Raw genomic sequence first — 138,586 nt, forward strand, 5'->3', positions numbered from 1 at the left:
GTAAACAGCAATTATCTGAGGGCAATGTGATCAAAATCTCCCACCAAATGATCAATAGAGTCTGGGCAACTCTTTGTGCAGGCTGAGAGACAACGGATTGAATTACTAATGTCCATGACATTCAAAAAGCATTTTTTTCTCAGAGGAGTCTGGGGCTAATAACCATAGAATTCAAATGAAAAACAATATACAGTAGATATACATACAACCCAGTGTATCATGATCACACTACCATTTGATAACTTCAAACTTCAAAATGTTACACTAAAACACTGACAAGTCCCAGTACTAAGTATGATAAGGTTTATATAAGTTGTAAGATATTCACATACAGCATGTCTGTACACACATGTCTGTTTTGATTATTTGTCTTTCTTTCAGTCTCAGGTAAGAGTCTCATTTAAATACAGTCTGCATGAGTCAGTGAAACCAGACAATAAGCAAATAAACAGTGACCTCAAACTGACCTTAAATTGTTGAAAACTACTGTAGGGTATTGTAATCTGAAATGCTGAGACATTGTCTTTCCAGAGTTAAATTAATTTGGACTGGAAGGACAGCTTAGTGATATATATGAGAGTCATATTATGATTGGTTGGTATTGATATTATGTCGTTTAAAGCCTTATCAGAAGTTTTGCATTCCCCTGCATTTACCTAAGTTACCATAAATCACAGCCACATTTAAAATACTTTACAAATCCAATGTAATAGACTAAGAAAAGAGAAAAGAAAAATAAAAACAAAAAAATTAATATACTATAATGTAACATAAGACCACCATAAACTCGACACTGACTACCACACAGTGTGAATGAACATAACTATTATGTGTGAATATTGTAATACTCTGTCATTTGGGATGGTGGTTAACATAGGGGACCCCGCTCCGTCCCAGCAGTGAAATTGGCTGTGTGACCAGTAGGGAGAGACAGTGAGATGGGCGGTTTATAGACTAGTGGCTGGGGCTCTTTTTGTTTTTGTGTTGGACTGGATGGGAGGGAGCAGCAGCCTCAGTACCAGGCAGTGCTCTCCCTCAGTACTGACTGGATAGATAGAGGAGGAGGCTGCTTACATGCTGCCGTCGCCGCTCCTGCTGCTGCCTTTGTTGTAGAGGGACCTTTTCACCGCGGCCACACTTGAGCCAGAGGGATATTGTTTTTTATTTTTCCTTATTTCTTTTTTTTTTTAACACGGATTCCGAAGGGGGAAATTAAGCAGTCGCGGGCGTACCAATGTACTCACTACACGAGGGCAGCGGTCTGTTTCTGCTGGCGGTCTTGGCAGGACTGCAGGTAATGTAATTTCTGAGCTGTTTCGAGCGTAGTTACTCCGGACATTTGTATTTACTGCTTATTTGTTCTGTGGCGATGCTTTTTGTTGAGTTACGAGCCCGGTCGAGTTGCTAGCCTTCTAACAGACACTTTACATGGCGTGCAGTTTGGGAACAGTGCCGTGAATGTAACCTAAAATTCACGATAAAGTCGGTCTAGCACGGGCTGTAATTACTGGCTAACTTAACGGTTCTTTTCATTGCATGCTCACAAGATGCTAGCTGGGTTGTTAAAAAATACGCGCGTTTATATTAATTATTTCAGTTAAAATAATTCAAATTTGCAATGACGTAGCCTTATTTAGGAGTTCATACAGCTGAATCCTTTATTGTCTGGAAGTTGGGCGATACAGGCCCGCATTAACCCAGTTCTCACTTGGTTAAATTTAGTTTAGGTTTAATATTTATGTAGATTGCTGCGGTGTGTGCCTGTCCTCCGGCGAGTAAATTGTCTCTCTGGTAAAAGCCGTTATGAGCAACAATGAAAGTAGCCTACTGTAAAATATAGTGTCAGTTCAGAATATATATAGTCTAACTACATGTAACAGTGATGGGATAATGATTGTTGTCCAACCCTACAGATGGAAACTGTGGTGTATTGGACTGTTTTTTGTGGATATAATTTATTTTCTTGACTATGTGGCTACTTACTGTTAAAACTGTGTCCCCTGGGCAACAGAGAAATAGCACCCACATGGTTAAATAATACAGTTTCGACAGCTGAAATAGTTGCTGCAAAGCATTGGCATCTATGTTAACACTTCTATCTAGAAATGTACATCCTGGTGCCGTTGCTGTAACGTGCTAGAATTCCAGCTCTGCTCCTCCCCCCTCTCTGCAAGCATTTCCATTTAAATTCCTCTTATTAAGAATGGCAAGTGGCACGGATACCCACAATGCTCTTTTTCAGCAGGACTCCTCTCGTTTTACATTCTTTTGAGAGTGCATGCAAAGAAATAGGACCAGGCCTCTGTTCCTAGGAGCTGAATCAATGCTGAGGTTGTGTGATTGAGTATCTTTGGACATGCCAGGACACCAGAGCGTTTTCTTCAGTTGTGCTCTGTTTGTGATTTCTTTTATTCTTGCTAAACTCATGCTTTACAGAAACATCAGCCCCAGTGATTCATAGATTTTCTTTCTTTGCAACATCTTCCATTATTCCATAAATCTTTGTGTTCACACCCTGAGCGCAGAGTTTTCCTCTTCAAAACTAGGCACAAAAAAATAACCATATTGATCAGGTCATAGCCTTGCAGTTTCTTTAGACCTCAGCAGTTGTTATTTTTTGTTTATTCAGACATTTACACATAAATGTTTATTCCCACAATAGTGGATCGTTAGCATTAACTTTTTATTTCCTTGTTCCTGTACTTCAAAGTGGAGTGTTTGTCCAGAGTAGTGTGTTAATCAGAGGGGCCGGCCGAGAGAGTTGGTCATAACCTTACCCTGTGCCTGGGCCCCTCCAGGGGAGACAAATGGAGCTTGTTCTTGCCTAGCCATGCTTTTTGGCTAATGCTTAACCCTTTTGGCCTCATTATCCTAATTGCGGTCCCTGCTATAAAAACAACAGATGCTTTTGTACAACTGTGGGGACTTAAGAACGTGACCAAGTGGTTTTTGGAGGCAACAGAGTGCATTTTTGAAGGTTGATTTATGACTCATTGTCCCCCCCCCCCTACAGATTGCAGCAGAGGGCAGGGGCACCCCACCATGCAGGCCAGGCTTCTCTGAAGATATATACAAGGTTGTGGTGCCAGATATCGCAGAGAAAGGACAGTCCCTTTTCAAAGGTGAGTGGTGAAATATCCCTAGTGCTGTTCTGTGCTGGATGCTTGTTATGTCTATGTTTGATTGTGTGTGTGTGTGTGTCGTCATGTGCATCAGTTGTGCGTGCTTGCCTCCATGTGTTACATTTCAGGGAGGATCAGAACAAGCTTGACATATTTAAACAATTAGCTTCGGTGTAGTTGTGTGGTATTGCAAGTCGTGTAGTTTGCCTTGTAAACCAGCTCAAATGTGGTTCAACTTTATGTAGCTCCTTTTTTCCTTCAATGCAGACACAAACATAAGTAGATTCTTACCTAAATGCTAGATCATACATAGTATAAACAGTTTGTGTTTTTGCATTTTGTTGAGATGAATATTTACTGCTGGCTTTGTCATTAAAAGCAGGAAAACTTTGTTGATTTCACTGGGGACACTTCTTGTTGCAATGAATAAAATCAATTACACACTGATTTGAATACTTACGCAACTTTAATCAAGCAAATAACCTAGCTATCAAACATGCCGTGCCTTGTGCTGGTGCATGGAATTATTTCCCTTATCATATGCCATTGTTTTGCATTTGTCTTGTCCTAATTTAACATCACTTCAGTACAGATTTAAACCATATGCAGGAAGTATTTCTGTCTGTTACTTGAAACACTTCTATGCCTAAAGGTTCCTGTTAGAATCATATGGTAATGTGGCCAATTGCAGTGTTACACTGCTAAGCCCACTCAATGGCAGTAATAACAGGAATTTAAGTATCTTTCAAAGTATTTTTCCAGAAATTCTCCTTCTGTGGGAAACCCAGCTGTAGTAGGTTTATATTTATATAACATATACCCTGGTGCAAACAAGAAAAAGGAAAAAAATAATGATGATAAGCACTAATCCATTGCATTGCAGCAGGCATGACCAATACTGCCTCTTTGGAGTTTAATATCGGCAAAATGAGGATGCAGCTACTGTGAAACGCTAAACCGGCCTACAGATGGTAATAAAAACTGGAATATATCACCAGTGTGTCATTAGAGAGGTGAGAGCCTTGAGGTCATTTGGACCAGAAAACATTCTCACTTGTGTTGGATTTCACAGTGTGTGCCTAAAACTTGCATGCTGCCGTTGGTGTGAGTCAGAGAGGTGGAGGGGGAGGTAGCAATGACGAGAGAAGAAAAGAGAGAGAGAGAGCTTAGATGGGTGGGTACAGCTTTCACTGGGCTTTACCTTGTGCACAAGTTTCTATTTGATCCTGCAGGTGATGGATTTCCCTCTGTTGGCTTGTGGATGAGCCGTGACCGGGGGTAATCAGGTTCCCTTTTGTTTGCCCCCCCCCCCACACTTCCCCTCCCCCAGCAAGTTGTTGCTCTGTGGAGATTTCCTTGACAGAGAGGGGCACTCCTGTGTCATTGTAATGCAGCAGGGCTCAGCAGCGTGGGATGATGTTAATGAAACTGCATTCTCTAATGAAAAGCTCCTGTGGCATGTTTTGAAAGACAAAGCCCCCACAGTGTGGAGAGTATGCCCACAGTTTTTCAACTTTGCTTTCACCATGCTGGTTTGGGATATTGTTTTTGACCTGAAGCTGAGGGGTTTTTTCAAACTGATGCTTCTATAGCCGCATGTAGCAGGCTAATGCTTAAGTTTCCTTGCATTTCATTAACTTTGTCAATTGTGCCCTGAAAGGCCTTCGATAATGAATAGAAAGGCATTGAGTGAATCTTGTTGGAGTCATTTTATTAGCCATACCTGAAAGTCTGAACAGAACAAATAGGCTTTCTCATGTTATAAATAACCCAGTCAGCTAATTCCAATATGCAGAAACTTCTACTCAAGTTATTTTTTGGTATTTAGCTTATTTGAAATAGGATCTGCTTGATTGTCTGTGTAATACTATCAGTACATTGTTTAAGGTGTCAGTAATATGAGTCCTTTGCTCATATTAAAGTATTTCTGATATTGTATTGCTTTTGACCCCAGAATATGCATGAGATGCAGCAGAGGTGAGCTGTTAGATATCTTTGTCCCATCTAATTGCAGTCTCTTCTTTGTTACTGATTAAGAGAATACACATCCTGAGGTCTGTAAAACCTGGAAATGGTGGCAGTTCACATGTAAACAGCTGACATTGTATGCACCAAATTAAAGACATCCTGTGGATTTGATGATGGTAATTATGTGGACAACCAGTTAACATAGCTATTTGATTATAAGATTTAATGACATTCCTGAGGCTGTAAACTAGACTTTAACTGTTAGCTGGCCAAGAGATGCCCCATTGATTTTCAATAGATTTGTTAAAATGCATTTCTTCAAAGTTGATTGGCAGAGCAGCATAAAGAAAAGTCAGGAAGGACAATTACTCTTCTATGAGAACTCCTCTCCAATGATCCATTAAAGGGAGGTTATGCTCATTGTTTGCAGATGCAAACCCACATCAGGTTTAGGAGGTTACCCACTGTCTACCCTTTGGGGCCCATATGACCTCGCTTTTAAGCTTGGAATATTTGCTCTGGCCTGATACTGAGTGGAGAGAAACAACCATAGTTATTTATTAACAGACCATCGTACAGATGAAAGCAGCCAAAGTCTTTAAACGTTTGTGCAGTGTTTCTGCTTATCTTGTTTAGTCGCATGATGAAGTGACTTGTTTTACTAAATTGCAATTAATTTCAGGTAGGCTGCGGCTGCGGGAGATTTGCCCCTGGTCTAATGGAATTCTGGTGGCTTTGGAGAGCTGGCACACATTGTGCAGTTTTTTCCAGATGAGGCCTTTAAAGCAGGGTTGCAAAGTGAGTCAGTCGCAGCATTATTCAGCAGAGGTTTCCCTCCCTAAAAACTGGGTTAATGAAAAGCCCAAAAGCCTAATTGAGCTTAATACACTCTCTTATGCTGCTGTTTTGCCATCCCTACCCCCAACCATCTATTCTGCTTTCATTTTTCTTTCCTCCACCCCACAGCCCTGTGTTTTGCTTCTTTTTCTTGACAATTATGCAAGCTCTGGTGATGAAAGAGAAATATGTCCATAGTCTGCTTTAGCTTTGGTTCAAGAGCTTTAAATGTAAGCATGTCAAGAGGGTCCAGTGTGCTGGCTCCACAGATGAGTCGGGGGGAGGGATTTACAGTTGACCAGTTTAATAATGTGATTCAAACAATTAGTGTCAATGTCAGCAATGAGAACATGAACTGGAAAGCTCTCTCGGGCTATATATATATCTCAGAATTTTCAGTTAATCTATCATTAAGTATAATTACCTCTCTTTGCTGTGTTTGTTTTAAAGCAAACCTTTTAAACAAACCAAATTTCACCCTTTTGACAAGAAAAACATCATATTCGAGAAATCCTGAATTTTGCACTGACTGAACCCATTTTTATGTTGTTCTGGTTCTCTGCGCTCTGTTAAGATTCTGATGGCCCTGGGTACAGCTGGGGCCACTCAAATGTCTTTAAGGGGCCCCAGTGTTTGGTGAGATGTGACCCTGCTCGACCCTCTCCTGTAAACTGGGCCAAGTGCTCAGCAACATACTCCACTCTTTTTCCTGCCCACAGATTTGGGATGAGGCTGGTGGGGGTTTCCTGGTACGGTATAGATGAATGAAAGACCAGCCAAAGAGGTCCTGACCCGTCACCAGGGAGGCCACAAATGCACGGCACCCCTACCTCATGTTGTTCTGACCTACGAAGTTGATCATTCATCACTTGGAGAAACAGACAAAGGCAAATTTCAAAAACCCCGATTTTCAGGCAGTCTGCATAGCAAGTTTGTTAGTATTTTTCCTCCAACAGCATGATGGACAGTAAATAACTATTATGGCCCTTGTGGTATGGGCCAAGGTCTATAACGGACTGTCAGTTTTATATAGCTCTGTTGTTTATTAAAATATTTAGTATAGGTTTGAGGAATAGTCTGGAACAGAGTATCTGCTGAAGCCCACTGTGTCTGCTGTTGAGAACTTTGTGTTTGAGGTTTACAAGGTCTGCGTTGATGTCTGTGCCAATGCTGAATAATTCAATAGCCAAACATGACTTTCTTAATATTCATCTCCCTGTTCAAGATGAGATCCACGAGCACAGCAGAGCCATCATGCAGTAGATGAGAAAAATGAAGAGCAACATGAGACACTGTGAAGCTCTTCCTTTTTAACTGTATAGCGCGTGCTGCATGTTTCACATATTCTCTTTGTCATTGTGGGACATCAAGAGCAACCCCATGACCATCTTTTTCTTTTTGGTGGTGTTCAAACTCCAGCTCTCCTTCATTTTTATAAGCTAAGGCAGCAGTTTCACTGTAAGTTTGTTCGTAAGAGCAGTACATTGCCCCCATCCCCCCTCGATTTTTTCTGAAAGTGGATCAATGAATCCAGGGTTTTTGTTTGCAGTGATCAATATGTTGTAATGAAGGCTGCGCTCCAAATCCCAGCTACAGCATCACTGAGGGTTGTGGTTGAATTTGTTTTATTCTTTATTATCAGCCTGCATAAGTTTATTTTCATCTCCCGTCAGTCTTTTTTTTTTTTTCTTCCTGGGAGCGCAATGGCCTAGATAACCACCACATATTGTGACGGCAGATTGAATCTTGGCAGTATATGGTTTTGGGAAGTAACATTTGATGCAGTTTGCCTACAATGTATCAAGGAAGCAGAGTTGGTGGAGTGCTAGTGGTAGGGCCACCACAGCCATTTGTCAGAAGATCACAGCTCTGTTGCAGTCCTAAGGCTATATTGTAAAAGTGAAATAATAATGTTAGTGTATTAAAGCAAGTGCACTCATCTGTGGCTAATTTGTGGGTGTGCTTTCGAAACCTGCTGGGTGGCATGACAGGGTGGGGCATATTTTATTTATGTCTGACCTTTTTAGGCTCTAAGTTCTTAACCAAACCAAAGGGTAGTCTGAAAATAATCCCTCCATATTCGGAGGCAGACAGGTACTTGAACAATGCCTAAATGTAGATAAGTTGACATTATCCTGATGGCTTCTCATCACCTCTGTTCATATCCCTCTTATTAGCTACAGGCCCTGCCCTCTGCTGCTGGCACCTAACAGTGTGTGGCTCTGACACTGGATGTCCCTCTCTCATGCCTTTGTGAGAGTGTGTGTGTGTGTGGGGGGGGGGCTCCTGGTAACAGAGGCTTCTATAACTAGCTGTTGCTAAAGGCTAATTGATGTAGACTGCCTCAAAACAAGATTTGACTTAAAATCAGCAGTCAGACTATGCTGTATAATCTGACTGTGACTAGTTAAATGTAGATTGTCATTTGCGTCAGCCAGTTGTCTGTCATGATCCACAGGGACTGGATACAGATCTGAAAAGCAGACCTTTCACTGCTCCTTCACAGTCATGTGAAGGTTAGAGGGGTTTTATAGGTTATTTAGGTCTAGATCACACCTGGGCCCCTCCATCCGTGATGCCATATTGCTAAGGTTTTAAAATTGATGTGTGTGCTTCCATCTAAAAGACTGTCAAAAGAGAAAAGATTTATTTATTCTTCTAAAACAATCCTTTCCTGTTTGCAGTTGGTCATGACATTAGGGGGAGCTGGTTTTACTTAATGTGAAGAACACCCATGAAGTCCATAAATTGACCCCACTATGTAATGAGGCCATGTATAAATAGTTGTATTGACCTGACTTTCTGCATATATGCCTCCTTATAACTAGGCTAGTTTTATTTTTCACAAGTGAAATACTAGATCCAGTGTGGAAAAGAAAATGCCAGCTTGCACCTAGAAGACAATACATCAGCACTATGGAGTGAATTGTTTACTTTACTGATTTGTGGATTTCAGTGCCATTTTTCTTCTGTGGGACAGTCTTTTTTGGCTGGAAGGGCAGACAACTCCATATCTCTTTCAGAGATCCTGCCTCTTCTAAAGAAAGCTCTGTTTGCAGTGTTGCCCCAGCTGTTTGTTGTGCAATACCCATGTTCGATTTTGCCCAGTTTTTCTCTCTGCTGTGCTTATTTTTCTCATTATGTTAAGCTAGATGAGAGTATAGAGAGCCTTGGCTTCACGTTGTCCATCGGTAGGCATGTGCAGGGAAGCCACTCCTAGTCCCCACTACCTTCTCTTTCTCGTTAAATCTTTTGTTCGTATGGCAATACATTTAGCTTCATTTAGCTCCAGCTTTGTTGCTTTCAGACAGGAGTGTATTCACTGGCAGCCCAGATGTAGATTCAACAGCATTGAATGACAGCAGGCAGGCACAACGTCTTTGTGCGAAGGGTCAAACGGAAGCTAATACTCAAATGAATATATTAATGAGATAGTTGCTGCAAATGTAAAAAATAGAAACAGAAATAGCCTTGTGTTTAGGCTTTTTCTGTATGTGAGTGACACAAGTAACTCACATTTTCAAACCTCATGCTGTGTTCAAGAGGCTACATGAATTCTCACACTATTATTCCTCTGACAACAAAAGAGAAATTTGAAGCAGGGACACGTTAATTGACCCAGATACTGTAACATGTCCACAAAGGCCAATATCCTGCCTGGGAAGAGATGTCTACCTCCTGTGGGCCACGCCAACTACTGTGTTCTGGCGGAGGCTTCAATTTCAACGCACCAGCGCCTCTCTGGACATGAGATTCTGATGAGTCGCTAGGTCATATCTCATGACATTCTCCATGCATCCTCCTTTTATCCAGCCCTCTACCACCTCCACCACTCCCTTCCCCCCTGCCACACGTGAGCTTTAAGATGGAGGAGCTCCCTTGGCTCTATACAATGATTGATGTGACTTAATTGAGTAATGCAAGGACAGTACTGTAGCATTTAGTCCTGTATTCCTGTATTAACTGAATTTGTTTCTTAGAGTGACCTTTATTGCTTCATGGCTTCAGTCATGAGTGTGATGTGCGATTTTAGTGGTGTTGGTAATATTTTGTTTTGTGGAGCTTGTGGGGTTTTTTTTTACACTAACTTGTGCTCAGCGTGTCCATCCCTGTCAAGACAGGATATGAATAAAGCTGAGTCCCATTCACTATTGATCATATCATTCCAGGGACCTGTGGGGTGACAGTTATTTCTATTTTTTACTTGTCTTTCAAAATAAAGAACATCATTACTTTTTTATTAATAGTAAATTAATCTTTTAGTTTAATCTTGATTTGATTGGAGATTGGGAACATTGCCTCCCATTTCCCCCTCCCAAACTGTTGGCTCATCAGATAAGCATATGTAGCCCACCATATTACATGTCTCAAGTGATCTACCGTTACCAGGCCTTGCTGACACCAGTGTCTGCCATCACCACACGGATATTATGATTGACCTGCAGCAATTTCTTTTCTCCATTTCAGCGCACACTATGGCAGTGAACAACATATCGCTCTGCGGTCTGCGTTGTCTGAGTTTATATTATCTCTGCCTCTGTCGATATTTACTGAGGCATTAAAGAGTGTACAGCATGTCGCCACTTTATTTCCTGTAGCACTGCCTGCTCAGCAGGACAGGGGCTGGAGGGGGGTAAATTCTTACTGAAGGGAGTAACTGCTGCTACAAGATGAAGGTCTGCTAATTTCTCTAACATGTTGAGTCTGGCTTGCATAAAATAACCTTGTGTGTTTTTTTTTTTGTCCTGTTCGGCTATTATAGCTAACACCTTAGCAAACAATTTTTTTATTTATAAATCTATCAAAAGTTAGCATGGACATCCCAATAGAGTTCTCCCTCTCACCACCTGTCAAATGTTAGTCAAATATTCACAGGTTTTTTTTTTTTTTCATTTGTTCCAAGTGCTGAATAAAATATATGGGTCTCTTTACCTTGCTACATGGATAAATTAAATGTTTAAATTTCTTCACTAGTTTCTCATTTTCTTGGGCAGGTAGAGTCTGCTTGTGTGAGGTTGTGAGCTAGGAGCCACTGTCCATTAGAGATCCATGATTAATTGTATTAAAATCAATATTTACATTCATAACTCTGAAATCTTATTTGTACATGACAATGGTTTTGCTGTGTTTGCATTAGCAGATCAGTTGCGTTAAGTAGTGTTGTCACGATACTAGAATTTCTAACTTCGATACGATACCTTGAAAAATATCGATATTCGATACCATTTTCGATACCACGGAGAAAAAAACTGCCACAATATTAAGGGGTTATTTTTTTATTTAAAGCTAAATATAACAAGTCTAGAACATATGTTTTACATTAACAAAACTGTCCTGAGGTAGTGCACTTGTTCAAAAACCTCTCAGATTGCATTACATTCAAAAACCAATAAAGTGCAAGTAAAAAAAAAAGTGCAATCTTTTGTATTTCCAAGTAAAATCAATTTCACAATGTCAATACAAGATACTTAGACTTCAAGCAAAAACAAAATCAGTGCAATCTTATGCATCAAGTATCAAATTTGTAAACAAAATAATTAAATGGAATCTGTTGCTGCAGTTTTTGACCACACTTTTAAAATGAACTGAATGAACTAATCTAAGAACTTAGGTTAATGGTAATAGATATTTGTTAACATGAATAAGCAATGAAAAAATACTTACAAAACATTTGTTAATCAAAGTTAAAAGTTGATTTAAACTAACAATCACTAATACATGTACTAATTAAAATCCAAAGTTCTATTTGTTAATATTCTTTCATTGGACCAGAGCTAACATGATCCGTTATATTTTTATTACCTAATACCTACTGTTATCAAAGATTAAAATATACTGTAACAAATGCATTGCTCATCGGTCATAAAAGCTGGTTAATACATTAACGTTATTTGATGAACAGATTTAAACGCAAACGTGCGTGCATCACACGCGAAAACAGTGCTCACTGGATCGACATGAAGTCGTCAAGTCACCTTTATTTATATAGTGCTTTTAACAACACAGATTGTGTCAAAGCTCTTAACAGTATCAAATTGGAGGATAGAGTGTCAGTAATGTATAATAATAATACCAACCTCGAGAAATTCTTTATACAGATCCGGTGTCGGTCTCTCAGGTGCTTTGCTATATTAGTGGTGTTAGCGCCTTTTTTGTTAGCACTGTTCTGTAGCATCTCTTGCATATTGGCTTGCTTGTGTCCTTCGGCTTTCCATGTTCATTTGCCTCATATGCAAAATATTTCCAGATAGCACTCCTGCTGTGTTCCTTATCAACCAAAGCCGGTCGCGGGGCGTTGCACTTGCCATCTTTCCATTCACTTCACTTTTGCTAACCAGAGCGAATGAGACGAGTGCGCGAAGTCTTGGCGTGTGTGGTGGTCGCCAACGCGCCTTTGGAGAGAAGTGAAAGTGCGGCTAGTATAGATACTTCGGGAAATTAGTATTGGTACCGTTCAGATATTTCAGTATCGATATTTATCAAAATATCGATATTTTTGACAACACTAGCGTTAAGCCACATACTTCTAATTTCTCCCTACATTGCAAATTAAGATCAAAATTAGTCCAAAAAAAGGAAACCCGCTTGGTGATGGTGGGGAGGAGGAAACACATTTATCCACTCCATTTCTGACATAAACATTCTCTTGTATGAAAACTTAGATTTTAAGATGAGGATGACAATCAAAAGCATGTTGCAAGCAAATCATGGTTGCAGCATTGGGACTACAAATGTGTTCAATATGATAAAACGATCAAGGCCATAAAAACTACCCTGCTGACTGGACGATCTAATCTCTTTCAAGGTGGTACTTTTCTCAGGGTTGTTGCATTGCCTTACGGTGTACAGGTGTTGCTATTTTCTGGTCACTTTCACCATGGTTTTTAACCATAATAAATAAAGCAAATTAAGTATACCCTTTCCCCATTCCAGAGAGTTATTTGATTCAATGTAATGCAAAAATAGTGCTTAACAAAGCCTTTTTTTCTGTAAACTGGCAGAAATGCCAAAGCTCTGTCTAATGATTTTTGTGTTTTATCTCATAACATTATGCTCAACAACAGTAACAAAGGTTTCCAAATGCTTACCAGCATCCCACCTACCTTCCATCTGATTCCACCCGAGTGCAAAACACTCAATCTTATACAGGTTCTGTGTCAGCCCTTCACTCTCACACTAAGTGTTCTAAGCACTGTGACCTTTGTAGAAGATAAGCTTCCTTCGGCTGACTTGAAGAGTTTGGAATAACGGCCTCAACCATTAATTTATGGCATTGCTAACCATATGAGGGCTATGAGCCAAGGTTATTGACCTTTCACGCCTGTCACTAGTGATAGAGGGAGCCAGACCCAGGATGAAAATGAATTGGGCTTATTAAGGAGCTGGGCTTTGAATCAAACCTAGGGGGCAACTTTAGTCTCCAGGTTTCTCTTTCATTTAAATCATTACTTTTTTACAGTTTGACCAATTGTCTTTTGCCGAAGTAGAAATTGAGAGAACATACAGCAGGAGTTACACTGAATCATAATGCTCCCCTGAATGTGTCTGGGAGAGAGCAGGGTGCAATCCGTGAAATGCCTGAAGGATTAACACTTGGAGCACAAAACACATTACAGCAGCACATCTTGAACTGAGGTCATTATTATCAGATGAAGGATTTTCAGAATCTCTGATTAAAGTTTTTTTTTTTGCAAAGGCTTTGCAGTTTTATTTCAATCAAATCTTTTTTTCTTTGTGGGTCTTTGCTTGTTATTTACTTGTACATTTGTAGCTGTAAGACAAAGGAGGAAAGCTGGACAGTCAGAAAACCATTTGAATAAAATGAAGCATGTAAAGAATGTTGTGTGGACCGCAGAGAAACATGGACAGAGAAGATTGCGCACATGTTTCTTCATCCCCGTCCTCCCTCAGAGCTCCCAGTCTGTAAAACCTGGTGGGAGGCAATGGAGGCATGCATTTATATTGGATCAACATGCTATGATGTTGTTTTTCCAGCTCCACTACTTGTGTTTATAATCATACCCGGTCCCTTATGGGGTTCAACTAAAACCATTTTTATTGACTCTGGAGAAGCTTATCTCTGCCTGATGCATTGTTTGTACATAGGACCACAATCACATCCCAGTGGAAATAAGCAATAGATAGAACAGAGAACTTGTATCATAAATGTGCTTTTTGTTATTAGAGGACGTCCTCCGTGAGGTCCAACTTGTTTAATATTGTACATTTGTTCAGTTCATACATATACCTCAGATTTTCAAGTGGGCTTAGCTATAACCTCATTTAGAGAGCAAGACTAGAGACAGAATCACGGATGCTGCTTCAGCCATCCTCTGTAGTATTAATTTAGAGGAGCTTGTTGAATTTATCAAGTGTTTGTTTATTTGCAGCGAGATTGCCAGAGGAGGAGGTAAAAGGACTAATGCATGAGAGTTGTGTGTGCTTGAGAGTGCTTGTAAATGCAATGCGTACTTGTGTGTTGGGGGGACTTAGTTGCGTGCTCAGGTGGACTACTTATCAAAATGTACAGTATGTAAAAAAATTTTTTTAAATCTTTGCCAGTGGGTAACAGGGGGTACATATGAGTGGGAGGGCTATTTTGGACCTGAAAAGCTCCATATCGCAAAAGCTTATATACCTCGTGCGGGGACTGTGGACAAGTGGGTGCCAGCTGATGGGGAAAACATGCACTTAGGGTATGATCACACTGGAGCCAAATCTGGTTGTCACTCTAAAGCTGAAGTTCACACACAGTTCAGTTACAAAAGGGGTTGACCACCAAATACTGAAAAAGCAAAGTGAATGCTTGAAATTTTCAGCTGAATTTGAGTGTGTGTATATTTGAATTCTGCAGTGTGTACTGTAAGAAGTCGGCAACATCACAGTTATAGCTCGCCTTTTTTAGACTCTACTTTCTCTTTGAGTTGTAAATTGCCTTTTTTTCCCTGCAAGATGCCAGTTAGTCATAGAGATGAGATGTAACAACCTCACATTTTAAATCCAGATACTGCCTCTCCACTGGTGTTGCTCCCATTGTGGGCCATTTTGTGGTCTGGGACCAAATGCTGCACTTCATTCTGAGCACTTTCCTCAAAGGTACTAAATGTGTCAGGAGGAAAAGCACATGAAGTCACTGTCGGTTTATCTCAACCTGATGGATAAAATCAAGCCAAGCTAAAAAAAAAAACCCCACTTCATAAAGCCTAGTGATGGCACCATTTTTGGTCTGTACTACTGTTGGTGTGGTTATGGGTGTTTAGTAATGGATAAGGACATGTATTCCTTTTACCTGTTTATACTCATCATACTCTGATGTAGTATGTAATTTAAAGTCCCTGTCAGTGGTTGATAAATCTGTTAATCACAAACTTTCAGTATGAACACCAAGGCTGGCTCCCGTAGTCCATTAGTCATTAGGGTTTCAGTCGACTAAGATATTTTTGGTCAGAGATCCTGTTTTTATGGAGCATTAGCCATTATTCATCCCTAGAACATAGGGAAACCTTTTAGGGACAATAATGTTGAGAAACTTTTTTTTTTTTTTTTTTTTTTTTTTTTTTTTTTTTTACAGATTTAATCAACTAACAGAGTAACTTAAGAAATCCTCTTACTAGTTCGCAAAGAACTTCTTCAGCTGAGAACAGTCCTAAATAAAGTATGCTGTGGATGACTTGCCAAGAACATAAACCATCAGGTTGACATGGCATTATTACTTCGGTATTTAGTGTTTGTTTAAAGCAACTCCCCCACCCTCACTGCACGCACACGCACACAGCTTGTCTTTTAAAGGGGATCTTATTGGATAAATAGTGGAAAAACAACTGTGGTGAACCCGTTTGAATGTTTCCCTTCTGTCCTACCAAGAATGTGTTGTCTAGGAGAGCTGAGGTCAAAAGACATAAACAAGGCTTTGTTCTGCATTTACCAGGCTTATTCTGTGCAGAGTTGCTGTAGTGGGCAACACTGGTACACATTGTTCTTTTATACATCTGTTGAAAGATTGGGTAGTTGATTGAAAGAGAATATTTATTCATGAGCTGTAATGCTGTTTATTAATTTTATTTCTTTTTGACTGATAAGATAGTCACACATTCTTGTCTCCTGAATTGGAATAATGAAGTTGTGCATTTTGGGGTTTTTCATAGACATAAAACAATCTAAACAGAAAAGATTCATGACCCACAGGAGGCTATATATTGATGTGTGGAAGTGATGTGTGGCTTTTCAGTAATAGATATTTGATGAAGAATGAAGTACAATAAAATCCACTTTTGTGTTTGAGATTTTAGACTATGGATATAGTACATGCAAGCATGCAATGCTGCCACATTTTTATGGCTTCAGACTTGAATATTACCAAATATTCATAGTGTTCAATCCATGGTCTAGTACTAGTGTACAACAGTGTAAATGAATATTCTGAGTGATAAGGTTGATAAATCATCCAATTCTAAAGATGATTTATCCACATTTTTGTGCCACCCACAAGTATAATCAGTACAAGGAAAACAGTGTGGCCATTTTTGCTTTTAATGTTAGACAAACTAACATCCAGAGCACTCTCACGCTGAGCACCTTGCAGCACCTGGGCTGCTGCAGGCATTAAAGGGTATGTGTGCAGCAATAGGTGTGGGACCCTGCTGACAGCTGGAACAGCATTCTATGAGACTTGGCCACAACCAATGCAGTGTCTAGCCTCTCTTCATTTATTGGTCCGTCCCGTCTGCAGTGCGCTTGGAAAATGCAATTGCACCACCATTGATTTGTGTCCGTTTGAAATAAGGCGGCAGTGGGCACATGCATAAGAGGGAGTTTTTCTTTGTTTTTACCCCTTTTCTCTCTGTCTCTCTCCATTTCCATCCCTATCTCTCTCTCTCCTTCACCTATTGCAAATCCATTCTCAGCGTGCCACACAGGCGAGACGATGGTTCCTTAGCCGCTTATCATGCCTTCCACCAGACCACCAAGGGGTCTAAGCATGTGTACACAGGCAGCTGTGCACTGCTGTTAAACTCCATTCTGTGCGGGATAAGTGGGGATTGGCATGTTCTCTGCCTGTCAGAGCGGGTTTCATCTGCTCAAAAATGCGACAGCTGGGCAGAGCTTTTTCATAGAGAGACAGAATGAGAGGAGGGACATAGAGAGTGGGGTTGCCACAGCTTCCTGACTGTGGCTTGGAGCAAAGCAAATGTTGGCACATGTGTTACGAGTTAGCGCTGACATAACTGAGATAACTTAAGAGTGGCCTTACACATTAAAAATGTGTGGCTGGCTCCTCTACTTTTTTTCTTCACTCTTTATGCTGTAAACACTGAGCAGTAATGGGAGGAAGGGCGTAAGAAGAGTAATTTATGTGCGGAGGAGAAGCCTGAGATGAGCCCTCCCTCTGGGATTAATGGGAGTCTCTGTCTCTGTTCACAGGAAATATGAAAGGCCCTTTGTTGGTAAAGGGCTTGCTGCTGCCAGCAAATAACTACCCCCTGTCATATCGAAAATCCCCCAATCTCTAAATTCATTGCCTCCTCTGCTGCTCATCCTTCACCCCCTTTTTTTTTTCTATATGCCTATGTGTTTTTTGTCAAAGTCGCTCATTTATGATTCTGCACTGTGCTTGCTGTACAGAAGCCCAGAAGACACTAGCTTGTGTTGTTAGTATTCACTGTCACTTCTATAGTTCCGGCCATTGGATAAGCAGAAGGAAGAGTGGGAGAAATAGTGCTGTACAGGTGGTGATTCATACTTTCACCCTTGATGCCATGTTCAGTCTTTTACCTCTCCTGTTTTCTGTCTGATGTGTTTAAGTCCAAGACTCAACTATCATATCAGGCAGGGAATAGCTAGTTTGCTGTGGTTAATATGTGACCAGTGGGTTGTGCTGGGGGTAGGCCTAATGGTTTATTTTTAGTGTTGGTGCCGGTGTGTTGGTCTGCGTGGTGGCTAAGTGTACCTCCTTAGGCCATGCTAAATAAAGAATGGCCTATCAGTGAGGGGAAATGACTGTTTGGCACTAAACTGGCAGTGTGTCTTTCATCAGGTCACACATTGGTCTCCTCACACCTGCAGCTCAGGACAGAAGGGTGAAAGGTTGTTGGCAGGTGTTAATTGCTAAAAAAGACTGTAGAAAACAAGGCATGATAGTGTATATTTTTTTGTAGTATTTGCTTGTTCTCTCCTGAGCTGATATTTCACACTGCTAAGAATAATTTCTGAACAGTATTTTTATTTTTGCATCCAAACGTAAATGGGGGGGAATAAAGTATTTCAAAACCGATTGTTCTGTTCTTTGTCTGCCTTGCATTTGAATTTTCTCCTTCCCTAAACACTTCAGTAAAGTACACAGATGAATGTGTTTGTACAAAAAATCCTCTTTTCAGTGGCTCTGAGCTTACCAATACTCTGAAAAGAGTTTCGTTCTTTTCTCTCAAATGTCCAGCTTTTAATTTCAGCATGGGGGCTTTACATTTTTCATTTACTTGTACATTGCCAGGAAGAAAAACAGTTTACTGGAACATCTGTCACACCTGAATAAATCTTGACTGAATGTGTAAAGAAATAGCAGTTAAATTGTTTTTTTTTTTCAAAATGCTAGCTTTTCCCTAAAAATATATTCTTGCCTTAGATTAAAAATAATTGTTACAGTTGTTTTTGAGCTGTCCATGATAGTTTCAGCTGTGTTTGCCTTCCCTGCCTCAGGAGTACCACAGTGAAAGCAGAGAATCTATTTGCTCCATATTGACTTCCCCAGGCTGTCTCCAATGGATTTGACATGGATAACGCTGTTGTGTTTGTAACGAAAGGGGGAGGGGGACGTAATAAAAGCAGGAGACCCCCAACTGAAAAAAGAGGGAGCAAGACTGAAATGAGGAAGAGGGGAACTTAAATGAAGAGGGCTCAACTTGGCAAAAGCCATGGGTTGTCAGGGGCAACTAAAATGGCTCTGTGTAACCTGCCTCCCACATACCCTCCCTTCCAGAAAGCTCAGATGCAGGCATATAGTAGGACTGAATATGAGCCGGACATTGAAATGGTGAAACAAAATGCCTGCCTTATAAATGATTTTATAATTGAGTTTTCCCAGGCTCTGCTTGGAGTTTAGCTTCATAGTTTTGTGTTATTCTATGCTTTAATTGTAATACTGAGGACACCATTCATTTGTTTAATTTACTAGACTGGGAGCTGATGGCTGGGCTGACATGGTAGGGGGGAGTTTAATGGCCATCCTCTGGAAAGGATAAGGCTTATTAGGTCTGATGGGCCTCCTGTCTCATATAACCTAATGTGGCCATGATAGACAGAGGATTCTGGGTTTGGATACACTGGAACTATAAATCGAAACATATTCCCAGGCCCTGGACTTTTTAATTGCCCATTAAGGGCCATGTTTGTAGATGGAGGGGCCAGATGTCCCTGATGTGGCTGAGGGTCCAATGTGAGCTTTGAGGCAGTATGCAGTTAAAGCGAGGAGGAGCATGGGCTGGACATTGCCCCTCATTAAAGTGACCTGCTCTCAAGCCCATAAAAAAAAACCAACCTTTAATGTCCTTACCAGAGAAGCTCCACACTTTGCCCACAATTCCACAGCCATAAAAAAGGGAATTGAATTCCATACGAATTCTCTGCTGTCATAGCTCATGGCACCAGCTGTCTGTCCGTGTTAAAATCTAACCCTTGGGCGCCACACCCTCTCAGTTTGGTGTGTTCCATATGTTACATTGATCTTAAAAGCTCGGCTCCCACTGGTCTACTTGAGCAGAAGACCTTAGCTGGATTGAGTGGGACACATGCAAGGACAACATCAAACATTTCAGTATTTGGTGTAAGATCACATGACCCTGGTGATGTTATTCTGATTGATTTATGATGCAAATGGGGTTTCTCATGTTACCACTCGCCTCATTTCTCATCCTTATCCCTTCTTACATAGTAAATATACGTAAATGGGTACTTGGTTCCATGAAATGGTAATTTAATTTACTCCAGGCACACTTTCACAGATAGTGTGTCAGTGTCACTGTACATACATCACAGCACCCATCCCTCTCTGAACACCCTATCTCTTGTTTGTGTTTGGACTGTAAACTCCCATGCAGCTGCCACCGGGTCACGTCTGGGGGTTTCTGTAATGCCGATGACCTCCTAATGTGGATTCCAGTGAGGCAGAAAGGCAAATGTTTGTGCTTCCAGGTCTTCCTGGTATCCCGGGTCGCTACAGCTGTCATGTTATCCCCTTCCTGCCCAAGACTTCCAGCTCAGAATGCAACACAATATCTGCTAGCATCCCAGCTGCAGACTCTTTAAGATATCTGCTGTTATTTTGACAGAAGCCTGCATACTTAATCATTAGGCTTCCGGCACAATAGCCCTCTTTGAGGCTCAAGTCCCAACCGGAAAACAACAACTGCAATTTTCAAGGAAGGAATCTGATTTAATGCCCTCATAATGCCACACTCTCCTATTAATGCTGAATGAACTCTACGTGAACTACACATTTTTAGATAATGTACACTCTGAATGTTGTTCAGGGTAAAAGGTAGTAAACTCCCTGCTTAGCTACGCTTGGTCAGTGTGCAAAAATCCTCTTCCCCCACCATGTCTTTAATTTCATTGTTTTCTTTTCTGTGGAATGTTATGGGCTTGTTTGTATGCTGGTCATAATGAGTGCCAATGGAAATCTTATTTACACTAGCTGGGTTTAGGAGTGTTGGCCAGCACAGTGGAAAGTGTCCCCTCTTTGCCATTCTGCGGGGACTACACTGAACTCTGTTTCTGATGGATGGGTCTTTTAATGTGACAACTGAAAGAAGCCCCACAGTTTCTGCTGTGGACCAGGATACAATAAAACAGCTACTAGTAGAGCTCTGCTTTTACCCCCTCCCCTTTCTCTTTGTTTCACAAGGTTTTTTTCTGCCTTATTATGTTTCCTCTCGTCTTTTACACAGCTCTCCTTAGTCTTGGTCAAAAACTGATATTTGCAAACTGCTTCAGGTTACAGTGCAGGCTCTAAGATTATTTTCAAACGGTAAACTGAATAACGGGATGTGGTAGAGGTGTGGTGGGTAAAGGGATGGAGGAACGCAGCACCGAGGGAGGAGCTGCTCCCCCCTTTGCCGCTAGACTAAAAGCATTCAGCTCCTGCCCATTGTGAGTCCTCACTCAAAGGGATTTGTGATGGGGATGATCTTTGACCTCTCTACGCCCACATTATGTAAATGAGTGTACAAAAGACAGAGATGATACAATTATTTTCCTACACAGAATTAATTTTGAGTATGTGTGCATTTACTTTTGTGAGTTTGCACACGGTGAAGTGATTGAAACCAGTGTGACACTTGCTAGAGTCTTAAAGTGGATTTTATTTCTTTGTGAACATGCAAAATTTCAGTTGTGTCTTTACTATACTACCGCCTTAACTCTCGCTTTTCTCTCTCCTGTATGTGTTTGTGTTTACTGCTTAACAATGAGTGTTTTGAAGTATCTAAACAGCATAGAGAGAAATATAGGAAGATGGACCTGTTGTCATGTAACTGAGCTTCCTCCACGTTATGGCAGCTCTGCGCGCGCGCACCCCCCCGCCCAAACGCTGTTATTGTCCCTGTGCACAAAGGATGGGGGGATGTGTAACACAAGATGGAGTAGCACGCTGAGGTTCATGGACAACGCCCTTTCCCAGACTGTATCTGAGTGTATCAACTGACCATTTCTGATCATAGAAGTTTTACATTAAAATACTGTGTTTATCAATATAACCTTAACACAGTGGTGACAACTTCTATTTATGTCAGCCACAAAGGGAATAAATCTTAGTAACAACATATTGTCTACAAATTTTTAACTGACGCAGAGATGTGCCAAACATGTATAAAGCATAGTAGGAGACAATGATGTGTATGTATATATATATATATATATATATATATATATATATGTATATATATATATATATATATATATATATATATATATATATATATATATATATATATATATAGATAGTGAAGGGTTGAACCTGTGTTTAGTATCTGCTTCATATTCTGGTTTTGAGTGTCAAAGGGGTCCGTGGTCTCCAATCAGTGACTCATTAGTTTTTATCATACTCCCAAGATAAGCAAGGCAACATTTATTTACTATTTTGCTGTGTTTACTTTAACCAGAGACTGGAAACCAGTCTTCCCCTGCCTTTTGTGTGCAGGACTAATGAATATAACAGCACCCTGTTTGACACTTCAGTAATAGAAGTTGCACAGCAAGACTTAATGGCTCTCAGTATTCAGTATTGTCCCTTTTACACTTTTCCCCTGCTTTTATGTTGATTTTGCTCAGTATAGTGATGTACTATAACAGAATAATGCATTTTGAAGAAAGGATGGCCTTCAAACTCAATAAACTAAAGATGCTGTAAAGTTTGACTTCTGTGTGGTAGCTGTTGGTTAATGTGTGTCTACGTCTTGGTAGCTGCATTTAATTTAAACCACTTTGATTTCTTGAATATTTCCCATCTGAACAGTTTTTTCTTTTTAGAGGTGGGAAAAGAGTATCAGCACTAGAATGTAGTGCTGATACTTCAGCACTACATTATAGAGTCAAATCCTTGATTTTTAAATGCATAAGACTGTGCAGTTACAGTGAACCTCACTTTTAAATGCTGTTTAGATTTTCATTTAAAGCAGTTGCTGGATTACACGGAAACAGTTGGCCAAGTATTTTTTTTTTCCACTTTTGAATTGTGCTTTTGAATTATGTGGTCGCATAAGTACAGTGTCAGCATTTCTACACGTTAAGATGCATTTTATGATATTTAATTAATCCAGCATTTGCAAGTACATGGAACCTTTGCTTGTTTTTAAAACTCAGTTTGACTCTGATGTACTTTATTCAAACCATATGTTGAAGTGGCTTGAAAGGGTTCAACAGCATCAGCAGACACAGCTGGCCGGCAGTCTGTGATCTCATAGCATGCCATGTTTGCCATATTTTGCTGTACTCGTCAGCCTTGCCAAAGCCCTACCTCTGCTAACTAATTATTTGCCTTCAGATGCCAAATCACATGCTGATGAATAACCTTCAAAAGTGGTCAGTGTCATTCTTTCCTTAGAAAACAATTGGGGGTGGTGAATCGAACAATGTGGTGAGTTTTAGGGATCCACAAGTTCAATGCTGATGTCACAGAACTGGTAAAAGCTTGTAAAAACATCAAATGGATGTCATTTATGGGTGCTGTGGAGGGACATCTCTTCAATGTTCACATATAGTGTTAGCATGAGAATTACAGTCTGCATTGGCAGTGAGGTGGCCGTGGACAGTGAGTTACAGCCTAACTGCCCTCAGCGCTGATCATTAACAGTTCTAACACAATGGGATATTAAAGTTTGTTTTACTGCTTCCATCAACAACCATGCAGGGCTATAGACACATGTTATTGAATTCATATAATGTTATTAGGCCGTACATCTTGAGTGTCCATGTATATTGCCGTTTCTGTCCGGTGTGGTCCTAAAGGAAATAGAGTAGTGGAGGAGATCATATTGGTTAATAAGCAGCTGTGCCATACCTGACCACAGAAGAGATGAACAAAAAATAAAAGGTTGCTTGTCTAAATCCCTGCATCTATCTGAGCATGCTCACACACCTGGTGCAGATAGACTTTGTTCATAGTAAAAATAAATAATAAGCTCACTTTTAGCACAGTTTTATCAGCCAATGAAAGTAATGAGATTAAGCTAGTAAAAAAAAAAAACATAATTCCTGTGCCCACTCCAGTGAATCAGAGGCACGTGAGTAAGTGGGGAGAACAGCCTTAGATGAGAAGTGGTGTAAGTAATAAAACCAGCCACATACCAAGTGATGCAGCCCCCATCATTTCCTGTTGGTCTGTTCATGCGCTTTTAAAAATAGGATCAATTCCAGTCTCTGGAATTGCTATTCTTATACCTGCAGGCCTAGCAGAGGAGTTTTAAAGAAAATAGGACCCCACCTGGAACAATTTAATCCTCCAACTTGACCAACAAAGAAGCAGTGCTGCACCCTGCCTGTGCCATGTGCCTGCTGGCCAGTTTTAGCCAACTTTAAATTCCCCCAACTTTAGCCTTTCCTCAGTAATCAAAAAGCTGATCAATGCCCATCAAAACCAAAATTACATTTCATCATTAAGTTAGCTGTAGCTTTTCTTGTTAGTAAGTAAACTGTAACAAAGGACAGTCTTCTCAACTGCGTAACAAAGTCTTACTGCCACTTTTCAAACTCAACATCTTATTGTGGGATTAATTCTGAATAGTGTTAGGAATCAGCTCATCTCTACTTATGTATATGTGAAGGAAGAAAGCAAGACAAACAGGGAGGCACATCAGGAATTGGGTGGTGGATTAGGGTGCAACAGTGCGGTTTGATGTTTAATCACTCTTTATGCGTAAGATGTTCTAAGGAGGATAGAAAGGCTTTCCAGTAAGCCCTAATGGTAGTGGGATGTCTTCCTGGTGAATCTTGCCTCTGCTGGCATAACATGCTGTGAACCTGCATTATTTGTTTGCCTGAGAGGTTCCACTGAAGCAGAATGATAGGACAGCACCGGCCAAACATAGCACCTCACTTCTCTCCCTCTCATCTGTCTCGCTCACTCTCTCTCTGGGTCGGTTAGGGTGACTCAGGTTGAGGCATCATGATCACTTGCATTTTTTGAAGTTTGAAAGCCCACTTCACAACTGTGTAGATGCACTGTCAGGCCTGGCCTGAACACATTGTATAATTGGACCACAATTACATTGCTTTATGGCATATCAGGCTGTTTTTGTGAAATTTTAAAGCAAAGAAATAGACAAATGGAAACAGCAGGAAAACAGCACATGCCATTCAGTATAAAACTAAGGGTCACAATAAAAACACTACTGATCGTTTCCATGAGACACATAGAGACCACCCGACAGCACCAAAAGCTGTCCACAGTGATTCACATGTTTGTGCCACCTGCTTGTTTGTACCACCACTGTCGATGTTACTGTGACCCTGACGAACATTGCTATCACTGCGAGGCGACAGGCTATTCCCACGAGTCCTTGCGTTAAAAACCCAAGGTCTGGAAACATTTCCGCAGGCAGCCTTTCCAAACTGAGACAGATTTGTACATGGCCATGCTTGTGGTTTGGTGTTATAGTTGCAGACAAACTGAGGACAGATGTGTTTGGAGTCATTTTCACCCCCCCATCCTCCCCCATGATCCTCTACTCCCTCCCTCCCTCCTTCCAGTTGCCCTAATCTGGGACTCATTGTGTCTGTAATAAAGCACAGCTGCACAGATCCTTCTCTGAACCCACTCAGTTCAGCTGATTACATGGGAGTAAGAGGGCTCTCCTCTCACAGAGTCCAGTCACACAGCCACACTCCCCACATGGTAATGCTCTACTGTTCCCTTAACACAGAGAATGCACGTGAGAGGAGACACTTCCTTGTGCTGGACTGTTGCCAAGACTAATTGTTCACACCTGATGTTGCATTTGCACTGAGCAACTGTTACAGTCAAGGGACTGTTATATCCATTTCTATTTGTAATGTGTAACAAGATTGTGCTCACATAAAAAAAAAAACACGTTCATTCTTTATCTATATGAACTGTTAAAATCCATATTTTAGCTTTGCAGATTGCAGACGTGTATACATATTTGTTAGTCTACAGGCATTTTGTAATGGAAAACTTTTTTGAATTAACAAATAGTTTAATGCTGCTCACAATGCATTATTTGAAGGCGAGTCTCCAATGCAATATGTCAATTTGTTGGGTTGGATTGTGTTAAATTGCTTCTGCTCAGAAATAAAAAAGAAGTCATGCATATGAAAGTGAGCAGCCCTAATAGAAAGATGTGTCTCTCTTACAAATTGATGCTGCATTTAAGGTCAGATGCTGAACTTCTGCATTAAAAACCAGTAACAGGGATCAATAACGGCTCTGAATTGTGTACGAGATGTCTGTATCACACAACATACCAACTTTCCATCCAACTCTAATAAACAACTCAAGTTCTCAAAGTCTACAAACTGGCGACAATCGAAAACAATGTTTTTAAACGGATTTCTTTGTCTACTGCAAGTGTACACATTTGTGTATCAATTTGAAAATATGATTCATTCAGCCTTGAGATACAGACATGAATTGCTTTACACAGATGGATGTTATACTATCATCCATCCAAAGAATAACCGGCCTCCTTCCCTTTTTCTATTCCAATCAGTTAATTTCTATTGAGCATAAATTATGTGTGGGGGAGGGTCAAGCAGGACAAAGTCTGTTAGTAGTGAGATGCATTAGGCATGTCAGTTGTAGCTTGATATCTCCAGGAACCAGCACAGTACAAAGGGATAAGCTTGGTTGACACATTAAGACAGCGTTTGCAAATTCATACAAATGCATGCTTTCCTCTCTGTTTGCTTTCTTCGACTGGAGCAGCACATAACAAGCTGTCATACGTCTGAAAAGCTGTGTATGTGTTGAATGTGAAAGCTTTTGAGAGGAACATTGGGCTTGTCTTTAATCTTCCCTCTGTGTATTTTTCGTCTTTTTCTTTAAGCACGGGCTAATTGTGTTTCAAGCAGAATTTGACACATATTGATTAAAACGTGCAATGGCAAACGTGCACACCCTGTGTATTGGCAGCTGCCCTAATCTCTCTCTTTGAAGAAGCTTCTTTTTCCTTGCTGTCATTGTTTTGAGGTTGGATTTTTTTTTTTTTACATTTTCTCTCCTCCCCAGCCTTTCAGAGGAGGCAGGTTTCTAAACCCAGTGACTCTACAGCCTTGGTTTTTTCCATATGTTGGTTTGTTTTGTTCTTATGAAGCGGTTTAGAGAGAGAGAGTGTCTCGTGATGTGTGGCATAGGGCAACTGAGTAAAGGGATAATGGTTGGTAACTGTAATGGTCTGCCCACCACGATGACTCATTTGCTTTGTTTAGCTTGAAAAAGAAGCATTTAAATGTCCTCATGGCCTCTTCAACAAGAGTGTTTTTTCCTTGTTCTCCTTTAATATTTTTTGCTTTGAAATTTAAAATTAATTTCTTATTCCATCCCTCTAGGAATATTTTAACTGCATAAATGTACATTTGTACAAATTACAGAGGTTGGTGTAAGCAAGAAGGGAGAATATACAGTATATATTTTTTGTGTGTGTGCAAATGACTCCGTAAATCATTTTTCTTTACTTCGAGAGAGACGCAGGAGCAGCCCCTATCTTACAGTATAATAGTCTTCTCCAGAGGCTGTCAGCCTCATCTTCCTTTGTCTGCCGCTTTGTTTCCCAGCCAAAGAGGATTCACATGCCTTCTTCTCATCTCTCCCTGTGCCCCAACTTCTCCAAAGGAAAAAGCTAAGAATCAGGAATTCCCTTAGCTTTGTTCTCAAAAACTCAGCATGAACTTGTGACTGTGCTATACATGACATATAGGCCCCAGATCCCCAAGCATTTATCCACAGCTTTTATTTTACATCTTATACTGTAGGTGAGTGCATCACATCCTTCCATGTCTTTGTTTATTTTTATTTTTTTTACAGACACTCTGTGTTGTATACAATTCCTCCTTTTTTGAATCTGGCTCAAATTGCTGCGCTGTTCTGTTTTGAGCACAGAGAAGGAAAAAGGAAAACTGTGTGTGTGTGTGTGCACACACGCATCCACGTGTGCATGTTAAAAAGAAAGTGAACAGAAACGGCATGTTTGTGTGTGCGGTTAGGTTTGTAATTGGATGCAGTGGACCGCATCAGTCTTTACCTGAGCAAGTCATTTGCATGGGTTTGATTGACAACAGAGCTATGCAAAGCAGGCACAAGTGTTATTCCCTATGAAGATACAGAGAATGCAGAAAACCATGCCTTTTTCATCAGCTATCACTTTCTTGTTAAGTAGTATTGAGTCATTATTGCTAAGAAAATGGTTGAAACTTAATTTGCATAAAGGCATATCAACTCTGTCCAGTCATGGCCCATCTGCTGGAGTGTTTGAGCTTATTTTGGCCGATTAGATCTCACCTCAGGTTAAATATAGTGGGAGATATCTATAAATTTTCCAATTTCATCAAATTTAATGTACTCAGAAGAATCATTAAAGTGCAGCAGAGCTATAAAAAAAAGAGGAGCATCAGGGAGAGATCAATCAAGAACAGACTAAAGAAAAACAAAACAAACCCAAAATGCCTTTTGCTTGTGGTGTGCACAGAGCCTTTAAACACAGAACTAAAATTGCCCTCCTATTTCGCCTTGTACTTTTTACCTATAGTTCTAATATAAGGGCTGTTTTCTTGACACCCATTGTAATAGACGGCCTTGACTTCTAGTCACTTGTGAATGTGTGAATATGACTCACTAAACAGATAGTAAGTAGTGCATGTAAATTGGAATATTACTCTGTTACATTGCCTTGAATTTTACGTGATGCCCTTGCCAGTGTGTTTGTTTTGGCTGGTCATTCATTTGACTTATTCAGCTCCATGTAATGAAAGTTTAAATGTGTTTGAATATAGTCAGGTGATCAAGATGGTTACATTTATTACTAGAAAGAAACCATTAACCATATTAACCATATGCTGCTGTATAGCTATGCATGGGGCGTGTCACATATGAAGAGAGGGCACCTACCCCTGTCACGCATAATGATTATTATTTACGGTGGCTGGATCTGCTTCCTTTCAGCATTAAATGAACTCCATGTCAAGTAATGACACAGGAGATTAGACAATTTGTCGGAATTTAATCACGTCCTAATAAAACAACTGTTAAATTTTATAAAAAATTGATAACGGACAAATAGCTTCCTCAGTGGTCGATCTCCAGGGAAATGGCTTTGTCTTCTTGAACATTAATTTGCCCAACCTTCGTCAACTGCAAATCAAAGTTTTAATGAACTGTCTGTCGCTTAACTATCTTGGAACATATTCAATGTGGTATTTGATATATACAAAGATACACGTATTTATGACTGTAATTAAGATCAGATTTTTATTTGTCATTATCATTTCTATTGTAAAACTTCAACACAATTCAGGCATTTTATGAATTGTTGAACTGCTGCTGAAAGGAGACTGTTAAAGGTTGGTGGTTTTATGCTTCACAAAGAACTCTAGTAACACGTTTTCAAAGAAGTATTAAAAACGTGTTGAAACTTATCAAACCACTCCCGTAGCATTATTCATTCCTCAGCTGTCCATCCATATGCCAAAATGTGGCTAAATACACAGCTTCTGTTTGTTACTCATTCACTGCACAAATGATGAAAATGTGAGCTTTCAGGAGATGATTGATACAATATGTTTCCACCCTTTACTAAAACATGCAATGTTTACACACAAACTGGTGCATTTATGTCTGGCACCAGCCATCTTCAAACACAGTGACACTAATAGTGTGTTTTCTGCAGTGATAACAGTTCTACTCTTCACTTAGTGAAAGCAGAATGACACATTGACATCATTGCATAAGTCACCTATTCTGTTTTTCCACCCAAAGCCCTGGATAATGATTGTCCCCGTAGAACACTGTTCTGTCCAGAGAGATATATTTCTGTGTTTCTTCTCGCAGCAACAAATCAGAGACGGGACCTACTCTGCTGCTATAATTAAAAAGTCTTACAAGACTCAGTGAACATGCCAGCAGAAGTTACCTCATCACTGGTCACTGCTTCCTTCTTTGTCTCTTTGATTTTTATAATGGCATTTTGACAGAAATGATCAAGGGGAAGAACTAAATTGCTTTGAGTCCACACCCTGTGTATTGGCAGCTGCCTAATCTCTCTCTTTGAAGAAGCTTCTTTTCCTTGCTGTCATTGTTTTGAGGTTGGATTTTTTTTTTTACATTTTCTCTCCTCCCCAGCCTTTCAGAGGAGGCAGGTTTCTAAACCCAGTGACTCTACAGCCTTGGTTTTTCCATATGTTGGTTTGTTTTGTTCTTATGAAGCGGTTTAGAGAGAGAGTGTCTCGTGATGTGTGGCATAGGGCAACTGAGTAAAGGGATAATGGTTGGTAACTGTAATGGTCTGCCCACCACGATGACTCATTTGCTTTGTTTAGCTTGAAAAGAAGCATTTAAATGTCCTCATGGCCTCTTCAACAAGAGTGTTTTTCCTTGTTCTCCTTTAATATTTTTGCTTTGAAATTTAAAATTAATTTCTTATTCCATCCCTCTAGGAATATTTTAACTGCATAAATGTACATTTGTACAAATTACAGAGGTTGGTGTAAGCAAGAAGGAGAATATACAGTATATATTTTTGTGTGTGTGCAAATGACTCCGTAAATCATTTTCTTTACTTGAGAGAGACGCAGGAGCAGCCCCTATCTTACAGTATAATAGTCTTCTCCAGAGGCTGTCAGCCTCATCTTCCTTTGTCTGCCGCTTTGTTTCCCAGCCAAAGAGGATTCACATGCCTTCTTCTCATCTCTCCCTGTGCCCCAACTTCTCCAAAGGAAAAAGCTAAGAATCAGGAATTCCTTAGCTTTGTTCTCAAAAACTCAGCATGAACTTGTGACTGTGCTATACATGACATATAGGCCCCAGATCCCCAAGCATTTATCCACAGCTTTTATTTTACATCTTATACTGTAGGTGAGTGCATCACATCCTTCCATGTCTTTGTTTATTTTTATTTTTTTACAGACACTCTGTGTTGTATACAATTCCTCCTTTTTGAATCTGGCTCAAATTGCTGCGCTGTTCTGTTTTGAGCACAGAGAAGGAAAAAGGAAAACTGTGTGTGTGTGTGGACCTACTCTGCTGCTATAATTAAAAAGTCTTACAAGACTCAGTGAACATGCCAGCAGAAGTTACCTCATCACTGGTCACTGCTTCCTTCTTTGTCTCTTTGATTTTTATAATGGCATTTTGACAGAAATGATCAAGGGGAAGAACTAAATTGCTTTGAGTCTGTGCTTTTGAGATCAAAAGGACCTAATAATGTCACATTACAGGTTGCACCTAGGCAGTTTTACTGCCAGGCCCTCATGATCAGCCTCCTCAGTAAATATCAGCTCAGCTTAGAACCAGAGGCACGGGGGCTCATAGTGATCAACTGATGTAGCCATTGGCTGCTTTGCTTTTATACTTCTCTTTTCTCTTGGACTTCTTATGAACACTAACCTTCAAATATATTTAAGAAAAATGAACCTGTGTACCATCAGTGCTTTCATCTAATTTAAGCAAAATTTTCAGTATTTAGTGTATACATAAATACGCTAATTAATTCAGGTTTCTGAGTGAATCTGACTAACTGAATCTGCATAATACTTAAGCTCTTTCATTTAAGTAGCGTCTTTGTTTTCATTACATTAGGTGCATAATAAATGAAAGCGATCAATACCTGATGTTTAATATTTATGGTTACTTCTCACCCAATGAGAGCCTCAGAGATGAGTTAACTTTTTGTCCAGTTGAAAATGCCTAAGACGCAGTGGCACTGTAACAGCACCATGGCCATGAGATGGATGTACGGTGTAGTGGTGCATCCCCTAAAATGTGTATTACTGCAGTGTATGGTCACCAGAGAATGGGCTCTGTAATACAGAAACAATAAATAGTGATGCATGTGGGCACCTTAAATGGCTTATTATTCACAATCTGATTTCTAAAGACAACTCAGTGTCTCAACCTGCCTCCGACCTCACACAGATTACTTTATTTTATCCCTACCTGCTTTTGTTCTCCATCCCTTTCTCCTCCCCTCGTTAATCATTAAAGCCTTTGTAGATTGAACAAAGTGACCAATGCCAGCAGTTATAAGGTGAATTAGGGTATAGAGAGCAATTAAAAAACCTTTGACCTTTTATGAGAGGACAGAAGGAGGTCAAAGAATAACTGTTTCGTGAAGTTCAACGCCTCACTTCATAGAGCTCTGATTTACATCTGAGAGATTCTGCCAACTGGGTGTTGTAGACTTTAGGCTTGGAGATTTAGAAAGGAGACTACATTAGTATTATATTGCCACATTTACCTAACACTTAGCCCCATCATAGTCTATAGTAATTAGAAGTTTCATTCTTCAAAAAGTATCAATTATTGTCCTTTGAACTTGAAGGAGAAAGGACAGTGAAACTAGAAGAGAAATTTTCAGCTTTTGTCATTTTAGTGGTTTGATTTACCAGCACATTAATGTGATGCTTTTCATAATGAGCTGTAAGCTGTAATCACCTGTAAGCATTCACAGGGGTCACAGAGCTTTTCTTAAGGACATCATAAAGAGTTAGAGTTTGACGTCCTGATAATGTGGTCAGTTTAATACCCCACCAAAGCCTCTGTATCAAACCGCTCGTCTCAATAACTCACAGAACAAAATCCCAGTAGCTATGCACTGATAACTGCAGAAGGATGTAGCTTAGCCTTATCAGCTCTTGGCTCCAGTGACACAGTAATCCACACAATGCGCGGCTGTCATTGTACTGGAAAACACAGAATCATTTCATTTACCCAACAAAGGCCTGAGAATAATTGTGATGTCCCCCTGCGCTTCCCCTTCACCACTAACTCATTGAAATTGCTAATTTTCAAAGGCCAAATATTACTTATTCAAAAGAGCCCAACTGTCATCATGCATTTTTTTCTTTGCGGAGAAACCTGTTTTGCCACTGGAATAAGAGGCTCTTACTGAATGTCAGTTTAGGAAGATCACAGCGGCCAGTTGCGTTTCGGCTAGCTTTTTACTCAGCAGGTATCTACTGAGCATGTAGCTGATGTGTAGGCAAGGGACAGCCAGTGGAGAGGGTAATGGCAGTTTTCTTAAGGCTAATCATTACTGAGACACAACAGAGCCTTTTGTACCCAACAGGAACAGGGAGAAGCTTTGGCACCCTTGGCCAGGTGGAGGTCTGGCACACCTTGTAATTGTCCTTTTAAATACAATGGTCAAATATGGTTGCTTTACCCTTGGAGAGCAAACAACCATGTGCAAATGTGATAAAAATGCAAGTGTAAAAAGAAAAGAGAGAACATGGCAAAACAAATGAAAATAGTTTCCCTCTCCTAAGGGCCAGTTTGCTAGAGCTTAAGAATCTCTGTTTGAGATTGAGCAAGCTCAAATGGCTATAGCCGCTCAGATGTCCATGCTACTTAAATTTCTCAGTGTGCATACCAATGTGGATGTGTGTGATAAGGGAAGGCAGTATCAATAAATTTTTTGAGGGCCTTCTCATAAATCTCTAATTGAGGCAGCAGTTTTAGGAAGGAAAAATAGCTCCAACAATATGCATATACTACACAAACCAAATGCTGGGGAATGGTCACTCACAATCAAGCTAGGAAAATGAGCCAGCTGCTTGGTAAATGTTCTTATGCTGTGATGCAATTCCTCTTTAGTTTTCTTAATTGCTAGAGACACTGAACAGAGTATAAACACTGCATGTTTTTTCATGCAAATCCCTTACATATTTTAGGCCCAGCTATAAATGCATGGAATGCTTTGTGCGTTTGAAGTGCAGTGCATTAGTAAAACGCCTTCAAGGGCTTAGTCTGGCAAAAGGCAGTATCATCATTCCCAGATCCAAGCTTCAGCTACAAACAGTTTACTTTCTCTGAAGAATACCCTATTTTCTGAAAACAGAAATATACATCAGTCTCATCTCTGCATCTCAGCTTCTTTAAATAAATGGATTTTTAGAAATGTCTTGTTAGTGGAACAAAGCATCACCTCAAGTACCATCACTCTCTCTTTACCAGTGCTGGTTATTTTATTAAAAAGGATTGATGATGCTTTCACAACCCCAGATATATTGACTTCATTCTTGACACAATTGATTGTAGTTTTTAAATTAACCATTTAAATATGCATAGTTTATAAATTTGTAGAAAAATGTAAATGCATCTTTATTGATTGCATCAGATCAGAGAGCAACTAAACAGTCATTTTCCATTGGAAGATATACTTAAAAAAATAGTCTTACATTTTAAGCATCTACATGGCCATAAGTGTGTAGGGATGTACTATTGCACAATAGTGTTTGTTTACTTACCAGCCTTGAAGCTGTAGAATATGCATTCATAATAATAGCATTAGGAAAAAAGTACAGTTAGAAAGACAAAATAATATATGCATGTACAATTGCGCATAGCAAGCAGCCATCTTAGTTTAAAAAGCATTAGTGTTTTGTGCTTTTAGCAGTTTGTGCAATAATTGGGCAATTACAGATATATGCTGTGAAGGATATTTTTGTGGTCGGGCACAAAGTCTGCACGCTGTTAGAGAATGTTGACCTTAATTTGGCATGTTCTCCCCAATTTTTGACTGGATTAGAATTTCACATCACAGCAGTTTGAATTGAGGTACCAGAGTGCAGCTCATTCACTGCACAAATGATGAAAATGTGAGCTTTCAGGAGATGATTGATACAATATGTTTCCACCCTTTACTAAAACATGCAATGTTTACACACAAACTGGTGCATTTATGTCTGGCACCAGCCATCTTCAAACACAGTGACACTAATAGTGTGTTTTCTGCAGTGATAACAGTTCTACTCTTCACTTAGTGAAAGCAGAATGACACATTGACATCATTGCATAAGTCACCATTCTGTTTTTCCACCCAAAGCCCTGGATAATGTTGGAGAACACTGTTCTGTCCAGAGAGATATATTTCTGTGTTTCTTCTCGCAGCAACAAATCAGAGACGGGACCTACTCTGCTGCTATAATTAAAAAGTCTTACAAGACTCAGTGAACATGCCAGCAGAAGTTACCTCATCACTGGTCACTGCTTCCTTCTTTGTCTCTTTGATTTTTATAATGGCATTTTGACAGAAATGATCAAGGGGAAGAACTAAATTGCTTTGAGTCTGTGCTTTTGAGATCAAAAGGACCTAATAATGTCACATTACAGGTTGCACCTAGGCAGTTTTACTGCCAGGCCCTCATGATCAGCCTCCTCAGTAAATATCAGCTCAGCTTAGAACCAGAGGCACGGGGCTCATAGTGATCAACTGATGTAGCCATTGGCTGCTTTGCTTTTATACTTCTCTTTCTCTTGGACTTCTTATGAACACTAACCTTCAAATATATTTAAGAAAAATGAACCTGTGTACCATCAGTGCTTTCATCTAATTTAAGCAAAATTTTCAGTATTTAGTGTATACATAAATACGCTAATTAATTCAGGTTTCTGAGTGAATCTGACTAACTGAATCTGCATAATACTTAAGCTCTTTCATTTAAGTAGCGTCTTTGTTTTCATTACATTAGGTGCATAATAAATGAAAGCGATCAATACCTGATGTTTAATATTTATGGTTACTTCTCACCCAATGAGAGCCTCAGAGATGAGTTAACTTTTTGTCCAGTTGAAAATGCCTAAGACGCAGTGGCACTGTAACAGCACCATGGCCATGAGATGGATGTACGGTGTAGTGGTGCATCCCCTAAAATGTGTATTACTGCAGTGTATGGTCACCAGAGAATGGGCTCTGTAATACAGAAACAATAAATAGTGATGCATGTGGGCACCTTAAATGGCTTATTATTCACAATCTGATTTCTAAAAGACAACTCAGTGTCTCAACCTGCCTCCGACCTCACACAGATTACTTTATTTTATCCCTACCTGCTTTTGTTCTCCATCCCTTTCTCCTCCCCTGCGTTAATCATTAAAGCCTTTGTAGATTGAACAAAGTGACCAATGCCAGCAGTTATAAGGTGAATTAGGGTATAGAGAGCAATTAAAAAACCTTTGACCTTTTATGAGAGGACAGAAGGAGGTCAAAGAATAACTGTTTCGTGAAGTTCAACGCCTCACTTCATAGAGCTCTGATTTACATCTGAGAGATTCTGCCAACTGGGTGTTGTAGACTTTAGGCTTGGAGATTTAGAGAAAGGAGACTACATTAGTATTATATTGCCACATTTACCTAACACTTAGCCCCATCATAGTCTATAGTAATTAGAAGTTTCATTCTTCAAAAAGTATCAATTATTGTCCTTTCAGTCTGCTCACTTGCAGCCAGTGTATTTGGCAGGCATGCATAAAAGCTGAGATTGTGGAACATTTTCTTTGCTTCCATGCAGTCACGGAGTCCACATTCCATGTTCCAAATTAAATGTATCTCTCTCTGCCTCTCCCTATCTCTCTCTAACTATTTGTGTCTGTCTGAGTTAGAGCTATCACGTGATGGAGCAGACAATAGAGAGGCACTCTGGCGCTACGGAGAGGTTAGCCGGGGTTTTTGTGTTGCTTGTCAGTGAGGGGGGGCATCTAAGCTGTGAATAGGATCATTGAGTTGGAGGTAATTTTGGGCCCCGGTGCAGGGCATTAGTTGGCCAGGCCTTTCTGCTGACAGGCCTGTTTCTTCCCTTCTCTCCCTCCCCCCCTTTTTTAAAAAACCCCAACCCCCAGCCCCCCTCTGCTGCATCGGCATTTCTATCCAAACCAAAGGCCTTTATCGTTGTGCCCATGACAACATGTCTGATAGGGCGTGGCAACCAAGATCTCTTTTAGCCCTGTACCTTGGGGAGCCAATGCATCTAGATATAGATAAGTTGCAGCAGCCAGGGTTTAAGCAGTGCTGCACTTCACATTGTTGTGGTTTTATAAGCCACCAGAGTGTGTCTGATAAATGAATAGACACATGCTGGACATTCTCATTCATTATCATTGGAAATGGTCGGGCCTGCTGGGAGTTTGTGTAGTGATTGCTGTGGGGGCTGACTGTTGAAGGGCCTCTCAGAGCTGTCCTGATGGCCAAATTTCAGACAATGTTAAAGAGCTGGAGCTCAGCTCAACAAGAGGCTTGGGCTAAAATAACTCACAGGGGGGAACACTGCTGTCAAGTGCACTGCTACACACTTCCACAAAAATGTATAGTCAAAAGTGTCAGTAGGACAGAAAATGGAAACACATGGGCTGCAGCTTAAATGCATTTAGTAAAAGGAATGCATTTGGTTTAAAGTAGTGAGTTAGTAGCATAAAATTTGGATCAAACTAGCTGAGCCAGATTGACCTATCTGATCTATAGTCTATAAATTACTTTTTAAAGGTCAGATAAGTCTGTTACATTACTGGTTTCCTGTTAACACTTATTGATAAAATACTGACCTGAATGCCCCTAAATATGAGGGGGAGAGGAAGTTGATAAAGTAGTACTGCTGGAAGAATGCTGAAGTGGACTAAAACATCTGACAGTTCCTTTTAACCATTAACAAGTTACCCAAACTCATACATGCAGGCATAATTTTTTTTCAACTGAAACTAATTTATGTAATCGATAATGATTATTTTCATTATAAATTAATCTGCCAGTTGTTTTCCTGATTAATGTATAGTTTGGTCTGTAAAAACATCAGAAAATTGTGAAAAAATGACCAACACAATTTCCTAGAGCCAAAAGTGATTTCTTTAAATTGTTTTTGTCTGACCAACAGTCCATACTCCAAAGATCTTTAATTTACAGTGATATAAAACAGAGAAAAGCAGCAAATCTTCTTATTTGAGAAGCTGGAACCATCAAATGCTTGGCTTTGGCTTAATTATTAAATTATCAAAATTGTTGTGATTTATTTTCTGCTAATTGATTGATCATAATCATTTCAGCTCTACTTACATTTGCTGAATAACACTATATAGTATTAGCACCTCAGTCAGAATAGTGTGTGAGACATTACCCACCTCCAAGTGAGATTCTTAAATCTATGAACTGTCTTCTGCTGTATTGTGAGTTATTTTGACAGTCCCTTACTCTGTATTCTACCTCTGTCTGAGTATCTGCTGACTTGTGCTGGCTGGTGATTGCCTGAAGGCTTTGAGTTTACAGACGACTGGCTTTAAGGCAAAACCTTCAGAGAGAGGTCATCTATCTGATGTCAGCTTTGCCAGATTCAAAGAGAAAAAAAACTAATTGGTCAAGGGTAATTTAACAAAGGCAGTCAGGAAGGAGATGGTCAATATCAAGTGTATTCCAGTACAGAAGAAAGATCTTGTAATCTTCTATCTTCATTATTGGAAGTGCTGGCTCTCCTGCAATGCTCTTTCACCTTGTGTGCTGTTAAGCAATATTTAGATGAATTGCAATTCTTCAGGTAACTCGCAGTGCTGTTTTCTTGTTTTGTCAGTGTTTAAATCTTTTTGCAGTAGCTGTAATGAATGCAGCACATGGTCCTTGCAGAAGATGTGTTCTCCCTGTTTGGGTTTGAGTAGAGCAAGATTGCATTTTCATTCATCAGGATGAATACATTGTGATTACACTGCACGTCAATTTCCAAGCTTTCCTTAGGCGACCTCATATTTTTGATTCTCTTCTCTTTTTCACTTGTATTCTGCTTCTCACATTTGAAAAGATACTAGTTTGTATAGGACACTTGCTCTGGTATTTGGATTTTTCCACTCTTCAGTTTTTCTTTTTTAAAGGAAGATTTGCCCTCCCTTTCCTGCTGCTGTGTTGCTTTCAGCCATTCTGCCTTTAGCTGCTCACTAAGAAAACAGGTACATCTTTGTCAGTGCTGGGACCAAAGGCATCTACCTGAAAACATATGCCTTGTCTGCTGTTACAAGCAGCAAGAACAGTGTTAAATTCACCCCTGTCACCACTGAGAGATGTATTAGTAGTAGGGTGTGGTGCACTTTAGGACAATTGATTGCACATGTTTGGGTGATACTATTAAATTAAGCCTGGGGGTTAAACTTCCTTTAGACCCCGAACTGATCTACTGCATCCTCTCCCGAAGCCCAGAGGAACTCAATGCGCTCGGAGTGCAGATGATACTCTGAAGACATCAGTGGGTCCCCAAGGTAGCAGCACAAGGGAAGATTAGGCACCCTCCTTCAAGGCTTTTGTTAAGTAATTCCACATCTCCTTTAATAATTCAAAGCGGCAGAGCCACAAACAATATATGGTAACGTTGTGATCTCAGTCGCCGGGAGGAATTTTTGTCTTTCCCGTTATGCTGTTTTGTATGCTATAAACATGAGGGGGGCCTGTCAGGGAAACATAACCACACAAAAGGATCACACAGTGAAACTCTTAGGTGTTGGGGTGTATGTGTTTGTATGTGTGTGTGTATACATGTAGGAGCTATGCAGACTGTGCTGTACTGTCACTCACTTGTAACATGAACTGGTGTTGTACCACTGCCACTGAGGCACCGGTGGGACTCGAGCCATGAGCAACCTGTCTGTGGTGTATGTATGCGTGCATGTGTGAGCTTTTGGTGTGTTTTCTGTGTGAACATGCTGATGAAAAAAACATCACATGCACTTACTTTGGTCTCTGAGGAGCTGAGGCTCAGTAGTCATCCGTGGAAAGCATCCCTGTATGTCATAGGCGACAAAGCTAGCATGCGATGGCCTTAGCTGGAAATACAATAAGACTTCTCTGGCAGAATTAAACATGTTTATACATGCTGTATATATTTTCTCAAACTCAAACACAGCAGGGCATTTAAAAAGTGTAATTTACCAGGTTTTAAATGTAATGTTCTGGGGTTTGGGGTTCTTCTTTAATAGTCCTTAAGGGGCACACTTCCCTTTTTTCTTTAGTTCTCTCTCCCCCCAGCTCTCTCCTCCACTGCACCTGTTTTGAGCAATACCTTTGGGGCACAGCTTGAAGTGAATAATGTATGAGCAAGAAGGAGAATCAGAAAACCTTTGTGGACCATGTGTCTGTCTGTGTGTCTGTCTGTCTTCCATCTCCTTTGTCTCTATCTGTAGTTTTTTTCTTCTTCTAGGTTTCTCTCACACTGTTTTACTTTAATTGTTTTACTTAAATGTCTCTGTCTTTTGCAGTGAGGTTTGTCGGCTGTGGCCAAGGTGGTCTGGTACGGTTTGAATGCAGTAACCCATCTGACTTCCGGATAGAGGCCGACGGAGTAGTTTATGCTGCCAGGAGTATTCAGCACACTGCGCTCCCTGTGTCACCATTGCTGATCAAGGCCAGTGACACCAACTCTCAGCAACAATGGGTGACCCAAGTCAGGCTGACACCCTCCACGCACTCCAGCCAGCAGGTGAATATATCTTAACCACTTCCATAACATTTCTTACTTGTTTGTCAGTTGTCTGACTGATGTTACTGCCTAGAAAGGTGGAATGATCAATTCTCCCCTCACATCTGATATCTTACGCTTATTAGGTACACTGCACATTCACAGATGGCTAGTTCCCTAAATTGCAGCAGGTGTTCCGAGAGACTGGATGGATGCTTGCTAATTAAAACTTAATGTGTCAATTTACTAGGAGCACAAACATATACTCAACACGGTCAGTGGGTAGCAAGAGCAGATGCAAAATAGCTCCTCATAAAGTTGATTTCAGTGAGCATGCCTTGTGATTGTGAGGTTATTGCCTTATCATCCAAAAGGGGACGCACCTCTTTCGGTGCTTTGGAAGACGGGAAGCATCTGTCTGAGCTGTAGAGTGGTGCTCTAACCGTTCCGCTGGACGTGTTGTGCAGTCATCCGCAATTAGTTAGAATGACCATGTGCTCATATGTCAACATTGTGGTTGGCTGAGGATCAGAGGACATGTCCTATCTGTCTGCTTTGTAACCAGGAAATGAAAAGAAGCTCTAAAGGCTGTGTTATTGTAGAAGTTTTAACTTCACTGTCAGTGGATTATGTGGTCCTGCTCAATTAGATAATATGTGTTGCTTTAAATTTACAGGAGTGATGCTACACACACACACACACACACACACACACACACACACACGTTATTCTCAACTCTTTGTGCTCCTCTCTATCCTGACCCAATGTGTATGGTTATAAGTGAGCCTTTATGTGCATTCGGTAATAATCATTGCTTGTAAGATCTTAGATCATTAGCCTTCTGGTTTCTTAATGAACACCCCAAATGCAATAATCGTGTTTGTTTTACAAAGACCAATGTGCGTTTCTTTTTTATCCCAGTAATACACTTAAGCAAATGGCCACAAGTGGCCATTTCTAAATGTGCCGCACAGCAGATAATCTCAGGAAAGGCGTGCGTCATATTTTTTGTGGTGCAGATTAAAAGTTAATTCTGGCAGTTATGTGTAGTTCCTGTCAGTGCTGTGGGTGTAGTGGTCTGCTGGGCTGAAATTAAACTTGTAGCCGGTAATGATTTCATGGCTTTCCAAAACACCATCGTTAGCCACTGACACTCATTTACTATAGGGACTCCTGCAGGTATGTGGTTTTAATGATACCATCAGTCATTGTTGTTGGTTGGTCAAAGGCAGATAATACACACTTGTCCCAAACAAGTAAACATAGACCTTCAGGAGGTTTTTAAGTTTTTTAAATAAAAGGCAGAACCTCACATTGGCTATACGTGTGTGTGTGTGTGTGTGTGTGTGTGTGTTTATGCAAATTATCAGCGGCCATACTCCGATCTGTATCTGTAGAGAGCTCTCGGGTTGTCCATTATGGACAAATCAGGGGATTGACTTTCCCATATCTTGTGTATGAAGTCACAAGCGGTTGTCTTCCCCATAGCATAATTATTGTCATGAATCATCACGCATCTCTTAATCACATCAGTGATTACATTTTTTTTTTTAGTCCATGAATGCGGCAGCCTTGGGGAAACATTTTAATCAATGACAACCAAACAATATCCTCATTAACATGAGAGTGTTCTCGCCCACTATCGCCACCTCTATTAGAACCTCCGCTCCACCGGAGTTCGTGAGGAGAAAACATTTCAGTAACTGAAAGAGAGAATTTCTCTAAAAGGGCAAATACACACATGCCTAATCCTTCCCACACACTCACAAACACTCAGGCCATCACTCAGCCCAACACTCCCCTGGACTCTGAAGTAGACTCCTAGTCAGAAGATGGAGAGGGTTCAGAGAGTGTGGATGGGTGTAGACCTCCAGCGCACCAGACATTGATGTGTGTTGGGCTGAACAAACCCACCATGCCATTCATCATTCCAGACACAGGTTGCAAATAATTACTGCTCTCACTCGCGCCCATTTTAATAGGGTAATAGATATTTCTGAAGCATGCTCCTTCACTATCTGTCCTCTTGCCTCTCTGCATTTCCAATGTGTGAAAGCAGTATAATCGGATTTCAAACATGATTAGTGGAAGCTCTCAGACAGCTCCCCAGATGTTGGAGGAGGGGGAGTGTGGGATATGGGTCACGTTATAAGGTGGCAAAGTGGTAATTAATTTCTGTATACATAGGACACTTTGCAATAGTTTGTAGGACTTGACTACCTCACAACCAATCAACATTCAAATAATTACAGGCAACAGTAGGGAAGATACTTCAAGGGACATGACAGTTCCATTGAAATCCAAGCTATCATTCATTGACATTGACAGATTTTACATATTGTTTTTCTGTTTTCCTTCCTGCCTTGTTTGGTTCAAGGTTATTTTAACTTTCTCTGGCACTACTTCAGTCTCTGGAGCAGCATAGGCAATTTGAGCCATCTGTGTGTTTAGTGTCTGGCTTGCAGGTACCATCCTCCTTTGTTTCAAATCTCATTCATTACAGGCGAGGGAGGATGGCAGATCCATTATGGAAGCTGGTCTGTCTGTGTGGGTGCACAGGACATAAGAAGAGGTCTGCCATTTAAAGCAAACTCGTGCTGGCGGTGTGCGGCTGCTGCAGTTGCCACAACAAAGCGTTTCAAGGCATATCATCACATGTTGTACTGTAGATATTTTAAGTGACAAAAAGTCATAAAAGAATGGATTGTTTGATTGAACACACATTTTGAATAGTTATTAAATGACATTTGGAACAGCTTATTGGGTTTTGCAGGAAATGGCAGTCTCTTTTTATCACCACATCATTTTCCTTTTGTATATCCAAAATCGGTCAGCCTGCAATACCATTCTTTGCTGTAAGGTGCCACTTCAGTTTGTGGGTTGGCATATGCTGCTGTTGATGTTGATTGTCGCTTAATGGTTACAAAATCAGGCTTTCATTCCAGCAGGGTAAACATAATATCGTGGTGGTGCATGAGGAACATTTAGGTGATCACTGAACTCATAGAATTCATCCTCTGGGGACCATAAATGTCCGTACAAACTTTCATGGCAATCCATCCAATAGTTGTTGATATATTCCAGTCTGTGGTGGACCAATGGACCGACCAACATTGCCATCCATAGAGCAATACCGCTAGCGTGGTTAAAATGCATGTACTCATATTTTACTGCATAGATACGATCACTACCCAGCTCTTGAACTAAATCATTTCCTTTTCACAGGTCCAGGAAGTTGTCCCTGTCCCTCCAGTCATGTCCAACGATTTGAAGGAAATTGTGTTTCCATCGCGAAACACAGACAGCCAACTCAAACGCATGAAGAGAGACTGGGTCATCCCCCCAATCAATGTCCCAGAGAACTCACGAGGACCATTCCCACAAGAGCTTGTCCGGGTAACGCAACTCACCCAAGCACACACACACACACACACACACACACACACACACGTACACTCTCTCATAACTTCAAAAAAAGTGCTTTTTGCTTGATATGACAACCATGTACGTCCTTGTTGCCTTGAGTGCCCACTCAGAGGGTCACAGACATGAGAGTTATGCCTTCAACAAAATGCTTCATATTTACAGCACTTTGCTAAAGGTCAGGGCTCTTTTTTCCACTGTATTATTTATATTTTGTTTTAGGGGGCAGTCGGTACCAATGTAACTTGGCATTATTTAGAAGAAGAGAGAAATCTGAAGTGCTCACCAGCGCCATTGTTCCTCGGTTGCCTGTTGAGATATTATTCTCCTTTTATCATGGCTCAAGGACACACACGGGCCAATTCATTTGCATCAGTTCTCTGGTCAGGGTTGGGTGTGGGTGGCTGACAGAGGACAAGCAATACTCGGGACAGCTAAGAAGGAGATCCTTTTTCAGCATATTAAGCTGACTTCCTTACCGAGCGTTAAGTCCTGTACATGCTATTTGTATGTATTATATTTAATCCGGCGATATTAGAAGGGATGTTTCTGGGCTTTAGTGGATGATATTAGGATGAGGAAATACTCCGTTTGCTCAGCATGGATCCAGGGTGTAGGCACAGAGGGTCTCAGCTTACATGGCAAACAGGATAGACAGCCGAGCCAAGACAGAACTTCAATATTACACAGACACACACACACACACACACCCTTTATATGCACTCTTTTACTTACACAGAAATCTATTTTTAAACTAATACTGTGTTTGGTGCTGAAATGATAAGTGAATACGTCAGTCAGTATAGAGGATGTTTTATAGCAATTTTAATAAATAATTGAATATGATTTTCTGGGTATAGCTTGTCAAATGTGGGATTTGCTGCATTTCTGTGTTTCTTATTGTAAGAAATATACTTTTTGACTGTTGATCAGAAAAAAGATCTAAAGACATTACGTGATGGGCATTTATATATTTTGTACTGTTGTATTATACGATACTGTTGTATTAATAATAAAATCTTAAGTTGTAGCTTAACTGTGATGCATTCTGTTATTGTAGATAAATTGGCCAATGGGCAGCTGATATTTGCTTATTACAGATACATCAGTATAGGTGTATATGTCAGCCAATGGGTAAAGATCATATGCGCATAAACTCTCAGTACATAAATCACCAAATTTAAGGGATCCTTATCAAAAATGTCTCTTTATGTGATGTGTCAATGTGAATCGATCGATCTATCTATCTATCTATCTATCTATCTATCTATCTATCTATCTATCTATCTATCTATCTATCTATCTATCTATCTATCTATCTATCTATCTATCTATCTATCTATCTATCTATCTATCTATCTATCTATCTATCTATCGTCACAGTATAGTTAGCATTGTTTTGAAGCTTTCATTAACAAATCTTTACACCCACAGATCCGGTCAGACCACGACAAAAACCGGTCCCTCAGATACAGTGTGACAGGCCCTGGTGCTGACCAACCCCCCACTGGCATCTTCATCATCGACCCAATCTCTGGAGAGCTCTCTGTCAACAAGCCCCTGGATCGAGAGCACATCCCCAACTTCCATGTAAGTCAGACACAACAGTTTAGGAAAAACCCTCTTTCCGTATAATTTTCAAATGGTGTTTCCAGCCTGCTTTATCAAGACAAATGAGTTCTTTCGCTGTACATTCCCGCCAGTTGGCATGTGCTCAAGGGTCATGTGTAGCCTCAACAGTCTCCTCAGACTCAATGAAGAATGGGGTCTCCCAGGGAATCTGACTTATCCGTCTGAGAATTTAAAGGATTTAGCATGTTGTTGAGTTTTTGAGTTTGAATTGAGTGTGTGTTAGATACATTATGATAACCTCCAGCTCCCTCAGAGCTGCTTTATTCATTAGTGGTTCTCCCATTACATTGCGATGGTCTTTAAATTATATAGCTTAGTTTTTAATGCTATTGATTCATGTGCTAGTACTAGTAGACATCAAGCAAGGTTGTTAAAATTAAATGACAGACTTTAACGCATTCATCTACTAGAGTCTACTTACGTGACTACTACTTTGAAGGTCACGAAAGACTTTCACAACAAAAAACCTTCGCAGATGTCCATACTGGTTTAATTTCAGCTGTATGTGATCTGTAAACTGTAGAGCAATACTGGAGGAGCTCAGCAATGTTTTAGTTGAGTATGCCACTGATGTGTCAGTTGTGTCAGTGATGTGTCTCTATTTTTTATTTATTTATTTAATTTTACTGTATCCACTTGACAGTGTAACATACAGAATAATTCACTCATTAATTTACACTTGAACTAGACTGTATGGCGGGGCTATTCAATTCCAAATTCAATTGGGCCAGGTTTTAAAACCAGGGAATGTAGACGGGCCAGACATTTTCAGCAGTCTTTTATTTACTTTTTGGTAATGACAAATTTTAAACAAATGCAAATGAATGTAATAAAAAATAGCAGGAATGGGTGGGATCCAAATATAGATGCATCAATGAATTGAAGGTAAGGCCCTAACCTTGTAGTTGTGTGCATGCATGAAAGATGCTCTTGGTGCAAAAAAATGCAGCAGATCAGACTTGTTTTCGTAAAACAGAACTGAACCTATGCTGACCCAGTGTAGGCAACAGTACTGAATAAAATCAGTATCTGTTTTAAGAGACAACCATAAAAATGCAGCTAAAATGCTTGTGTTTTTGTCGACTCTGGCAGGTATCTGACTAAATCTAATCACTTGTTTCTCTTTTGCCCTGTGCATGCTAGAACTTGTTGTGGGAAAAATGTGTTCTTTATAAAAACAGAATTGCTCTCTTGGTCACACTGGTGTGAATAAAGAGGATTATCTGAACTGTTTGCTCTTCTACATACAGTAATAGGTTTTCAGTGATGGTTAGTGGGGTTAATTATTGCAGCAGTTCAATGGGTGACATTGAGTGAGTGGTTTGTCCCAATATGTTTGCACAGTTGAGAATCGTCCTTGCTTGAACAGTTCTACAGTCCAGATGTGTTTGTGTTTCCCCAAGCTGAGAGCTCATGCAGTGGACCTGAACGGCAACCAGGTAGAAAACCCTATTGACATTGTGATCAATGTGATCGACATGAACGACAACAGACCCGAGTTCACTCATCAGATCTGGAACGGCACTGTTCCAGAGGGTTCCAAGCCAGGTAATGTAGCACATAAAGCCAAGCCCATCATCACACTGTATGAGCAACCGATCGGCTGTAGTCTGGGTCTCCAGCTTCACATGCTGCTGTAGTGTTAGCAGATCAAACAGCATTGATGGCATTCCTGGGGTGGCCACTTTATTAACTTTTCTTCTGCTGTACTAAAGCAATCACTGGTATTTTAAGATCACAAGAAAGAACTTTGGTTGTCTATATTGCAAAGCTATACATCTAGTAGTGTTCAATATAGCACTATTCACTCAATGTCTTTTGATTGCTAATTTAAAAAAAAATAGACAGATGACATGAAAGTATTTGAGTTTTGTCTTTGTCTTTTTATCCCATAGGAACATTTGTTATGACAGTAACGTCTGTGGACAAAGATGACCCCAAAACAGCTAATGGGATGCTGCGTTACAAGATCCTGTCTCAGAATCCAGAGAGTCCGACCTCCAATATGTTCACCATCAACAATAAAACAGGGGGCATCATTACCGTGGCGGCAGGCCTGGACAGAGAGGTGTTTGACATGTCTTCTTTCTTTATGACTTAGCTTTCTTTCTCTTGATTTCATAAATCTTACTGTTGTTGCCATTCCTTATTTATTTAAGTGAGACTTTCATTAGCAAGGCCATCCATTATATGAATTAATTTTCATCTTGTATTTGCCGCCTGTTATAGATGTATAACAACATAGCCAACATTTCCATGTTTATATAAATGGGCTGCACATTTATTAAAATATGATGACAAAACGCAGCTTGAATATATTTGCTAATATTCAGACTGTCTGAGAACTAATGAGCCAAAGTGAATTTTGCTGATTACCAACTAAATGAGAAGTAGAAATGGACTTGGCTGTTTCACACTTATTTACTCTTACAAGGAGGCCACCGAGTGCATCACTGAGCAGCTAAATGTTTCCCTTCCTTCATTCTCTCCTTCTCTGTCTTTCTTTCTCTAAAGGAGAAGCTTTACTTGCATTTTCTTCCTATTTCTTTTTGCTGTGCTGTAAATTCTACCACTCTGTCATTTAATTGGATCGCATGGCTGTTTTAAAATAAATAAAATAATATAGAAAGCTGGAGCCAGTTGGTGCAATTCTAGTGTGGGCAATCTGGCTAGGTGGCTGCTCAATCACTTCCGCCCTGGGGCTGCCGTTTTATGTCTGCCAGTTGCCACCATGAAAGTAATTTGCCCGACTCTCATTACCTAGCAACTGGTCCGTCACCTGAGTGGCTTTTAATGTGAAAAGAGCCATTTGTTAGCTTCATGATGGTGTACATAGCAGAGGTGCAAGTTTCACACATGCACTCGCAAACATACATCACCCACAGACAATAAATCAGATTTATATAAAAAGCCACCATTAGTCATTATCATTAAGAAGCTAGTCAGTTCAGATTTGTTTAATTTTAGACATTAATCAGAATCAGAATCAGAAATACTTTATTGATCCCCGAGGGGAAACTCTTTTGCTACAGCAGCTCACTATCACGTCAGTGCACACAGGAATAGAAGTACTAAGCAAAAAAATATATAATACATTATAATACAGGTCAGAAAATAAATGAAGTACCAAGTGGGTATAAGTATAAAATAAAATAAGTGGGTTTACCGGTTGATGATAATAATATGGTATAAAGTAATAGTGCATGAACTGCCAAGTTAAGTATACTGATGTGCACTGAGTTACCAGCTTACTAGGTACACTCTTAAAGTCTGTCGCAGTCTAAAACAATAGTCCAGATCAATAAATCCCATCTTTATTTAGAGAGGTGTGGATTCAACTCTATGGTCACTTTGGAGGCTGAAGTTTGTGGCAGTGTTGTGTTGAGCTGCATTAATGATTTTTCTAATCTTTTGTCCTCATTTACATACATAAGGGGGACAGAATATTAGGTAACACATTTCAATATAATGAAGTTCAAAACAGCACTACATTCTTAAAAATAACCATAGAGTTAAAGATAGGGTAGGTAACATAGGAATTATTTACCAGGGTATTGTATTGGAGTGCATTAAATGACACATGTTTACCTAATAAACTGACAATTCAGTGGCTACACAATTGATTATATTGTTCCAAAATCAAAAAATTGTGTTTTAATCCTGCTATTGCTTCTCTTCTCTTTCCCTCCAGAAAGTGCCTCAGTACACGCTGATCATCCAGGCCACTGACATGGAGGGCAACCCCATGTACGGCCTCTCCAACACAGCCACTGCTGTCATCAGAGTCACTGACGTTAATGACAATCCGCCAGAGTTTACTGCTGAGACGGTAAGAAACAAACTCATATCTGAGACATCAACACAGCAATCTTAGCGAAAGGAAAGCACCACAAGGACCCCATTTCACCTCAATGTGGATATATGCCCTCAGCCGTCAGTTCTGCTCACTTACCTAGTTCTGCCTGCCCAGCACTTCCGAAGCCATACAGATATTCAAGTAGCCAGCCATGTGTGAAGTGTTATATCCTCCTCCAAATGTTGACACATGCAACTACCGGGATGTCTGCCTGAGTGAAAGAGTCACTTACTGTGCTCGCGAATCACTGAAATTTGTAATGCTACTGTTGTGCTATCAGGGGAGGACAGGGAATGAGATGACCATGACGACATGAGAAGTTACCTTAGATGTCTATTTACCCAAGATTGGTCCTGCTGTGCTGTGTGAGGCAGGACTGTGTGTATTTTCTGCTGCCACAGCAGTATCACTAACAGCTTGCTGTTCTGTATGTTCATGGTTTATTCATGCAGTTTTTCGGCGAGGTGCCTGAAAACCGTGTGAATGTCATTGTGGCCAACCTGACAGTGACTGACAAGGACCAGCCCAACACGCCTGCCTGGAATGCTGTCTACAAAATCACCGGGGGCGACCCCACTGGCAGGTTCTCTGTGCCCACTGATCCGACCACTAACGAGGGCCTGGTAACAGTCGTCAAGGTAAGGCCTCCTCTTTAAACTCCACCCCTTCAATCACTTGGAGATGCATAGTAGATGTATGTATGCTATACTGACATGTTTGGGTGTGGTTGGCTGCATTAATATCTGGCAGTTAGAATATTCTGTGAGTGTACGTTTATAACATACATTGAATTTGATAAAAGTGAGTGTCTTAAATATTATGTTGCTCCCTGTTAATAAAGAGAGCAAGCTAATAATCCAACTGTCCAGTTCAGTTGTTTAAAGAATACGAGCATTTTGTGTAAAGCAACTCATAGGAGACTAGTACTGATAAAACTGAAGATCACTGCAGCAGATTTGTCACATATATTACAATTAATTAATATGATATAAGTTAATTATCACCATGGATTAAGTGTCAATTCAAATTTGTAATACATAATTAAAAACTTAGAGCACAATTTTTTAAAACTCTGAACATGTTTCAAATGAAATTGGTTTATTTGCACAACTCTTATGCCAGCTCTCTTGCTGTTGTGTATCCTTCAACTGACCATAAAAGGATATGGTCTCTGTATCTCATCTCACTGTGTATTGTGAGCTTTCACAATAAGATTTTTCAGGCAGAGCAAGAAAAAGCTTTAATTCGATGGGTTGCTCTCTCACCAGTTTCACATCCTTTATTTTTTCCTGCATGTTGATGTGTGACTCACTCTCTATATACACTCTCTTACTGTTTTCCAGCCTATTGACTATGAAATCAGTAGGACATATGTGCTGACAGTGGAAGCGAGGAACGAGGTTCCCCTGGCCAGAGGCATCCACTCTCCTCGTCAGTCCACCGCCACTGTCTCCATCAGAGTGATAGATGTCAACGAGAGTCCCTACTTTGAGCCCAACCCCAAACTCATTAAACTGGAGGAGGGAATGATGCCTGAGTCAGCGCTGACCACCTTCACTGCACAGGACCCTGATCGCTTCATGGAGCAAAGCATCAGGTAAACTTTACAGTAAAAAGCAGGTTTTCTAAAGAACACAGTTACTAGGGCAAGCTGTGGAGGAACTGAGTCAGACTACGTATTTTCCACTGTCTGGTGCTTTAGACATAAAGCAACAGAAGGTCAAGACAAAGTCAAGCAGTTTAAACCATTACAGCAGCCAGCATTTCTCCATCTCATTTTTGTTGAACAAGCCCTATTTTTTCCTTTTCATCATCAGATGCCTTGCCTCACAGCTGTTTGGCTGTGGAAGAGTTAATTGCTTGAAAACAGTCCATGTGAAATAAGCTAGCTTTGTAATTCTGCAGTTTGTCCTACAAATGAGTTTGAGCTACTGATAACAACAAGCCAGTTTGGTCTCCCCTGTGAGGCTGTTCTCAAAAGTTGGATTAATTATGTAAAATGCATGATGTCTAAAATATTTATTCTGTGTAACCAAATAAAAACAAAAGCATTTTTAGAACAAAGAGATGCCAAACTGGAAATGGAGACTAAATTCACCAACAAGATTGCCTTCTGCAGAAAACAAAATTGAACATTTTAAAACTTTCCCACTACTTCAAAAACAGAACTTGCAGATAACTCCTGACTTGAAATTCAGCTTAAAGTGAATAGTAAGGATTATGAATCACTGTGTAAACCTCTTTTTTTTTTTCTCTTTCCTCAGATATTCCAAACTCTCAGATCCAGCCAACTGGCTAAGGATTGACCCGAACACCGGTCGTATCACAACAATTGCCATTTTGGACCGAGAGTCGCCCTTTGTGAAGAACAGTTTGTACAATGCAACATTCCTGGCTTCTGACAGCGGTATGTAACCATTCAAGTGGTACTTCAGTTGCCAAAAATACTTTGTTGAGCTCCTGTGATGCACCGGTTACATGGCCTAGGTGTTTTTGTCAGGCTGTTACACAAGCACTCTATTCTAGTCCATTATTGTTAGAGCATTCAGGAGGAGATAATGCTGCCTTTTCAAAAGGAAGCCTAGCTGATGTCTAATGTAGCCTACCTCTCAAAGGTCAATCTTCCACCTAGCATCATTTTGACTACCTCTGCGATGTTTTTCACCTGAAGCCAGTGCACAAACGTACCGCATCTGTTGAAAAAATACCCCATCTCAATTACAGCAACAAAGACATCCTCCGTACTTGAAGGTCAACCTCGTACCAAGCACTCGGCATGTCTAGAAAGCTGACCACCTTTAGTTGAAGGTTAATGTGCTAGCAATCCCAGAACCATCCAGCATGTGGATATATTCACCTCTTCCCTGCGCTGGGGGGATTTACCTCTGTTCAGGTTTACCCTGTTCTGCGGAGCATAGCTTAGGCCAATAGGCTTAAAAACTCTACCAATAAAGAGGTTTCTCAGCATTAATGGGTCAGGATTGGATGACTAGCTCCTTTGAGCGTGGCCTGAATGGTAAAAAAGCCTCTTAGCTGAGTGAATACATAGAGGAGCCTGAGAGGAGCGACAGTGGGCTCTGTTTGTCTGCTTTAGTATTCCCATCCCGTGTCCTTCGTCAGGAAGACGTTCTTCAGGCACACACACACACACACACACACACACACACTACCCAAATGTTCTGATATCTGCCTCTTTCTATCTACCTCCTCACTTGAGATTAGATTGTCAGATCAGTATGCAGTTTGGATGGGTCTTCTCCCACTAGAGTAAATAGCTGTTTAGAGTGTCTTATTATAGCATGAGATCCAAAGAATAAACTCCATACTTTACTTTTCTCTGTCTACTGCATAATGATTGCAAAATGAGAGATGGCATTTCAATAGTATATATTCCTATCCATATGTAAATTTGTAAGCATCCCTTTTCTCCATAAATATGTATGCGCTGAGTGTGAGTGTGTGTCATTTTATGGCCCATGCAGGTGTACCTCCAGCAAGTGGCACAGGTACTCTCCAGATCTACCTGCTGGATATCAATGACAACGCTCCCAAGGTGTTCCCTCAAGAGGCAGAGATATGTGAAAAGCCAGAGCCAAATGCCATCAACATCACTGCACTTGATGGAGACCTGAACCCCAATGCTGGACCGTTTGCCTTTGAGTTAGCCCACCGGCCCTCTGATGTCAGGAGAAACTGGACCATCACAAGAATCAGTGGTAAGACACAGAACACACTCACATCAATAACCCTAGTTAGATTCATATTATATATTCATATATAATATACTAATCTTCATTTGATTGGTTGGTTGATTCAGCTTGTTGGGCTGCACTGGCCTTCATTTGTATTTGTTACTGAAAAATGAAAGAAGAGAATATAAGCCTTTTCAGCATTTTTCAATTAGTGGCATTTAATAATTAGAAAGAAAAGTGTAAAAAATTTCAGCAGTCTGTCGTTTGGTAATTAAAGCTTGAGAATTTGATTGTGATCCTGAACAACACTTTGGAAACATGTGTAAATAGCACACTGTAGAGGGGTCAGGTAGAGCTGGGACAGACAATATATTAACATTGCCAAGCAGTCATTAATTGTTTATGCAAATTTGAACAAAAAACGTGTGGAAGAACTCATTTGTTGTGTGTTAGTTATTAGATAGTGTGAGTTGAAAAGCAGTGAATATATCTTAATAGGATAATGGCATTTGGATTATCGCTACTGGGAATTTAGCCTAAGCAGCATTATCAGAAGGTATTCAGTAGATTTATAAGCTCCAAATCTAAATCCTGACCATGTTTTGGATTAGATATGCTGAGGCAACTTCCAGGTAGGAATTTATGCTGCATATTTGTGGTAATAGGAGTGTAATCGTACTATGAACACGGTCTATACAAACGACTATTCAGAGTTTTGATTTAATCCCCTCTGAAAGACTCCTCTGCTAAAGAAACATGATGTTATTTTAACACATTGAGTAACTTAATTTCTGGTCTCACTACTTAATATGCATTTGTTCTGACAAGGAGCCATGGTTGATCACTCGCTCACTCTTTCTGTCTGTTCTCCTCTTCGTCTCTCAGGTGACTATGCTCAGATGAGCCTGAAGATTGGTTTCCTTGAAAGTGGAATCTATGAGATCCCCATCATAATCACAGACTCGGGCAACCTGCCCATGTCCAACACCTCCTATCTGCGGATTAAAGTGTGCCAGTGCGACATCAATGGAGACTGCACTGACCAGCAACACATCATGGCTGCCGGTCTGGGCACTGGTGCCATCATTGCCATCCTCCTCTGCATCATCATCCTCCTCAGTGAGTGTCTCAGTGCCTCTCTCACATGAACACACGCAGGGATTATAAACAGCAGCTAAACATTATCCGAGATACCGCTAGACTACTGTTGGATTACCAAAAAGATAGCCTTGATCAGGCCCCCATCCAAGCTCTAAAACGTCAGATCCGATTACGTTTGTATGAAAATATATAAGTTATTATGTTTTGTAATATGAGATATCTCTTTCTGTCTGCCTTTCAGTTCTCGTGCTGCTGTTTGTGGTGTGGATGAAGCGACGCGATAAAGAACGTCAGGCCAAGCAGCTCCTCATCGATCCAGAGGATGATGTTAGAGACAACATTCTTAAGTATGATGAGGAAGGTGGAGGAGAGGAGGATCAGGTAAGAATGATGTGGTAAACACTTACAGTGTAGACTCCTTAACAGTTCTGTTGTTATGGCCCTGAAAACCTATTTTCTCAGTCTGCTTCTTACTGTAAGTGATGGTGTCCTACATTAACACACTTGTTTTTGCCAAAGTAAGAACACTTTTGGTTATCTTGCTTATCCTGACATAGCACATAAGCTGTTTAGAGTGATAAATTCATAATAAATAATAACTTTCTTTCCGAACTTTGAGTATTACGTAATTAGACAAGAATATTTACGGAGAAATACTTGGAAAAACTTTCAGGGGCTTTTTATCCCCTCAAGGTGCCGTTTACCTACATAGTACATATAATAAACTTCAAACATTCTGTACTATTAATGTTTCTACCATTGTTCTTAATGTCCAAGCTTCCACACATCATCGGGGTTGGGTATCAAACCTCAATACTTATTTTGGTACTGGCGAAAATGTGTCCATAGCAGAGTGTCAAAAACTGTACACGGGCAGATGACAAAATTAATGTGGATGTGGAAATTATGAATTTGCCTGTAGACTATATTTAATTTAAAGTTGCACAACTGCTTGTGTTTAGACAACGTTTAACATTTGAGCACTTCGGCTGCTTTTGTTAAATTATAAAAACGTAGTTAGGTATCAGAAAAAGTATTATTTTGGTTTCAGCAGAGAAATTTGGTCATCATATTGGTACTAATAATGAAAAATGTCAACACCCAGCTCTACATACTCTGAAGCTGTTCAGTGTTTTTTGTTTTGGTTTTTTTTGAAAGGGTGACACAAGGCGAGTGTGTGGTCTTTGTTAGGGAGAAACATTCAGGTCACATCTACAGTATGCAGCACAGTAGGAGTTTCTGTATAACTAAAGAAGCGTAAGGACAAAGAAGACCACCTAGACTCTTTCTGCAAGCATACATGCACTTACAATGCATTCTTTCTAGTATTAGTCCTGCTCATTATGCTGCTCCAAGATGCACTTAACATTTATTCACAATGAGGAGCAAGACAGTTTTCATTGTAAACTGGAAATAGGACTTTTTTCCTAAAAAGGATCTGGGAATCGAAATCTGGAATCAATAAGGCAAAGACATTTTGATCCAATCAGTTCTGGAAATATTAGAACCGTTTCCTCAACTGGAATTGGTTCCCGCTTCACAATCCTAACTAATACACACAAATACACATGCACAATAGAAATGCACTGCCACAGGCATCAATAAAGTCACATCTCTTTATCCCCCTGCAGTGATCACGCACACACAGACACAAATTCAATTGTCCTAATGACCTCATGTTAGCAGAACGGAATCATTTCATAAAAAAGGCAGTAATGTACCAAATGGGCTATTTTCTTGCTGTTGGCTGAAGTGCTCTGGTGGCTTAGGTATAGCAGAAATGAGCAGGAGACCCCGGTCTGACCCAGCACAGTGCCAAATTAGCCTCGGAGACTTGTAATTGGTAAGCTGATGTCATTTGGAGATAGACATCTGCTGTGGCACAATAATGAAGCTCTGTCTAAGGTAACAATATGACTGGAAAGCCATTACACATCAGCCAGTGATTAGGCAGGAGGGAGTGCACCCACTTGTGTATTCACATCCTCACTTTCACACACACACAATGCACAAACTTGTGGACCAGAACATGTTGAAAAGGAAACATGATATAACACCCCTCAAAGGCAAACGAGCGGGTGCAGCAATTTATTGAGAGAGAACAAGCTTCAATTTTGAGTGGCGCAGAGGAGGGCAGGGCGCCAGGAGAAAATAGTCTTGTCTGCGGAATCGAGGGAGTCAGTGTTGGGTAAAAAATGTCCCTTACTTTCCCAGCGAAGGGGTCTTTATAATGCCCACCTCTGTTCTCCCTATCTCCCGCTGGGGAGGAAATTGAAGTGTCAGACCATTGGGCGCTCTCAGAGTATATGATTTTAGTTGCTGCTGCCATTGTCCTGGTTTGTATTGGTTTGTGAAGCACTCATTTCATCAAAGGCAGACAGCTGATCAGGCCGCTCTCCTCGGACATGGAAAAAATGATGCAGAAATAATAGCAAATTGAGAAGTTGTTGTGCACAGGTGAAAAACTAAAATGTAAGACAGAGATGAGTCATCTGCTTCTTCAAATGACCTCAGAATAATTTGATACACATTAACCTTAGACGGTGTGGCTTTGGAGGCATGCTTAGAAAAATTTTTTGATTTGTTTATCAATCCCATGCAGTAAATGAAACAAAATAAATCAGACCTGTTTACGCAGAAAAGTGACTCATGTATTTGTCACTAGAGATAAAGTTTAACATGTCAGAGGAACTGTAACACCTCTAATATTATCTCAGGATAATTCTGGTTTATTGCAACTGCGAGCTTATTTTAGCATTATTTCAATTATTATAACATTTTACAAAATCAAGTAATTTGCAAAGATTTGGGATAACAGGAAACTAAGTCCAACAGGGCAAGAAACATGAGCAGTCAGATTTAAGGGAATAGTTTGAAATTTTGAGAAATACGCTTATTCGCCTTCTTGCAGAGTTAGATGTTACGGTAAATATGAAGCTTAATTTAGCAATAAGACTAGAAAAAGGCGTAAACAGCTAACCTGGCTTTGTCCAAAGGTAAAACAATCTGTCTACTAACACTTTCCAGTTTTTGTGCTAAGCTAACCGGCTACTGGCTCCAGCCTTATATTGAACAGACAGACATGAGAGTGGTATTGGATCGTCTCATCTAATTCTTGACAAGAAAGGAAATAAGCAAATTTCCCAAAATGTCAAACAATTTCTTGCACTTCAGTCAGATTATCTAAAAACGCTTTATTTTGAGGTGAAGCCAGAAGTGAGCACAATCGAAAGGTTGGTAATAATCCAGGAAACAGGAAACCTGGTGTGCTCATAACTACGCTACGTACGAAGGTCAAACATGTACCTGTACCTTCTATAAACTGCGATACATGTTTTTAATGGACAGTTTGGGTAATGAGTTAAATGCCCTTCTCTATTTCCTCTTCCAATAAGTTTGGCTAACCTGGGGTTTGTTTAAAACCGTGATCATCTGACTGCTCGGGTTTCTTGCCATATGTGAATTATTTTTGGTGATGTTGCTGCTTGTCGTGTACAATGTTTTTTAAATTGCTCAATTATGTCTTACAACAGATAAAGTGTGTAAGGCTTAGCTTCACATTCTCCCATGTTTGAATGTGGGTCATGAGTGCCAGGGGCAGCCATTTCACCAGGCTAGTGTACGTGTGAGGAGTCAATTCCCTCAAGGGGGCTGGAATTTCATTAGACTTTCCTGCTTAGTTCAGCCATTATATGGCTCTGTTGCAATTCCTGTCACCAACTCCTGACCCCTCCGGTGTGTGACCTCAGAGAAGGTCAAACAGGAGTCAGACTGAAATGGACCAAAGATGATGGATGGCGTTATTGCGTGTTGTGTGACGACCATTGTTCTTCTCCAGCTAGCCTTCGGGTTACTGTCATTCCCCATGAAATCAAATTACACATGAATAATCAATGTGTTTGTTTTACATTTGAGATGATACTTATTAGTGTTGAGTAGAGTTGAGTAGGTGTTTGTCAAGTGCCCGCGTGCTTTGGTGTGTTTGTATATCTGGGTTGTTTGTGCATCATCACAGGGTTTATATTTATTCTCATGTTTATTTTTACATTGGAGCGTCTGCAGCCTTTTTTTTTTTTTTCCTGGGAGTGTGCGTGCAAGCGTCTGTGCGTGTAGGTACATGTGCAACTGAGCAAAGACAGTTTTGAAGGGGGATATTAGAGATGGATGGATTACCGAAAATCTTCTAAAGAGGGACAATCCATCATGCACGCTTATTAGGCACACACCCTGATTCTCAAATGGCATTTTCTCTATCATATCTCCTGTCACTGTGATACCAGTCATTCAGCTCAGCTCTGCTCTGCTCTTCACCACAGCCTCCGTCTCTCCTAACTCCTTTTCTCTCTTCACTCTTTCTCCTCCTCCTTCCCTGCCCATGACTTTGCACAAACTGCGAGCCATTCAGGTTGCCTTGGTAATGTTAATAGGATTAGCAATGGCTTATGCATATCCACCATCCCGTGTCTGGGCATTGATTAGAGCAAAACAGTCGCCTGCACATCCTTCCTGCAGCATGCCGCACAAATACAAACACTCTGCAGCGTATGATGTGGTCCTCAGCTTGGACCCCCTCAGTGCTGACTCTTTTAATGTGTCAAATTGTCCCTCGGCTTGTGCTTCACAGACAAGAAGATTAAAGTTTCCCTCGTGTCCCCTCAACTTTTCCCGCTGCATTCTAACTTTAAAATCTTCTGCACTCAGTTGAACTTCTCTTCCCCTGCACAACTCACGATGTGTTTACCTATTTAAATAATCACACTCAGTTTGGGGTCTCATCACGCTGCTCAGCTAACTCCCATCTGTCTTCGTGTTCCCCAGGATTACGACCTGAGTCAGCTCCAGCAGCCGGACACGATAGAGCCTGATGCCATCAAGCCGGTGGGAATCCGCCGTCTAGACGAGAGACCCCTCCACCCTGAGCCACAGTACCCCATGAGGTCAGCAGCACCCCACCCTGGAGACATCGGAGACTTCATCAATGAGGTAAACGCACCGTCCAGCGTTATTGAAAGCTGAGATTGTGTTGCATGGTGAAATCAAATCCCAGGATAAGAGTTGAAATGAACGGATCATTGCTGTCACAAAGTTTGAATTTCATTTTCAAGCTGAATGACTTTCTGATAAAAAAAAAAACTTGGATCTAAATAAACTATTTGGTTCATGTGGCTCAGTATCAAGCAGTTGTGCACCGCCTTGTAGTGGAGGGGAAAAAAGTACTTTAAATTGAATCAATTATTATTAGAATTGTTTTCATCTTTTCCAGCAGCAACTACAAACTTTTCTCATCTCACATATATCCGCTCAGACATGCATAAAGCCCAAAAAGTACATGATGCTAACTCACTTAGATATAATTGTTTTTCTCCTCACTTTCCACCAAAGTAGAGTTATAGATGTGTCAGCATAGAAATAGGAGATGAGAGAAGCAATACATTGGCTTTCTATCGGGGTGCACTGTTCAGAGTGCCCTCGTTTACCCGAGGCCATCATTGACTCCAGCATGAAGGGAGAATATAAAATGAAAAGAGCGGTCATGTATTTTTCACAAGCTCCAACAGACAAGAGTTTCACAGCATTACAAATGGAGTTCTCTCCTAGTTTTTGGATGCCGCCCATGTTTTTAAATTAGAACTTGCTCTTTCAGCTCTACTCCCCAACCATCTATCTCTCTGTCCCTTTACCCGGGCACCGCTCATTTTCACTTGCACCGTGTGTCATGAATACACCTAATACACTTGTCGTAACAGCTGATATTGAGTGAAATTTAATATTTCGCATTGCTCAATAAAGAAGTTTCACAGTGCACACCATACTTCATCAGACGTGTTATTATCTTGTTCTCAAAACAACTTTGACACGTTTCAAGTCTGGGCGTCGTGACCCAGAAAACGCTCGCTGCAACCAGGCAATGCTGATCTGTTTTTAGTCCCAGATTTGACTGTCGCTAAAGCTCAGTCATGGTAGCTCCAGCGCTCACATGGAGCTGGAATCTGACCCAACTGATAAGGGCTAGCTGCCAGAGGAGACAGAGATGTGTGGGGGATGGGGGGGGGGGGTAATGTGCACACACCCCAGGCTCCTGGTCTATTCCCACAGAGGGGGTAACATTAGATACATTAGCACAAACTTGACATGACCTCTGTTGGTCACAGGTGGACACAGTGCCACAAAACTGAAGTGATTGCATTCATTGTTTTTCATAGTGCCTCGTTTCAGCCCCAGCAAAGTTGTTTCTGAATAGAAATACCAGTGGGTTTTATTACACATCTCTTTTGTTATTTGTGGGACAGAGCGAAAAGTGAAGACAGTTCACCATTTCACTGAGAGTCGTAATTGTCTCCAGCACAGTGGAGGACTCAGTTACAATGAAATTACGAGGCTGAGTTCTGTGATTGACTAACTTTATGAAACTGCCAGTGGGTTTTTGGTTATAGATGAAGGGGGCTATAACCAGCAGAGCGATTATGGTTGTAATTGTAATGAACGATCCATCTGTCATATTTCCCACCAAATTATCAGCACCACAGCCCTGAGCAGATATTTAACGAAAGCTAACGAGTGGAAAATAATCGCTAAGTGCCCAGGCACTTTAATTCAATCCATCTTTTTATTTGAGAGCATTTAGATGCCATAATGGCAGCATAGAGGAAACTATAAATCTTTGACAAGTTCCCAATGAGCTGAGGTCTCGTTTCTGTGTTATGTTGCTCCACTTCTGTTAATTCATTTATTATTTGTTGGGTACCTCAGTTGTGGCGATGAGAAGGAGAAACCAGGCTTGGATCCAAAGTGGTTCATGGCCAAAGCACATCTCAACTCCTAGATTAGCAATCCATCTAGTCTCCGGAGTCCCGTTAGGGAATGGGGCTGGAAATCAATAACAATCCATAAGGACCTCTCATGAAGCCATGAGGATTTCTAGGAATGTCGAGCATAGTCTTCAAAATAGAACCACCCCCACCGGCACCATGAGCCTCAAGATAACACATAGAGACACGCATGGCAAATACACACACATGTTCCTCTCACTTCAATTGAGCTCAGTGCTTACTGCTACTTTTTAGGCAGGAGTCAGATAAATATGATATATTAAAGATATTGCTATCTAGATTGTACTGTAGATGACAAAGTATCAGTGCCGAAGTTGTACTGCCTGCACAGGGGCCAGTGGGGGAAGGGGAGATGATTCCAGTCATCTGAGGCTGCTGCTCATGCTCAATCTTGGCTTTTGATCAAGCAGCAGATAATCCTACATCCTAGAAACATCAGGAGAGTCTGAACCAAAACAGAAAGGAAACTCACAGGAACACTAGAGCCTGATTAATCTTATTTCCTGAACAAGTGGAGGTAGAACCACTGACTGGTTTTAGGACAGATTAGCCTGTTTGTGTGCAGCAACAGGGGGGAGGGAGTTGTGTTTATGGTGCTCACTCCTTATTGCAGACAGTGTTGGTGTGTAGACATGGCTTAATCTTCCCATCTAACCGTGGTTTTATTTCCCTCTGCACAGGGACTGAAGGCAGCAGACAACGACCCCACCGCTCCTCCCTACGACTCCCTGCTAGTGTTTGACTACGAGGGCAGCGGCTCCACAGCTGGCTCCCTAAGCTCCCTCAACTCCTCCAGCAGCGGGGGCGACCAGGACTACGATTACCTCAACGACTGGGGCCCTCGCTTTAGAAAACTGGCAGACATGTACGGTGGAAGTGATGACTAGGACACACAGCCACTCCTCTAAAAGATGAAAAAAATTAAAAAAATGAAGAAAAGGAAAGATTTCCTGTTGATGGACATGGACAGCTTCTGATATTCCCTGAGAGAGTGACAGAACTGTGACAGAAAAGAAACAAAAAATAAACAGTGATTCAGAAATTTTTTCAAAAACAACCAACCTAGGCTTATTGTTGTAGTCTACGCATACATATGCTTGTTGAAAGCTTAGGCATAGGCTGTGGTCCATTTATGGAGGATGTGGGAGGGAACACTGGTGGACTGTCACCACTTGGATTGTTGGTATTGAATGCGCTCAGTTACACTTGAATTTCACAGTACAGAAGCACTGGGATATAATGTGCCTTTTTGTACATTTTTTTGGATCTAAATGATTAGTTTTATGTTCAAGGCTTTAATGGTACTGACTTTTGGAGTGATTTCAAACAAAGTATGTTACACTCTGGTATGCTTCTACATGCTTTTTTTCTTTGGTTACAGTGCTCCTGTTTGTTGAAGATTATTTAAATAAACTACAAAGACGAGGAAATGAAGGATCATCTGTTAGCTTGGATGGAAAGAAAAACAATTAAGAGCAGCACTGTACAGTACGCTAGACTTCTAGACTTTTTCACTAAAAAATTAAAATTATGCAGCTGGTTGCAAATAAAGGGAGTTATGAATCATACTTTTGTAGCAGATTTTTGTTCTTTTTTTTCTGAGGTGATGTAGTATTTTACAAAAACAACAAAAAAACTGTTTTGGTCTAATCTATGTACACTTCATTTGCCTTAGTCATCATCTGATACTTTCAAGTTTTACTTCACTGTAAAAAGATGTGTGTACATAATGTTTTTTTCTTTATCTTTTTCTTTTGATGTAGTATATGAAGAAGTGCAAACAGTTCCAAACTTGTAAATGTATAATTTGGACTACAAATTCAAGTTTTTTGCATGTTTTTATCTTTTCATGACAACAAAAATGAAAAATGTTGTTTCCCAAATTTATTTACAAAGTGAAAAAAAATAAAAATCTGGGTGACATTAAATGTGTAGAAGTTAAGAGAGTTTTTTGTATAAAACATAAAAAAATGCATTGATAAAAACTGAAAAGTAGTGATCTTGTCAGCACAACTGTTGAATTTGTACCAAAAAGGGGGGGGTGGGGTGGGATGACATGCTAGGCACTAATTATTGAATCAGCTTTAAGACTGGAAAAGGTTTTGGACTTAAGCCTTGTGGATAACCATGTGTACTGGAAAACAAATTATACATCTCTGACCCCAACCATCCAAATAAAATGCTAATTTTGGAGCTAAAAACTGCCTCTTTATTTATTTGTTTTTACTCAAACTCAGCATTGTTGCAGAGGCTTAATTAGATTGTGAATTGTGCAATATATCTCAAAGGACAATGGCTTTAAACAAAAAAAAGTTGATTGTATAATATTTTACCAGAGGGGTGAATAAATCATTTATACTCTTATTTATTTGTTGTTTGCACACATTGTGTACAAGCAAAATGCTTTAGGCCCACAAGTCCATAGATAAGTTGTGTGGCTTGCAGGCTAAGAAGTAAACAATAAGATAATTCTGTAACACTATCTGTGTGTTCCTAAGCCAAGTCAAGGTCAAAAGCTCAAGGAAATGCCAAATCCATCCAGCACCTGTCTGCTATCAGGAATTTGTACTGTAAAGTACTGTAAGTCAAATTGGACTTGACCTCAAAATGAAGAATGCCTCCAAAACTGACCCTAGGGACTTTGCATGTATCTGTACTCCTGGGATATGTGGAAGGATAAAGACGAGAATGACATGTGCGTGTGTGCGCGTGTGTTTACTGTATGTGGTGGTGGTAGTAGCGGTAAAGTCACGGAATGTCGGCCATTGAGCCTTCACCTGCCTTTCTTTTCCCCTCTCTCCTCTTTTACTGGGTGACTTGTAATTCACAGAGCCACCACTTGCACCCAGTTCAATAGATGTGGCCATGGTTTATTAATTCAACCAAATTAGACGGAAGCAAGTTTGGTCTTGTAGTCCTCACATAAAACGCAGTGAATGTCTATTAGAGAATAACCAGTGAACCGTACCTGCCTATTGTTTTTCAGCCAGTGTAATCAGTGCAGCTGCTCTGTGCTAATCAGTTCCACATCCTGTACCTCTTAAGAACACCGGTAGTTTTCATACATCCCTCGCATGAGGCGAGGAGTTATTCTTACACTTCTCAAATGACCTTGTCTGGTGCATATCACTTATCTCAGAGTATGCATAGCTGCACACTCCATTTGCCAGAAGCAACACAAATTTTTACGTTCCAGTTGGATAAAATGTTAAACAACAAACTGTTTGACCTCGAGGTGTTGTTTCAGCTGACACTGAGTCAGATTTGTTTTGTGAAATCACTTCCTTTAACTTTGAAGTTTTCAAACCAGACGGCTAGTTTTAATGTATTTCCTTTTGTTTCTGCTTTCCTAATAGAAGCGTTACACCGCTTAAACCTTTGCCTAACTACTTTCTTTGCTTTGATCTTGGGCAGACACAGATGTGGTTAGTGACTCAGAACCTCAAAAGGGGCTTCATAAAATCCTTTTTATGGCTTAGATTTGCCTGAAGTTAACAACTGTGCAACCAAGCAGGACATAACTTCCAGAGAAGATTTTACAACATTATAGGAACAGTTAGACATTTTGGGAAATTTGCTTTTTTGCTTTCTGGTGGTGAGTTAGACAGGCAGATCGATACCACTCTCATATCTGTCCATTAAAAATTAAGGTTTCAGCCTGCATCTATCGTTTTTCCATGCCACGCCCACTTCAGTATGACAAAAGCCTCAACGGCTGTGTTCCCATGGAAACCACACTCAAGCGGATGATATGGGGCACTGAATTTGATGAATTTACTGTTTATCAGACCAGAAATGAGACAAGAATTAGCTAGCGTGCGTGCTATTTCCTATCTGTATGTTCAGTGGGAGTCTGCTGTTGAGTAATGGGAAATGTTAATTCTGAAGGACTATGAGTTAACAGTTTGAGTCAAGCGTAGAGGCTGTATTATGTGTATTTTTAGCTCATTATTTAGAAAGTTATAACTTTGGCAGGTGAGACATTTCTTCATGATGACTAATAACTTTCGCCTATATAGCTAGCTGTTAAAGTGACAGGAAGTTTTCTCCTTAGCTTGTTGAAATACAGTCAGTTCAAAGGCCTTTAGGAATGTTAACTTACTGGCATGACAGCAACTCAAGGGACATAATTCAGTATGTGTCAATCTTACCACTCATGAAGTACAGGTTTTCTAATGCTGTCAAACACAATGGGCATGGTTTCATCTAAAGTAGGTTGGAAAAATGGAAAAACAATAGACGCAGTCTGGCTCAGTCTGAAGATACAGTAACAAATTCTACCAAATCTTACCAGCACCTCTAAAACTCACAAATGCACATCTTTTTTGTTTAATCTGCACAAAAACGTCAATTTACCATTTTACAGGGGTTAATTGCCGGTTTTAGCTGGGAGAAGAATTGTCGTTGTTACGCGGTTTTAGGACAAATTAAACAAACAAGATACATATTAATTAGTGAGCTTTCGAAGTCCTGGTAGGTGAATTTTGTTGTGTTCGGACAGAGCCAGGCTAGCTGTTTCACCCTGTTTACAGCTACAGCCAGCAGACCGTTTGCTGGCTAACAGTCTGCTGGCTTTAGCCTTACAATTAATGGACAGATTTGAGAGTGGTATTGATCTTTTCATCTGACTCTCTGCCAGAAAGCGAATAAGCGTATTTCCCAAAATGTCAAACTATTCCTATAAATCATACACGATGATGGATAGCTTTATAGTTGCAGCATAGTGCTACAGTGTATATTTGTCCAGTTCTTAATGCTGCCTTTTCTCCAGCTTTAACTCCTCTACAGGCTCTCTCACCCTGCTGCATTGTCATCTTGATGCTCAGATTGCTCCAACGGGTTCATTTCCACCAAGCAGTCAAGTCCTGTTTCATTTTTTAACCCTCAGCAGGAGGGGAAAAAAGAATTGATATTCCAGCACTGCACTTCAATTTCACAACATGGATTATCCCCAAGCTGGCAATCTAAGAGAGCCCAGGACATAAAGGCGGCCGCTACACAGCTCCTTCACTATCCACACCCAAAACATAGAGTTCTGTACCATTTATAGACATGTAGTGTTAGAGACTGTTAAACAATGCAAGGGAAAGGGTCTGCTTCAGTTAGAGTGATGCTGGAATATATTATATGGGAAATTAAAGGACAATGTGATTTGAGGATTATAATCATTGACACTGACTGACTGAGCAGTAGGCTAATGAGAATGACTGTTGTGTGCGAAGCATATTTCCATCATTTATTTGCCATATGGCCCAGCAAGGATGGGTGAAATAATTCCTCAAAATAGTATCTCATTTGCACATTTTAGCTAGATGACAAATGGATAATGATAGTAGTGCAAGGGAATCTAAATATGCAGAAAATTATTTGCAAAGCTAATTAAGTTGGATGGGAATGACATTGGTTTCATCTGCCAGTTGATGTGAATGTCTGACATACAAGATGTACATTTAAATAAAAGCAAACACCTCAGGAATACAAAACAATAAATAAATAATGAATGTGCTATCATTTGTTGGCTAGCATTGTGGGCTTTGTTGTTTATCCTGGAGTGAATTCTGGCTCTCATGTGCACATTGCATTCCAGTGACTCCATATATTTTCCCATTAGATACTGCAATATGTGCTGGGCACATTATTGTTTTAGTTTTTATTCGAAATATTAACTCCAAATACAAGGAGGAACTCAACTTATAACCTTCCGAGTACTCCCAAGATGTTCTCTTTGGGAAATGGCCGCAGATTGCTGTTCTTACAAGCACCCCAGGGCCTCTTTTATTGACTGTGAAACAATGCTTTCACCAACACCCCCTCACCATCACAGATTTACAAGACAGCCATCCTCAGCTCCTCAGCGTGTGTGTGTGTGGATGGCTGAGCTAGTGTCACAGAGCCACCCAGCCTCCGTGGGGGGACTGTCAGTAAACATGCAGAATACAGACTAGAATCCGATGCAAACCAGCTTCTAAGTTATGCTGCTCCTGACCTTTGGTGGACTTTGGGAAGATGGATGCTACCCAGGCTATCGATAGAAATTTCTGGCCCACAGCAGCGAGAGCATATTTCTTATGGTTTCCCAGCCCCTGCATGCTACCTTCGAATGAATAAGTAAGTAGGCTGGATGACAGAGAGCGCACACATAGGGCACATGTCGTCTTTAATGTATTTGTGTATAGGCCTAGCCACTTGTGTAGAATCAATCAAATTCATTTCTACGCTGTTGCCCTTTAAGTGTGATATTAGATCAATTTGTTTGGATTGCTTCGCCCACAGAGAGTGGAAGGGACCTGTTCTTGAGCCCCAGGTTTTTGTACCGTGATCACACCAGCATCCAGCCTTGATCTACAGCTCCCTGTGTTCTCACTGACTGCAGGCAGATATCTCTCGTATGGCTTTCCCTCTCTTTCTGCAGATATTGTTTTGCCTCTGTTTGTGATACTGATTTATCAGCTCTCATTTATCAGACCCCATCCTGCCATTATTCTCCGTCCGCACACAGCCGTGACACCGTGGTCACAGAATTGGGGAGGGGGAAGGGGGAGGTGGCTCGGGTGGGGCGCACTGATACGAAAATGATGAACGCCGTTTCTTTCATAAGATGCATATCGGCTGAGCATGAGATTTTTCGGCTTGTATATGAACGTTCAATGTCACTTTCTGCTGCCTGCGTGTGCACGGAAGGAATTTCTCATCTCACTGTGGTATCTCGCATGAATGGTTGATGTGCTCCACAAAAGGACATGTAATCATAAACCATGCACACACACATTTACAGACACCCAGCTCCATCTCTTTCAGTTTCTATTCCTCTCTTTCTCTCTCTTTCTTTCTTTCTTTCTCTCTCTCTCTCTCTCTCTCTCTCTCACACACACACACACACACACACACACACACTTACCATCTTTATCACAACGTGAAAATGACTTTTAAAAAAACAATTACATTAAGCCAAAGAAAATGGCAACTGCACACTCCAGAGAAATAATTTTTGATTTCTTATTCTCCTGTGAAATAAAAAATATGCAAAAATTGAGTGAGCAAAAAAGAACGGCAAGGAAAAAGAGGGGAAACAAAGACTCCCTCGAGAGCCTTTAGATTTATTCATGCTTTTAAACACTTGACATTCCATCACCCTCTTGTCATTAAGGCTTTATGTCCCTTGGCCACATCCACACAATAACTAGATAATTTCTTCCAATGAGAACAAATATGTTACTGTTCTTGTGGTCTTGCTGCTGACTAGTGAGGGACTTCCATGATCAGTGGCTAATAAATGTGCTGAAGGCTAGGCGGCCCTGAGATCAATGTGCTGCTGATTGTACAACTGGGTCGTTATATTATTGTCTAGATGGAGGAGAAAAGAGGCCACTGGGTAGGCCAGTCTTTCCTGTCTACTGACTCCATTGTAGTTACCCATTCGTATGGATAGCCGAGGGCTGGAGTGACAAGCCATCAGCCAGGCAGGAACAAAACTCCAGAGCACAGTCAGTCTAAAGAACATCAGCTTTCATTCACACGTTGTCAAAGAATGCTAGATGTGATATGAGAGCGCACATCAATTCATGTAGTTTTTAATCAGCCCATTATTTGTTTGACATCTGTAAAATGCATTGAATACATGAATTACAACTCATTAATGTAACACAGCAATGAATTAGCGACTGAAAATCATTAGTCAACTCTGACATATATGTCAAACCATCCGCTGTGATTGGCTAAGTAGTGATAAACACAGCTATTATAAGCTCCCTTTAATCCTTTTTACACTTTAAATCAATTGACAAAATTCCCATGTTATAATAAACAGCCCAAACTGGTATTTCATACTAATATGACATTGCCCCAGCTACTCTGAAAAGGTGTAAAAACAGATTTATACGGCGACTTGATGATGTTAAATAAGTTTTCACCCTATGCTGACTAATCTCTCTTCAGGCCATCGTTTTTACAAATGCCTTCTTCTCTTGATTTGACCCTGTACCCTCAATTCTAAGTGGAGAGGAGCTTCAAAAGCAGGGTGGCTTATAGTGGGAACGTCTTTTCTCTCTGCCGAGAGCACGTTTTTTGCAAGCTGTGTCCTTTAGAAGTCCAAAGTCCAAGCACAGATTTTATTCAGGGGAGATTTCAGAAGTGTCACATTGGGCCTTATTGCCATGGAGTCCTTCGCTCATCTACATGTCTCTTGTGGATGGAAGAGATAAAAAAAAAAATTACATCCAGTTATTGCTGCAGTAGATGAAATCTTCAGAGAGGTTGATTTATGTTGGTATACAGTCTGCACATTATAGAGCTAAATTACTTTTTAGGTTGCATCCATGAAATACCTCTATTTTGTTACAGCTACAATTACACCTTAATAACTCCTACACTGAAGGGAATATGAGAATTGGAATGAAACTGTGGCTGTTCCACAGTTTTGAACAGAATATGCATTTCTTTCTCCTTTCTTTTGTTTTCTGTTTGTCCACACAAGTATTTTTAGCACCAATAAAACAGAACAGGGCTGACTAGCAGCACAAACAAGGATCCTCAACCGAAGCAGTGAGAAGACTGCCTCACTCGACTTGTTTATAGCACAGAAAAATTGTATTATGGGCAAACAAATACACAGACAGGCCAGATGCGGCCCAATCCCACAGTGCTGAGGTAGGTGTGCAGCATGATGCTGAAGCTGAAATTATTGCTGCCCTGGAAAATTCAGGTTACCACTCTGGTAGGTTATCTATATTCACAGTATGTTTTATACTATCTTATTGGTCCGAAACTGCTGCCAGCTCAGGCTTTGAGATACAATGTTTTGTTTTCTCCTGTCGTATAAAGAATTTCCTCTGTAAAAGAAAAGTAGTACCAAAAGACGTATGTAGATGGCAATGCCAAAGCTAAGAACCCTATAAACTCAGTTAAATTCAGTTTATAAACAAGCATGCCTACCAAGATGGATAAATCATCTCCATGGCCTCAAAGCCCTAAACACAGAACTCACTCACAGAAACCACTTTATTATCAGTATGTAAAACATACTGGAAATGGTTTTGGTCATGTGCACAAGCAATAACAATGCACAAGACAAAGAAACAGCAATGCCAGCGTGCCTTTTCATATTGCTGTTTGAATATTGTTGTTTCTGGCAGCAGTATATACAGTGCAAGACAGCCAAGAAATACAAATATGCTGTATAAACAGTGCAGTATGCAGTATGTGAACAGAGCCAGCTCCAGAGTTAGGGGCCTAAACATTCAATGTATGGTTAAATGGAGTTAAATAAACAGATGGAACCATTTATTAATCTGTTAATTAATTTAATTCCCTGCATGGTATCACCTCATGAATCCCTTCACATCAACAATTTCCTGTTCAATTAGACAACCAACATTGTAACAATAACACAAATTCATTCTAATTAAGTGTAAAATCATGCCCACCATTAATACAGAAGATAACAATTTCAGCTTGTTATCCTCATATATTGACAGCACCGCTGAGCAGGTCATTGTAAATGCAACTCTATGTGATTGTTTCATTGATTTCCCTCATTTCAATATGGACTACAAATTGCATCATTGCAGCTGAGAATGTCTGTTTGTGTGTGTCTGCTTCAAGCTCCACAGTACAGATGCATTTTGGCTTCAGACACGCTTTACAACCTTGGTGAAAATACATCAATAACAAGGTATCCAAGGACTGAGACATCAATTGCATATGAGTCTGAGATCAATAATTAATTTAATATAACACCACAGTTTGAGATCCGTTACTGCCCATTAGTGTCTTAAATAGGAACCATAGAGATGTCATTAAGACACATTAGTCATGAAATGACTATGCAAAGCCAATAATTCCTTAGTTGTAGTTGGATGGGAGTGAGTCATGAAACATTCATATGCTAAATAGGCTTTCAAAAGAACTCTAACCACATTATTATATAGTAAAGAATCCAAATTTGTAATAATAACACAAATAAATCTGAATGAAAAGATTTTGAAGTATGAGTCCATTTTTTTTAATATAGCCCAATATCACAAATCACAGAAAGAGTTAGAAGGGGAGGATATTGCCACCCTGTTGAGGAACAGCACTGCAGTATAATGTGGTAGCATGACCTTGTTATCCCGGAGTCTCAATGTGAGCTCCAACACCATTAATGGCATGATACTGTGATCAATCACACCTTATAATAAGAAGGAGGTGAACCTTGTCTCAGTCCTTCACCTGATTCTCTCTTTTACCTGCATTTCTGTTCTATTCTTTCTGTCTGCTTTCTGACACATGGCTGGTTTTTTGTACTGCAGTGGGTTTTAGCAATAAGTCGATATTTTTTACCCCACATTTTTGAGTTTATGGAGATGCTGGTGTCATTTTGAGATCTAGAGCAACCTGTCATAGCTCTTCAGACATACTGGGGCTTCCAGTAGCAGGTCACTTAGATTTTGTGCTAATGACAGCTTGGAAGGAGAGAGGACACTCAGCAAATTTTGTAGAAAAAAATGGATATTCAGAAAGAAAGAAAGAAAGAAAGAAAGAAACAAACAAACAAACAAACAAACAAACAAACAAACAAAGAAAGAAAGAAAGAAAGAAAGAAAGAAAGAAAGAAAGAAAGAAAGAAAGAAAGAAAGAAAGAAAGAAAGAAAGAAAGAAAGAAAGAAAGAAAGAAAGAAAGGAATGTTCAAAATATCCTTTTAACTTACCTGTACAGTGGACTGTGAATGTATTGTGTTTAGCTGCACACTAGAATTTGCTATAAAAATTCAAATTAGGGTATCCAACTTGGGTAAACTTTCTCTGGAGAAATGATTCTGCATATTCTGTGTTTTCAGCACACAGACAGAAATGTGTATATTAGGTATATTTAGTGTATTACTCAAGAAGAGAGACAGAAAAAGGATTACCCATGTAATCACATAATCTCTTTTGACAAAATCTCCACCAGCTCTAAAATAAGCCATTGTACAACATCACAGATAATCTGATCTCCAACTGAATGCACACACTGAAATTCCTTTAAGTACACTGTAAGAATTCCATTTAATAAAGCACATTGCATGCATGAGTGATCCTGAAATCATTACCAAACAACATCCAACAGGTAGGCACGGATATTTCCTTTATTTATTTATTTGCTTGCTTGCTTGTTTACATATGTGTTTAATATTTCGCAGAGCCTCTGCTTTCTGTCCTGGCACACAGAAGAAAGAAGGACCTGTGCAGAATGATAATCTCCGCAGCTGTTGAGCACGTTTGGAGGAGCACTGAATAACACACGGGTGGATCACTGGTCATCTATCATCATTGCTGGACTGTTGGGCACAACCTTATCAAGGACGACATTCATGTTTACACATTGGAAATTACCTCAGATGAATATCTGATATGGCTTCCTCTGGTGTATTACTACACACGCTTCACTGATAATAAAGTGTTACTGCTATAGATTACATCAGAGAAAACATTTTCTTAAACCTGTGACACAATGTCATGAGGAGAAAAGAACACAATTGCATCATTCAAAATACTTTTAGTTATGATTGCATGTAAAAACTAAAAAGAACTACTCAATTAGATGCATTGCATGTATGCATTAGTGAAATGCATTCCCCAAATAGTAGGTGATAGCGTTAGGGTTAAAGTATCTCTATAGGGTTTCCAATCAAATATATGGAGCCTCCCACACATTTCCCATGGTATAAAGGCTATCACGACAGGTCATGTAGATTGTTGATGCTAATGATGGTATTGCAAGAGCAAAATAAACATTTCAGCAATTTCAAACAATTTTAGATCGCCCTAAATTATGACTGCATGATTAGAATGATCCCTTCTTCTAAAGTGAGTAAATATGGAGCCCCAAAGGTGTTGAAATAAATGATCATATAAATGATCATATAAACAACTGCTACCAACTTTTAGCTCCTGTTAGCAAGACAAGAGCAATAACAATGTCTAAGTACACAGACAGTAAGTTGACTAACTGCTGTTTTTGTTTAGCTCAGCAAGGCCATTGTGAAATAAAAACTGAATTTTGAAACACAAATTTCTACAATGAAATAAAAATGAACACTGAAAATAAGCTCATAATAATGATAATTAATAGTTACATTTTTTCACAAATTAGTGTGATTCATATGATTATTTTTTTCGTATCACGTAACACTTTGGGGCTTCACAAGTAAATACCATGATTGGACATCAAGCACTGGTCTATTATCTAAATGGTGTAATTGATGTGAGAATATGACTGGCTACATTCCACCAGTAACCCTGCAGTGTTTGGCAGGAAAAAGCCATTGTCTTCTAAGCACTTGACTTGAATCTTCCTCTGAGGTTTGATCATCCACCATATGAAGAAATGAGGAGAACTGGAAGCCCTTAAGGAGAGGTACGCTTCTCTTTTTGCCAGTACCAGCATTCTGCACTCAGGGACAGTATTAAGGTGGACACGTTTCCATTGTGTTTCAGACATTGTGATGGCTGCCAGGACTTGCAGGGACTGATTGGCAAAGAGAGGGGAACCTTTGGATGTGTGTGGGTAGGTTGCAGTAAGAAAACCAATAGGAGCTCCTTTTACTTGAGAGGACACCCACAGACTCTAGTGGGAGATGTTCTGACTGAGCTGCCTACAAAGCTGGAGGTGGAGAGAAGAAAAAAAAAAGAGTATGTAAATGATTTGCCCACTCTACAGAGGACGAACTGTGGGATACTGGGTGTTAAAGAATCTTCTCATATCCTGCTAAGCTTTCTCAAAATAACCCAATTTAGACAATGTTATACAGCACGAGGGAATTTGCCGTTCCCAGGGCCCTGCAGGGAAATCAGTGGGACACTTGTACCTGCATGGCAATGCTTACAGGGATACTAAGCAGGAAACACATTAAACAAGTTAACAATTTGTGACTTTAGTATAAAAGCCAGTTTTCACACAGTGAGCTTTCTTCATAATAAGTGAAAGAGAGTGAAAAACATTTTTGAAAAGCCCATTTTTCTGTACCTTTGTCTGCTAAATTAATATATTTCCAAATTTTTCTAATTATGAATTGCTTTAGGGTATGATATTGCATCATACAAATGATGCTTATAATGTGTTATAATTTAGTGCTGTGATAATTAACAGCAATCATTACAAAAGTTCACAGGATTTAATATTGTGGATGCTGTAAACAATCATGTAATGCCTTTACAACCTTGTCTACAAGTATGGGGGAACAAATTACTAACTATAATATTTATAGAGCTGGTTTCCAATTCAGAAACAAAACATTAACCTACATTTATGGTAGGATATGGTTGCAGAGAAGGTCCTCCCTGCTTTATGGGGTCATTAATATTACAAGTCTCTCTCAACCTATTTGTTTTTCTACAGGTGAGCAGAGAGGTGAAGAGGCACTGACCCACTTCAATAATGAGGAACAATGAGATCCATCCAAAAGCAAGCAAGAGAAGGGGCTTGACCATCCCTTGTGTGCAGTCTATATTTTATTCATATGGATATTAACACTGTGCTGGAGTGGGGATAAAGACAATGATTAATATCAATATCTTGACAAAGGAAGTGTCTCTAAAACGGCTGGCTAATTTGTGTCTTCAGAAACACTTTTATGGAAAAGACAAAAAGCCGGGTGATTAGTTAGGGCTCATTGGTCTCGGAGCTTGGAAACAAATGAGTAATGCTTTATACACCCCATCCCCTTGTAAGCCCCCAACCCCCACCACGCACACACACATACACACACCCCTCTGTCCCACCCAAGAAGTGGTACCAGCGATTAGAGCGCCATTAGTTAAGCACAGGGGAGGTTCAGCTCTGGACTGCACCAGATTTATGATGGCGGGGGCCCACGCATCAGTGACCCTCTTCAAGCTGGCCCTTTGTAAGGTTCCGCCATAGATACAGTTAATGGATGCACACAATGAGCCTCAATGGCCCTGCAATGATGGATCTGGGGCATTGTGAAAAGCTCTACAGACAAACCAGGTATTTTGGATGCCTGTCACCCAAACTTAGAAGTGGGAGGAGTGGGAGAGGAGTGCACACTGCAGAAATGTTGCTGGGAACATTTGGAGAAATATAATTGGGACACAGTATGGTATTCCTGAGTGGGGTTTTAATTGTACATAGAGGGAACAGATTGGATTAGAATCTTTCTAGGGAACTGACCCAGAAGTGTCCACTGAATATGAGCTTATATGCATATATGTCTGCATCCCAAGACTGGGATACACAATGTATACACACATACATTTGCACAAAAGCACACATACTGTACATTCACAACACAGCATAATCCTCAACTAAATTCAAACTTAGACAATAGACTGAATAAAGAACACAGGAACAAACATGTTTAATCCATTATTCTGTTGATGTGAAATTAAAACTTCATATTCAGAACTGATATCCCTGAGACAATGGATATGATGTAATTTCTTGATGTGTGTTTATTTCAATATTTATTGTACAATAATGAGGATGCATTCATGTTTTTCTATTGATGTTGTTGATATTATTTTAGGTTTCAGTGCTTTAGTGAGTTTTAGTGTCCTAGCTGTAAGGTTTTCTCAACTTGCCATGACTCAAATCTTCAGGTAAATATACTAAATGCTAAACACTCTGATTTTTTGTCTTTCTATGTTTTTTAGGATGCTAAATAAATAAATAAATAAATAAAGGTCCAGTGTGTAGGATTAGGTGTGGCATCTAGGTGAAATTGCAGTTTGCAACCATTTGAATACCGCTTGCCTCACCCTCCCCTTCTAAGCGTGTAGAAGAAACTATGGTGGCTGTGAAACTCGCGAAAAACGCAAAAGTCCCTATTTAGAGCCAGTGCTTGTTTTGTCCGTTCTGGGCTATTATAGAATCATGGCGGTGCAACATGGCAGCCTCCATGGAAGGGGACCCGCTCCCTGTGTAGATAAAAACGGCTTATTCAAAGGCAATGAAAACACAACGAATCTTATTTTTAGGTGATTATACACTAATGAAAACATACTTCTAAATATTATATTCCATTTCTGCCAATAGCTCCTCCTAAATGTTACACACTGGACCTTAAAAGGTCCAATCCATGTTTTCGGGCCATACAAATTTAAGTTGTACTCACATATGTAATTGAAATTATTCATTTGTAGATTAAAAAAATATATTTTGTTTTTCTCGGGAGATCATGATAGAAGATAAAAGCTAATTCTAGTGCTTATAAATGCTACTGATGTAAACAAACCTTTAGCAAGATAAGAAAATATTGCCTTTTACAAAACCATATTAGTCAAACCCTAATTGACGTTGGTGAAAAATACACCACCAAAACAGATCCTGTGGCTTGTGTAATAATTAGAAAAGCCTCGAGCTGCTGTATTAAGAGGAAAAGGGTGACATCATACTGTAAATCAGTAAGCATTATTTACAGCTTTGCAGCCTCCAACACAATTTGGCTAACTCTAAAGCACACCCAGTTAACTGCCTGCATTTAATTCCATCACACCATTATATGTTTTTACTTGCCCTTTCCCCATCAGCACCTCATCTCAATGTGCCAGCCATTAGGTCTAATACAGGAGCTGTCTACTTTGCCTCCAATCAGTGTCTAATGATGCTGCTTGTTGGGTTTGGGTGTCACATGTATTTCTCCCTCTACAGGGATGCAGCTCCTACCGGCGATGCTCACTGCAGGCGAGAAATGTGGTAATTATGTGCAAGTAGGCAGATTGTGAACACGATACAAAATGGAGGTTGTCAGTTTGATTACAATGTACAGCGGCGACTGGACCTCTTACATCTGTTTTGTTGTTATTGTTGCTGCCTGTTGTCACGCCTCAGGTTAACTGATAACTGAAGAAATAAAGACTACTGTTTAGTTATGATGCAGTTACAGCTATCATGTCCTGGCTCACTGTAAAGTTACACAATAGGCTACAAGGCTATTGCTTGACATTAGTATGGTAGTTATGATTAATGGTTTGTAACTGCACCCCCCATCCCATCCCATGAACTGCAGTGTCAGAGAAACTTTGTGTTGAGGTGATCTGTTTCACTACAGTGCCCTCCTCCCACCGCGCTCCAATCATTGTACACAGTGTTCTCTTCCACTCAGCAGCTTTGATCATGCTGAGATTGTTTGCTCAAGCCTGTCACTGCTGTCTTTTTTTCCCTTCCAATCATTCTCAATGCCAATAGTGTTGTCCTGAACTCTGGTGACATGGAGAAAAAGCAAATCAACAATGGGACTAATTTGCCAAACAAGAGACACAGAAATGTGTACTGAGAGTGTTGCTAATAATGTGCAATCAAAAATAATTAAACTGCCAGTTAAACTGTGGCTAATCTTTACAAACATTTGGCAAGAAGGTTTTGTGCTATGAATTGGTTTTGGCTTCAGATTCTGATGCCCGTCAAGACACTAAACAAATGTTTGCCTTTCAAAGAGTCTTCCCAAGCATTATGTAAACATAGATACATTGGGTATAATAAAACAGTATCATTATACTACCTTGGGTATTACATTATTTATCATTTGTTATTTCTGATCATTTGAAAGCTGTGAGGCTTTCCAGAAAACCAATTTTAGCATGAATCTCATATTTTCTTATCTGCTCTATATTTATTACATTTTGGGATGACAGGGTAAAGCAAATAAATGCTACAAGGGCTAGATTCACGTTTTCCAAATCGTAACTGCTCTCATATCCATGTGCAATGATAAGTGTATTTTTAATCAGGTTAAGTAAACACCAGCAGCAATCAGCCCCTTCCTAGAGGCATTCTCCAAATGTTCTAGTCCAAGGCACCGGATCAAGAAACGCTTTCTCGTTTGAGATTGCTCTTTATCGTTGCACAGAAATGCTGCTGCCAAAGACGTTCCTTAATATAAGTTCACGGTCACTTTGTGTGCACAGTCTGAGAAAAATACCAAAGCTGGGTGCAACAGACAGCGAGAAGGAAAGAGGAATGACAGACAGAAGGGTCACATTGACTCCACAGCTAATTTCCATCCTCTCCAGTCAAGTATACATGGTGACAGACAAATAAGCTCCTCTCAAATACATTAACACCATAAATAAATCCTCGATTATGCATCCCATTTTAATGTTATGGTGCCACTGTAACCTCATTCAACAATATCTCTCCTTTGTATCCCACTGGGCAATCTCTCCATTAGCCCTGTGATTTGGAGTCTGATGAGTCTATCACTAGTGACAGTGACAAGGAGGTCTCTCATTATACTTCATATACAACTGATATGAGCACAGCTGTGCACTTCAAAAGAATTCCTGGATGTCCTTTTTGCTGCTTTCAGTCACTTTATCATCCAGACACAATGACACCATGTGGACACTGAATTACAAGCCAAGGTGGATACTATAAAAGTGTGTCTCATGAATTATTCTTCACATATATTTAGCCTAAAGAGGAAAATTTGTTCCATTTAACAAGGAAAATATTCTATTCTTATTTTACAGGCCAAGGGAGCTGCCTGCCAGAAACCAGAAAACAAAAATGTAATTTGGTTAATGAAACACCTGGAGCTGAAATATAGATTCACAAGCTACTCATCTGAACTTAAACATATAAATGACCTTTGCATTGATATTATGCCATTAACATTGTAAGAAACACAACCTAGATACCATCTTCTATGAGTTTTTCATTCCACATCAAGCTGCAGGTTTGTCTGACATTATAACTACAGGGCATAAATCAGTGAATATTCATATTTAAAAGCAGGAAATCGATCATATTTCCCCTAAATGTGTGTGTGTGTGTGTGTGTGTGAAGAGGTGTCTGTGTAACAAGAAGGATCTGGCACAGAACATATGGTTGCTCAGCCAGTCATACTTTCACAGTTTGGTAGGTGCCAGAGTACTCAAACTGATTTCTAACATTCCGTGTGTTCCAATTGTTCTCAATTTGCAGCCACTGAAACACAATGAGGAAAGTAAAAAGCAGGAAAATATGTGCAGACAGCACATTATCCTGTTCGTCTATCTTTGCTCCATTCACATTTGTTTAGCTAATCAGCTTAAATTGCACGTAGGGAAAACGTGTATACAGTATGAGCTGTTTGGTACTGAGGTATTCCGACAATCCATCTATCTCTGTCTCTCTGTTTGGCTGCAGCATTGTGCTGACCTGATGCTTCTCCCTGCTGCATAGAGACCCAGTAGAGATGAACTGTAATTCTCCTCCAGTTCACTGGACCCACACTTAAACAGCTAATGTTTAAAAGAGTCCCTGCCCTGCAGGGATCCTGAGGAGCTCACAGGCCCAACTTCTGTCAGGGCTTTTGTTTTTTCAGTTTTTTGGTGGATTGATTTTTGTACCAGAGATACACGGCTACTGCCCTTTCCCCTATATGACATGTACTCCATTTTCAGCTGCGTGTGTGAGACAGAGTGACGTGTGTGTATACAGTATATGTTTTTCATTTTTACAAAAAGTTCAGATTTTTTCCATCAAGAAGTGTCAGAGTAGCATTCTAATATAAATTTGTGCAGCAACAAATGCCACAAAAACAACTCTGCTTTTATACCATATTCCTTACACTCACCTGATATAATGATGTAGCTCTCTGCCAAAGGATGACGCTTATTCACATTCTTGTCGAGAGTTAGGTGAGAAGATCAATACCACTTATGTCTGTGCGGTCAATATGAAGCTACTGTCAGCAGCCGCTTAGCTTAGCACAAAGACAGGGAAACAGCTAGCCTGGTTCTGTCCAAAGGTGACAAAATCTGCACCACTAAGAGAACGTCCTCATTAAGTTGTATTTATGCTGATTTTGTCAGACAATGTTGTGACCGTAAAATAATGATTTGGTCAGCTGTGTCTGCCCCACTCCTTCCCAGATATTGGCTGTGATGCCAACTGAAAAGAAGGTGAAGAAGCCATTTTTAGGTTGTTCAGGTGTTTCACTGTGGACAGATCCAAGCTAGGTGTTGTTCCCCTGTTTACAGTCTTTATGCTAAGCTAAAGTAACGGCTGCTGGCTATAGTTTCATATGTACCATACAGACACAAGAGTGGTATCAATCTTCTCATCTAACTCAGCATTAACGTGAATAAGCATATTTCCCAAAATGTCAAACTAGCTACTCTTTTAATCATAGATATGACACACAACTAATTCATTTGACATTTGATCATGTGTCCAAATTATGACAAAGCTAATATTAAAACTTTGTCAGGAGGAGTTTTGAAATGGTTTTTAGAGGTGAGCCAGGCTAACACATTGCTGCAGTGTGATAATGTGGGAGTGTAAGCTAAGACCAGAGGATCACTGGCTGAGCACTATGAGCTGCTATTGTCTCTTTCGAAAGTGGTTGTGTGTGCACAGAATGAAATTAGCCAGAAAATGAATGTGTATATAGCAGTATAGTCAGGTCACATGAGTGTCTTGCTGTACTGTGTTTGGGTGTGAGTGTGTATATGTGAGTAACTTTATGTCTATATTGTAGTTATAGTACTGGTGCTTTTGCGCAGAAGTGCATGCACAATGATTCTCTGTCTTTCTCTCTCTCTCTCTCTCTCTCTCTCTCTCTCTCTCTCTCTCTCTCTCCCTGGCTGCTCAGCGGAGATCAGCGGAGTGTCACAGGGGAAATAAACAGCAGCAGCTCAGCAGGATGGGCCTAATTAAACACAGAGCCTTAGCACTGCAGCCAGCAAACTACTGCAGCTTGGACCAGTCTAGACCTGTCTGGCCCCACCAAAGACCCGCCGTTGCCATGATCACCGGCTGCCACCGTAAATGAATGCCAGGGGGGAAGAGCTGGACAGCACCTATAGAAGCTCATCCCTGCTCCGTGCTGCAGCTATACAGTACAGGGCTGGGCATTACCCAGTCAGCACAGCAATGAGGTTGTCCTGAGGAAATGGACCAAAAACTTTGCTTTTTCATCTTCTAGGACTGGAAAAGCATAATTTAAAGCAGAATGATAACTTTGGGGCTGAGGAACCTGTAATATAGCTTTGCCAAGTCTTTAAAAGTTCAGGAAAGGGGTTAGAATTGTTAAGCCAAATTAACAAAGCCTTCATACTGTGGGAAAGTACTGTTTTAAGAATTTGGATGTTATAATTAAATCCTTAAATTATGCAGCCACACCTTGTCCAAACCCACAGTACTTTAGAGATCCCACAGTTAGAGATACCAAACATGTCAGCCTGAATTGTGCGGAAATGTGTATAAAGTCTTGGGTTTGAATATATCACCCAGTTTAAACATCATATAGCTTCAATGAAGAGTTGGAACAAGGTGATGCAGAAAATATATGTGATACTGTAGTGTGGAGTAAGATACATAATAAGATAAAAGCTACTTAAGGGGAAACTAGAATTACCGCCTTGCGGTTGTATGCCTTCGCCAACCAGTCAAGTTGCAGTTTACATCCATGTCTGTCCAGACTCATATAATATATGTAGTGAAGACTTTGAAGTAATTTAATAAAAAGTATTAAGTGTATTTTTTGGCAAAATGGAAGTTATCGCTATCTTGACATGTATGATTCCAGTGAATAATTTCCAGTGAGAAACATGCTGTCTTCACTTAGATACTGTTTTTACAGAGGAGTACAAAGTCTTTTTGCAGTACATTATGATGTCACAGTGAAGCTGACCTTTTGGATATTAAATGTCATTGCTTCATAATTTTATCCTATTAGACATTTGTGTGAAATTATGTCATAATTAGCTTATGAGTTCTTGAGTTATGGCCAAAAACATGTTTTGTGAAGTCACAGTGACCTTGACCACCAAAATCTAATCAGTTCATCCTTGAGTCCAAGTGGAAGTTTGTGGCAAATTAGAGTATTTTACAAAATGTCCCTATTCAGAGTGAGAGTTATATTATATATATATTATATTGATAAAGTATTATTACTGATGCATTTATGTGTAGGCAGCATTTAAATGTTGTAGATGGTTAAGATGAAGCTACTTTGTAATTGCTTTATATACTGTTGGCAGTTTATTCTATAAAAATATAACATCGTATTTAATAAGCTGATTCAGGTTTTGTATGTAAAATATGAACATATTTCCCCCTGAAATGCAGTGGAGTATTAGTATTAAATGTCCAGTATGTAGGATTTAGTGGCATCTAGCAGTGAAATTGCAGTTTGCAACCATTTGAATACCGCTCGCCTCACCCTCCCGTTCCAAGCGTGTAGGAGAAACTATGGCTGCGAAACTCGCAAAAAACGCGAACGCCCTATTTAGAGCCAGTGTTTGGTTTGTCTGTTCTGGGTTACTATAGAAAAATGGCGGTGCAACATGGCAGCCTCCATGGAAGGGGACCCGCTCCCTACGTAGATAAAAACGGCTTATTCTAAGGTAACGAAAACACAACAATTCTTATTTTTAGGTGATTATACGCTAATGAAAACATACTTATAAATATTATATTCCATTTATGCCAATAGCTCCTCCTAAATGCTGCACACTGCCAATAGCTCCTCCTAAATGTTAAGTAGCATAACATGGAAATATTCCTCAAAAGTACAGTAATTGAGTAAATGTCCTTAGATACAATATATTCCACCACTGCATAATATCTTAGAAGTCAGGGAATTCTTTTTTATATCCTTTACTTTAACAAGTCAAAAGCTATTATATCTGACAAAAATGTTACATGGTGTAATTCCCACTTGCTACGTCATGAAGCTGGAAGAGATGTTTCACAGGCTACTTTCTCCCACCGGTCGATGAGCAGAGAAACGTTCAGCAAAAATGAAATATCTGACCGGTCCTCATGTGATTTACAATACCAGCCTGCAGTGAGTGCTATTCCTGACTGTATTTTTCAAGGTCTCACAGGAAATTACAAGCTTTTGTGAATATTTGTCTGAAGATGTGAACTGAGATGGTTGAGAGTAAGCCAAGTCTCAGCTTAGTCGTAATGCAGTAATGCAGTGTTTCTGCAGCAGAACTCTAAACACTGCACTGAGTCAGGTTTCAGTTCCTCCCTGTTTCCTATAGACTTTCCTCCTTTATTGCATAGTAGATAATAAAGGATGACAGCAGAGATGTTGGTGAGACAGAATAACATGCGGCATAGCGTTTGAATCAGAGCGGAACCCACAACATTCCCTGGCTTGTACCTTGGTCATCTGATCTACTCAGCACCATATTTGCCTGTTCTAACCTTGTATATTTCATTTGACCTTTTGACTCTCATAGTGTCACTTAAAATAAGCAGCTCCATCTCTAGTACTATTCTTAAACCACTTATACTGCCAGAGAGGGAGAGAGGGAGAGGGAAGAAGCTCATTCCCAGTGCGATGTTTATCTGACATTTCCCACTGGCCAGTGATTCAGTGGGCTGTGATTGCTAGCAGAACACAGCGGGCTTGCAGGGGCTCTCCCAGCTTTGGCTATAGGGCACCACTTACTGGATGCTGCATTCCTGCATCCTCACTCACACAAGAGCTAATTATGTAGTAAATATTCCACCAGGATTAAGAGGGGGTATTTGGACCCATTCACGGTCCTTGTTTCCTGCATCTTGCATTGTGTGTGTATTTGTTTGGAATGCATTCATGTGCATCTGTGCTTTTATTGTCCTGGTGTCTAAAACCGGGGCCAAAATGATTTCTAGTCTCTAAATTAATAATTAACCATGATCATCAAATGATTTTTCCTCCCAAAAAGCCCTTCTTGAGCACTTAGACAGTGATTAAGACACAGAAGAGACACACCAGTAAATAACAAGGTGGCCATACAGTGCATTGCACACAGTGCAGCTGTCTCCTGCATACTAACCTTGTGTGGAGAGATACTGACAAGTGTAGGCTTCCACTATGGAACTGTAAAAGTTACAGATTGATGATAATTATTCCAATTATTCCATATATATATATATATATATATTTCAGCTACTGGCTTGTGCTTCAGCTACTGGCTTGTGCTTCAGTGCATTTTTTTTGCTTCAAAAAAGTAGCATTTCTATCTGTGCTGTATAATGAACTTATCTCTGAAAATGGATTTAGGAGAATAATATGTGCTTTATGCTTAAGAAATGTTCATTCACCAGAATGTTTCATCCCCTGATAGGTAACAAGATGTATGGTACTGTATAAGATAAAAGCCTTAGTGATGATAAATGCCAAATGAAGATGTGCAGCCTGCAAGTACAGGTATTGCACAGAAGCAACCTTGAAGAAACTTTGTTTAAGTAGCAGCTATGTGGCAGCGTAATGGCCAGGTGTCCTGAAACAGCAGGTGTGGATGGCGCTCCTCCATATTCATATTTCACATTCATTCATGTTTCACAGTGGAAGAGTGATTAGCATACACATCATGTCACACCCACCTGCCAACTTATTTCAAGTTTTATACCGCACTAGTTACTCTTTCACCAAACCCCCAAAAAGTGAAATTTAATGATTCCAGATGTTGCGCACTAATGTATTCAGTAATTGTATATGCTGTGTGGGTTCAGATCATCTTAATGACCATATTAAGACATTTTAGAGCAGGCAGCACAGCAAAGGCAAAATAAACATTTTGGGAAGGATGTTTCATCGTCCCTGATTCAGAACAGCTTTTAAGCAATTAAGGTCATCGCTTTTCAAAACCACAAGGCCTCTCATAATCAGAGCCACATGTAGGCAGAGTCTGGTCACCAGAATCAGCAGTGTTAACATCCCAAAGCTCTCTGTGGACACAAATTACCTGACCACATCCGTACAGGGCTGCCTGCATGTGCTCTGTGTTGGTTACTGTACATTGTAGTGTAAGTCAGTGATAAATAGACAATACAAATAATGCACTATATAGCTTCTCTTTTCAGCAAAGATGACAACAAATGGAGTAAACAAAGACTAGGTATGGATGCAGCATGCTCTTTCCAGATGACAACAAAGCAATAATCAATTGCAACAGCGGGGTATAAGTATTGATGATGAAACGGTTGCACATATTACACAAAATCTAATACCTAAAATGTATTTCTTACAATACAGAGCCATTGCCAATAATATATTTTCAAATTCCTGTATAAAAACACCATATGTCCACATTATATTTTGTCTGTATAGTATTATATAAGTAGTATTATATAAGTCCATTTGCTATTTTAAATAATCAAACTAAGAATGAATGTCCTACTTGTGTGCACACGATGCACAACACAACAAACATTGGAAATTACTTTATGTTTGTAATTTTCAATTCATAAATTATATTTTTAGGTCTAGTTTGAGAAAGGGGCAGTTCAATTCAGATGTTTGCAATTTTCTGTGACATCAAAGACAGATCCATGATAACTTACATTATTTACCATTAATAGAACCACTAATAACTCTACTATTTTGTATTTCTAAATCAGCATTTCAGTAAAGCAATTAGACAAAAAAAAGGATACTGTACTTTTCTGGCACTTTGGTTGCTGACATGCGTTGTTATTGACTGCTCATCCCTTCATCACTTGTGAGTAGGTTTGAACTCTGGAAAAGACATCATTGTTATCAGTTAATATCTAGAAGTGAGGAAAATTCACATTTGTAGTACATATTACTTAAAATAAACAATGTTGTCTCTGAGAGGGCATTTCAATTTATAAATAAAATATATATTTCTTTAAACCAAAGGAAAATAATGTCAAATTTGTGAGCTTGTTTGCTTTGCTAATGTCCCTTGCTTCTCAGGCCTAAGAGCTTGTTCTTATACGGCCATTTTCATCTGACTGAATGTACTGAACATAAGCTTATATAATTTCCTTTCTTTGGTAATTTTGCTCCCTTATCTTGAGCTGTTAGTGTAAAATGAAAACAATCAGCGCACTTGCAGCACACAGTGTATAAACAAATTAAACTCCGCTGAATGAAATAAGTATTTGCAGTTCGGTTTTTAAGCCAAGTTTATGATGCAAACTTTATTGTGAGTTTCTTGATTGCCTAAGGGACCTCATGTAATCTTTCTTCAATATCACTTGATATGCCAGAACCCTTCTTTCAATAACATAACAGATTTCATCTTACCTCAGTATTATCTCATGACTGAGTGTTCACCATCTTTGCAATAGGCTGCATTGGTCACTTGCTTTCTTGCTTCACTTGCATCGAGCTGTAAAATAAATGGAAGAGCTTAAACTGTCAAGCTTCATGCCACCTGCCTCAGTTTGTGGTTTTAATGGATTTAAGATAATAATTTATAGCTAGAAAAAGCAAGCATGAGCACTTAAACCAGGGAAACATGATACATACATTTAGTTTTTAATTATGGATTTGTGAGAAAATGTAAAAGCGGTACATATTTTTCAACAAAAATGTTGAACTGAGGAGAGTAAATCTGAGAGATCCTGAGCCTTTTGTCATATATATATATCCATGTATACTTCATATATACACAACCATGTTGTTATTGTTGGGGTGAAGCTTGTAATTACACTTCAAAATGTCTGTTTTGTGCATTGCTTTGTATTACATTTAACTCTTCATTGTTCTCCTATGACATTTGTTATCTCATCCTCTATGTTTAATTTAGGAAGAAGCAACGTGGCCTGCTTTCATCTCTGCCTGTAACTGAACCTCCACCTCTACTTTTCTTTTGTGGTGAATTTCTATTTATTCATTCATCTGCCTGCAACCGAGTCATACACAGCATGGACAAAGAAAGTGCCTTTTATGCCTATTATGCTAATTTCCAGCTTTATATTTTTAGTCCACTAGAGTAGCTTTGCATGATTCACAGTTCAACAAAATCCTTATTTATCTTATATTGGCCCTTTATGCAGACCCTCAGTTCATCCTCTGTCTGAAACAAGCCGTTTTAGCTCCTGTATCTTTAAGGCCCCCCTACTTAAAAGCCACCTTCTTCAGATTGGCCAACTACCTGAAAGCTTGCCGAGGGGCAGCAAGCCACTGTAACCAGTTCTCTTTATACAGCCAGTGCTTTGAGCACGCACACCCAGGCGCGGAGCTGATGGCTCATTGCAGAGGGGGCAAGGACCTGTAGTGGGCAACAAACTACAAATGTACAAGCAATGTGTGGCCTGCCATTAATACAATAACCAAGCAGACACAGTGGTCTACAACACAAGCAGCAACAAACAACGCTATTTTTGAAAAAGACCTATTACAAATAATGAATATGAAAAAACGTACCAACGTTGTTTTCATTCAGCAGCTGTCAGTTTGAATCAAATCCAGCAAAAATGAAATGTTCAATGTCCAATATCCAAAAACGCCAACACGTTTGAACACGCCAAACTCAAACATATTTCCGAATTATTACAGTAATGTGACTTGATCTTATAGCACCATCCTCCTCTCCTTTATCCTCACAAACCTTTCAGCCGCTTTTTCTTATCAATGACAATATCCCTCTCTATGGACAGTAAGCTGAGATTTGAAAGTCCTTTATGCACACCAAGAGATTTTTATTAACTTCAGGCGGCTGAAACCGCATTCCTCATTTGACAGTGGTAATGATGATGTCACATCACCTCTTGATTTTAAAGTGATTTCAGAAGCGCTCTGATCTGGGCTTTTTTTTTACAGTTTTATTGTAACGAAAAACAGCGAGGGAACCAGAAATAAAGCAGACAGGCTGAGAGCTTTTGAAGCTCCCAAACCGAGTCAGAGTGGTGGAAAATCAACGACAATAGCCTACAAACAGGACACAGTGCCCCCGCTGCTGCTGTTTGCTGCATATGAGAACCCCTTGGCACTGGTGGGGACTCGTCACCGCTCTGCTGAAGACACTGAGTGTGACTTTTTATTTTTTGCCACAATCAAGACACACAAACAAACTTTCTTCAAAATATTCAACTAAACAACAAAAATGCATGTAGAGTCTGATTGGGACAAAGGTGGGCCCCTTTGTAACTAGAGAGTACTGTGGGCTCAGGGCAGCAGCACTGGGCCCTCTGATGTCATTCGGCTGATCTGCCTCAACTTTCTGTGATTTACAAAGTTTCCTGATGGACAGAGAGCTTTAAAGTAACTGCTAACTGCTGTAGCTGCCATTAGCTAATTAGCTCAGTTAGCCATGCAGCTAGTGGTCCTTTTAGCTTAGCTGACTGCCTGGACTGGGAGCTTGGAGTGAGTGAGTGTTGGTGTTCACACTGCTAGCACAGGAGTTCCATGACGTAGGGAGGTTTTTTGAGGTCTGGACTCCAAGCTCCCAGTCTGGGCAGAATTAGCTAGCTAATAGTGCTAGCTGCACAGCTAACAGAACTAACGGTAGCTATGGTTAGCAATAGTTAGCGGTTACATTAGCAACAAGTAAAACCATCTGTCCATCAAGAAACTAACTAACTTTTAGATTAGATTAGATTCAACTTTATTTTCATTACACATATACAAGTACAAGGCAACGAAATGCAGTTTAGGTCTAACCAGAAGTGCAAAAAGCAAGTGCAGCATATAAAGTGTGTGCATAAATGCAGGATAGAGCAGTATTATGAAAATAATTTTCTTCACAACTGAAAAAGCACTTTCTGCGTGACATACTGAACAACCTCCAAAAACTTGAAAAGTAGTCCAGAACAGAGTAGTCTCGCATAGAGCTGCAACCTCAGGGGCTGAAAAATGAAGCCAATGGGGAAGTGCCAAAGGCTGCTGTTCCCTGAATGGCCACTTGAGGGTGGCTCCCAAAGAGAGACAATCCAATAGAACCCCATGTTAAAATGCCCAACTTTACAGCAGAAATGAACACGTTTACAGCCTGGTACAAAAAATGGTTTTGGTCTCTATAGCCAATTTCCCCCTTCAAGACAACTGTACGGGGGTGAATTTTTATATAACTCACCCGTTTAAATTATATTAAGGCTTAAATTTATGCATAATTAAGGACGTGGCTGCTTTGAGTGACAGGTGGGTGCTCTATCAGGTAACTTGCCGCTAGGTGGTTTCATCTACCAGGCTTCATTTGGCCCGCCTCAGCTCCACCTCGATGGCCGGAGCTACCAGGGCTGCCCACTTTGAACTTCGCAACAGTTCTTCAGAAACCTATGGATGAAGTCACGGACACTTTGTTCATTTTTTAATATGGTATCTATGGTATCTCCACACTTAATTTTAGCGTGATAAATTGAGCGGTCAAATAACTCAGACTAACTGAGCAGGTTGATGGGTGTGTCCCTGTACTTGGGCACCAGAACCTCACTCTAGCTCTGTTTGAGGGCATGCCAAACTAGCCACTAGGCGTGTATGCAAATGTGTGCCATGGTTACGTAACCAAGGTACGGAACAAGTGGCAGGAATTCCATCAAGGTGTGTTAAACACAGATGAGGCAGTGTTTTCTGTGGCAGAGAAGACCTCCCTTTGGTATGGACTTTGAGCTTTGTAGCTTTTATATTTTCATTTTCAGTTTCATTTTTGATTTATATATTTTATTTTGGAAGCCACTATGACAGAAATTATCTGATATGATCAAAATAGCATGTGAAAGCTTTGGCAGTATTAATCATAGTAGTGAGGGAAGTTTTTTGGATTGCCTTTGTCCACAGCTCTGGTGTAATCAAAGGGTCAGGCCTTGCTGTTCACAGCCCGAGACACAGCATTTAATGTGGAGGTTGTGTCCTGGCTCCCTCAGTCACACTAACACTGTCTTCAATGTCAGCCACTGGACACATAATTGTGCTGATAATGGCACGTAAGCATTTCATTTTGCAGTTTTCACAGACCTTTGATAGTAAGACCTCTCTCATTGTTAAATGGCTAAGTCCAAATACCTGGACATTCCTCACACGGAGGATTGTTGTGGTGCAAGAGCTGGCATTTCAAAAATAATTGTTAGTTTGTGTCCAAAATATCAAACCTACTGTGGATAAACTGACCCTTTTAGCAATAAAGCTAGTCATTCAGAATCATCTAGATCAAAGTTTCCTGGTAAGGGTATGTGTCTCAAATTTGGACTGAATAAAGCTAACTAACAGAATGCAAGGCATGGTTGTGACTCATGGGAAATAAATATGCCTATAGCCACAGCAAATTGGTCTTTTCCATGTCTGTTTTTTTGTATAAATTGAGAAGCCTGCGAGCCAGTTCAGGCAAACAACTTAAATTGCACTCCCATATGACGTCCTCTACTGGCTGAAATATACATCCAAAGCACCCTTTGCTACAACGTGGCAAGCTTGGCAAGCTTTCAGGTTATTGGGCTGCCCTGCTCATTAGCTAAGCCTACTGTAACACTTGCTGCTACTGCTCATGTTGCTTTTCATAAGAAAGCTTACCTGCTAGAGTCCAGTCATGTTGCTTCAGGATGGCTTTGTGGACAAAATAATTGCACTTTGTGCAGGAATAATAGAGTTTGCACCTTGCTTGCCATTGTTGAGTTCCTCCACCCCATTTATTGGTTATTCTTTATATTAGCTCTCAGCCCCAAAGACGCACTTTAAGCCAGAAGACGGTTTTCCTCTCCGTGGTGTAGCAATTTGATGTCAATGCAACTACCAGGTGGTTCTCTGCTGCGATGCCAGGGATCACTATGTCACATCACCAAACTATTTCCTGCTTGTGCTAACATGCACTGTCATTGTCTTGGTTCTGTTGCGATGTTTGTGTGCTTGGCAATATCAGGAACCTACAAGGCTGCCGACACTGCTGACTGTGCTATTACGCTAGAGGAAAGACCCCAAAAGTGCTTTAGTCTTTCAGATTTCTCTATTTACTGCAAATGTGGAATTGTGAAGTGTGCCACACCCCAAAAATATAAGAAGTACAAAATAAAGCCAGGCTGAATGGGAGATGATGCACCTGAACTCATAATGCAAGCTCTGACTGATCCCAAATTTGGTGTGACATTGGGCAAAGGGTTCTGAAAAAACAGAATTTGCATATCTTGATGCATTGATTAAATACAGTACTACAAACACATATCAAATATGATGGTCTATGATGAATGTATTCATTTACTTTAAGGCAGCTTTGGCTGGAGTTGTCCCAGAAACACCAATCAGGGTTTACTGGAAAGTCATATGAAAAGAATCATGCTAAACTGGGAGAACAGAACAAAAGAAAAGGAACCAAATCAACAGTTGCAGCAGAGAAGAAGCTGCTGGTGTGTCTGCAGCTGCAGGAGCCGGAGCTCCATGTCCAGAGAGGTGACACTGCACATATATAACAAGGTATCTATGGCACTCAGCTGACACTCTGGAAAAGATACGGAAACGTTCCCGGAGAGTCGCAACCGGCCCAGGGCTAGCAGTTTGTAAAAAAAAAAAAAAGTACAACAATGCAATATAATAAGAATTACGCCATTATGGGTTAAGGTTAATATTATTGTATCTCGGCGTAGGTTAAAAAAAAAAAAGTTCCATCGACCTTAATTGATCACTAGTTAAACGCACCACCCGACAAGCACGCTAAGTGACACAAATCAAACACACCCAGGTGCATGCTGGGGTCTGGCTGAAATGATAAATGCTAAAATGCTCGTGGTGGATCCTCCAGCGGTGACTTCTGCGGTCACTTAAGAACTTTTACCTTCAGTGAGGTGTGTTAAGCCTTTCGGCTGTTTTTGACAATATTCCCTGTCACAGTTACGACAAAATGTGGACTGGTTATATTTGATTGCAGACTGTGGAGGACTTCGCGGTGCACAAGTCTCACAGAATGACGTTCAGACAGGTGAGTACAACAACAAGATTATCGTGTTAGTTGTAGCTCATTTTACAGAGGATGACGTCAACGTTGCTAGGCTGCAGCAGCTGTGGAGTTTTTATTGTTCATATATCTCTGTGTTGTCTGCATTGGTGATGTTTATTTTACTGTTGATTCTATATGGCAGGTTATTTCATTTATGTAGCCTAATAATGCTTGTTGCACCCGCCACAGTGTCCATAGCTCTTTTTTTAAAAATTGTCGATCATTTTCATTTTATTGTCTGAAGTTTTTCCTCTTCTCTGGTTAATTCTAGTAAGGCTACATCGTGGTTATATATTTATAATTGATAATCAGGGGTATCCTCAGTAAGTATCCTCTATAGAAAAGGAATGTATTGTTGGTTTGAACAGAAATGTGTTCTTTAATTTAATAGGTCTATCATTTAACATCATCATCATCACATACAACTTTTTTTTCTTTACCCTCCCTCCACCCCCCTTTCTACTTTAAAAATGTAAGGCAGTAACGTTTTACTCAGAGTGCATTTTAACTGACCTACTTTTTTACTTTTATCACAAGGAATTTTACTTGTACTCACTTAAAATATTTATAGTACTCTTTCCATCACTGCGTAACAAAACAATATAATAAACACACACACTTTTATGTTTGGAAATGACTGTAGCCCTACACACCGGTAAGAACAGATTGCCTGCCATTCTCATAACAGATACATTTTTTCTCCAGGGAGACTCTACTGCATCCAGTCATCCATCCATTTTCTATACGAGCTTTCCAGTTTAGGGTCCCAGTAGGGCTGGATCCTGTCCCAGCATGCATTTGCCAAGAGACAGAGTAGCGCATACCCTGTACAGGTCGCAAGTCAATCACAAGGCTCTAGAAACGAACAACAGTCATGGGCACCTGACATGGATACACTGATGAAACATACTCTTTTGAAGCTATCCTATTCCATTTACCAGGTCACAGAGAACTGCATTTATAGCTTTTGACATGCTTTATTTAAAGTAGTGATGTCTTTCCAATGTTTTTTTTTTTGTTTTGCCTCTTGGCATTGGCAACCATTTCTGCAGATCCACTCAGTGATAATAGCCACTCTTCATTGTGTGCTGACCTTGCAATGTTAGATTAAGACCTGGTAAATTCACACAAGCTGTTGTTTGGATTGAGCAGAGGGTGGAAGAGATGGTTTGAGGAGTAACCTTGTGGTGATAAGAAATAGACAAATTCTGATTTAAAGCCTAAAAACAAGAAAACATCCTGTCAGTTGGATTTCTTCAAACTTTTGCATTTCTTTGTTGAAACAGTCACCCATGACTTTCCTTATGGAACCATGCTAATTATAAAGAAACATTTTTCAATTAGTGAAGCTACAGATTTAACAATCAAGACATACAGTAGGAAAGTGATAACTGTGCTTGCTGGCTTGTGCAGGAATGTAAGCAATTAAATACAAAAACAGTAACTACTCTTTTTATGTCTCAGTGTTAATAGAAATTCCATGAATTCCCAAAGGCATGGTCAGATAAACAATTATTTATGTCTTATATTTTAGGTATTTTTTTTATTAATTTCATTTTTTTCCAACATTGTTAAATGCACCAGATATTCAGAGTCCCAACAGGTATGAAGCTGATGGATCTCAACAGAGTTGCATATCATCCTGGACTGGATGGAGGAGGTGATATTAGGCTAATGAGTATAATTATAATTGTAATGGCCCCACTATTGTACAGTGTTAGTAAATGTTCAATGTTCTATTAATTCTGACCTCTATCTCTCTCCTTCTTTCTCATTTCCTCTCTCTACATCACCTCATGTTGTTGTCCTTGCGGTGTCTGTGCAGACTGTGCGCAGACATGCATGTTTGAGTAATGAACTTGTGCATACATATGTGTAGGTGGTTGGTGGGTGGATAAGTAATCATTCCCAAGTTGTACCTCGGTGACCTGTCTTACTAATACGGACATTAAGGAGAGTTATTGTGGCCACATGGCAGCATAATGATTTGTGTGGAATGCAAATGCAAAAAAATGGAAATGAATAGCATCTCAAGTTTATTATTATAATAAGGAGTAAGAAAATGTTTCTCCCAGTAAAATGCAGAAGGTTGGATCTAGAAACTGATAATCACCAGTGAAATTTGGGGAATTAACACCATGCACAATATAAATGACTCCTGATGAAACATTATAAACCATTTGAAGCTCCATCAAGGGATATTTTTGATTACACTAAATCAAATGAATTCCTGTAATGTGAAGAGGTGGCTTGTAGTGCTACTCACTTTAAAATTAGAATCCATAAGATTTTCATGGTGTCAAACCCCATTTTTGATACTATTTATGATCAGCATTTTTCAGCAATAGCCCTTCAATGTATTTGCATTTAGTAATTACCGCTCTATTAGTAGTTTTCACTGTTAGTGGTGGAGTCCGCCATTCCCTAGCTGGCTTCAAATTGCCTTCACATGCACAAAGGATTCACAGGAAACAATGCAGCATGTAATCCGGCGTAATTTTACCGCACTGATAACGGCCTCACTGTTTACTGTCAGAGTCATTTAAGTTACTGCTAATACAAACAGAACATTTCCTACTGCTGCTGCTTCACATTAGAAGTGTTCAACTGGCGAAACATGGCGTGGCCTTTTATTGTAAAGCAGTCAAAGGAAACGCAATATATTTGTCACAGCGGTTAACGCTAACCGCAATCGTTCATCAAAAATGCGTCTACAGAACAGTAATTTCTGGCATTTATTTATCAAAAATATTGCAGGGACTAAAGGAACAAGAAGGAGCAGCCACAGTGAGCTGTTAGATGAAGAGCTTCAAGTGACAGGCTTCACGCCTTTCAGCTCCTCAGCAAGGTAACTTTACTGTACTGTGTGTGGGGAAAATTACTCGCTCCATGCACAGACTGAAATCAGATTGCGACTCTATTATTATTTATTAAAACAATGAGTTTATTCGGCTGCACTGTGAACAGATACACCAGTTGCTCTTCTGATGTATTTCTGACAAAGAAGCTTCTCAAGGAGTGTTTGCTGCCCCTGGAATTATGGGACCTGTAATGTTAAACCCCACTTGCTGATGACCACGGGCAGTGTTGTGCGTGAATGCGCTCAAAGAGCGCCGTTTTATTGAATGTACTCATGAATGTGCTCAGTGCTCTAGCACTATGTTTTATGGCACCTGGCTTGCCGGTGTTTTTGGTCACAGAATCTGATGGGTCACAGATTTTTGAAATGACACATCGACCTGAAGCATCCGACCAGTCTTGGGAAATATCTGCAAGTGAATGATGATCACAAGAAATCATTAACAAAGAGTAAGACGAGCCAAAAGGTAAAAAAAACTAGGTCATTTTAATCTGTGTGAACTGAACTAGCTCTTGTGAAGTGTGAACTTGCACAACACTGACCACGGGTGTCGCCAAATCAAAATCTTAAGGATTACCACTTTAAAAATCAACACCCAACTCTATGGCTTTTGGCAGCTTTCAGTCTCATTCAGTTCATTTACATCTAAACATCTACAAAAACCAAATCTATTTGGCCAAAGATCAGTAATATTTTCCTCAAGTGTTCATGGACCAAACCAGGGCTGAAATGTGTTTGAATATCAGGCTTACATTTGACAGGTAGAAAGAAAAAAGACTCATGTTGCTCTGTGTCTGTTGGATGTGTAAGCAACCAATTTTCTACTAATACTTTAGCCCTAAGCACTTGATAAGCTGATGGTATATCAGGGCTCTGTTGCTGTGAATTTGTTTTGGAGTCTTTCTTCTCTCTAGTGGTAAACACTTAATACAGGTTTAAGAGACATTCATTAGCGTATGACCGTGAATGACAGACTTTCCTGAGGGATATCTTATTTGTACTCTGTAAATTTCATGTTTAATTCATCATTAGACTGGAGACATTTTGCAATAGCAGTACTGTCAACAGAATACCGTAACTATAAACAGACATAGGATGCATCATTGATCCTGTTATATTCCGGAGAGTACTGCAGAAAAAAAAAGAAAATGCACTAAATGTTGGCTTTTATGAAGTGCACAAAAACTTCATGTGTCAGAAGACTTATGATTTATGAAGCCTTCACTCTATTGGTCCAGTATAGTTCATGACAGCTGGCAAAGCCATTAATCATGTGATGTGTATCTTGCACTTCCCACGGGGTTGATCTACTGTCATTGATCATTTTCATGTCAACAGCATCGGGCCCAAGACACAGCCTGGAGATATTAAACTTTAAATAAAGATGATGGGGACATTTCCTAACATGGCTTAGTGGGACTGACTATTATGACTTGTGGCCGGGCCATCTTGCACCCCCACAGGCCCTCTGGAACTGAGTCACCTTACCTGTAATTTTATTACATGAGTGGTCACTCTCAGTGGAGATAATCCCTTCTTGGATGAACCTGGATGTTCACTGATGTAACAAATATAAAAACCCATCAGTTTGTGCTTTCATCTTAATTAAAGATGGGGGCTCTGATTTCAGGCAGATTAGATGGAGGTGACTCTTTAGTACACATCACATTTGTCATGACCTTATCCTCAGGTAACTTAGGTAAGACATGGCAATCTGCAGCATTGAGGAAAAAATATTTATGATAAAAATACATGCACAATAATAACAATAATTGTTGTTTACCTCTATGTATGTGGATAAAAGGAACAATGTCCCACTTTGCAAACTGCACCACAGAGTCATTTGTCCAAACCAAATAATTTATTTTACATAGATGGGCAATTTGCACTTTACTGATTACCAGTTATATCAGTATATATTATCAGTATAACCTCACTAGAATGAATCAACTTATGCCATTAAACAAAAATAAATAAAGGCTATGGACACCACCAAATTGTCTTATTCACATTCACGTTATTCACTACATTCAGGAGTCTTGGAGTCTAGTGTTGTTTAGAGTTGGAGGGTGTGTAACTGCACTTCTGAGGTTGGGTCTTTGGAGAGCTGTGTGGTAACGTGTAATGAGTAATTGATTACAGTTTTCAAGTAACTTGCACAACACTGATCAACAAAAACGAGCTTCACCAAGACAACCAACACATAGCAATATGAACATCACAGCAGGTGCAAGCCACAGACACACGCATTTTTTGCACACCATGTAGTACACACACATATATAATGCTTTGTTGCTTTACAATGCGGTGGCTGTTGATGTCCCCGTATGGAGAGTGGGTTGCAACCGTAGACTGTATATAAATATGGACGTAGTGTCCGTGACATCACCCATAGGTTTCTGAAAAGCAATTTTGAAGCTCAAAGTGGGCAGAGCCAGCCGTCGCCATCTGTGCAGCACGTCACTCGGCCCAACTCCCGGGTAACCAAAAATGGGCAAAGAGGTGGAGCTGAGGTGGGCAGATGAAGCCTGATTACTGAACCACGCCCAATTTGCTCGACGTTACGAAGCTAGCTAAATCTAAGGAGCAAGGCTATATGCTACACTGCGTTGCTCGCCAGCTAACCCAATCCTGTGGTATTTTTGGTACGGGCTTGGTACCCGGTCGTCCCCGCTTAAGTTTGAGGTAAACTAACCTGAAATTATACAGCAAAACTTGAATTTTGATTTATCTGTCATTGAGATTATGCTACACACGATTTAAAATGTTTCAGCATTTAAAAAATATGTAATTGTGGTAATTTGTAACACTAGATTTTGTCGAGACATGCAGAAATTTTGCAGGAATCAGCGTAGGGTTTACTTGTTACATGTTTAACAAACAATTTAAAGCAAATCAATTAACTTGAATTTAGATTTTCACGTAACTTTAGTTAAGAGTCGTTTATTTGGATGCAACTTGATCATAAGGACTGCTATCAACAGCGCTGTGCAAGATTACTTGAATATCTTGATCTTGAATATGACTGTTGAGAAAGAGTCACTTTTATATTTGTTACAAGATGCTTTGTTTATTTCTTGCAACCCATCAGTGACTCAAGCAAATATAAATTGTAGTAAACACACCTATTTTAACAGCAGTCTTTGAAAATTGCACTCCACAAGGGTCCAAGTCCTCCTTAATTTGCCATAAGTGTAACTTATTTTCTTCTTCATTCTTTTTAAAATGTTTTTTTTTATATTTCAATATTTTTATTTTTCAAACTACAGTACATGCTCTAAATATCACAATTTCTTTTTAGCAACAGCTGTACATTCATCTATGCACCTGTTGGCTGCAAAATTCCATTCAGGGTGTGTTCGATTTGGGTAATTTAGCATGCTGGCCAGATGATGCATTTAAGATGAATTAAGTTAAAGTACTGTAGATGTAGCCTTTTTTTTGTATTTTTATTTTTTACACATGCCGAGGTATAATAATGCTAACTCTTACCATGAGCTGTAATTAAGTCATCCTTAAAGTCATTGTTTTAAATTAAATGTTGTACTGTTCACAAACTGTGAATGGGTGAACACCCCCTCAACAAACCAAGCAGTTGTAGAGCCTGACAGTGATTAAACTGAACATTCTGAGAACTGGAACTGTCGCTGCAGACTGTTGCAGAACGCCTCACCACCCTGTTAAAGTTCAAAGAATGTCAATAACTCGTAGAAACATGGTAATCAAGTTTCACACTGTACACAGTATATAGTGTGGCCAATTTTCAGAGGAGATTGTGAGCAAAGCCTGGAGCGCTCAATGGCAATAGTGTTTTAATCACTCTGTCACAGGCTTGAGGCCAGCTTTAAGAGCACAGTAAGACATGATGAATGATGGCTTAGGCTCAGCACAACAGGATTGCTATGCTGCAATGGAAAAGGCTTATTAATGGCATCTGGGGGGATGATTAATTGATGCAAACACATTTCAATTTAACGACTCTTTGATCAATTATTAATGAACCCCCCCCCCTTTATTATGCACAACTTCAATTAACAGGCTCTCTGTTTTGACCTATCACTGCCCTCTCCTACAATTCTGAAACACTGGATCTCTGCAAGCAAGTATGTCTCTATGAGCAAAAACCTGCATGCAGATTCATATGTGGGAGAATAATTCACTCTCACATGTGTGAAAATCATTGAGAGGACTTGAGGAATGAATGAAAATGACTGTAAATTAAGACTTCAGGACATAAGGGAGAACATGTTTAAGGAGAGGGAGAGCCATTGAGTGCTGTTCAATTTCGACCCTGTGATCTTTCTATGAAGCTGACGGTTTCAACGCCAAATTAATGAAATGTAACATAGAGCTTGATTCCTCATTTCAGGACAGTTATTTCTCACATTCTTGCGGAAGCTGTAAATTGGAGCACATATTTCTCTGAGGACCTTTTAGGTGAGAGAGTGCTCATGATTGTGCTGCCGGTAAGTTGGAAATTGTTCCCCTTAAGGCATCACTGCCTTCATTCTTGTAATCTTGCTTGTCTTGTGGACTGGTAGAGGGGGGAAAAAAAAAACTAATCAGAAAAACACCTTTTTGAGGATTGTCCTGGGGCCTCACTGTTAAAATGCTTCCAGTACAGTAAGGTTTGCATTTGTGTTTCTGATTGCCAGGTAGTCATGGGTAATATTTGACACTCATACTAAAATTGGGAGAAACTTGCAACGGCGCTTACTTTGCATTTACTCTACCATGGAGGTCAGTCTGCCTTAGAAAATTCAAAAGTATTTAATCAATTCCTTTTATGCAGCAGCCAGGATTATTACAGTATGATCAATTGATTGTGCATCACAAATTAATTATGGAGTTTATAAAACAAGCGCCTGCAATACTAATACAGTTCTTAGATTCAAGGTTTCTACAATTTCACTCATGTGTTTCCTGAGAATCATGTTGCTAAAGAGTTTGGCTGTTTTTGAAGTTCAAAAATGATACGTAGCCCATAACACTTTGAAACCCATTTTGGTAAAAGGGCAAATGACGCCTTCCGTATCATTTTATTGCAGTCATCTCTCCTTTTATTGGTATGTGTACTCTGAGGGAAATCCTCTCTACCCCTTCACTCTCCCCACTATAAATAATTCATTAAGGAGCCAGGGATAACAAGGGTATAAAGAAAAATATATGTATTGCTAGTGATCTGGGAGAGAAGCCAAAGGATATGTCAGACACAATTATGGGAAAGGGGAGAATAATTCCTCCCATGTACTGCTTTGGCCCCACTTGTCCCTTTGGCTCTGTTCTCGGCTCGTCTAGTCAGTGTGGATGGGTGCATTAAGACACACAGGTGGACTGATAGGGGTTGAAAGTGACCCTCTGTGCTCTCAACACTGGCACAGAGCTGCAGAGCATCAGGCTAAGCCACTTTGACTCACCCAGCTCTCTTAATTGCTCAGTGAACCTGGCTGCAGCATTGAGCTGCCTGACTTACTGGTCCCCCGAGAGTGTATTACAAGTGCTCTGTCTAACTAATCGCCTCCTTTGTCCCCCATCATCCCCACACAGTTTGTCCACACATAGTGGCAGGCCAGTCATGATGATACTGGACCATCACCTCTTTCTCCTGGTCCCCAATCACTATCTTATGTCCTCCATACACCATCACATGCATATATAGCAGAGTGCAGCTGATGAAAGGAAATTGTATTTTTTCTTTTCTAAAGTAATAAAAATATTCACCATGGATTTCTTTTGCAAGCAAACACTTAAATGAGTGCTACACTCTAACACACGAACATTTATATAGATTCTTCCCTGGCTGCAAAAGCTACCATCAACATTCAAGGATGCTGGGTAATTAAATTTATAGACTGTTGTTGGTCAAAACGCTCTTGTAAAATATAAACATGTTTCCCACTAAAAGGTGCACTACACATTTATTTTCCTGTAAATGTACCCTTGGAAAAGAGATACACAAGCACGGAATGCTCTAGGGCATCCTTTTTGAAAGCAGAGAATGTGACAAATTAGAGCAAATGTTAATAACTTTATGTGGCGGGAGCCAAAATGTCTCATCAGGAGCATCATAAATATTTTAATGTCATCCCTTAATCCAGATCAAAATGTACAAGGTTGGAAGTGCATGTTCACCGTTAGGTAAAATACCATCTTTTATTTACAAAGACATCTATTATAAAATTGTCCGTGGCTCTGCCCAAGCATTATGGTAATACTCACAGTATCAAGTGTTCAAACTGCAACTGTGAAAATAGAATTTATAGCAAAAATATATACAAATGTTAATTATTTTATGTGTGAAAAATCTAATGCTAAAATCCAAACAAGACTAGTGACAACTTTTTTGAAGTTATGATAAAACGTGTTAGGCTGACTGTGAATTGGCAGTCTGAGCCTTTACACCCACAACAAGGAGGAGTAGAAAATGTATATCCACAGAATGTAGCTCTATCACATTGTCTATAAAGTCAGTGTCTTTCTCATTTCTCAAAAACACAAAAGCAAAATTGTAAGGAATGGATTAAACTTTGTGTTTATCTGCGCTAACGTAAGATGCAATTGTTAGCATGAACAACTAACTAGCTTACTACCTGCAGTACATTACTAATTTTACTCCCAAGGGCACAGAGCACACCATTAACTAACTACATTAGTTTGTAGGGTTACAGGTTATGCTAAAAAAAAGCCACGTTCACAACTAGCACATCCACTGTGTAGTATTTCCCCACTTTAGCAGCCATTCCTGGATGCTATCAGAGTTTAGGGTAACATTAGCAGCTCCTGCTCTTGGTTGAATTAGGGAAAGTTTACACTTCAGCTTCCATAGACATTATTACCCGAGATATCTGCTGGTCCTCATCCTAATAACCTTTTCTCTTGTAACATTACAAGTGAAAACATTATTTGAAAATACAAACAAGTTATAATGTTATAATGTAATAACGGTCTGACCATACATTTTTCCTTATCCTACTTGTAATACTAACTAGCTCTACAAATCAATACAAGAACACTGCCGTTTTCAAGGCTTCTACATGAATAATCAACTAGCTAGGATGCTAACTTAGCATTAAGCATCATCAAGCATTATATCATCTATGCAGCCATCACTTGCACATTTAAGACACCTTTTTTACAGGGTTCGCGTTTTAAAATGAGTCAGCTGGAAACATTAAAAAGTCAGCTAAAGGCCATGTTTTCAACCAACTCATGGATCTAATGTTAGCTGAATTAGCTTGCCAGCTACAGCTTATAAAATCTACCAGAGCTGGCTAGAAAGGAGAAGCCTGCTTTTGTCCTCCTCTCTCTGACATCGAGAACCCATTGTTTCAAAATTTGCTTGGCATTTTGAGTGTTTAATCTGCCATCATTTTCACTGTAAACTGCATATGCCTTGCAAGAATGGAAAGATTGACAGGTGTAGCAACAGTAACTAAGGGAGCTGGTCTTAGTGAACATTCGATTGAATTTTTTTTTTTTTCACAATTATTTAAATTGAAAATGTTTTATCATTTAGATCACAGGGGCTACTGTATTGTCTTGGTGTGCTGGTTTTAGGTGGATCTGATGTTGATTTGCATATTCAGAATTTATTTGCCTCTCTGTAATGTACATGGCACTATAGTAGAAGTTACATCAGCAAATAAACAAAAACAAATTTCACATAAGTTTCCTTGACATGGGTCAAGGAAAAATATGAGAACTCAACCAGCAGAGATCGAGAGCAATAGACTAAAGAATGAATGAAGTATTTGGTCTGTTGCAGTTGAAATACATAACTCAAGACCATGACCTCTTGCTATAGCCGCTGATCCACCTAGATGATGTATAGATGGAAAACAGATGCATGAATTGTTCAAAGATTATAAATAACAGATGCATTGTATAGATGGATATTACTCTGTGCAAATGACCTTAGCTGTGGTTTCATTCAAGAACATCTGCCCTTTAGCATGAGCTATGAATCAGTATTTGGGACATGACCTTTAAAAACAATGAGATATTTACCCAAAGGAAGGTGTTGGCATATTATCAGTGGTGAAGCGATGAAAATATCTCCATACAGTATGAGATTGGCTGAAAGCATTATTTTATCCTTTCTCCATACAATAAAGAACTTCTCTACCCATATTACATTATACTGTACCCTCACTCAGATGTATGCACATAATATATTCAGCTATGTTTATTCAGTTTTCAAAACGACCCCTCCCTCAAACACCCACCACAAATACCACATTTACTGCGGGAGGAAATGTGCAGAAATTTTGCATTTAATTGAACATCATGCCAATGAAGGACATTGTTGTTAAAGAGGAAATTGGAACGTGATTACCGGCAGATTTTATTTTACAATACATGGTTGCCTCTTTTCATTCCAGTCTTTGTTGAACTAAGAGCAAAGTTGATAATGTCTGCCTGTGCAAAGTGCTCTTTGTGCTTTTGAATGAGGCTGTGCTTATTATCAAGTGTTAATGAAGACACTTTATTTAATTCTTTACTGCACATTGCCACACATCAGTAATACATGGTTATGAGGGATTTGCCTCTCCCGTGTGGCTTTCTGTCTGTCTGTTTGTATTTTTTTCCTTCGTCTTTCCCTCCCTTCCCCTCTTGTCCTCTCTCCTCCTCCTCCTCCTCCTCCTCCTCCTCATCTCTCTCCCACTCCATCTTTCCCACTTCCTCTTTTGGTCTCTCTCCCTCTGCTGTCATCAAAGAGGTGCATAACCTGAAATGAATGCATGTGTTAATCACCATCTCCTAAGAATTAAATGATCTCCAACCACTCTGACAATTCATGTGCAAAAGAGAGCTCTCAGTATTCATAAGCACTGCGCTGTGCATTTACATGGATAACAGTGTCAAAACATTAAGTAGGAGGTTCAGAGAAAATGGCTCTTGCAGAAGATCAAAACCTTTCAGTGTTCTGTGTGAATTGGTTTCCCCTCTGTCTCTGTAGCAGTCTAGAAACGCAACCTAGATATGTTCATAAAAATGCACTGTTTATATCAAGGTTTTTCAAGTTTATCTTACTTTCTTCCTCTTTCCCTTCTCCATCCAATTACTTTGTATGAGTCATTCACAACAAACATCGACATCAAAGAATTAAGATGATGAGCAGCACTTTCAGGAATTATGAAAAATAATATATATGTTTGGTATGCTGACATTATTAACAGTCCCTCTACACCATGATACGGTAGCTTTATGAAGATGAAAATAGAAAAATGTACCACAGTAAAAAATACAATATAATTTGATCAAACTTTTAATCCTGAAATAACAACTTTTTGGCCACTTGGTTGCAGAAGAAACAAGCTGCGAACACGACAGTGTCGTCTTATTATGTTGCTATTATTATGTTGCTATTAGCAAGCAGCCTATTTATACATCCAGCAGACAGAGACCAACATTAGCATTTATTTGGAGTTGTGTTTCTGGGCACCTGATGAATGTGTCCAACATTCACTCCTTTTTAGCTCTGTTTTTAGTCTCAACCAACTCACAAAAATATCTGGCTCTTCAGCAGCAAAATATTTCACTGTGTTCACTAGCTAGTTGCTAACTGTGTCTGTTTTTTGTGTGGTGCTGGGCGGGTAGTTTTTTGCTGAAATCAGCTGCCTGCTGTAGCTGAAAGCAACACTACAAGAGCGATGAGACGGAACCAAAACATTAAAGTTGCAGGCCGAAAAAACAAAACAACGAGCTGAAAGATGCTATTAAGCTGAGGGGAACTCGACTCCTTTTAAAGAATATGTTTTGTTTGGCAGTAAAAAATTAGCTACTGGAGAAGTACAGTAGAGTAGAAAATGCAGCAAGGAGGACATCAACATTGCCTTTTATGTTTTCATGTCCTTGTGAACTTTATCAAAGTGATGTTGACAGATGATAGTGCTGCTCACTTCTAAGGATCAATGGTGTAGAACCTTTGAAAACTTGCCAATGAGCATCAAACTGACTTCAAAACCACACTGCAAGTCCAGTTGCCCCAGACTTTTTGACATTTTGATTAGACAGAAGACAGAGAATATTCACTGACTATCATCTTGCTGTGTGTGGGGAGGCAGGGATGAGTAGCTAAAGTCCTTAGAGTCATTTCAGTCTCTCTCTTTTAGAGGCTCAGGAGGAGATTCCCACCACAGGGCTTAACTTGTGATCGTAGAGTTATGATAGAAAGCTATGAAATGGTAAACACCAATTCTGAAGCAGGTAACAAGTATAAAATGGGTGATGTTGATGTTAATGCTGCTGGGTTTAAATTGTTAGAAAGACATTTATCATTTTGTTGTAGCAGCAGTAGGTAAATGAGAAGGAAGTGTTTTTCTGATTTATGTAAATGGCGCTGTGGAAAAAGCAGATGTAACTGCATAACAGTGAAAATGTTTGTACTGTATGCTTTCAAATACACAAAAGGATTTTGACCTCAAAGGACCCCAACCATAATGTTTGTTGCAGATGAGTATTCACGAGTAATTGAAAACATTATGTCAATTCATGGTAACATTAAGCCATCCTCTCTACATGGCTGAAGTGGTTTCATTTAGTCAAGGCAGGGATTTTTGTTGATAATTTTGTTTTTACAAGGAGCAACAGCATCAAGAGAACTCAAGCAAGTGCTGTTAAAGCAATCGACAAACTCTTCAGAACTGAGTGGAAGCACTGAAGTAGTTTTGGAAGAGAAAAAGAGCTCAAAAAGCTTCTGTAAATATGCTGGCAGACGTTTTAACAGAGTTAAAACTATAGGAGTTAGGCAGATGCACAAAAGCTGGGAGAGGCTGGGCAACCCCACATTAAAAACAATAACCATATGGTCAGCTACACATATTTCTGTGAGTTCAACATTAACTTATGTGAGTCCAAATGGCGTTACAACGATCTTTACCTTTTTAAATGACGATGATATGCTAATACAGTTATTAGCAACATAAAAAAGGCAGTAAGATTCTTAAAGTCCAGTACAAAATCATTGGAAAAGTCAATAAATACAAATGTGAGACTTTATCAAGAATTATCTTAGTTTTAGGGGTTCAGGACACACAACAGAGCATTTTGTCATTATTCAATATGCCCAGTTACTCAAATGAGAAGTTTTAAAATGAGCAAGAAAAAGGGATACCATTTGAAATCAATTTGATGAATAACTGCAACTCCATCAAGAGTAGCTTCAATCAACGGGGCAAATCCTCCGTCACTCATCCACAATTCAGTTATCAGAAATCCATAGTGTATAAGATCAGAGATTTATTTGACACAGACTTGTGTTTAATTATCCAGAGTTGGCATTAGCAGGTGCAGTATTGACTATTAGATATGAGTAGATGATGATAGTTAAAAGCACACTGAAAAGGAAACACTGAAACTTCAAGGAGAGAAATGATGAGTGTAGGTGGATGTTGAAGACCGCAGAGCTCATGTTTATTAGTGTGGAGGCAGTTTAAGAATAAGAGAAAGCAGAAAAAGAACAATGCCATACCCAACAAAAGGTGTTGAATAGTTTATTTATACCTGCCAACATTTAAAGTCCATTTGCCATTTACTTTTTAAACAGCAGGTGCAAAAAGATTTTCATCTTAAAAAATATCGTATTTGATACTTTTCCTCTCTGACATTTATGGCATTATAGTGATAGCCATTCAACATATTCCCATTCTGTAAGCTAATCTGTACATATTGTTGTCTTTGTTTGCACCATGGATCACAATTCCTGCACAAACTGTGTTTATCCAAAGATGTGCACAAGAACTTACAGGAAGTTATTTATAAATGCATCCCACTGTAAAATGTACAATAAGAGTAAGCAGATGCTGGCTCAGAGTTTTTTGGATACAGACCTGACAATAAGAGTGGCATCTTGTGTCTCATTATTGACATAACTTGTTGTGACAACCGCTTACCATAGTATTTCACCAAACCATTACCAGTACTTCTAAAGATTTCTCAGAATTTATGGAAAATGCTAAATCTATACTGCAGCATGAAAGCTGGCTGTTAATCATTGTTCGTCAAAATATCACTACATGTAGTTCCTCCATCATCTGAAGCAGTTTTTTAGCAATATTTCGACATATGTTGTGTACTAGTCGCAAGACAACTATGCAAGAAAACAAACCAAAACAGATTTCTTGAAAAATACTAAAAAAAATGTTGTTGTTTTTTAAAAAACTTTCTTTGGTGGTGCATTCAAGGACTCTTTAATAATCCAGAACAATTGGTTTTAACAGCCGGACAGCATAGCATCGACGAGCTGTATTGTTGGACTGTCCAACTCAAAAGGCTAACTGTTGTCAAAAGGATGACATGAATGTAGTTGTTTTTTTCATTAAAAGATTTATGCTTAGCAGCTGACTGGCAAGTCTCAAATGTCAGAGCTTTTTTGAACATATCAACAAGTCGAGTTTTCAGAACAGTTTCTGCTCCCTTTGCACCCATCTAAAGTGCATTTAAAATCTCTGAAACTTTATTTTCATCTACAGTGAAATGAATGGAGACCAATGGATTCCTGGGATGAAATAATCTCCAAACATGCTTTGGAAAAGAGTTGGCAGGGAAAATTCACATGATTCTTAATTCATGCCATAATTGTAAACATGTAAAACCACGGCTATTGGCTTGTCAGATAATCTGTAAAAAGCAGCTGTCTAAAAATGATTTTATGTACAATAGTTATTTCTCTTGATGCCTCTAATATTCCATTTTTTTAACCTGAATTTTAATTTTGCATGATTTTATTTTTTAACCTAATCTCTGAAGTTTGGCGTATCTGCCCAAGTTCCACAACATTAAAATGAATAATCGGCTGTTGAAGCTCACACAGTGTCAAGCTCCTAAGGCAGGGTGTCTGTTTATTTCCCAGAGTGCAGTTTGAAAAGGAAATTGGTTTATACTTATGAGCCATTGATCCACAGAGAACAGTACAGTTTGTCATTCAGTAGGTCTCTCGGACAGAGGATGGAGAGATACTGGAGAGTCCGGGGAGAGATACATCCAGATAAGTTACTTCTGCCATCGCTATCAGCGTAGTCTAGGAGGACATACTGTTAGAGAGGATATAAATGGCTCACTGCTAAAAAGATTTACCAGCAATGCTAAATACATTGATTTAGATGCTCAAAGGTCGGGGTCTGAACTGAGACAGATGGGGCAAAATGACACAGCTTTTTAAAAATTTCAGCCACTTTTATTTGTCGAGACATTTAAAAACTTGGTTTTTAAATTGGCATATATATATATATATATATATGATCAGAGGGATCCTAGGATATATTTTTCCAGGATCAGAAGTAATGGAGCCCTTTTGAGAAAATGTTTCTGATGTAAATGTTATGAAATGCTTTTGAAGCTCACTACTTGTAGATGTAGATGAAGCCATTTAAGTCTTCTCTGCACACTTTCTGATCTAACGATTATTTAGCCATAAATATTAAAAGGTGTGCTATTACAACAACTTTGTTGTAATAGCACAATTGTTTAAAATATATTAAAATATTGTTTTTATGTGAAATACATTAGTTTTACTGCATACCAGCCAATAAAGTCTGTATTTAGATGAAATCATGATTGTTTAGAACATACTGTGCTTACAGATGGATAGTGGAGAAATGTATAATGCTGCAGGGGAGGTTTGAGATGTTTCTATGACCTTTTGATACTTTTTTTTTCCACTGTGAAGAAATAGAAACTATTGTAACTGACATAGCATCCATGAATTCCAGCTCACCACAGACAATGCTGTTCTTTACAAAGACAGACACAACTGACTTTTTACAGCCACCATTTGAGCCTTTCAAGTCAAATTTTTGGTGCTAAAAAAGAAAAGAATGTTTCACCTTAAAACAAAAAGAAAGACTGTCACTATCCTGTTATACAGTAGTTAAAATTCTGCTTTATTTGTAGTGTAATGTAAATTGCTCAAATTATGAAAATAATAATTAAAAAATAATACGAAAGTACAGAGCCTAAAGGTCACGGCGAGAATTTTCTTGAGGACTGCTTTTGCATTCCCTCGCAATATGTTTTGTGTTGTCTTGCAATATTTTGTGTTCTCTCGCAATACTTTTCTTCTTCCAATCCTTCAGAGCCATGTGTCTATTTCTGCTCAGCTGCTCCCAGCACAACGCCCCAGTATATTAGCTCACTAAATTTTACTTTGAACTGGGCATGAAGTATGCTGATATAGTACTACTGCTCAATAGACATGCATGGTTATGTAATTAGTGAAAGTAAAATTAAACAAATTCTTAGAAAGCAGTACGGTGATCTGTAGGATGCTGTTGGTTTCATTCGTGAACAGTTACTGTACTCTGTACTGTACTGAATCCCGGAGGGGTTTCACTGAGGAAAAGGAGATGTCTCCAGAGGCGAAATTACAGAAGTGCAGTTGAATCTACCACATAAAGCTAATGTACTGTATTTGTATGAGTCAAAAAAAGTAACATACAAGAAGGTGACTGAAATGCTGCAAACAGAGTATGTGGTCCTGTCACAGGAAGAGCAGACAGCATTGAACCACTTGCAGAGATACATCAGAAATGCAGACCAACGGAAGCTGGATAGCTTTTTGCGTTTTTGCACAAAACAAATTAAAGCAAGCTTCAATGCCTGTTATAAGTATGGAGCAATCATTGATTTCCTTATACATACAGCTCCTACCCAGAAGTTTGATAATGTTCTGTCTATTAACTTATTTGCAATGGACATCAGATACGGTGAGGTGTCAATAAACAAAGTGCATTAACTTGAGAATCTCCACACTACCTTCCATTACAAATAGACACATGACTCAGATGGAATGGAAGAAGAAAAGTATTGCGAGGGAATGCAAAAGTATGCAAACAATTCTCGTCATGACCTTTAGGGGGCTCCGTAAGAAAATGACACCTTAAGTTTTAATCCATGTTCCACTACCATGCTCCACTATCTGTATTCACAATATTCCCTTACATACTCAAGCTTCAGAAGAACAATTCATGCTAATGGAGGTAATTACACAGAAATTATAACCTGTCTGGGTGAAAGACTACAAATGAGCAGACATGTGACTGAAATAGGTGCTTCTCATACAATCAACACATCTATCTGTGTATGACATACTTAACCACTGTGCTCTCTGTGTCAGTTTTCTTAACTACAGAGTTGAGAGGAAGGGAAAAGACTGACATTTCCATAATCTTACATGAACACTGAATTTGACCTTGTGTTACTTAATACCCAGCACAGCTCAACACTTGAAAGAACTCTTATCTCCATTTTGATGAAGTTCAGAGGAGGGAAGTGGATTCATCCCTTTTCCCTGTGGTAATCCCAAAAGTTAAAATCTACTCACTCAATATGTAATGTATGATAGTGAATTTGATGTCACTGATAATAAAGCTTTTTGTTGTATTACCGAGCTCAGTCCATGTTTAGGGTACCAGAATTTGCTCTGTTGGTGCTGCATTGGCATTTTATATTTCAGGGATTAAACGATTACTCAAAGATTTTCATTTAAAATCTTCTATTTAAATTCTCTGCTTTAAACCTTCATTTCATCACGGAGAGGTTCTACAGCACATGAGCTGACACTTTAGTGACTGTGTAAGCTGAAAATTGAGAGAGGGCGGAAAAGCGGAAGAGCGAAAAGAAGAGAGGCAGTAAAAAGGAAAAAAAACAAACAGCATTTTGTTTTGAAAGCAGCTGGGCAAGGTGCTGCACCTGCAGCGTAAAAAACTGGTATTTTATCTGATTATATGAATAATTTTCAAAATTAACTAAATTATCTCTTATTAAAATAATTGATTTGTAATGTGTATCTGTTTGCACAAAAGCCATAAGTCCCAACAAAATGTTGTTTGTGTGTCTGGAACAACAAGCAAATGAACAACAAAAATCTTCAAGTTGAAAAAACAAATCGTAAAAAATGACATTACAAAAGTCAAAAGTCATTACAAACCAGATTGCACAGAAATTGTCTCAGTGCCACTGGCATTTACTCGTTTTAGTCCTTTGAATATTTGATAGATTACTGTTTTAGGTCATGGGGTTTTGGTATTTATATGAGCACAAAAACCATACATCCATGTGGGATTAACATGCATGAAGCTCCATTATAATAAAGAGAAATGATTTCAATACAATGTATATATCATGGCTAATTGGAACTGAGGATACCTTTACTGTCAGTGGTTTGAACTGCGACCCTGGCATTTTCAGAGAACAATCGCTGAACCTGATCCTGGACCTTTTTGGTGGGGTTGTGCAGTGTTTTAAAGAGCTTCATAATGAGTGGTTGGGTTTAAAAGCTGAGGGACCAGGGTACCACTGAACCCCCAACCCTGACTGATATAACACAGTTAAATTATTCATTTGAAGTAATAGTCTTGCTGATGAAATATTCATCATTCTGTAATGAGGGATGTATTGATTTAAATAGCAGCACTTTGTTGAAAGCCTTGGCTTCAGCCAGTGGGGGGGGGGGAAGAAAGAATGAAAGGTATTCTGCAGATCATCTTTTTGTATTTTATCAGCACTGAGCACTTGTACTGATTACTAATTAGGCACTCTTGTGTGGAAACTATTTGGAGGAAATCACAGTACCTTCTTACAGTAGATTAAAAATCAGCAGTTACTGATAATGAAAACATTGTTACTCTTTATTGCATCATTTCATTGTAAACTTCATTTGCCCCAAAGCACAAAATTATGCAGACTACTCAGTGACCACTTGTTACAGTGAGTCTGTGTTATATTTGAAAATTAGGATTTTCTTTCTGTCACTTCAGAATAATTCATCACTTTAGAGACACATGGTATTATTTAACAGGGACACAGGTCCTGCATTTTGGTTAAAAAGAAAACAATCCTATTTTATTTAGGAAAAATAACAGAACCATGCAAATATCGAGTGATATTACATCTGAAGGTGTGGTCACATTAATCTTCCATCCTGCTAATATTTGCTCCATCTCCCTTCCAACTGACGAATTCAAGTATGCGTTTCCTGTTTTTGTGCAAGTTCACTTTTGTTCAACTGTCAATTGAAATAGAATAAGAAACAGTGATGTGGTGGTGAAGTAGCAGTATGCTATCAGCTTGTTTTGTACATTATTACATTACCAGACAGCATTTTATGCACCGTTTACATTTTGTGATTGCTCTGCTCAATATTTATTAACTGCCAGTGAAACAATGACATCACATCTTTTTTCAGAGTTGAGTACGGAGCCAGAGGGCTAATGTGACTATAAGAGATTTGAACCATTGTTGTTTATTATATTTTTGAGTCACAAACACCCCTTCCCCTTTCTTCTTTAAAATAGTATTTACCTGGATGTCAATTCAGTTTTGAGGATGGGCATAGTCCTGTCATGAGCTTAGCTATTGCTGTACACTGAGACAACCTGGTGCTCCTACCAGCCAAAAAGTAACCAGTGTTTTCTACCTTCAGAAGATATTTCCTATTTAAAACTGTTGACAGTGAGGTCTGGGTTATCCGACTAACTGGGGCAACTGGAGACTTTCCTGAAGACTTTTGAGTTTTTCAAATGCAAAACAAATAGAAGTAGGCTAATGTCCACTGTTTTGGGACATCATGGTGGGTGCAGCTCATTGTTTGTGTTTTATTCACTCTCTGATATCTGCTCTAGAAATGTGCAAAATAAATAAATGTGACTTGAGCGCCATGTGGCTCTTTTCTTCCTGCTGAGAGATGGTCAAGATCAGCAAGTCACACACTATGTAGGTCTGCAGCATCTGTAGCTTCTCCAGGCATTTGGAGAAATTGGAGAAAATGCAGGAAACCAGACAGTAGTAAGAGAAAATATTTCATACATAAATATTAATTAAAACAATTATTATGAAAACACTACATGTGCCTCTGCATCTCTAGAATGTACTGTATGCCTGTACAGCACATGGATGGTTTAACAGAGGAGAGACAGCGTTGACCGGAGGGACTAAACCGATGAAGGTGTCCCTCTGGGAGAAATTGTCTATGGGGAATTAAAGGAACAGAAGGACATCAGAAAGAGTGTGATTTGAAATCTAAGCCCATTCCACTTGCTGAAAAATTTGTATTCTTTTTAATAGCATTACAGTCACAGCAGCAAATACTTACAATAGGGCTGTAACAAGTTGTAATGACTACTGGTGAGTTACTTGAAGCTAGCATTTTTACACTTCAGTGGTTTTGTGTTTTCACTACTTGAGATAGGTTTGTTGTCATAGTAAAGCACCATTTTTTTTTCCTCTCATCGAAAAGTAATATACAGCTCTCAATGAAACATGCAACCTGAAAAGCCCCGCTGTGCAGGAGTATAAACAGAGTTTGACTGAAATCCTGACAGTGGCTTCGATCTTTATGCAGTATGGCTGTCATTGTAAGCAGGTCCTCTCAAGAAACTGCTGTTTGTGTGAAACATTATATCGGACAGATTGTCACACGCTTTATGGCAGGGAACAAATGCCTTAGGATAATTTTGTTTACGGCAGTAGAAAACATGGAATAGCATGGAATAGCAGCCTTGTGTGCCAAACTTAGAGGATGTAAGTTAAGGATGTAAAGAGGCACCATTTGTCTTAGGTAAGCACCAGCCTACATCTTTTTCATGGCATAAACTGCTGATTAAACATGACATATTGAGGGGGTTGAACAGGGCCTTCGAGAATTATGACACAATCATAAACAAGTAAGGAAATGTGTCCCTGCTGGCTAGAATGAATTAAAATACAACACTGCTGCATTTCTTTATTCAGCTGAATCATTCACAGTGTGCAAGTTTGATATAAGTATTATTAATTAATTATTTATTATTAAGATTTTTAATATTGGTATTTAGTGTACTGAACTTCACTGGAAGTAAATTGCACTTTTTTCATCAAACAAAAGATATCAGCAGTAAATGAAATGGCATTGATGGCTTTTTCCCACCTTTACCAAACATCATGCTGAAAGGACCATAAATTAAATTGTGCAAAACTGAATAAATAGCTTGCTGGTTTTGTAATGTGTTAAAAAATCTGGCAGATACAGGATACGCACTAACAGGAACCGTTCTCTTGTTGATAGCTGGAGACTTATGAAGGTTTTGAATGTAGTCTTAGCTAACCCTCAATATCATGGTTTAATCTTCTGTAAATCTCTAATGTTAACTCTGTTTCATTATTGTGCATGTGACTAAACTGTGTGTGTGTGTTTTCACCTAGACTTGAGTACCTCAGCATAGGCACCCACATGTGCCCCTCCATCTGCCTATGCTAAACATCCTCCTAAAATTATTGTGGTGCAATAAGAACAGAAGGCTGAATGCAGTCATGCTTGCCTCAGAAGTAGGAATAATGATATATGGTTGGATATTTATTTTGCTGTACAGCTTCTGTTCAAGTGGGAAAGGGCGTAAAAGCCAATAATGCTACCACTGCACAAACAGGAGAAAACACAGAAGACACTTCCACTGTTCCTACACTTTACCAGCTGATCCCACAGTCAATGTTAACTATGATAACCTTTTCCTCCCACACCCCAAATTACAGTTTCTACTGTATCATTTTAAAGGATCAGGAATGCATGAGAATTCTAGTTTTGCCCATGAGCCCAAATAGCAAAAATGCCATCAGTTCTCAGCGATCATTTCTAATTTTAGAAAGATAACCTTTTTGATCATTATATATGACTACAATATTTTCTTACTTGTCAGGAACACTCATGCCTTGTTGCAAATACAGATGTCAACACACTTTGACATGGCGGTACGGTTCTACTTTTTGGGATGCTCCCTGCTGCGTCAACATAGCAAAGCAGCATAGAAAAACAACAGCATAATAAATAATATGCAGGGGGCACCGCAAACAATCCCCAAATGGGAATAAACTTAAAAATAAAGAGACACCAGGGTGCATACAAAGGCTGGGGTAGAGCAGGCTCCTGCCAATAGCAGCAGAGGAGCTGTCTGGACACACCTTTGACATTAGCAGCATGTCAGGAACTTTGTTGATGGCCAGTGGTGTAGTTGTATGGTTGTTTTGTTCTGCACAGTTGTTAGCTCCATGTGTTAGCAGCGCCATGGCAGAGAATGTCTTTCTGTGTGCTTGTGATGTCTGGCTGCTAATTTGGTTGACATTTCAGCCGAGTTCTGTGGAGTGGCACAGGAACGGTTTAGGAGGATAAGAATTCTGTTACTATTTTCTCAGAGATGTTTGAGAAGGTTATTATTTATGGCTCAATAGGCAACGCATAAATCTGTTGTGAAAGACAAGTTACATTGCTGAAAGGTACCTTAAGTTAACTGTTCAAAATAGAATAGATAGTAGCATAATGTACTGGATGAAGGCAGTGAAGTGTGATGTATAAAACACCCAACAGATAGGGAAGGTATTCCTGGTAAAACATGAACTCTTTTCTGATCACAGAATAGATTTCACCCTTCTACCAGCTCAATAGAAGTTTTTATTTTTTTATTTTTGGCATTTTACCTTTATTTGACAGGCAGCGTAGAGATAGACCGGAAAACATGGGGGGAGAGAGGGGTATGACATGTAACAAAGATCCCCCAGCCAGGAGTTGCAGAGAAGCATGGTTATATAGTATGCACCATAACCATTAGACTACAAATAATCTTGTAATCTGCATCTTACAAATGTTTATGAAGTTTAAATTCATAAGCAATAACCCCACTCACCAGGAGACAAGTTTGAGTTTTCCTGCTTGTGCTCATTCCCAGGAAGGTCACCAAATGGTGATGTCTTTAATGCAACTGACTCAAGATGATATTGGTAAAATGAAGGGAAATTCAAATTTCCATTATCCTGTAAATGCCACATGTGACCACAGTGGTGAACACATAATGTGTACAAACACAAAACACAACAGAAGAGAACATAGAAGGCCCTTCCAGAGTTGCTACACTTTCCCTGCTGCTTGTTTTATACAAAATAACCCACATTCACCTATGGCTTTACAAATTAAATATTGACAGTCCTATTATCTACTGTTGCGTGTGTACATGCAACATATGGAATGCTGATTAGTCTTTAGGGTATCAGAAAAACTCCCTTGTATAAACTTTAATTTCATGGACATATAAAGGAGGAATAATTATGTATTTTGCTAGTAATTGTTATGTATTGCTCCACAGAGTGCCTGTCATCTCTTTTCCTTATAGGGATACTAATTGCCTTGCCTGTATTTACTTTATTGCAAGTGTCATGAAATTATGCCTGTTTGTGCACATCTGGTTAGTGTTTGGGCTGATGTGCTCTCTTATTTAAGTCCTTGGTGTCTCTTGATGAAGCACAAAGTGAATGTTTTTTCTCATGTTGATCATACTTATTTTTATGGATTATGGAGTGTGCAATTACTGCCACTCCTTCATGTCTTATTTTAAGACTACATTGATGTTCATCTCGCAGTTACCAGTTAATGTTTGCTCGGACCAGGACCAGCTGGATATGCATCCTTTTGCTAACTGCATATAAACATAACTGGACTCCCCAAGAACAAGTCAATTCTGGGTATTTGAAATTATCATTTCTGCTTCACTACAAATAAAAAGACAAAAAATTACAGTAGATTTGAAAAGTGAAAAATGATAAATACATTTTGAGCATGTGTGCTGTCATAGGTAATTTCACATTACATAACACTCATTTGACAATCCAAATTTAATGTGATTTTGCAGTAGGCAAAACCATTGATGCATCTCTGCAATGCTTATCTTGGTGTCTTGCGACAATGTGGTGGCTGTGATTGTGTGACGTCTGAAAACACAACATTTTCAGTAGTTTCAGTATGGAGTTTTATGGGCACAGGACCACAGTGCTCATAAAATATGGATATGATTTTTCCTTGTCATACTTAATCTAACATATTCTCTTCCAAAAGCAAGACCGTGTGCCATCTTCATCTGGTTGGAACCATGATAATTTATGCAGCAACTGAGGAGGTGCTGCAGACTGTGGCATGTATTTAGTGATACAAAGTGGGCGGCTGTATCAATCAAATAGTTTTTACATTTGCTCTGTCTGGATGATATACTAAGATTATATATCAGTTAAAGTTGTGCTGCTTGTTAGTTTGCTACATGCAGTAAATATAGACATTCAAATCATCTCCCAAACATTCAAACCAAGACACGAGTTTAAATCTCAAATAAATATATATATATATATATATATATATCCATTTCTAAAACTACACTGTCTTGGAAGCAGCTCTGTGTGGGCAGAGGACAAAACAAAAGTGCAAAAAAACATTTCATCTTTTTAACTGCTTGTGAAAAGCGAGGTGTTATCTAATGAAATCGAATGAAAAAGAGAAACACTATTTCCCCTGCAGAGTCTCTGCCAGAAGAATGTCGGAACAACTGTGCTCTTGCCCCCACTGTCGCTCCTGCTTCCTTCTTTCATAATGAATTTAACAGGCTTCCATAACGAGGCTATTATAGACTCCAGCCTCCCAGCCGAACAGAGAATTAGATAAGAGGGCACCTGGACACTTCAGCAGCCATCAAAATAGATGCCAATCAAATTAGTGAAGGTCTGTGTTTCTCCCTTGTTTTTCTCCTGAAAGACAAGACTATACAATCATCCCCAGATGGTTTCTTCACCCTCTGATTTACTGTTTTCATTTTCCTCAGACAATATGCTGTCATCAAAACTGACCCTATAAAATATTAAAATCTAGATCAACTATTTTTGAAAAAAAGAGAAATGTAATCAAGAAAATGCCCCCAGGATGTGTATCAGCAGTTAGCCTTTTCCATGAACCTTAAAATAAATGAAAACATAACTGAACAAGACTAAGAGTCTACGGACATGCTAGCGGCTCTGTGAGGCATTGTTTGGAAAGCAAGCTTTGAGTTAAATGCTAATGCTAGCATAGCAACATGGTAGCAATGACAAAGCTAACATACTGATGTCTGTTTGTTGAGGTATAATGTTTACCACGTTCACCATGTGTTAGTAGTGTAGCACAGATATATACATGTAGATACCACATAGGCTGCTGCTGTTCATTACAGCGATATGTCAACGCAGCCCCCATATTGGTACGGGGAAGCCGCGCCTCCTAATGCATGTATGTCTATCACGGCAGGAGGTCTATCCACAATTAAAATGATCATAACTCGCTGAATTTGTTACTGATTATTCAGCAGTTTGGTTAAAAATGTATTTGTGATACAGGATACTTGGTTAAATAAAAAATGCAGGTTTTCATACCAAAATACTGTTCCTATAATATTTAAGATGAACTTACATAATTAGTTTCTGAGTTTGTTTTTCTTACTGCATGGTAAAATGGCTGCCATGATATATATATATATATATATATATATATATATATATATATATATATAAAATTGTGTTTATAATTTTGGAAATTCATAAAGAATTAATAAAAAGGACACAATTCCAACAAACGCTAAAGTTAAAAGATCAAGGACATTTCTGGCACAATTCTGGTTTTATGGTTTTATACCTGACATAAATTAGCTTGACTTAGTAAAATATTGTAAAATATCTTTGTACCTGTGAAATGTTATTCCACGTTCCTTGGTTTTGGCATTTGTTTCATTACAACATCCACACAGCACACACGTCTTTGAACTGGCCAGAACCCTGCTGCAAGATGGCGACGGAAGAGAAGCATCTCACAAGCCGGATGCAGTATCTACGTGTATATATCTATTGTAGTGTAGTTGTAGCATGCTAACAATCGCTAATTAGCACTAAACACAATATATAGCCAAGGCTGATGAGAATTAGTTTGACATGTATTTGGTTATTAACCAAAGTATTGGACAAATAGAAATTTTGAACTGATGATGGCGCTAAATGGAAAGTCAGAAATCTCCAAAGTTATTACAATTCATCCTGAGGGAAGACATTTCTGTACCAAATTTCATGGCAATCCATCAGATAAGTGGTGGACCAACTGACTGACATTGCAATGTCTAGAGCTGTGCCGCTTGCATGGCTAAAAAGTATATGAAATGTTAAGTTCCTCATGTTCCTGATTAAATTATTCTTAAATAATATTTGGCTTTTTCATTATTCTACAGAAAACTAAGAGGAGGAAGAGGCAAATGAGGATTTGACTTTTCAGCCAAAGGCTTTACAGGTTATCATCAGAGAGCGAGGGAGAAAGAAAGAAGGACACCAAACGATGGAAGATTTTCTAATCCTTCAACCCCATCAACACAACTGTCACATTTTGGAGCTTTTGTTAAGGGAAGTGAAGATGGAAGACAGAGAGAAGCAGAAAAAAAGTGAAAAGAGATTGGTAATAGAAATATACCTCTTGACAGTGCTTGACACCGCATATTATTAAACACTGCTGTGATTCACTCTGTAATTAAGAAAGGAAATGGTCCGTACAGTAGCATAGCACTTTGAAATGTCATTTCTAAGCCTTCAACTTGATGAACAGTATCTTAAAGGGAATTGTTTCCTGAAGATTTAAGTCTGGATACAGCATTAAATGGGTTTATCTAAATGTCAATAAATGCTTTAGTGATTGTCAATTATGTTGCCTGTATTGATCCCAAATCTTACCTCTTCTTCAGGGTCCTTCACCATTTGTCCTCAGCAGCCCTGTAGCCTCTGTAGCCACCGCCCACAGCTTAGTCAGAATCTCTGCAGCTTCTTTCTTTTTTTCTGTGTTCAGGGAGACTTGATTTCCTTCCTTAATGCTTTATAACCCCGCTACTGTCTCCAGGCAACTCGAAGGCTGTTGAGCTCGTTAAGTCCCTATCCCCTGAAGAGGCTGAGTTCCTTTAAGATTTTATGCACCTCCAGAACCTCTGCGTGTTTCTGTTGAAGATCAGATCATATTCACACACTGAGCACTTTGAGAATAATTAGAGCAGTAATAGAGTTAGGCAGTCCGAGCCCTGATTAAATTGCTGTTAATGTGGCTATTTGAAGCAGTCGGTTTTGTCACTACTGTGATGTCAAAGAGACAAGAAGCAAGAGAGGTATGACTGTTGAAAACACTAACCTTATCTCCCACATTTTATATTTAGATTCTACTTTTTCCAACAGACTACATTTTGAAGAGACATGTAAAGCCACCTGGAATACATTTTGTCTCCTACATACAGCATTATGTAGAACATTCATATTGAACATATCTGCAGAGTGTTCACTGCTAGGGTTTTTCGATATTTTATATATCCACTCATGACAATTAAAGTGTGGTTCAGATATGGCTGGAAGATAAGACAGGTAACTCTGTTAAAGCTAAGGAAAGATTTTGGTCATGGTAACTTACGTATAGTATGGAAGGAAACTAAAATAATTTGGTTAAGGTTATAAAAGGTCACGATGATGGATAATAATAATAATAATAATAATAATAATAATAATGTAAATGTCCATGTTGTCTTTGTTTTGTTATGTGATCATCACTTCATGTTTCATATTTGCACAGAAAATTAAACAATCAATCTGAATAGTTGCACTTGGAAACAGGCCCATTACACGGTAGGTCATTTCCAGGCATGGTTAAAATGGAACCTATCTGTTGTGTCAGACAAATATCAGATAAACAACTACAAAATGAGGCTAAAATGAGTTGAGTGTAGCAATCATGTAAGAAGCCATCAAAATCCAACATTGCACTTGGAGCATAGACACGTAATTATATACAAGTTTAAACATTTGCTAGCTTTTGGCAGTGTTTCTGGGCTTTTGTTAGTTTGAAATGGACTTCATATACAGTAGTTTTCATCCATCAAGGACTAGGAAGCAGGGAGAAGAGAATAGTTAGGCCACCCTTTAGTTGTAAACCCAGTTTCAAGCTCTACTGACAGCAAACATCCACCAGTGGAAGTGTCCTTGAGCAGGACCCCGATTCTCTACCAGAGAGACAGTTGATGACACTGCTTTCTGACCTCCCACTTGACAGAGGCAAGCCATAATTGAATTCTTAGGGGATCAATGTAGTGTAAAAAAAAAAAAAAAAAAAAAAGTCTAGCATCATGACTGCATGACTGTGGGAAATTGATAACAGCAGCTTGTGAAGTAACAGTGGAAAAAGGCTTCCTCTTACAGATGCTGATAAATCTCAAGACTAAACACTGAATATTTTGTTACTCAAAAGCAGAATAAACCAACATAGCATAAGCATTTCAAAAGAGAGAGGAAAAAAATGCAAACTGTCATGTCAGAAACTAAGTTGATTTCACCTAACCACACACATTCATACATGCACTCATGAATACAAGATAGGCTAGTGCAGATACTGTGCACTTCTTCGTGTTATTTTTACATTTGAGGGACATTTTGGTTTGGTATTTGCAGCTTTAGAGTGTCCATCTGAGACCCCGTATATCATGATGTTTGAAGAAAAAAAAATTTATAGAGTCACTAATCTTTAAAAGTGCCCAGAGTAGTTTTACCAAAACTAAAATAAAAGTTTTGGTAAAAGAAAGTCCACTGCCCAGATAAGCAAGAATACACCCAAGTCAGTGTCTTGTGGACACTAGCTGAAGAACACAAACCTTATTTGACAATAATTTTTAAATACTGGTGTAACATAGGTATTGCTTTCACAGTAATACGTTGGCATTCTAAGCCAGCATTAATGAAGAACTGCAGCATATAAAATTATGACAGACAAAAAGAAAAAGATTTGCTTGAAATGAGTGCTGGATATTTGGTTATGTTATCCTCTTTCCTAGCTTGTAATTTCTCATTTCTATTCAAGAACTGAGGAGAGTTTGACCGGTCTCGTGGGCCATTAGGAGTTACCAAAATAATGGCGTTCGGTGCCATGCTGGTGTTCAGAAATATGTCACACAGTACGAAAAGGATGTTTCACAAAAGATATTCATGTGCATCCTTTGATAGCACAAATTACAAATTTAATAAGCCAGGAACCATAGATTCTTGGGATTGTTGTTTCCTTAAAGATTCTGGGTTTATTTTCAAAAGAAAATGTTCAATGGCAGCTTTGTGTAAATAATGAAAGAGACTGCTATTTTGATGTGGAGCAAATAATATTCAGTATTCAAAACCATGTATGTATGTGTGTATGTATGTATAAAATTTATAATTATGTGTGTATGTATAAAATTTATAATTCTAGTGTGTGTATGTGTGTATATGTATGTATGTATGTATGTATGTATGTATGCATAAAATTTATAATTATAATGTGTGTATGTGTGTATATGTATGTATGTATGCATACAATTTATAATTATAATGTGTGTATGTGTATATATGTCTAGTGTATTTTGGTTTTCCTACAGACAAAATATGTCCATTACCCATATCCATTTTCCACTCTGATCACATCAGAAAGCACCACTTTTGCTCATCTGGGACACATTATAGAATGATTCAACAATGTTTCCATGCATATTTGGCATATCCATTTTCATACACAAATATCAACAGCTGTGTGAGCTTTGTTTCTTCCTTTTTACTTACCAACATGGAATTTAAACATTCTCTGCCATAACCCTTCCTTTAATCTCACATAACAGCCATAACAACAATACCTAGAATGTACTGTATATTTTTGTAGGTAGTATCTTTGTAGTTTTTCTGATGTTTTGCCTGTTCGGTTTGTGTATTGCTCCTCCAACGTTACACAGAACATCAAATACTTCTGTGAGAGTCTGTGGCCCACATTTGTTTACACAACTGAAGGAAAAACTCACAGCAAGACTAACATCTCTGGCAGCTTCTGACAGCTCTGAAAATCAAAGTTCATCCCAGATCACTCACATATCAGAGATGTGTGAGTGGCATTAGTATTAAGAAAATATATAATTTCATATAAAATTATTTCCCAGGCTAGACAGTCTGCATCTGTTTCCCCAGAAGCGGCTGCATATTGTTCTGCATTTCAATATCAGAATACAAGCCATTAGACAAGGGCAGTTGAGTGGAGTTGTCAAATTCAAGAAGATCTATGGTGTTGATGGAGACAGAGAATACATAGCGCTATTCCCAGAAGATGTAAGGGAGGAGATAATCTGTGTCCCGCTTTGCCCCTGCAGCTTGACTGTATGTGATGCTATTGGCAAGATATTATTTTAACAGTCTTACAGTCCATACAGTTGTACAAAAGTACACTTAATATCACCTGATTTTCAGTATCTTCCTCTATAATCAATAACAAGTGACACCAGTACATTTGAGCAAATGCAATGCTTTGCATTAAAATATTAAATAAAAATACCCATAGGAGTGTGTGACCATATCTGAGTTACCAGATATACAAAAGATGCAGAATACACTAGGAGATGCCTGGAGATTGCATATGCATTGTTATCATTACAGAGATAACATGCAATTATTGTGGCTACATTATCAGGGGACTGCTGGCATGCATCTTTCGTGACAGCCTCACCACTGCAATTCAGTTGGATTACTTCCTATTCACATTCTAATGGTGCACATTCAAAACTTGCAGTGAAATGTGTCTATTATGATAACATTGAAGATGATGAAGAGTTTAAACTATGAACAACGGTTGATTGCGGCTCTGATTATTAAGCCTAATTAGATCATCAAATTCCCATGACATGTAGCAAAAGATTGCTTGTGGGTATCTCCACAGCTTGGAAATATTTTGAACACTTTCATATTTTATCACCAACACCAGAGTTCCAAACCCTCTTCAGGCAACCTGATGTGATTTCTGCAGCAAGCTTCTGCTGTGTCAAACATATTTCTTTATAAAAAGCTGTCTGTCCCACACCTTTCCCAGGGCTGTGCAGTCTGTCACCCAAACGGAGCGTGTCCATCTGTCCCTTCCCATTTACGCTCTGTTGTTCTCACCACGGCTGAGCCTGTCCTGTAACGTAGGGATGGCTGACAGCTGTTTGTTGATTCAATGCCATGGCTTATTTCCTCTGTCTGTTTGTTTTGATGTCAGCGGGTGAGTCGGCGTGCCTCTGTTTCAAGGCCCACTCCTGACATCAGGACACAGAAACCACAAAGTAGTTGGTCTTTTTCCGGCATGTCTGAGCAATTTGAGATGACCATCACAGTAACTGAACCCCTCGTACAAGACTGCCTGTATGAGTTTATCACAAGGGTGATCAAAATCACTTTTAACGTGGATGTTAAAATAGTTCAGGATTGGCTTAATTTATACAGCTTCAAAAAAGCTGTGTATGTAGTCACACACTTATCTGGTCCGTCATTTTTCAGTGAGTGTACTTGAGGAATGACACAAGACAAGCAGCTCTGAGGCTATACCTCGGCAGCTAAATGCTAAAGTCAACATGCTAACATGTTCACAATGACAATGCTAACATACAGATGTTTAGAAGGTATAATGTTTACCATATTCACTATCTTAGTTAGCATGCTAACAGTTGCTAATTAGCACACAAATACAAAATACAGCTGAGGCTGATGGGAATATCATTTGTTTAGCAGGTATAGTAATAAACCAAAGTATTGGACACATTTTGATGCTAATGATAGCGCTAGAAGTCAGGGTTTTATCAAAGTTATTCTTCCTGGGGGCACATCAATGGCTAACAAATTTCATGGTAATCCATCAAACATTTTCACTAAAATCCAAAAATGTTAACCTGCTGGTGGTGCTAGAGGGATCATTAATGTTAATAGGATTCATAGTGGGGGAACAATGAATATATGTATTTTGTGCCAATTTGTATTAGAAATGTTGAGATATTCCACTGGCTGAGTGAACATTTTTGACCTGCTGGTGGTGCTAGATGCAAAGTCAGGGGATCACCAAAGTAATTAAGATTCATCCTTTGGGGACTGTGAATGTCTGTCCAAAATGTCACAGCAATCCATCTAATAGTTGTTGAGGCATTTCAGTCTGGATCAAAGTGGTGGACCAACCGACCAACCTTGCCATCCACAGAGCCATGGGTTAGGGTTAGGGTGTGGTTAAAAGTAACACGCCTCATGGTGATTGTTTTGATATCTGAAAGATATGCAAATTATATGAATTATTTTGAGTTGCTTTCTCTTACTTTAAACTTTAAACCTACCCCCCCCCCCATTCTGTTATGTTCAGCTTTTCATTTTATAAGTCATCTCTGACATCAAGGACTAACAGAGCTCCCATATACTTTAAACATTTCAAAAAGGTGGAGGCCCAAGGTAACTAAAACTGCATGTGACTAGATTTTTTTATGACCGTTCTTGGGATCAGTACACTTGCTATCCAGTTTATTAAGTACACATTCTCATTTACACAAACAGCTTGCTCCTCCAGACAGTGAGTCATACTGTATATAAATAATGCATGAGTGTAAAGCATGCAAACAGGGTTGAGAGGTTACTGTTTGACTAAATGGTAGAATGGGCAGGAGGTGATCTAAGCAACTTTGAATGTGGTATGATGTTTGATCCCAGATGTGCTAATTCCGACATAAACACATTCACTATTCTGGGAAGTTCACTCACTACAGTGGCTTCAGTTTAGTCAGAATGGTGCCTTGAGCAAAAAATATGAACAAACAAACAAACAAAAAAAGCTTGCAGTTGGTGACAGGTTTGTGGACAAAAAAGCCTTGTTGCCGGGAGAGGTCACAGTAGAACGACAAGATTTGTTCAAGTTGACAGATGGCCCACAAAAATGCGAGTAACAGCTCAGTACCACAGTGATGTGCAGGAAAGCATCTTAAATCAGACAACTAGTCAAATCTTAAAATGGATGGACCACAGCAGCAAAACACCATGCCAGGTTCCAGCTCAAAATGAATGAGAAGAAGCCATGGTGGAGATGTCATCACCACTGCACAGCAGGAAGCGTTGCCTAGTCCAAAGGGATCAAGGTTTGCGTTGCAACATGGTCACGGCAGGGTGACAATTTAGCACAAACTGCATGAATTCATGGGTCCATCCTGTATGGAGGCTGTACAGGCTGCTACTAGTGGTGTTTCTATGTGCACTTTAGTGCCAACTGAGCATCATTCTAATGACACAGCATACCTAAACATTTTTGACAAAATGTCTTTTCATGTCCACAGCCTAACCTTTTTTTAGATGAATTCTTCCAGCAGTACAATGCGTCATATCATCCTAAGACAGTTTTGGAAACATCACAGTGTTGCCAGCTCGTTCCCCAGATCTCAACCCAATAAACCACCTTTGGTGTGAGGTGAGACTGAAGCAACAGCATGAATATTCCACAGAATTGTTTGTGTATTCAGACAGAACCGAAAAGGACTGTCAAGCACAGATATAGATGAGACTGTGCCTTAGTATAATGATTCGATCCTGCTGTAGTCAACTATAAAGCTTATACTTAAAGCTGCCTCATAAATCCTACACATTTCACAACATATACTGCATATATTGCATTTACAACAGGCTGAACTGTTTGCTTTTATAGAAATTAATTGCAATACTATGAAACCAATTAATTCTGCACTTTAAGGCCATTAATTGGGCATATTTGTACTAACAATTATGGTTGTAAAAGAGCATTTACTGGCCAGTTTGTTTTGGGTTGCATCAACACAAAGAGCTGTAATTAAACAGCTGTGGTTAGTGTGGTGACTATTTGAAAACCGTAAACATTGCCGGATGAAAAATGTCTTGCAATCACTCGCACTGTATTCCACACCCTATCATTCCTATTGCCATTAGGAGTCACTGAGCATTTGATCACATTTTTGGCATTCACCATAAAAAAAATTAAAAAAAATCAGAAACCGTGCTGCTCTACCTGCTATTCACAGCTCTTCTAAGACTATTCTAAGAATACAGTAACAGGTGTGACAGGTAGAGGCTTATTGTTACAGGAAATTTAGAATACCGCATAACTGGCATTTCTTCATTACACAGTACTATCATCAATCTGTTATAAATAACAGCTTTTGAGTTTTTTGTTAACAAACAGATTTCCTGAATAGGCCCGAAATAAATGATTCTCTATATTGTGAGGAAAAAAGAAAAAAAGTCTTTTGAACATACTCTAGCATTTTGACAAAGGCTTGGGAAAATTCAAGTGAACATGACTTGTCTTCCCCAATAAGCACAGCTAGTCTATCTTACACATTGAGGGCCCTGTGCTTCATGCGAGACGAAAAGTAGAGCCGATCCCTGAATAGCTGCACATCAGATTCATTGTGACTGACGTCCTCTGCATTTAGAGGAACATTCAATCAATCATGTGGTGGAAATGTAGTGTTTGCACTTCTTTAATGCTGGGTTGTTAATGTTCTCTATTATTTCACTCATTTCACTATGCGCAGGAAGAAGTCACATGTAATTGTAGCAGAACAACAAACCCTCAGGCTGCAAATGACCTCAGCTACATAGTTAATTTGATTTTAAAGTTTTATAATAGAGTAGAAGATCAGACTTGTTTGGGTTCTTTGCTGTATAGTGCTCTATCATGAAGAACACAATCTGACTATATGATTACAACCTACAGACTTAACCAATCACCTCTGCAAATAAGCACACTGAAATTTGTTTTTTACTGGTTTGGCCAGTCAGGATAGATGTCAGGACAGAACTCTTGAATAGTCCAATTTGCAAGCCACTTCTTTGAGAGACTGAAAGAGCAACAAGATGACTAAGAAGTTTACCTGTGGTCATAGATGGATTTCCTACTGAGTTCCTCTCCTCAGATGCAACGCTGTCCATCCTGTCCTGGTCTCATTGTCGCAGCAGATCCTGATGCCAGCAATGTTGGTGTATTATGCTGTAGATTTTCTCTGTGTCTTTCTTATATTTCTTTACCATGGAGCCATGGATACATTTGTACCATATACGCTAGTCCAGTCTGCTCTCAATCCTCCTGGAATACTTTCCACATCATCTCATCCATGATGCTTGCCATTGCACCTTGAGGAAGCACCAACTCCCTCACAAACTATTTGCTGAGCCCTTTTTGTTGAGAAAGGTGGACAGTTTTCTTTGTTTTCTTTGTTTAATTTATAGTTCCAATATCAATCAAAGACAAATTATTGTACTCAGCATTAGAATTAGGTTTATTTCTAAAAGACATGCAAATAATATGTTTATTTTGAATGTACAGTATTTATGTTAACATTGAAGAATGAAGTGAGGCCTTGTTGCTATGAGCAAGTTAAGAAAACAGTATATATTTGTTGTTAACCTTGTTAACTCTCCATTCTAGAGTTCAGACCTTATAGGCCAGTTTGAACTGGAAAGGTGGACTCTAATGCTATATATGTGAGTGGAATGGGAGAGAATGGACTGTTTTTTTTTTTTTTTTTTTTTTTGAAGAGCAGCACCAGAACAGTTTTGAGCTGTGTATGAAATACAAAATTTTCCCTCCATGTTTTTCTTTGTTTCATGTTTTTTGGAGACTGCAAATAAAAGTCTGCCTATTTTTCCAGCACACCTCGGTGCCAGCATGATGTTTTGTCTTCCTCACGTTTCACCGTGCTACCCTGTACGACACATCTCTTCCCATTTATAAACAAGCCCTTTTTCTTATCCTCCGTGTTGCTTGTCTTGAAGTAACCCGCCACCACCCCAGCTCCAACTTCCACTAGATACTTCAAGCCACTGTGGCAGGCTCTATTGCCCTCCTGCAGAGCGCTCAGCCAAGATCTGGACCAGGCTGGCCGTAGAGCTGTTAGCATTTTGATGAGTCTGCATTAAAACGTCTCTCACTAAAGTTTTTTTGCATTTTGTTTACGCATAGTGAAGCCTCTTCTAGTTGACTTGTTTTCATTGATTAACTGTATTTTTATTTAAATAAACTAACTAGTTTGCACATCTTGTTTTATTCAGTGTTTCCATGAAAAATACTATGCAGTAGGTACAGTGACATTACTGAGGGACAAGATGTGAAGCCATTTTGTGTACATTTTCATTTTACAACTCTCACCTGTATTATAAGCTCACTTTATATAACTGGAAACAGGAAAAAGTTACTGTTCTCCAATTTCCTCCTTCCTGTGTTCTAAATCATCCACTCTGTGAAGAGATAGGTCAATTACAGCAGATGAAGGCCTCTTAAGTGCAGCCAAAAAGATTGCTTTGATTTTGCTCCTCTCACAAATGGGCAGGGCTCTTTTGGATCCACCAACACTGCTGCAGAAAATATATGAAAACACATTGAGCTCAGTTTCATCCCAAAGTGGTGCAGAGTAGGCTATGACAGGGCAGATGGACAGAGACACAGAACAAATGGAAGCAGATATATAGTGTAAGGAAAGAAAAAAAATTCAGTACGACTTTACTGAAAAATGTATTCTTTACATTATGCAAATAACCCCTTTTCCTTCTTTACCATACAGCACATTGGACATATACAGTATAGTGCTATCTTAATGAAGTCATTACTTGCCCTAATTCTTCAAAGCCACTTGATTTATTGTCTCTTTTACATCTTTCCCCAGCAGGTTTAGTTTCTATTAATATGATAATATTATAGTATATATAATATTAATATGGATTTTAATGTTCTTTCTGTTGGTTACTGTCTTCTGGTCTGTGTCCTCGCAAGCACAAACTATAAGTTACACTGTTGCCTGCAACATAAGTACTTTGGTCTATGTCAGCAGCACAACTGTCTCATTCAGAACCGCTACAGATCTTTTGTTTAATGCTGGAGAAATGGTTCCACAACCCAAACATCAGTGAGTGTACATAGCGTTGGTTGTGCAAAATTCATGCTAATGACGTTCAAGTCATTCCAGTGCAGAACAAAATGTGCACGGATTGCTTAAAAGTGAAACATGAGCATGAGAGACATGAGCCAGTAATGCACTTCAGAAAGAGGGGTATGTTAAACTTTTATAAAAACAAAGAAATAATACAGACAGGTAGGCTGGTTTTCCAGAACATTTTTAATCAATGAGGAATGTAGTTGGTCTGGGGAAAACAGCATTTTCCTACTATGCACCTTGGGCATGTAATAATCTGCAAAAAGATCTCAAATTAGACACATTTATATCCATTGTTGAATTTAAGGCCATCATAAAGAATGTGGTGATGGAGGCATGTGGTTGTTTTTCTTGAGTGGCCACTGTTTTGAATAGCTGTTCTTCTGTTTTATTGTGGATTTTGTATTTCATGTTGTATATGTTGCTTTATGGCTGCTACGTTGGTCTCTCTTGTAAAAGAGATTTTTGATCTCAATGGGACTTCCTGGTAGAATAAAGGTAAAATAAAATAAACAAATTTTAAAAAAACATTTCAATTATACTGAGGAATATACAGCACAGATGAGTGCCAGTGCCATTGCCTGAGAATGTCATTGACTTGTGAAATGTCTCTGCCTAAATACAACAAGCAATGTAACACATTGGAGTTACATGAAGTATTTACTGTAGGTAGACAACTTGAAATTGCAAGGCTGTGCACTTTCAAGTTTTATTTCAAAATTCATGTTCAAAACAATCTCTGAGTCAACTTACTGTTTGATTAATACAACCTGGTAGTAAATGTAAACTTTAAAGATGTGTTCTGTTTTACACAGAATTACTACAATAAATTAGGTATTAACATGTTATTCAATGGCAGATTATTCCCCGCTGGTTCTGATTAGTAACAGGCCAACAAGGAGTTACAGTATGTATATTAAAACATTTCACTCTGAGCACAGTGAGCTTGTGTCTATTTAAGATAATCTATGTAGGTTTAAGTAGTTCTGGTATTGTTGCTGAACATTTGCAAGCTTTATTGATTCACTTCCCAGCCTGGGGAAAAACCTCAGTTTTTTATGTGATTTAAAATACCATATAATCCTATAATTTCACCTGGTCATTGCAGATGTAAACAAATTAATGACATGTAGTACACGATATGCTAAGCATAATTTGTAGCCACTGGCCATTGCTGTGCATGAAGAACAAAGAAAACCATGATGCACATATTGATTTCGCTGTAAAGTACACACTCAGAGAGAGTATTCAAACAAAAGGTCAAGAAAAATGAGATGGAACTTTTTTTATTATAATTCTGACATTCACCATTACGTTCAGAATCATGAACTGAATCCTTAGTCACCACTACTCCCTAGAGAGTTATGCAACGCTTTCACTTTATAAGTGCTTGTTGCTCAAGGACACTCTATTCCACTTACTTGTGAATTGAGGTAGTTATTATAGCTACAATTACAATATCATATACTACAATATGTCGGGTGGATAGCTCCAACTGGACAGGTATGAATACAAGGTGAGAGAAGCTCTTCTTTATATGTAAAGTTTAAAGGCAGAAGAAGACAGCACAAAGGGAAAAGAAGGATTATTTGGTGCCTGCTTAGCAAGACTGCTTTTTGGAACATAAATACAGAATAGGCTCTTCCCTTGATGAGGATAATTATACTGCTTTTTCTTCAATCAGCTTTCCAGCTCAGCATGGGACCCAGGAGTCTAACTTGGATACATTTTTCATAGCCTTTCAAAAGCATTCAGTTTCAGCCAGTAGGAAACTGACATGAGAGGAACAGGATACTTATCTAACCCAAATAAACAGCATCACTGTGCACAACCTAACAGGAGGATGCAGCACATTCAGTGCTGCAGCTCTCTGATATTGTTTTCCTGAAGTGACAGGATCCTCTACTCCTAACCATTATGCGCCATGGCAACATGTCTGTTTGCTTCATCCGTGATCCTTTTGCCTCTTCTCTCACTCTGCGTCTGTATCTCTCAACAAGTTCTCAAATTACCTCAGGAAAGAGTGAGTTTAGGCACTAGATGCTACTACAGCCAAACAGGAGAGGAGTAAAAAAAACACCTTAAAATACTCAAACTCTCTCTGGCACTGCCATAAATGCAGATGCCATTCAATAATTTCAAATTGGCATAGCCTTTTACTTTTTCCACCTCAGGAAAGTGGCTACGTGACAGCAGCTAGCCAGGCAGCTAACGTAATTTCAGTTGTTCATTGCGTTGAGTTGCTAATCTTACATTTGCGTTACTTTATCATTAATATCAGCAGCTAAACGAGACACTTCTAACATTAAGTTAGTCCTAACAGCCACTTTCTTGGATCAAATATTAAATTACTGTACTTGGTTTAAAATGTTCAGTTTGGTGATGTAGACTGAAACAATTCTGAAATACAAGATAGCGAAACAGTGATGTAAGATAGTCTGTAGCCTGTTCCACTAAAGCTGTGGCTCATGTGAACTGCTCTGCACTTGAGTGCTTTTATTTTCAACAGTTAACAACAGCCAATAATGACGCTTTTGCTCTCCACTAAAAAGATAAATAAAAAAAAATAAAATAAAATTGTCTCAGCATTCCAAAAATACCCATTTGAGTGTTTTGTTGATCTTTCACCCCCATTCATATGACAAAGACCGTGGAACATTGAGAAAACGTTGATACAAAAAAGGTAATTACAACTCAATACAAACATTTCATTTTTAAAAATCTATTTAACTATCTTATTACAGCTTGGTCAGATGTGTAGATTTTTTTAAGTAACAAGCACAATGATAAATGCATGCTATTGTTCAGGGTTGGATGGATTATAGCAACTTTAACAAATACACTGTGGGTAAAAAAAATTATTTGCACATTAATTGTCCATACACTTTGTACTGTACATAACATGTCTTCAAACACAAGTTTTTCCTTCAGCTCTCATTTACTCATCTAAGCAAGTCATGTGTCTTACATAGGGCACATCTCATCATACACAAACATGCTATCCTGATTGTTTAAAAGAACTTCCCCACTTTTTTACTGTGTGAAGTGTGGTCCATTTCATTTTCTTGTAACCTAATAAACGAAATAGAAAACTGATTTGTCAGATCACTGCACACAATTACTCTCATTTGTTTTGACATCATTCCTTGTACTATGTAACTATGTATAGAATTGAGTGTTGCCATAATGTGTTGCCATGTGGGAAGAGTCATGAAGCCAGAGGCTAACATCCAAGCCAGTCAAAGTCAGAGCCATGTTTGCCCTTCACATGCACCCCCAATACACACATCAACAAGCCTACAGTACATTTTCAGCCACTGACTTTCATTGCAAATGACTGTTCTCTGAATGTTTCCAGGCTAAGTACATTCCTCACAGAAAAAGGGTTTTATATCATGTATTTTACAGATTTATTCAAAGTAATGAAAGCTGTGATCTATATGCTCATCATCTCCTCCCTATTTTTGCCTGAGAAGCAGGTTTTAGCCCATAAATTTGGGTCTATATACAGTAGCTTGTGCCTATGGTGCATGAAGAAGAGGGTTTACTCCTACAGGGACCGGCCTTTGGCAGGCTCACTAATGGGATATGGTCCACAGCTCCACCTGTTCCAATGAATTTCTCTCCTTGGATCAGCTAGACAGCATCACTTGAGAGCCTGCAATAGGGAGGTAATGGGGAGGTAGTGGCTTGAGAGACAGCGACGATCATCCCTGATTTCACGGATATTATTCCAGCAGCCATTTAAAAATCAAACATTACCCCTACTCTCTTTTGGGGGGGGGGGGCAAGAAGTTGAAAAATGACAAAAGGCTTCAAGGACAAGAACCAAGCAAAAGAGCCCTGACAGCCCAACTTGTCGTGGTTTTCCAGAGGATGCGGTGGTGTCAAATATGATTATTTTTTTTTGACCACAACAGAGTGACAGTGTGGAAAATTCCTCTGGCTACTCTATTCCAAAAGGATATCTCTGCACATTAAGTAACCTATATTATGCATAAACAGTGTTTGACAGGTAATTATTTTAGACAGAATGGAAAGGAAAAGTTGCATGCATGCAAGCGCAAAGGCCAAGTCAAGTCTGCATGCAGTGTGCCTTTCACCCCCGCTTGATGCTCATTTAAAATATAGATCATTTTTATTTCAACACTGAGTCTCACTCATCTTTTCAAATACACTGTGCGTTCATGGCAGTATACACGGTTTAGTGTAAATCCATCTTGATAATTGTCATCTGCTGAGTAGAGGGTGGACAGAGTGAAACATGGTCATGCACCACCTAACATGTTTTAAGAAGAAAAGTGAATATGTGCTCTTTTGAGCAATGATATTGCAGAATGTAGTGACAAGGAGGACATAATCTAGAGAATGGGATCATTAAAATGTACATTAATATTGAAAGGGACAGTCAATCTAGTCCTGTCTTATCCTTCACCATATTTATCGTCTTCTTACCTAATCACTCTACATTTATGGCTCCTTTCATTCATTCGCATATTGATTTTGTGTGTGTTTTTGTTTGTGGGTGTGTGTGTGTGTGTGTGTGTGTGTCTGTGTATGTGTGTGTTACCCCGGGGTGCTTGTTTGCTAATAGAGTTCTTTAGTCACAGATCTGTGTGACAGGTGGCCCTGCTGGCCTCTAGTGTGTGCTCAGTACAAGTGCTCTCCTGGGTGAGAAGCTGTCACATCCACTTACACGAGGGAACAATTCCTCAGTCCCCCTTTCTTTAAACACAACCACCTTCCACCTTCTTCCAGAGACAGACCACTTTTACAGTTTCACCATTTCAAATTCACAATGCAACCTGCCCCATCTCACAGCAGCATGCAAACACATACAGCATAGCCTACTGTGTGCACTAATATCCCCAACAAAATATCAATACCTTGTAAAGTTCATTGTGGAGTCTTCTACTGGAGAGTATTGAAATATGCTGGAAAAATAACTGGCACAGATGCATGTCTACATGCTGGTGCCTGGAGGATATTTTAGCTTTCACTTTTGACCATAAATACACACACACATACCAAGTAGCCTGCAATACACTATGTGTGTGTCTATGTTGGAGAAAACTGTGCGAAGACCTTTTTGTGCTACGGTCAGAGCTGTCTTAGCAGAGGAAACTGCTTTATACTTGGCAGTTGAACCATGTGGGGAAGAAAATGTCATTTTTGTTCTGCATCAACTATATGTCACCATAGGGAAATATTCCTCCTATGCATGCTCTCCGAAACACTCACCGTGGGCTACCAATTATGCAGTTTGAACTCAGGCATAAAGGAGAAAAGAGGCATCTGAATTAATGAGTTACTGCAGCTGTATATACGTTACATGATTAAATACAAGAAAATATTTTGTTGCAATAAAGATATTTCAGATGAGGTAGTATGTCTTCTGATTAATAGCCATATTGAAGGTTCTCAGGTAATGTGCAATGATACTGGGGATTATACAGCTGATTAAATTGTGATTCTAAGGCTTATTCATCCTCTACTAGTGTCAAGCAGACAATTTATTTTTTCTGGGACCTGATATTTTTACCATTGTTTAGATTAGGTTAAAGGAATATTTTGACATTTTGGGAAATACACTTATTTGCATGCTGAGAGTTAGATTAGAAGATTGATACCACTCTCATGTCTCTACAGTACAGTAAATATGAGCAGCCTTTTAGCTTAGCTTAGCACAAAGACTGGAAATGGGTAAACAGCTGGCCTGGCTTAGTCCAAAGGTAACAAAATTTGCAGCACCTCTGAAACTCAGGAATTAATACATTATATGTTGTTTGTTTAATCTGTACAAAAACAGAAGTGCAAAAGTAATGTGTGTTATGGGCCTTTATGTGCCAGATTATTTCTTGGCTGTTGTAATTTCAAACAACAACGACTGTAGGTTACTGCGCCTGACCAAGAAATAGTCCAGCACATAACCCCTACATAAGGGTACGGTCACACATGCGCGAATGCAGGTGAGTGACCATCGTCTGTTGAGGTGAAATTTGTATCTTGTCGTGCTGAATGTGGGCAGTGCAGGACGTGGGTCAACCACACACACTTCTTTGCTATTGGCTGAGGCTGCAACTTTGCCAGTCAAAGTTCACCAAAGTTGAACTCCACATGAAGCGAAGATGCGAATTTGCTTTGCCACTGGATCCTAATGTTTTATTCGCCCCTTGGCTCGCATAGAATGGAAGTGAACGGGAGGCGAATATTCGCTAATTTCGCCCTTGTGTGACCGTGCCCTAACACTGCTACATGTTGTTGTAGGCAGGTTTTGTTACCTGGTTTGGGATTTGTTGGGTCTCTGTAATTAATATTATAAAGAGTAACGGTCTAGACCAGCTCTATAGGAAAAGTGCAATGAGATAACTTCTGTTATGAAGTTATCGTGTCCAGTCTTTACACTAAGTTAAACTAACAAGCTACTGGCTTTAGCGTCATTTACCTTACAGACATGAGTATCGATCTTCTAATCTAACTCTCAGCCAGAAAGCGGATAAGCGTATTTCCCAAAATGTAAAACTATTACTTTAATGTAGCCTGTATCTTATTGAAAAGTGGCGGCCTTGAATGTATTATCTGGATAGCAAAAGGAAAAGTTGCTTTATTAAAATTGAATGCCTCCCAGTTACCTAACAATGTCCCAAACCAACAACTTGTTAGATTAACACTGAACTGACTTTAAAGCTACCATGCAGGGTTTGGAGTTGAATGTACAGTAGGGTTAAAGACTAAAACTTATTAAGCTAGTCTGCTATGCTAAACTAATACTGTTACCACATGGATCCACACCAATGATACTCCTCAAGCCATTATTTTATGCATTAAGCCATTACAGTATTTGTGTACAGACAAAGGTAATCTGAAGTAGCCGAAGCTGAGATTTTGACACAGCTGCAAAGCCTCTGTAATTTTATAAGCATGCTATTTTTTTTTACTAAGCCATCATCCTGTTAATAGAGGGATAAGTCTGGTAGAAATATGAATAGCTTCAGAAACCTGGCAGGGAGCTCATACTCTGACAGTACATCCACCATTAAGTTAATATTATATAATGCCACTAGAGCTGTCACTCAGAATGTAAAACTGGGGGTCTGTGTGGAATCTGTAGGTGGCAGAGGTCTCTGTTTTTCAAAGCACACTGGCACCATCCTGAGGCACCACACAGCACCTGCATCATTTTAAGAAATATCAGCAGGGTTATTCTTCAGCCATCTTGTAGTGAGAAAGTGGGGAAAATACTCTAATATGTAAAAGGAAACTAATTAAAAGACCTCATTCGTGTTACACTCATTGTTTATGTTTGTATCATATTTGTGTTTGTATCATATTTGAACATAGTCCACTGTTATTCCATTTATATTGACAGTGTATGTATGTGGGATTTTTAACCCACTCTTTTTTTATCATATACAAAAAAAATATTTCTACAGCCTATGCCAAGGTATTCATAATATATATATAGTAAATCATTTCAAAACTGTTTCTCATGTATCATGTTTTAAGAAGAATTATGTTGTTCTCTCTCATGATAATTAGTCTTTATGGGGACAGTTCACGCCAAAATCAAAAATACATATTTTTCCTCTTACCTGCAGTGCTATTTATCCATCTAGATTGTTTTGGCGTGAGTTTTGGAGATATCGGCCGTAGAGATGTCTGCTTTTTTCGAATATAATGGGACTGTATGGCACTCTGCTTGTGGTGCTCAAATAAATCTGAAAAACTCAACAGCAGTGTCTCTTTTCAGAAATTGTGACCCGGTTACTCGAGATATTCCACAGATTTGTTGTGAGCAGTTTCATGTAGGAACTATTTTCTTTCAACCGATAGTTCCTACGTGAAACTGCTTTCAACAGATGACAACAGCTGTCCCTTTAATCCTCATTTTAACGCATTCTTCTTGACAGTTATTGTATCATCCAGGAAAACAATAATACACATTAGATAATAAACACTAACAATATTACTAATAGATGTGTTGAGGGGCTTGTATTTTTCTTGACCTGGGGCTAAATCCATACTGTAAACAATGCATGCTCACAGAAACCCTGCATACTCCATTTACTTCACATAAACTAGTATTTCTTTAAAAAAGTAACATGCGGTACACTATCAGGCATACTGCAAACCATGTGTACGGGTTTCTAGAATGTGCCAAGTGTTATACTGAAATAAAAAATAAGGTGAGAGACAGATTCTGATATGCTACATTATTCTGTTAGATTGTCAGCCAGTTTTACAGTGCCTGTATAATGTTAATACATTTTTGCACATCATACGCCTATTTATAATATCCCAGTTAAACATTTATGTATAGTTGGACTTTATTTTAAATGGGTATTTCAGAGATGTATACTGCACTTTCATAAAGTTGGGGGGCTTCATGGAAGACAAATGGTCAAAACTGATTTAGCAGAGGCCAAGATATCCTTGATTTTAAGTCCTCTAGTATGGGTCAAGTTCTAAAAACACAGGATCCTACACTTCCCATAATGCAACTAGTTAGCATCTTTCATTAGACTTGCCCTGCCTGGTAAATGCCCGCATCTTTCAAACTTAACATTGTATGCAGGCTCTCTGTTAAATTTTAAGCCCGAACTGAGCCCAACATAACCCTGATCATGTCATCAGGGTTATTTTCTCAGACTTTTAAGAGAGCCCTCCAGAGCTATGAAAGTTTTCACAGACTAACTAGTACGCCCGTAGCCTGGCATCGCTTGACTAAGTTGCAAATGCGTATTAGAACCTCTCAGTTCATTTTCGATTTCCAAGGGGCGTTATCAGCGGGCGCAGACCAAAATGCCTCTGGACGCAATTGGAAAGACCTACAACGGAAGAGCAACGAAACGTGCTGAGCGACACATACAAGTTCGGGAGGTGCTTGGTCCATTTTCAAGCAGGAAAAAAATGGGGACCTGGTCACAAACTTTCTCAAATTGCAGCTAAACAGTACACTAAAATGTGTTTCTGAAAACATTTGAGACGGGAAATAGGCAATGCAGTAACAGAATCTTGATTCTTGATTCATAATTGATTCCTAGTTTGACAGTTTGATCTGAGTTTCGTGAGCCAGGTTCCTTGCGTTATAACAACCAATCAGAGCAGCAAAACGTGTGACTTTAAATCTGGACTGGTAACGCTACTCTGTTAGTCATTGTATCAAACCTGCCCCATATTAGATAAACAGCTGTGATTGGACCGACTGAATCCAAAACTGTTTAAAAGAGAGAAGGTCCAGATCACGGCAGATTCGTCTGATTCCCAGGCTAGCACACCCCATGATGAGTGAATTGATCTTTGTGTGTAAAATCGGTGGAATGCCCTTTTAACAAACAGATTTTGTGTGGTCAATTTTCTTACTCTTTATATTTAGTTTGCCTTTGGTGATTTCTGTTGTTTCATCAATGGCTTGATTGTCCGGGGCCTGAGACATCTGTTGCCCCGTGGGCGGTTCATAGTTTCATTCTGTCGCCGGCCTTGCTGCTCTTTTAGACCACCAGGCGGCTCTACATTCTGTCAACAAGGTGGTAGATGAAATGAGCAAGTGATATGTTTCTGTTTGTCGGCCCAACTCCAACGTCAGTCTATTTTTGGAAAATGGAGAGCAATAAAATGTTGCCAGGACTGAGCTGGTGAGTGAGTGGCCATTTAAGAGTGGATGGGTGTGCAGAGTGCAATGAAAAGGACATGCTTGGCACTGAGGCTCAAGAGGCAATGTTCAATGTCTCTCCACCAGAGGCTACTTTATTATTGAAAGTACAATAACAAAGGGCTGCATCAATGAGTACTATTCATAGTGAATCAAAATATTTGATTTAATTGGTGGGAACAGGAGCAATCAGAGAAGCCTTTTTTTAATTTGTAAAATGTGCTCTACTCCTGTCTTGATAGGGGAACTCAGTGGAAGATTTTATATCAAAATACAAAAAGGGGAAGAACCTTTTTAATGGAAAACAGACAAAAACCTTTATCACTGAAAATACATTGTCTAAAGTGCATGGCCTTTTTTATTGTTCTACAGCCTCTGCTGATTTTCATCTTTCCAACCAGCTTGAATAGTCCTTGTTCTGTGTAACAAGTGCTTCAGTGTTTCCCATTTTACTTATATATAAACCCCTTATACAAGACATAACCAAAATCACTTGACAGCATCAATAAGTGGTGCTCTGTAGTGTCTGAGGTTTGTGGTTCTACTCT

The 138,586-nt window shown here is 39.3% G+C and overlaps 1 protein-coding gene and 2 long non-coding RNA genes across 4 annotated transcripts; 2 read left to right on the top strand and 1 right to left on the bottom strand.

Moving 5' to 3' along the window:
• The first annotated feature begins 975 nt into the window (after positions 1-975).
• On the top strand, positions 976-62,577 carry cdh2 (cadherin 2, type 1, N-cadherin (neuronal)). Its single transcript, XM_044220646.1, has 16 exons — positions 976-1,294; positions 3,014-3,122; positions 39,643-39,863; positions 43,068-43,238; positions 44,700-44,855; positions 46,301-46,445; positions 46,793-46,965; positions 48,589-48,726; positions 49,206-49,391; positions 50,097-50,350; positions 51,018-51,160; positions 52,236-52,469; positions 53,331-53,564; positions 53,788-53,927; positions 58,365-58,529; positions 61,057-62,577. The coding sequence occupies exons 1-16, from the start codon at positions 1,235-1,237 to the stop codon at positions 61,261-61,263; spliced, it is 2,736 nt and encodes a 911-aa protein (XP_044076581.1). The 5' UTR covers positions 976-1,234; the 3' UTR covers positions 61,264-62,577.
• A 22,156-nt stretch (positions 62,578-84,733) lies between these two features.
• On the bottom strand, positions 84,734-89,705 carry LOC122887433. Its single transcript, XR_006380545.1, has 3 exons — positions 89,542-89,705; positions 85,339-85,423; positions 84,734-84,804 (listed from the first exon to the last, which is right to left on the bottom strand). It is a non-coding gene; the product is annotated as an uncharacterized LOC122887433 (long non-coding RNA).
• A 637-nt stretch (positions 89,706-90,342) lies between these two features.
• Positions 90,343-120,782, top strand: LOC122887436. Of its 2 annotated transcripts, XR_006380547.1 has the most exons (4): positions 90,343-90,803; positions 90,887-90,937; positions 93,713-93,803; positions 117,848-120,782. It is a non-coding gene; the product is annotated as an uncharacterized LOC122887436 (long non-coding RNA). The 2 variants fall into 2 exon arrangements; XR_006380546.1 differs by having other exon boundaries at positions 90,349-90,937.
• Positions 120,783-138,586: the final 17,804 nt, after the last annotated feature.

This window comes from Siniperca chuatsi, linkage group LG13 (assembly GCF_020085105.1).
Source record: "Siniperca chuatsi isolate FFG_IHB_CAS linkage group LG13, ASM2008510v1, whole genome shotgun sequence".
Taxonomy (NCBI): domain Eukaryota; kingdom Metazoa; phylum Chordata; class Actinopteri; order Centrarchiformes; family Sinipercidae; genus Siniperca; species Siniperca chuatsi.

Coding starts and splice junctions, on each gene's coding strand:
- cdh2 (XM_044220646.1), top strand. CDS start 1,235: ATGTACTCACTACACGAGGGCAGCGGTCTGTTTCTGCTGGCGGTCTTG. Junction 39,864..43,067: donor CCACGCACTCCAGCCAGCAG/GTGAATATATCT, acceptor TCCTTTTCACAG/GTCCAGGAAGTTGTCCCTGT. Junction 58,530..61,056: donor TCGGAGACTTCATCAATGAG/GTAAACGCACCG, acceptor CCCTCTGCACAG/GGACTGAAGGCAGCAGACAA.